This window comes from Lissotriton helveticus, chromosome 2_1 (genome assembly GCF_964261635.1).
Source record: "Lissotriton helveticus chromosome 2_1, aLisHel1.1, whole genome shotgun sequence".
In the NCBI taxonomy this organism is placed as follows: domain Eukaryota; kingdom Metazoa; phylum Chordata; class Amphibia; order Caudata; family Salamandridae; genus Lissotriton; species Lissotriton helveticus.
In genome coordinates, this window is record NC_136059.1 from 1,639,304,568 (window position 1) to 1,639,448,746 (window position 144,179).

The 144,179-nt window shown below is 44.7% G+C and overlaps 1 long non-coding RNA gene across 1 annotated transcript; it reads right to left on the bottom strand.

Moving 5' to 3' along the window:
- Positions 1–16,189: 16,189 nt before the first annotated feature.
- Positions 16,190–96,979, bottom strand: LOC144819880 (uncharacterized). Its single transcript, XR_013607606.1, has 3 exons — positions 96,855–96,979; positions 59,714–59,883; positions 16,190–16,352 (listed from the first exon to the last, which is right to left on the bottom strand). It is a non-coding gene; the product is annotated as an uncharacterized LOC144819880 (long non-coding RNA).
- Positions 96,980–144,179: the final 47,200 nt, after the last annotated feature.

Sequence of the window (144,179 nt, forward strand, 5' to 3'; positions counted from 1 at the left end):
TCCGCGCAGAGTTAATTCCCTTTCGAAGGACATCTCTCCATAGCCCCAGCCCATGGCTCCTGGCAGAGGTACTTACTCCCTGTTTTAGGGACATCTGTCCTTGTTCCCCACCTATTCCTCACTGAATGTGTCTTCTCAGCCTCAGCCAATCCCCTCTTTGCAAATTATCTTCTAGGAACATCTCTCCACAGTCACATCCTATCCTTCCTCTATATATAAATCTTGTTATAGGATTATCTCTCCATAGCACCAGCAAGGCCTTTCTGTGGAAACAATTTCCATTTTCAGAATTTCTCTCCACTGATGTATGTTGAAGATTTTGCTGACACCAAGCAGATTTCCCTTGGCTCTAAGAGTGTCGAAGGTTCACTTACCAGCTATGCTGAGTGGAGAAAACAGGGAGGCGTCCACGACCCCTCCATCATTTCTTACCTGAAGATTGACCCTTATTGGAACGGACAATCAGTCCTGCCAAATACTCAACAGACTCTTAGCGAATTCCCCTCCGCCTATCCGCGAAATGAGCACACACAGAGTAGTAGTAGTGAGAATACACTCATATATGAGGCATATTGGCTCATATAGCTCGTGGGAAGCATAGCAGTAAGTGGACATAAGTATGAATTGCGTGTCCCACAAATAGATAAACATAGGTGAACTGTTGTAGCTGCTAATAATAAGGCATAAGCATAACATTGTGATAATATATGGTATTATACAAAGCAAAGGTAGTACATCAGAGGGTTGTGTCCAAATTTCAGAGGTCTTGGGGGCATATTACCAAGGGTGGCGATAGGCAATTATTGCCGGTTTAGCGGACGTTTTCAGCCGCTAAGCAGCGATAATTCTATCGCTCTATTAGCAAGCTGTCGCTAACTGATGTTAGCGACAGCTTTTAGGCGATAGCGAGCGGTTTGAGGCCCGCTTTGCATGTCAGCGATATTTATCGCTAATGACATGCAAAGTGGGCGTGCCCAACCTGTTAGTGACTGAAAGCAGTCTCTAACGTCGCTATCGCCTATTAGCAAGGCAGGCGTAGCTATGGAAATATTCCCGCTATCGCCAAAAACCAACACCTGCTCAGACCGGTTCTTATCCATGTTATCCAATGGGAGGTGGATAACATGGCTAAGAGCATTTCGTCGCTAATGCGTGAATATCGCTGTATTCTCAGTGATATTCACGCATTTCGCTGCTATCGCTGGATATTTTAGCACAATGGAGAAAAACGTTGCTAATAGCATGTTTTCTCCGCTAACATATCCAGCGATAGGCAGCAATAAAAAAATCGTCGCTAAGCCTATTTAGCGATATTTATCGCTACTTGTTGGTAATATGCCCCCAAAAGTTCTGGGACAATAGGAACTAAAGCTGTGTACTATGCAACAGTCACAGCCTGTTTATCCCTATACAAGTAATCCCTGTCCCTGATCATTTCTCAACTACCTATCAAACTCTTGAAAAGTAATTTATTTTATAAGGACCTTTCTCCACTGGCCCAGTCTGTTCCCCGTGAGTATCTTTACAGCCCCAGCCTGCACCTCTCTATGGCACTAACATCTCATATAGCAATTCTAAGAGCAATAAAAGTGTGACCTTCGCCTAAATTAGGTGTCTTGGTGTTGTGCCAAAGATTGCATTGAAAGTAGAATTATTGGTGTAAAAGAAAAGTTTTTAATGCCTTTCTAAACGTGGGATGGTGAGGCTGTTTGTGGAGAAGCACTTTGAGTAAATTCTGTTTTTCAACTGCGTCCACAGAGAAAACTCTATCTCCACACCTCAAAGTCCAGGGGCCTCATTTATGAGGCAGTGCGTCACTTTTATGCCGCTGGTGCGTCACTTTTTGTGACGCACCAGTAGCGTAAAAAATGTGCCTTGTTGCACCATATTTACAAAGTGGCCCATCTAGGTAGATCCGTCACTTTGTAAACCCCTGCGCTACATTATACCTAGGCCAGGTATAATCTATGCAGGGGGGGCATTCTGACGCAAGAAAGGGTCATAGAAGTGACGCAGTGAAATCTATAAGATTTCACTGCGTCACTTCTGGGACAGAAATGTGTCAATTTCTTACGCCTGCCTCACTGCAGGCGTAAGACTGGCGCAGGCCCTTTCACATGGGGCTTGCCCCATGTGAAAGGACACATTGCTGGAGTTGCGTCATTTTTGTGACACACTCCAGCAATGCGTCACTTTTGCGCCATACAGATACTTTAGAAATACTGACATATCTGTAACTCCTTGCGCCATGATGCGTCATACTGTAAATATGACGCATCATTGGTGTCGCAAGGAGGGCGCAGTGAAAAGTGACGCATCGCTGTTTTCACGCAGCGATGCGTCACTTTTCATAAATGAGGCCCCAGGTTTTTAGTAGGAATTGATGATTGGACCGGAGATGCCGTATGTAACATGTCACTGAAATCACTTTGTGAAGATGGTAGGCTTTTGGTGATAGAAAGCATTATGAGATGCTTTCGACTGTGGCCACAGAGAAAACTATCTTCATACCTCAGAGTCTGCATTTTTGGTACCTGGAGTAAGAATTTATGATTGTACCTCAGATTACGTGTGTGGTATGTCACTGAAATATCTTTGTCAAAAAGGTAGGTTTTGGGCAATAGACAGTATAGCCTTGAATTTTATGTATAAAATTACTGGGAGCCTGTGAAGGTGCATCCTAGTTTTCGTTGTTGACTCTTGTTTTTTTACTTCTATATAAAAGACGCACAGCTGTGTTTTGACCTAGCTGAAAGTGGGTTAGGGGTGTGACACCCCTCTAATACATGGATTATAGTGGGTTTAGGTGGGTCCAGGGGCCTTCAGTCGGGCTGGAAGTGTCTGAGTTCGGGTTTCCACTCAGATTAGCAGCCCTCATAACACAGATACACATCTCTTTCAAACTTTGCAGAGATTGTATACACCCACCCCATCTTCCCTCTCACACAAAACAGGCCAAGAATAGCGAAAGGACTGGATGGCTCTTATGTGATGCAGAGAAGCCTTTTAAATGTAAGACTAATTTTCATACATTTTCTACATCAATGGCAGTGATGGTTGGGAATCTCTGTTCCACACCCCCAAAGCTAACTGATCAAGGTTTGCCCCAGATTAGTGGAGAAGGGATAGACCCCCGAAATCTACTGCTTTTGGTTTGGATGAATAAGGAGGAATTAATAATATGCATGTCCTATTACTTATGAATGATTTTTGCCACAATAGCGTCAATGTGCTTGCAACTGAGTTAGGAGAGGAAAGGCAGGCATGAAATAGGGTGGACATTTGTTGGAGGACAGGAAAGGCAGGCATGAAATAGGGTGGACATTTGTTGGAGGACAGGAAAGGCAGGCATGAAATAGGGTGGACATTTGTTGGAGGACAGGAAAGGCAGGCATGAAATAGGGTGGACATTTGTTGGAGGACAGGAAAGGCAGGCATGAAATAGGGTGGACATTTGTTGGAGGACAGGAAAGGCAGGCATGAAATAGGGTGGACTTTTCCTGGAGGACAGGAAAGGCAGGCATGAAATAGGGTGGACTTTTGCTGGAGGACAGGAAAGGCAGGCATGAAATAGGATGGACATTTGTTGGAGGACAGGAAAGGCAGGCATGAAATAGGGTGGACTTTTGCTGGAGGACAGGAAAGGCAGGCATGAAATAGGGTGGACATTTGTTGGAGGACAGGAAAGGCAGGCATGAAATAGGGTGGACATTTGTTGGAGGACTAGAAAGGCAGGCATGAAATAGGGTGGACATTTGTTGGAGGACAGGAAAGGCAGGCATGAAATAGGGTGGACATTTGTTGGAGGACAGGAAAGGCAGGCATGAAATAGGGTGGACATTTGTTGGAGGACAGGAAAGGCAGGCATGAAATAGGGTGGACATTTGTTGGAGGACAGGAAAGGCAGGCATGAAATAGGGTGGACATTTGTTGGAGGACAGGAAAGGCAGGCATGAAATAGGGTGGACTTTTCCTGGAGGACAGGAAAGGCAGGCATGAAATAGGGTGGACTTTTGCTGGAGGACAGGAAAGGCAGGCATGAAATAGGATGGACATTTGTTGGAGGACAGGAAAGGCAGGCATGAAATAGGGTGGACTTTTGCTGGAGGACAGGAAAGGCAGGCATGAAATAGGGTGGACATTTGTTGGAGGACAGGAAAGGCAGGCATGAAATAGGGTGGACATTTGTTGGAGGACTAGAAAGGCAGGCATGAAATTGGGTGGACATTTGTTGGAGGACAAGAAAGGCAGGCATGAAATAGGGTGGACATTTGTTGGAGGACAGGAAAGGCAGGCATGAAATAGGGTGGACATTTGTTGGAGGACAAGAAAGGCAGGCATGAAATAGGGTGGACATTTGTTGGAGGACAGGAAAGGCAGGCATGAAATAGGGTGGACATTTGTTGGAGGACAGGAAAGGCAGGCATGAAATAGGGTGGACATTTGTTGGAGGACAGGAAAGGCAGGCATGAAATAGGGTGGACATTTGTTGGAGGACAGGAAAGGCAGGCATGAAATAGGGTGGACATTTGTTGGAGGACAGGAAAGGCAGGCATGAAATAGGGTGGACATTTGTTGGTTCCATTAACACAGTGAAGGTTTTTTAAAGAGCGGGCGGAGCGTTGCTGCCTTCCAGCCTCAAGGAAGTAGGGAGCCTTTGTAAATGTCTCTCACCAAGGTGGTTGACAAGTTTATATAAAATATTTTGGGCCTTATTTATGAAGGCCTTGCGCCGCCGGTGCGTCACTTTTAAAATGGGAAAAAGTGACACACCGGCGGCGCAAGGCCTTCATAAATAAGGCCCCTGGTGGGGTAGGGATGCAGTTGCGAGCCTAAGGGATTACTTTGTGTAATGAGTACAGTAAAATCTACTTCTGAAATAGGGATGAACATGTCTAGTGTGGGTGTCTTTTTCTCTCTTATAAGCAGATATATACTATTTTGCAGGCGTATGTCTACACAATATGTTCATTTTCATTTTCTGTTCTAATTTTCTTGATTTTTTTCTATAAAATAGCTTGGCAGTTGCTCACAAAGGATGAAATAATGTCAATTTTGGATTACACGGAGTCCTGTAATTTATCTATGATTTTAAATTACTTTGTGGATAGCTTCCGGCTGTTTTTAGGTGACCGGTGAAAACAATCTTTTTTGCACTTGTGATTTGTTTTGGTGTACCTTTGCTCAGGTTAGATACTCCAGTTTCAATTGATGCTCATAGGAACACACCAACATCATTTTGTCTTGCAAAACTCCAATTTACCTTTTCAAAGTTCTTCAGATACCCAAGGGTTTATTATCTTACATCCTGGATTGCAGGATAAAAATTATCAAGATCCCGAACAATGTTGGCGTTGAGACAGTTAAGTAAAAAAGTTGAGAATCAAGCGTAGCAAAATTATTTTCCATAATAGACTTAGGACAGAAGGCTTTCCACTGACGTACTATATTAAAACTGCCAGTGAGTCTTTTTGTAACTGGGAGGTTAACTGAGAAATTGAATGGGACATAGAAATAATCAGTCCAACTTAAAGGCAAAGAGTCTTGGACTTTGAGTAGGGCCCAATTAGAAACAAGCATTAGCAAAGCTAATAGGTCTTGCCTTTGCAAGAGTTATTGGCTTTGCCAATGTGTTTTAGCGATGTTCTGCACCAGAGTGGCTACTGTTCAGCATGGCTTAAAGTTAGTGCCGTAAAAGAGAGTGGTGTGGCATGGTATAGAGTGGCACGTCTTAGAGTGGCATAGGGAAGAGTGTCGTAGAGTGATTTGGCGTAGAGTGTAATGGAGTAGAATGACGTGGCGTAGAGTATCACAGAGCGGCATGGCGTTGAGTGTCATGGCGGATCTGGGCTTGTGTCTATTACCCTCAAGAAAAGCCAAGAATCTCGGTATCGTGGTGGATAATAAACTCACCATGGGGGACCAAGTAAAAATGGTGACCTCAGCGTGTTTTATGGTCCTCAGAATAATCAAGAAAATTAAGTTCTTCCTGACGGAGAGTAACCTTAGGACTATGGTGACAGCATGTATAATGTCACGTCTGGACTATTGCAACAGTTTATACCTCAATGTTCAAAAACATTACATGAACAGGTTGCAAATGGTCCAGAACGCGGCAGCTAGAATGCTGACCAGAACACCTAGGGTTGCCTCTGTCAAATGAGAACTTAAGAAATTGCACTGGCTTCCAGTACAAATAAGATCACGCTTTAAAGCACTGTGTATTGTCTGTAAAGCCGTCAACGGGACAGGTCCTGAGTTTCTTAAATGTAAACTTTCATGGTATGTCTCAGGCAGAATACTACGGTCGACGGGATCTGAACTAGTAGTGCAAGTGGCCCCTTTTGAAAAAAACAACTGTGGAGGCAGAAGTTTTGTTCATTGTGCCTCAAAAGCATGGAATGAACTTATGTTCCAACTTAGAAATGCCCCAGATCTCATTTCCTTCCGTAAGGGCTTGTAGACATGGTTTTTCTCTCACTATTAGGACTTATGCTCCTCAGGTAGCCAGTACTTAACGCCAGGACACCCTAGGGTAACTTTGCGCTCTATAAGTATAAATAACATAACATATCATCATCATCATAATTTTTTGTAAAGCGAGTGGCTACCAAACAACAGACTTCTCAGCGCTATCAGTGTAGTTGGAGTGAGTGAGTTAAAAGAAAAAAAATTATATAGCTATAAACTGGGAAATAGATAAGCCTTCAGCTTCTTTCTGAAACTCATATGGTTTTCATCAATTCTTAGGCCAATGGGCAAGGAGTTGCAAAACGTATGTGCAAGATATGTGAAGGACCAGCCTCCACTTCTTGCTCTCTTGGTACTGGGAACAACAAGAAGCTCAAGATTATTTGACCCAATGTGCCTATTGGTAGGATAGGGGATGGCCAATGGATAGAGAACATGTGGGCCTATGTTGTGCTTTGCCCGATGTATGATGCATAATGCCTTAAATTGTACTCTGCAACTTATGGGCAGCCAGTGAAGAGAATGTTACAGAGTGGTGTGAAGTGCCGTGGAGGGAGTAGAGTGCCTTAGAGTGGAAGGGCAATGGAGTCGATTGCCCTTGTAACTCTCGCGGGTATTCACCAGCTCAAGACTTTTTCTATATGGGGAGTTAGGTCCTGGGACATGCAGTTGGATGGACCATTATTAGATAAGCGCAGACTGAGCCCATTAAAGGTTAGGGTTTAATCCCTTCGTATTAATCATGTAAGACGGACCACATTCAAAGATGGCCACCATGCATGATAACGTATTGAAGACTACAAATAGACACTAAAAGATGGCCGCCGCACTCAGAGACAGAGTCAGTGAGTCCCGGTTAGCTGAAGAAAGAGGTAAGCTGTTGCTGAAACAAGTGTCCAACTGATTTAAAATACGTAGCGAGTAGACCCGTTTATTTAAAATTCACATTCTCTTTTTAGAGATATCGACAATGGCCCCCGGAAAAAGATACGGATAAACAAACGTTTATCAACACGAAGATTGGGTGGTTCACGCGAACCTATTATCAGGTATGCACCGTAGTGTGAGTGCGAGTGAAATGCAACTACTTTAAAAAGAGATCAGTTTCTCTAAAAAGTATTCTGCCTTATGTCTTTAATCCAGGAGTTTGCAAAAATAGTGGCCAGTTGTCGGAAAGATCGTAAGAGCGGGTCGAACAACTACAAGAGGATAATTTAGCACCCGCTTTAAGAGTAAACAGGTATGCTTTGACCAGCGTGGCCGTTTTGGAAATGCAAATTTAGATAAAACATTCAAAATATAATTTGTGACTTCCAGGAAGAAAATTCCGGAAAGTGATCAAGAAAAATATGTGCGCACATTCATTAAGAAGCACGCTTGTGCTACGGACACCAGCGGCAGGTATGTCCAAGAATTGACTTTGGCATCTAGGATACTTAGCGGCTTGCCCCTACAGATTGTGATGATAATCCACACTTTTATTGTAGGTAGCAGAGTAGTAGGATCCCCCTGCTCCTAAGAAAATAAAGCGACCCTGTGGACCGCTCCCAGCTGGAAAAACAGGTAAAATCTTGATGTAAAGAAGCAAATAAATGGGTTACTATTAGGAAGAGTAGTGAACTAAACAATGTTGTTTTTATGTATATTTCACAGACAAATAGAAAGAACAGAGCCCTGATGAGAACCCGAAAATTGATGTTATAGGGTTCGAAACGCGTCGGCACATTTAGAAGCAATTGACTTGGAAGTCCAGTAGACTAACTAATTAATGTGTGGTCTTTCAGAATGACTTTTCTTTGAATATTATCTTACTTTTCTCCTACATTAGTTTGTAATGGATGAAATATCTAGTGTAATGTGACGTAGCTTTGTTACTAGGTGTGATTATAGAACACCTCTTAGAAATTGATGTCTGTTGATGAAATTGTCTCTATGTATTGTCGAATTGTCAAATATATGTTGATTTGTATTGTATATTAGTGTGTAAATATGTACAGTGCTTTTCTCAGATAAAAAAACAAAATAATGAAAACTAATGAAATAAAATAGGTATGAATAAAGTGTACCTTACAAACTTAATGGATATTGGTTTGTAGTGCTCAAACTTGAGACACAAAAGAAATGTGCAGATGGTATTTTTTGTGTAAAAAGTAGAATAGAGCAGGGCAAGTTTTCATGGAATGGGAGGCGTGTAGAGCACCGCAGAGTGGAGTAGAGTGTCATAGAGTGGAGTATCATGGAGTGTAACACTGTAGAGTGGAATTTTGTAGAGTTGTCTACAATGAAGTGGCATAGAGTACAGTGGTGCAGAGTAGATTGTTGTAGAGTACAGTGGCATAGAGTGGATTGGTTGTAAGTAAAGTAGTGTAGAGTGCATTACTGAAGAGTGCAGTGACATACAGTAGAGTGATAAAGAGTAGAGAGGTGCAGAGTGGAGTGGCACAGAATAGACTTCAGTGGATCAGAGAGCAGTGGCGCAGAGCACAGTGGCATAGAGTGCAGTGGTGAAGGGTAGAGTGGAGTGGGGCAGGGTAGACGTAAGTGGAGCAATGCAGAGTAGAGTGGCAGAAAGTGTAGTGGTGTAGAGTTTATTGTTGTAGAGTGGAGTGGCATAGAGTGCATTGGCATATAGTGCAGTGGCCTAGAGTGGTACAAAGTAGAGTAGAATGGCGTAGAGAGTAGTGGCATAGAGTACAGTGGTGCAGAGTAGAATAGACTGCAGGAGTGTAGAGTGCAGTGGCCTTGAGTGCAGTGGAGTGGAGTGCAGTGTAGTAGAGTATATCGGCATGGAGTGCAGTAGTGCAGAGTGGATTGGTTTTTACTAAAGTGGCATAGAGAGAAGTGACTCAGAGTAGAGTGGCATAGAGTGCAGTACAGTGGAAGGATGCAGAGTAGAGTAGCAAAGAGTGTAGTGGCATAGAATGCGTTGGTGCAGAGTGCAGTAGAGTGGCATACAGTTGAGTGGTGCACAGTAGAGTGGCATAGAGTTCAGTGGTAGAGTGTGCAGTGTTGTAGAGTAGAGGGGCGTAGAGTGCATTGGTGTCAAGTAGAGTCACGTAGAGAGTGCATTGGAGAAGAGTGCAGTGGCATAGAGTGGTGTTAAGTAGAGTAGAACGGCATAGAGACTCGTGGCGTAGAATATAGTAGTGCAGATTAGAATAGAGTGGCATAGAGTGCAATAGCATAGAGTGCATTGGTTTTGACTGAAGTAGCTAGAGTGCAGTGGTTTAGAGTAGAGTAGAGTAGAGTGGCATAGAGTGCAAAAGAGTGGCGTAGAGTGCAGTGACGTGGAGCGCAGATGTGTAGAAAGGATTGTTTCAGAGTAGGGTGAAGGGCTGTGGAGTGGTGCAGGGTAAAATGGAGTGGTGCAGGGTAGAGTGCAATTGCATCAAGTAGAGTGGCATACTGTGCAGTGGCGTACAATAGAGTGGTGTAGAATGCAGTGTTAGTGTGCAGTGGTGCAGTGTAGAGTGGAGTGGAGCACGACAGATTAGAGTGGCACAGAGTAAAGTGGAGTAGAGTGGATTAGCCGAGAGTGCATTGGTACGGAGTGCAGTGACATAGAGTGGAGTGATGCAGAGTAGAGTGGCATAGAGTGCAGTGATGAAGGATAGATTGGCGTTGAGTACATTGGTGTAGATTGCAGGAGAGTGGCATAGAGTTGAGTGATGCACAGTAGAGTGACGTAGAATGCAGTGATGTAGAATAAAGTGGCATAGAGTGCATTGGCGCAGAGTGCAGTGATGTAATGTAGTACAAAGTAGGGTAGAGTGGTGTAAAGAGCAGTGACACAGTTTACAGTGGTGGAGTGCAGTAGAAAAGAGTGTAGTGGTGTAGAGCGCAGTGAAGTAGAGTGCACTGGAGCAGAGTATACTGGCATAGAGTGCAGTAGCGCAGAGTGCATTGGTATTGAGTAAAGTGCCATAATGTGTAGTGACATAGAGTGCATTGGTGTAGAGGGCAGTAGAGTGGCGTAGAGTTGAGTGGTGCAAAATAAAGTGTAGTAGTGCAGAGTAGAGTGATGTAGGGTTCAGTGACAGTGTTGCAGAGTAGAGTGTCATAGAGTGCAGTGATGTAGAGTGGCATAGAGTGTATTGGTGTAGAGTGCAGTGACGCAGTGTGGTACAAAGTAGGATAGAGTGGTGTAACGAGCAGGGGCACTGAGTACAGTGGTGCAGAGTAGAAAAGAGTGGCATAGAGTGTAGTGGCTTTGAGAGCAGTGGAGCAGAGTGCACTGGAGCAGAGTATACTGGCATAGAGTGCAAAAGCGTAGAGTGCATTGGTTTTGAGTAGAGTGCCGTAGAGTGTAGTGCCATAGAGTGCATTGCTGTAGAGGGCAGTAGAGTGGCATAGAGTTGAACGGTGTAGAGTAGAGTCCGTTATTGCAGAGTAGAGTGAAATAGGGTTCAATGACAGCGGGTACAGTGTTGCAGAGTACAGAGTCATAGAAGGCATTGGCGTAAAGTGGCATAGAGTAGAGTGGTTTAGAGAGCAGTGGTGTAGAGTACCGTGGTGCAGAGTAGAATAGAGTTATGTTATGTTAGTTTATTTTTATATAGCACTAATTCACCGACAGGTCTCTAAGAGCTTTTAGAGAGGGAGAGGCTAGGCCAGTTGGCTGTCGCATCAATGACAGCGGAGGGAGGGGATAGTTAAAAGATATTCAAGGCCTCCTTAAAGAGAACAGTCTTGAGTTGCTTCCTGAATGGGAGGAGTGCAGGTTCCATACGAAGGTGATCCGGCAGCTGATTCCAAAGCTGTGGGGGTAGGAAAGAGAGGGCTCTGCCCCCTTTGGATACAGTGTTGCAACGTGGAATATACAGGCAGCAGGCATGTGATGATTGCAGTGTACGGCCTGGAACGTAGTTCTTGAGGCGGTCTTTGATATAGGTTGGGGCATTTCCATAGATTCCCTTATGGCTAATACAGAGGCCTTTAAACTTCGGTCTCTGGTTAATGGGAAGCCAGTGTAGCTTACATAGAAGAGGGGTGGCGTGAACACTTCTGGGAAGCCTAAATATCCTCCTGGCTGCGTCGTTAAGCACCACTTGTTTCTTATGGATGAGGCCTTCGGGAAGGCCGATGTAAAGGGCATTCCCGTAGTCCAGTCGGGAGACAATAGTGGCTGGCACAATCCTCTGAAGTGATATCATTAAGAGGATAGGGACAAGTTTCCGAAGCTGTCTCATGAGCTCTATTCAGGTTCCGACCACTGTGGTGACTTGGTTTGCCATAGATAGTTGGGAGACCATTTTAATGCCCAGACTTTTCACGAATGGTGCTAGTGTGGGGGTGTTGCCCGGGTTTTGGGAACAGAAGAGATCGTTCCAAGGGTTGTTTTATGTTGGGATCAAAAGGATTTCAGTTTTATCTGGATTGATTTTTAGTGAATTGGCTGTCATCCAATTTACTATAAATCTAAGGATGTTTTGCCCCAGCTCCTGGGTATGGGTGGAGTTGTTGATCCTAAGGATGAGTTGAGTGTCATCCGCGTAAATGAAGATATAACAGTCCATGCGGCCTAGGGCTGCCACCATGGACTGTAAGTATATGTTGAAGAGGAGCGGGAATAGTGCAAAGCCCTGGGGGGCTCCGTAAGTGAAAAAGCCCCTGTCCGATACCTGCTCCCCCTGCTGCATCCTCTGTGACCGACCTGACAGGAATGATTGGCCAGAGTGGCATAGTGGAGTAGAATAGAGTGAAGTGGTGCAGAGTAGAACAGTGTAGAGTGCAGTGGCATAGAGTGCAATGCTTTTGAGTACAGTGGTGTAGACTGCACTGGCGTAGAGTGAAGTGGTGTAGAGTGCAGTGGTTAGAGTGGTGTAGAGTGCAGTGGCGTAGTGTTAAGTGGTGCAAAGTGGCGTAGAGTGGAGTGGTACAGCGCAGATTACAGTGGCATAGAGTAGAGTTGCAAAGAGTGGAGTGGCGCAGAGTGGAGTACAGTCTAATAGAATGCAAGGCATAGAGTGCAGTGGAGTAGAGTAGATTGTTTCAGAGTGGAGTGAAGTGGCACGGAGTGGAGATATGCAGGGTTCAGTACAGTGGTATAGAGTGCAGTGACATGGAGTGCAATGGCATACAGTAGAGTGGCATAGAGTACAGTGGTGCAGAGCAGATTAGTGAGGCGCAGGGTGGATTGGTCTAGAGTGCACTGGCGTAGAGTGGAGTGGCACTGAGTAGAGTGCATTGGCATTGAGTGTAGTGGCATAGAGTGCAGGGCTGCAGAGTGGAGTGGTGTAGAGTAGAGTGGTGCAGAGTAGAGTGGAGTGGCCTAGGCTGGAGAGCTATAGAGTGGCGAAGAGTGCAGTGGCGATTTGCGCAATGGTACAGAGTACAGTAGAGTGGCAATGAGTGCATTGGCGTAGAGTAGTGCAGTGTAGAGTAGTGTTATATTTTAGATCAAGAGGGACCCCAAAAATATTTTGAGAACCTGTATTGTAACAAACAGTGGTTCACTGTGGCTTATAAAGAAAGCAGACAAGAGAAGGTCTGGTCCATATATATTTTTTACCAGAAAATGTGTTAATCCACCAAGGCAACTATATAAGTAGGCATAAAACCGGTATTTCAACTGCAATTGATTTAATCATTGTGCATTTTATATCGCAGAATATTTGAAACATATCAATCAGATAATGTAAAACATTAAAGCTGAAAATTGCGCTCCAGGATATCCCACAGGTATAATATAAGTAAGAAAATTCATGCAGGCAGGATCATACTGGCCTCAAATGTCAGCTGAGTTCTGGTTTTAATTGTTTATAATTCCTTCGAGTCGTCTCCATGAGATTTAAATCAACCTTGTAGGTTGAATAAGTTCCCTGCCTCCCCTGCAGCATGGAGTTTTCACTCTGCAGGGCTAACTTGTGGCCCATTACAAGGTGTCCTCCCTATTGGGACTACCCCAGTTGTAGAGTATTACCATACTTACTCACCAGATACTAGCTGCCCACACACCTTGGGCCTGATTCACAAATGTAAACAGAGACGAAAGTCTAACTTTACAACTTTCGGTATACAGAAAAGCCATTTACGAGTAGTAAAGTTAGACTTTTGTCTAAGTTAAATTTAAGTTTTACTTAAGTTGCACTTAAGACCAAAACTTAGGTTTAAGGTGTGTCCCTTTTATCAAGTTTGATAGACTCACTTGTAGTGACTGAGAAGGGTAGAGTAGGTTTAGGGGGTGTTACTCCATTAATGAAGAGGAATAGGAGACTATTTGAATTTACTACCATTGAGTGATCTAAAGGTAGCACACTGCACCACAACAAGTGAAGTTCTAAACCAGAATATTTAAGGACTTTCTGACCCACCGATTGTTGAGGGGTTAGGAGTTCTTAGACCAGTATGAGCAGCGTTGCATTTGGGAGCAGACTGACATAGACTGTGTGTATCAACGGCACGCCTGCTGCACGGTTGTACTAAGGCCCATTTTGTTATACTCCGTGTCAGGCCAGCACATAAAGCCTAGAGCACACACCAGTTATCAGAAAAAGTCTCCCAAGATGGCTGGCCAATTATTTCAATAATTTAGCTCAAATGACAAAACACAACCAGTAACTAATGCAGGGAAATCAATCAAATTGGTTTAAAAACAAGAAAACAACAACTATTTCCAAAAGCCCCTTGTCAATTCTTCCCCAATAGTGTAAGAATTAACACAATAAAACAATGGAAAGCAGTAAAAGAAGTGGAAAGTTCGTGGAAGCAGCGTTTTCTTTAGTAATACATGTGTAAAGTCAGAGAGAATTAAGAGCATCTCTCCACTTCCCCAGCCTACCCTTCCTACATCTATCAACAGCTTCAACAAGTCCCTCTCTGAACTTCTTTCCACAACATTGCCAAGAGCGCACACTTTCTCTCTTTCTGTATACTACCCTTCTCCCTTTCACTGGACCCTTTTTCCTCCTAGCTCTTTCTATGTACTGCATAGTGTATTGATGCCTATCAATTCAAACACTGTTTAAACATTAGAATCAAGCATGCATACTTTACCCTACACCTCTGTGAGACCCTTCCAACTTTAGGATCCCACCTTACGGGCCCAATTCACAACGGTAAATTTAGACCTAAAGTCTAAGTTTTGACCTGAAATCTAAGGGCCCAATTCACAAAAGTAAACTTAGACCTTCTCCAGAACTGGTCATTTTGCTTCAACAGTCTGAGAGTCCATCCAAGCTCCCCAACCTATTTCAGTGGCACCTGAGGATTTATTGACCAGCTCAGGGGAGCTAACAGGTACACCTTCAAAAGATGGATCAGGTATAACCATCAGGTCAACTCTTTTCTGATAAAATCTTTCAAAGTAAATTTTTCCAACTGGTCTAGAGCTGATGACCTTATCCCGAGGATGTTGTTGACAAACCGATTGCGGTGATATATTACCCATGGTACTAGAAAATGGAGACTGCCATGTCTCCTTGAATCTTTAGCCACTCTCTGGCTGTTGCCTGCTTCTGTCCCAGAAAACAGGATACATTCATCTGTTGCCTTATGAGTAAAAGTGATATCAGTCCCACAACCGTTGATTCCAGATCTTGTGATGGGGTAAGCTGTGATACTTTTCTCAATTTATCAGAAATCCATAAAGCTGCAGAATCTCCAAGACTCTGCCTCTTTCTTTGATACCTTAATCCTCTGACCTTGAATGGATCAACCAGTTGTCCAAGCACTGATGTAAATGCACCTCTTCTTCTTTATGTAGAATGCCAACCAATGGAGTCAGGATTTTTGTAAACAAACTTACATTGCACCCAAGACATGGAGCCTCCTCCTCACTTCTCAAGTTCCGCAAGCAGTTGAAGACCTGGGTCTTTGTATAAGCACCTTGGGGATCATACACCTACTAAAATGCCAAAGACCTTGGAGCCCTCTCGGGTAATTAATGTGCTTTACAAATCAAAATAACATAACTTAACCTTGGAGCTGATTTGATTCCAAATTGAAGGACTGCAGATCGGAAATGTTGATGTTAAACTGCAAATTTAAGGTACTTCTGATGACCATGAAAAGTCAAATATGCATCTTGTAGGTCTATTGCCTCCATTGAATCCTTTGGTAGCACCAAAGGAATGAGTTGTATGTAGGCTGTCCATCTAAATCTGAAACGTCTTTATCCAATGGTTGACTTTTTTCGGGACCATTACTTATCTGAAAGCTCTTAATGCTTTTTGAACTAAGAAGAGTATTGAGGAAAAACTCTGACACCTCTCATCACTCTAATTAACAGATGGATTTACTGAAGCTCAAGCTTTCCTGGAGACTTATTTGTTTGCCGAAACACATCTCCTTGCTTCTAACCAGTGCTAAATGTGTACCAGTGGTTGCCGATGGGGCCACCGGCACTGATTTTTTGGAGACTGGCAATTACTTTTCCTCAGCTGACATTTCCCAAGAACAAGAGAAAAAAATACAGAAAATAGAAAGAAGGAGGAAGAGAAGGGCAGAAATCCTGTCACTAAGGAGGAAAACAGAAACCTGTAAGAGTGAGATAATCGGCCAGGGAGTGTCTGGCAGACATTAAAGATGCCTGAGGTGAAATCAGGACTGCACCCGTTGTATTCTGCACGCTGACATTTTATAGAGCACGTTGGTGTCTGAGCAGAACTTTCGACACGGTACTTATTTTACAAATAAAGAAACACCACGCAGGTTATACAAATTTATTTAAAAATCCACCCTGATGACACACCAGAAACTTTATGTGTGAAAACAAATGAATAGACAAAAAATAACTCTGTCTTATTTCATGTGCAGGTGGCCTTCACAGCACCACAATAAGTGCACCACATGTACAACGTTCTCAACTGTGACCCAACCATCATAGACATCATAGGAGTTGCAGAATATCGCCCCAGCCTGAGCACCGGACTCAGCTGATCCTGTGAAGAAAAAACAAATGGATAGAGGCAGGTAAGTGTATGCTTCTAGAAGGAGGGAGGATTGTGTGGTTTATAGTTTTGTTTAAGGGAGAATGGCCTTGTAAACCAGTCTTGGTAGTCATAGACACCACATTTTGCAATGATTAGAATAAGGAAGGGATGAAGAGGTAATGCAAGTAGGGACCTGTGTGCCTCTGGCCTGAATAACTGGAGCTGGCCATCTCTCTAGCCTGGTAAACCACAAAACCGGAACACCGCATCCCATTACAACGCGGTCATTACAAAGACTGCGTTGTTGCAACGCATGCCATTACTCCGCAAGTCGGAACAATGACTTGCTCTATGGGTCAGAAGGTGTTGGATTTAAAATCCAACAACTTCCTTACTGTTGCACAGACTGGAGTTGGAATAGTAAATTATACTATTCCAACAACCAGTGCCCTCCCTAGAGCAAGTCGTTGTTCCAACTTGCGGAGTAATGGCATTCGTTGTTACAACGCGGTCATTGTAATGACTGTATTGTAATCGCATGCGTAAAAAAAGCACGTGAGGTACCGTGCATATTTCTCTGGCTTGCACACAGTCTCCTGTACTGGTGTATAAACAGGTGATTGCATTATCTAGACAAAACAACTTTGCAGGCCACTGCATTGACATTTACAAGCATTTGCAATGCAATCGATGCTGCATTTGTTAAAGTTAGAGCTATTGGTGTTGTAAATGATATTGTTTTTTATTTAATTTTTTTGTTAGTGGTGGAGTGGATGCATATTGTTTGTAGTGGATTTATGTGGTTTGAACTGGAATTGTAAGTTGTAGAATTGTGTGCGGTGGAAAAGTGTGTTATGGAGTGGATTTGTGAAGTGGAATTATGTGGCATGGTGTGCAGTGGGCTTATATGAATAGTAATTATTTAGTATTGAGTGTTCTGGAAGTATGGGGAGTGGTATTGTATGTCATTGATTGTAATTATATGGATTAGCATTTTGTGTTGAGGAGTGGTATGTAGTGGAGTTTAATTATGTGATGTGCTGTTGAATTTTGTGGCATGAGGTGGAATTGTGTGGTGTGTGGATTGGATGTATGTGGTGTGAATTGGATGGCTGTGGTGTGTTGTGAAATTGTGTGGCTGAGTTAAATTATGTGGTAATGGGGTTGTGAAAAGTCAAAGCATTACACAAAGGAGATATACCCAATCAGCTGAAAATGGCGTTGAGCAGTGTGTGTCTGGTGGCAAATTGTGCATCACACTGATCCAAATATATGACGGAAGCATGATGTGGTAGCGTAATGTCATTTAAAGAAAGCACCTTTTCCCTTAAAATTACCTCTTAAAAGGGCTACTAAATGTATATCAGGCAACTTGTTTTACTACAAAATAGTACAAAAACGTTAGAAATTAGATCGTTGTGCGATTTGTCATTTGTGTTACACATAAATAAAGTGTCTTGATTCTATATAATATTTCCATCAGGGGCCGTATTACACAAAGTGTCCCGAGGCGCAATGGGCGTATGCACGCCCTCTGGGCACTTTGGTATTTAAAGAAGGGGCCGCAGACGCTTTTGTGTCCTCTTCTGTAATACCTATAGCACTAGCATACATAAAGCCCTCATACTATCTTCAGGGGGCTTTTCCTCATTTGCATGGGGGAGTGTCCCATGCAAATAAGGGAATCCCTTTGACTCTGCACCCACAGCGTATTGCAGATGCGGGCACAGAGGCAAAGAAGCTCTCAAAAGGCACACTGACTGTGCGCCAAATAAAAGGTGGCACACTGTTAGTGTGCCCCCTGAGAGCAGCCCTCTGGAGTGGCAAAAGGGGGTCCTATGGATCCCAAGACATCCCCTTGCAGTCGGGTGCAGTGACTCACTCCACCAGCCTGCCAGGGGATCTCTAATCCCCTTTAAAAGTGTAGGCGGATGCCGCCTGCACTGTGAAAATACGGAGTGGCTTCAAAGCAGCCGCTCCGTTTTTCACATGAATGCTTTGCTCCTAGTACAGGGCGAGTTCGTGGCTACCCTAAGGGCAGCACAATCATCATAATAGGGTGCTTTTTTCCTTCATTGCCCTGGGCGCCCAGCACAATGGAGGAAAATGCGACACATGTATAATGCGGCCCCAGATGTCAGAATTACAAAACAGAATGAGCCTCATTTGTACCATCCTTGCTGCTGATTTATTTTTAAATATTTGTAAAATTAATCAACAAATATTTATATTTTTGTTATGCATTAGAAATCATTTAACACTGCCTGTACCCCAGCAAGATTGGCATTTGGTTCACACTACAAACTACAAACGTACTTGACTTTCAAATCAGGGAAAGAAGCAACTAAACACTAATCCCCATGCTAAACAAGAATCAGAAGACATTTCCTGACACTTGACCTCGTGGCAAACAGACTCAAATACAAAATGTAAACGCCTCTTTATTGCTCGTTCACCTTCTGAATTCCTGCAGGGTTATTTTGGATGTGCTGCAGCACCCAGGCCGGACTGGGAACTGAAACCGGCCCTGGCAAACTGCTCTGCCCTCTGCTCCCCCCGGAGGCTGGAGGGGGGTGCAGCCGAGCTGTTTATAAGGGCCGGTTTTGGCCGATTTTGTTACTGGGGGCTGATATTGCAGGCCCCAAGTAACAAAAACAGCCCGCAGGGTCCCAAAATCGGCCCCCACCCTGACGGCCCACCAGGGAAACGCCCAGTCCCCGCTATGGCCAGTCCGGCCCTGGCAGCACCTCTACACGCCTACTTCCAGCGCCCTTGACAGCGAGAGCGAAGGGGGAGCAGCACACCCCTTAAATCGGCTGCACATCCCGAACCTGAACTCGTCATCAGTGCTCCCATGTCACCCACATGCCCAGAGTACAGACTGTGGGCAGAGGGGCCTTTCTGTAGCAAATCGCTGACAACCTGGAAGATTTGCTGTGAGAGGCAAACTGAGCTGCCTCTGGGTACCCACTGCTCCCCACTCACGGACACTCATTTTATCGTTCACATAAGGATGAAAAGAGGAGTTGGCAGGCATTTTGACCAAGTATCCACCTCTCTTCAAATAATTCATAACCTGAAGCCTGGTTCGCAAAAGGACAGTTTCTCTAGAATGTTGTATTTATGTGCGAGCATTCAGCGCATGCAATTCATACTAATATTATAAAGAGAGACACCAAACCTTTGAGGCGGGTAATCTCAGTAACCACAGCACCAATCACAACAACCAATACAGCGTTGGAAAGGGCAGTTGCAGCAGAAGGACATAGGCTATGCAGACGGATAAAAGATTTTATAAATAAATTGAAAAAAAGTACATCATCCGGAAGGCCGAGGTCCAAAATAACATCAAACAGGAAATTATGTAATAATGTGACTCACTATATTGAGACTGAGAGCCTGGAGCCAAATTGATCGTGAACAAGGGATAGGCTATCCTGAAAGCGTAGATTTGTGCCTGCCTGCTTGAGAAACTCCATGCTGTGAGGATTAAATAAAAAAGCACTTAAGTGAAGACAAACGCGAGTTTGTCCCGTTTTTCTCCCAGCTGGGGGAATTGGTTGTGGATTAAATGGTTCTGCCGCGGGGATATACAAACTCGCGAGAGAGCGTTGCAAATTCTGGCGAAAAGGAACCAAGGGGTATCAATATATATATATATGTATATATATATTAAAGCTCCAGAATTTCTCCCAGTTAACAGGAAAAAGAGGCAGCACTCATGGGAATTTAAGCAAAGCGGTGTTCTTTATTTCGCTTTTCAGCGAAATAAAGAACACCGCTTTGCTTAAATTCCCGTGAGTGCTGCCTCTTTTTCCTGTTAACTGGGAGAAATTCTGGAGCTTTAATATTACGCGGCACACCAACGCGTGGCAGCACCCGTCTGCAGAGTGACTCGCTGTTCTGGTGTACCAGGAGCAGCAATATATGTATATATATATATATATATTACCTACTGGCGGTCGCCAGTAGGTATATATAGTTAGGATTTTTTCTCTATGGGATTTTTGAAAATTCTATGTCTAATAACTTTGGCGTTTGTGGACGGAATTGGCTGAAATTTTCAGGAAAATGGCACATTGTGTTTCTGAGCAGCCCCTGAAAATTGGGGGGGGGGGGTTCGTCCAGGGGGGGTTGAGAAAAAAGGGGGGTCCCAAAACGTGTTTTTAACATTGAGTTTTCCATAGGGCGGTTGGCCTCACTTTTAGCCCGAACGGCTGAATGGATTTGCACGAAACTTGGCAAAATTGTAGGGACTGGTAGCCCGATGTGCCTTTTGTAGGTCTCAATATATGTGCTTCAGTGGATTTTGAGAAATTAACGTTTAAAAAAAGATATATATCTGTAACAGCGGACCGGGCAGCGCTCCGGTTCGCGGACTTTTCGCGCAACGGAGCTTTGTGAAGCGAAGCTGATTGGTTCTCCGGCGTCTGTCAACATTCCAAACAGTCCGTAGCGGCCGCCATCTTGTCTCTCGGTAGGATCGAGAGACAAGAGGAGGCGAAAGCGAAGGGGCAAATGACCATAAGGGGGCATAGTAGATCCTCCCTGACCTCTTAGGTTTGATGTACCATTTTGCCAAGTTTGGTGTAATTCCGTTCAGCCATTCAGGCTGTAGACGTATCTAAATGTCAATAATCGAACGGCTGAATGGATTTGCACGAAACTTGGCAAAATATTAGGGACTGGTAGCCCGATGTGCCTTTGCTAGGTCTCAATATATGTGCTCCAGTGGATTTTGAGAAATTAACGTTCAAATAAAGATATATATCTGTAACAGCGCTCCGCTTCGCGTACTTTTCGCGTTACGGAGCTTTGCGAAGCTGATTGGTTCTCCGGCGTCTGTCAACATTCCAAACAGTCCGTAGCGGCCGCCATCTTGTCTCTCGGTAGGATCGAGAGACAAGAGGAGGCCAAAGCGAAGGGGCAAATGACCATAAGGGGGCATAGTAGATCCTTCCTGACCTCTTAGGTTTGATGTACCATTTTGCCAAGTTTGGTGTAATTCCGTTCAGCCATTCAGGCTGTAGACGTATGTAAATGTCCTATGGAAAATTGCATGGGGAAAACACATTTGAAAGTGTTGAAATTTAGAACCAATTAAAATGTTTTTGTATTTGTGTGTGATGAAAGTTAATTGGTTATGTATATATGTCAAATGAGAGGAAACCACAGCCATTTTGTGATACTACTGTCTGAGGTACATTTGTGAGGAATTTTTGGTGGTGAATTTCTGGTGTTTGATTTACACAGTACTAACACTTCTCCTACTTTTAAAAAGGTGAGTTGTTAATTTGTAAGGGGAACTATGTTGTACACTTGAAGATAATTTGAAAAATGTTTTCTGTTATTTATTTGCAGTCCTTCTGTTATACTAAATACTTGATAAAGTTAGTTTTATATTATGTATTACTAAAAACGATAAATGAAAGTGATTATTTTTTTCTGCAATTTACAGCAAGCAATTTCAAAATAAAATGGCTCACAATGAAGAGACCGTGGCAATTTCTTTTGAATTGTCCACTACATTGATTGAAATTGACAGCAGCAATAATGAAATATTGTCACAAGGAGGAGATGACGTGTATGATTTCATTAGATTGATTGAAATTGACAGCACCAATAATGAAATATTGTCACAAGGAGGAGATGACTTGAATGATTCCACTACATTGATTGAAATTGAGAGCACCAATAATGAAATATTGTCACGAGGAGATGACTTGAATGATTTTTTTGATCAATCTGTTGATGGCGAATTTATCGAATGTTTGGAGACCATAGAGTTACAAGAATCATCATTGCAGACTTTTCATGAGGAAATTGCTGATGAGGACATGTTACTAGTTCTTTCAAATTTAGAAAATTCTGAAGAATAAATTTATATTTAGAAATCAAAAATTGTTTGAGACATTATTCATTTTTATTTTTAATTTATGAGGTTGTAGCGAAGTGATTGTAGTATAAAATGAGACTTATAGTATAGAGTGCAACATTTTTATGTTACATGGTAAGTTTACTCATATTTACTTCCCTTCTGCCACTATATTATCTCCAATGTGTATTTGACATCTCTTCTTCATCTCCGGCCTCCTTTCTCTCACTGTGTGTCTCCGATGCATCTTATCGCTGCTATTTTGTGTAATTACAGAAGAGAGTAAAATAAAATAGTTCGGAACGTGAAAAGGGGGCAAAGTAGAGTACCCCTCACCCCCTAGGCCTTTTCAGGCGGTTCCAAAAGGATCAGTTTCTGCTTTCCTGAGAGATTATGGTATGAGTTCCATATACCACAATAATTTGCATTACAACATGCAAGATATCTATCTCCTATTACCAACTTTTGGAGATATTCGCGCTAAGCGCGAATATCTCCAAAAAGTAACACCTGCCCTGAGCAGTTCTTAGCCATGTTATCCAATGGGAGGGGGATAACATGGCTAAGAGCACTAGCTCGGTAATGCATGAATATCGCTGACTTTTTAGCGATATTCATGCATTGCGGCCGTTTATTATCGCATTTGCGATAAACCTTGAAAATAGCAAGGTTTATCTTCGATAATTTCTGACGATGCTTAGCGGTAAAAAATTCGTTGGTAAGCATCGTTAGCGATAAATATCGCTTAACTTTGGTAATATGCACCAACGTCTGTTAACGTTCGATTCGAAGGAAATGAGGAAGTGTTGAAAAACATTGTTTGCGCCATCTTGCCTTTTTTGAAATGCCACACTTTTGTCGTGCACGGCAGCCATTTTAGATGCCTTGACCAGACCCACTCTCTGCACGCTGTCGATTCGTAGCATGGCTCCCCACCCTCGGAAGCATCTTCCCCAGGCACTGGTCACCCCCGCTCTCTGTCTTATGCATGGGCAATAAACCTCCCCCCATCTGCGCTGCTCTTCCCTGAGAATCACACTCTGTGCCCGCCCGACACCTCCCTTTCGCCCTATTCACTACCGCACCCTCTGACACTCCTCTTCCTCTGTGTCCGATTGTCCAGGCTATCAGCTAGCCCTGCAGATGTAGTTTATGGCTCCAGCTGTAAAGAATCACCCCTCTTCAAAGGAGTTATAGTAGATCAAGGCCCACACCCGATGAGATCCGTCACACCACACGTGTTCCTACTATCTGAAAACCATCCTGTATTGTGATTGGGGAGGGGACCGAGCCTGAAGCGGAAGATTCCAGGAATGACTCTTTGTACATCAAAGTTTTTACAATTATGTGTCACATTAAAAATATATAGCACTCCAACAAAGTAGTAGGAATATAAAACTTTAATAACATATAAATATATACAACAAAACAAAAACAGTAAAAACATTTAAACAACGAAGAGACCGTGGCAATTTCTTTTGAATTCCTGATGAGGACATGTTACTAGTTCTTTCAAATTATGAAAATTCAGAAGATGTTGCCTGGGGGTGGGTCGTCAGTAGCAGTCTGTTGTGCGAATAGTTCCAAGGCAGCAGAACGCGCTGAAATCTAGATGGCACGAAAGTGATGTCTAGTAAGTTGCCGCCCAGCAAATAACGGCGTGGGGCGCCGCGGGGGTGAGTGAGTCCAGTAGGCACCACAGCTATTCTTACCGGCATTGCAGAATTACTGCTGGGGACAATGCCTGTGCTGTAGCAGGGTCACAGCAGAAACAAAAAGGATTCTGTTGAAGATGTTGTTGGTTTTCAATTTGAAAACAGTTCTGGTGTCAACTGCTATGCTAATGTAGTGGTTAATGTTTTGTTTTCTCTAGAAAATGTAAAAGAGGGGGAGGTAGTCCAAAGTTCCGTTAAAAGGGCAAAGGAAAGGATCGGTGGTTTGAACTATCAGTCAAAAAGGGGAGGGGGGTGCAACAATTTTTCCTACCGGGTCACACTGTGCTTTCACCGGAACTGAGGTCTGCAGGATTCTAGTAATTCAAAGTGAGGCTGGCGCCAGCATGGGAGCGCCGACGTCCCGCGGATACAGTTTCGTCACTCCACGGGCGATCATGGCAGTCATTCCCCATCGGGGGTCGGAGACTCCCGCGGCTCCTCTAGAATCTTCAAGGTCGTGGAGGACTACGGTGGTGGAGTCAACCAGTGACCGGGCCATTTCTTTATGCTGGGCCCGCTCTTGCCAGGTCGACCGCCATTTTGAGAGTTCGGTAGCTACTGGCGATCGCGGGGTCAAATGAGCGGACGGGCTCCACCCTGCCGGGCGAGACGTTGCAGCATGGCCACAGTGGAAGAACCCTTTTCCGGGCGCCTGGAGCGCTGAGGGTGCAGCTGGGAAGCCTCCACCTGGGGAGGCGGGAGAGGCCTGTTCGCACCGTCTCTCCCTCCCAGTGCACCCCACGGCGTCTCGCTTGAGATTTGTTATGGCCGGACCAGGCGATGAGGACGAGGGGGGGGGGGTCGGAGGCATGTGCAAGACATCCCCCCCCAGTGTTGTCGCAGCCATTATTCAAGAAAGAAGAAGTGTCCCGTCCGTCTTCGGGCCGGGCTTCCGGTGGATGTCGGCCGGACGCCCCTGGCTCTGGCCCCATGAACGGGTTCCTTGGTTTATCGGCTGCAGCCGGATCCCGTCGGCCTCGGCCCCCCGACCGTTGGTGGCCGGACTGGAAGAGCATGTGGCGGGACTACCTGAAACTGTCAAGGGCCACCGCGGCCGGACTGGGAGAGAGAGGGGAGGGTCGAGGAGATATTCCCCCCCCTGCAACTCTTCAGCGTTGTAAAGGCAATCCCCTGGCCGGGTCCCGCTGGCCTCGGCCTCTCCTCCGGCTACACCCTACGTTAGGATCTCCTGGCCGAGGCGTGGCAGCAGGACCCGCCTTATATGGGCTGCTCCCGGCTGGGCGTAGCCGCAACCCTGCCCCACCTTGGAAGTTTCCAGAGTGGGGGCGGATGTTCTACTGACTTGCATTTTCCCTAGTCTATCGATTTTTTTGGCGTGGCAGGCGGTGGGACAGCGAGGGGTGATTTGGTTTCTCTTACTGTTTTTCTGGTCTCTCACCACTGGCATATTTTAACGTTTTCTTGTTTCTAGGACATTAATAGGTTTTATCATTACGTTATGTTATCGTTTCTTTGTTCGTTGTTTAATAAAAGTTCATGTTCATCAGTGGCCTACTGATTTTCGTTTTCCTATTCTTTTCTTTCCAGGTTGTTTCATGCTAAAGTTTCTGTTAACAGGATACAGTGATCACTTCGTTATTATTGCATATGTCCTTTTCACTAGGGGTGCTCTCTGGTCGGGCCAGATGACGTATCTCTAGTAAATGGTCCGGGTGAAACAGGTGCATCAATCAGTGGGGAGTAGATAGGCATGACAGATTACAACGGGGGAGAAAGGTCCGCATTACGTACCCTTTCACTATTTGCAAAGATTTTCCTACGTATATTTGCAAACAGGGAATACCTCCAAAAAGAACCAATTCCCAAACAGTCAATGTTTGGGGAAACAATCAATCAATGAGGAACGAAATAGGCACGACGTGTTAAAGGTTTGCGTTACCTACCCTTCACTGTCTGCAAAGGGAGAGAGAATATTCCTATTCTTCCTCGTTTGCAGGCAGAGAAGATTCTTAAGAGAACCAACTTCGAACAATTCAATGCTCGATTCAAACAATCAACAAGGGGTACTGTGAACACAAATGAACGCCGCTTATGTACATACACATTGGTATTATCAACAGGTTGTTCCTAATGTTTCTATTTTAGGGAGGTCAAAAAGAGATCCCATTAGTGGCCTCCTGATTTTGCTCGATTCCTTTTGTTTTTTTACACGATTTTTCGCTATCTGCAAAGACTAAACAGAGTATTGCGACTCTGTGCTTGTTTGTAAATAGAGAATGAACCAAAGAGAACAATCAATCAAATGGAGAGAGAAGCAGGCACGACGGATTACAACGGGGGCAAAGGCCTGCGTTAACTACCCTTCACTATCTGCAAAGAGAGAGTACTCCTAATAGAAATGAGGGGTGGGGGGCAGCATTCAAAGCAGATCAGTGTGCATAAACACGAAAATGTTTTTACTTACCACGTACTTGACATTCGACAGCTTATGATATTTGCTATTAAAAAACCATTGAAATTCACTGAAAAAACCATAGGTTATAGACCATATATAGTTAGGAATTAGCATTTAAAAAACCTTATTTTACTCACACAAAACCATTGAAATTCCATATATAGTTAGTTGCACTAACTATATATCGCGCACCCGCAATCCACTGCTGATCATGTCACATATTACATCATTCATGACATGGTCAGTGACATCACTGATGACATCACTGATGACATCTCAAATGACATCACTGATGACATCACTGATGACATCTCATTTGACATCATTCTTGTGCTAATACGATAAACCTCTTCAGACTCTAATATAACCTTAGATACACTCAGTGTATACAGACACTCACACACTGCCACTCATCCATGGAGTTACTCACACACCCAGTCAGTCATGCAAAGAAACAATCTCACCTCCATTTCTTCAACTATACAGTTAAACACACCTTACTTATTGAAACATATACTAACACATATTTACTCTATTATACAATCCCTGATACAAGTTCACAATGATCGATACAACCACTCACTCATTCAGTGGCTCTCATGCACAGTTATTTATATATGCCAACTCTCACATGTACTGTGTTTTACATATGTACTTACTATGACATGTAGCATTGAGATATCCATTCACTCATCAATACACTCATGCACACAGTCAACTGCCCATGTAGCTGTTTCCACATGCACTCTTGAACTCATACACCTAGTGAATAAACTGCTCACACATCTATGCATAGAGTCACACACCTTCCAGCCACCCCCACACAAACTCAATCTCCCATAGAAATACTTGGGCAACCAATTAATAACACATATAGCCTCTCGTATAGCTAATGATCAACACATGCAGCAGTTTACATCACAACAGACATAATGATGCACAAATTAAGACAGTTTAGTCACTAACCCATGCATTCAGTGAGACACATTTAATCACTCACTCATACAGTCAGTCACGCACCTACTAAATCCTTCATCCAGACACTTATACATCCACTCATTCTTCAATATGTAAGACATATTTTAACTTTACAGAAACATACAGTCACTGGATGTTGTCATCAGTGATGTCATCAGTGATGTCATTTGAGATGTCATCAGTGATGTCATCAGTGATGTCACTGACCATGTCATGAATGATGTAATATGTGACATGATCAGCAGTGGATTGCGGGTGCGCGATATATAGTTAGTGCAACTAACTATATATGGAATTTCAATGGTTTTGTGTGAGTAAAATAAGGTTTTTTAAATGCTAATTCCTAACTATATATGGTCTATAACCTATGGTTTTTTCAGTGAATATATATATATATATATATATATATATCACGGACCAAATCTCTCCCTTTTCGAAGAAATACACAGGCTGCTTTCTGGATGCTAAAGTGTTCTTTTATTTAAGGCACAGAATCTGGTAGCTGCGTGACCAAGACTTAGTGGCGAAACGCGTCGGTAGGCACAGGCTCGCGTGGGGTAGCACAGGGCTCGCCGCAATTTTGAAAACCAGGAACAGCCGGAAAAGGTGGTTCATATATATATATATATATATATATATATATATATATATATATATATATATATATATATATATATATCCATCCATACTAATATTATAAAGAGAGAGCCCAAACCTTTGAGGCAGGTAATCTCAGTAACCACAGCACCAATCACAACATCCAAAACAGCATTGGAAAAGGGCAGTTGCAGCAGAAGGACATAGGCTATGCAGACGGCCACCATATACATTTAAAAGGGAAAAGAACCGTGCCAGCAAAGTAGTGCCTTTTGGGCGTGTCTGCGTTCTGCTGTGGGCGTGTGCTGGAGGCGTGACAAACGCTGGGGCGTGTGGTACGTTCTGCCCTTCATGCCATGTGAGTCGTAATTGCGCCACATCAAGGGGCACGCTGGGGGCGTGACACGCTGGGGCCGTGACAAACACTGTGGGCGTGTGTCCGAGCTGTGGGCGTGTGTCCGCCCTTCACGCCATGTGAAGCGCCAATTACGCAATTGCGCCGAATCAAGGGGCACGCTGGGGCCGTGACAAACACTGGGGGGTGTGCTACGTTCCGCACTTCATGCCATCTGGGTCGTACATTAATCAGATCGTCTGCTGTCGCCGTGTGCTGGGGGCGTCACAAAGGCGTTCACCTCGAAGCGTGGTAAGTACCCATTTGCAAGACTCCCTTGGGGGACTGCCCGTTGTCTCACACATACTGGGGGTGCCGAATGCAGTGTGTGCCTTGGCCTGGGTGCGTCTGAAAGGGCCGGACGCAGTGTGAGGCTTGGCCTAGGTGCTTCTAAAAAGCACTCGGGTCGAAGAGCGTCGGTGTGGGTCATAAAAAATAGGAACAGCGGGAAACAATCATTCAAGACTCACACAATTCTAATTGTTAGACGGTCGCCGCTGGCCCTCAAGCGGGGGCACAAGCGACTGAGCGTGTCTGTGGGGACAATTACTGCGGCTCCTCAAGCGCGCTGTTACTGAACTAACACATTAAACCTAATTACACGCGCCTGATAACATCAGCCAGGGCAGTAGCCGGGCTCAGGCGGCGGATCACTACACTAATTACATGCGCCTGCTAACATGAACCACGGCTGCAGCTGGGCCTCAAGCGGGGGGACACGTGCCTGCTAACATCAACCAGGGCTGCAGCTGGGCCTCAAGCGGGGGAACACGCCAATGACCATATCTGAATACACACATTACACACATTCTATTTCATACCCGGATAACGTCGGGACGGGCTGCTAGTAATAATCATATATTAAGAAGGGTTCGCCTTTGCCAGTGAAGTTATCCTGGGGTTGGCTTTGAAGTCCAGCAGGGACCACCATTTACACAAGTACAGCAAACACAATGAATGTCATGTGAATGAAGAATACAAATAAATAATGGGTAAATAATTCATCTGAGAATAATATAAGATAATACTTTGCATGATACAACCTAGATGTCCTGGCGTGACCTAGTCGAGAGGACTGATAGAGCATAAATTTCAATTACACTTTTAAAGAAAAGCAAAAACTGAATATGTCACTTTTCAAGAGAAAAATAAATAAACATGTGAAAACTTCACATTATTGAAAATGGCATATTTACAAGCAAAGTGGTGGAGCGCGTCATTAAGCCAAGAAGGCTAACACCACGCTTCGTCACTTTAGGTACGCAGGGCAGCACCGTATTTACAACTATACAGTTCAACCCTGCGCTTCTTCCCTACTGGCGCTAAATTCAGCTGCCTAGCTCCACCGCAGGCCCCCTTGCATCATAGTTCAAGGGTGCCTGCCTTGTGAGAATAATTGATTATGTGCAGGAAGGTGTGCCTTCCTTCACATAAACATTCATAAATGGCGATTTGTAACCTTTATGTGTGCTGCATTGTGCAGCACACATAGAAGTTGCAACTTGTCATTTTTAAAATGATTGTTTATGTGCAGGAAGGGAAACCTTCCAGCACATTAACAATCACACATAGGGTTTTGCTGTTTCTATGTGTGCTGCACAATGCAGCATACATAGAAACAGAAACGCAAGGAGAAATAAAGCGTTTCCCCTTGTTTCACCTGTTTAAGACCAGGATTTCCCTGGTCTTAATTTTGGAGCTGCCCGATATTTATGCCATACTTATAAAAAAGGGGCAGCATCAACATCAATAGGTGTTGCAGTGGAACACCCACCGCAACACTCTTTGTCTGTCCCTTGCATGCTAAGCATAGCGTGAAAGGGTGCCTTATACACTCGGCGGCCTTAACCCACGTTAAGTCGCTTAACGTTGCGTTGTGAAAAAGGCAAGGCCTCTATCGCCACAGGGACGTCTAAAAAAGTGACTTTCCTTTGGCAATAGGTGCTTATAAATATGCCTCAAAGAATTTTAGTTACTGCATCGTAAAAGCATGAAAAATAAGAGAAGATTCAATGATATAATACGCGTACATAAAATAAGCTGTGAAGCATTAAAAGAAAAATACATTAGTTTTCTTAACGTGTGGTAGAAATGTACTTAGTGAATTCTCCTGTTATTCAGACCCTCCAGGATTTTGCAATTTCGCGGTTTGCCGCGAAATCTTCACTTTTGTAAAAATGCCGCGATTTTTACAAAAGTGCCCGCGAAATCGTCACTTTTGTTAACATGCCGCGTTTTTTACAAAAGTGCCAGCGAAATCCAGATGTCCATTACTGCATCCGTGCTGCCTGTGACTAATTTGACTCTCAATGTCGTACTATGGATTGAACTGATTATATACTATCACCTCTTCTTCACAGGGGTAGTGTCTGATTGAATGCTTTAATTATACCCAAATGTAATAAAACTAATTTAAAAAATAACCATTGGACTGGGGTATGGCCTCCTGATCCCGGATCTCCTCTCTGCTTCCTGCTTAATCGTGAGACCTGGCCCTTCAAAAAATCAACCCAGGAGACCGTGGAGCAGCATAGGTGCATATACTGTGATCCCTGGTCTGGATAGCAAGTTAGGGGTCTCGCCCACCAACTGGTACCCCATTACGCTACAGTGAAGTTAAGGCCATATGCGAGCAACTAAAATGGTGATGCAACTCTGCTGAGGCCTGAAACCCACCTGACGGCATGCAGGGGACTCCTACAGTTGAGGCATAGGTGCTGATGGCAGTGAATCAGGACAATATAGCCAGAGACATAGTGGGTTGCCTTGTTACCTAGGATGCTTTGGTGCTGTGTATCTGGAGGGCCTTAAGGAGTCTTCAAGTGTGACAGGGGCCAAGCCTGAATCCAGGAGAAATGCTTGAGGGTGTGAACTAATGGCGCGACATCAGTCTGGATCGGGGCTTGCAGTGGCCGCTAAGGGTGGAGAGGAACTCAATCCCGCTCCATAAACCATCTAAGTGGTGCCTGCGGGCTGAATGGGGGACCTCCAGATGGATGTCACTACCTCATGAAACTAACACCAGCTCACCCTATATTTTAAGGGTTTGTGGACCTGGCACATAGAATCCTTTGCTCTGAGGACCCACAACTAAAACACTTAGGGGCAGATTTATGAAGGCCTTGCGCCGCCGGTGCGTCACTTTTTCCCATGTTAAAAATGACGCACCGGCGGCGCAAGGCCTTCATAAATCTGCCCCTTAGGCTAAAAATCTGTGCTTGGCATAGTGTGCCGCCCGACTTGTTTTTTGCTGTTTCTGTCATTGCATCCAGACATGTGATACAACAAGTAACATCATACCTTCAACAAGTCAGGACTATTGGCTTTGTTAGTGGTTATTAGTTGCATAAGATAAATAACTGCAACTATGGCTTGTTACATATAATGAAAAAGCTTCCGCTTAAAGCCCTGGTGACACCACAATGTTGCTGCTCTTGCGTTTCAAGAAGAGAAGGGAAATCCAGAAAGAAAATGACTCTTTAAAGGATTTCCCTCCCCCACAACGCTCACCTGGCATGACGTTAGTAACTTCTCCACTAGTCAGACCCTCCAAGATTTCGCGATTTGTCGCGAAATCGGCACTTTTGTAAAAATGCAGCGATTTTTACAAAAGTGCCCACTAAGATATCTGTGTTTGTTGTAGGAAAAACTGCCAAATAAAATGCCGCAAAATTGCCGCAAATTTCCATATTTGTGCCGCTAAATTTCCATTTTTGTGCCGATAAATTTGCTAATCCATGCCGCTATATCCTGGGGGGTCTGTATTGAGGTTAACACAAATAAGTTTGAATCTGCAGTTAAGTAATGGAATAGTAAATGAGATTTATGAATTAGTATGATTCAAATCAAATATTGATAGAGAATTTTATGAAATACTCATATTTATTAAATGTTACACCTTTCTACTTAAAGGTGCCTTAGCAAAACTTTTAGAGAATGTTCTTTATACATGTGTGAACTAAAATTACTTGAAACAAGATTTGTTTTTTATATTTTCAAATGCATTTATATGTTGGACCTAAGAACGTAATGTACCTTATTTCTAACAGAATTTATTTTGATTATAATAATTGTTCCTAAGTGCATCATAAAATGTATTAGATACCCAGCCTATCCATTTTTTGTACAAGCATATGTTCATAATTCTATATGTAATTGCATATGAAAGAGCTCTCCAACCCCAACGCCGAAAACAACGACATCACCCCATCGCAAGACCTCTGCAATTCCCTCGCCTCCTACTTCCACAACAAGATCGCGGACATTCACAACAGCTTCAGCACCCAACCGACGCACGCCACGACCGAACCACCGCCCCCCACCACCACCCTCCGCGCCTGGACTCCGATCAGCACCGAAGACACCATCAGCACGATGAACTCCATCCACTCCGGATCTCCGACCGACCCCTGCCCTCACCACGTCTTCAACAAGGCCGACGCTGTCATCGCACCCCACCTGCGGGACATCATCAACACCTCCTTCGACAGGGCCACCTTCCCGGAGAGCTGGAAGCACGCCGAACTCAGCGCCCTACTCAAGAAACCTACAGCGGACCCCACCGAGCTCAAGAACTACCGCCCCATCTCGCTCCTCCCGTTCCCAGCCAAAGTCATCGAGAAGACCGTCAACAAACAGCTGGCCGCCTTCCTCGAGACGAATGGATCCCTCGACCCCTCACAGTCTGGCTTCCGAGCCAACCACAGCACCGAGACCGCCCTCATCGCCGCCACCGATGACATCCGAGCCCTGATGGACAACGGAGAAACAGCGGACCTCATCCTCCTAGACCTCTCCGCGGCATTCGACACTGTTTGCCACCGCACCCTAGTGCAGCGCCTCAGCAACGTCGGAATCCAGGAGAAGGCATGGGACTGGATCATCTCCTTCCTCGACGGAAGAACACAAAGAGTCCATCTACCACCGTACAAGTCAGAGGCCACCGAAGTCATCTGCGGCGTCCCTCAAGGATCCTCGCTGAGCCCCACCCTCTTCAACATCTACATGAGCCCCCTCGCGGCCATCGCACGCCAACACAACCTCAACATCATCTCCTACGCTGACGACACCCAGCTGATCCTCTCCCTGACCAACGACCCCGCCGCCGCCAGAGCCAACCTTCACGAAGGGATGAAAGACGTAGCCGAGTCGATGACGACCAGCCGCCTGAAACTGAACTCAGACAAGACGGAAGTCCTAATCCTGGGTTCCTCACCCTCCGCCTGGGACGACTCATGGTGGCCCCCCGCCCTGGGCACCGCACCCAAACCGACAGACCACGCACGCAACCTGGGCTTCATCTTGGACTCCTCCCTCACCATGACCAGACAAGTCAACGCCGTCTCCTCGTCATGCTTCAACATCCTGCGCATGCTACGGAAGATCTTCCGGTGGATCCCCACCGAGACCAGGAAGACGGTCACCCAAGCCCTCGTCACCAGCCGACTGGACTACGGCAACGCCCTCTACGCCGGAACCACCGCCAAGCTCCAGAAGAGACTCCAGCGGATCCAGAACGCCTCAGCCAGACTCATCCTTGACATCCCACGACACAGCCACATCTCCGGACATCTGAAAGACCTGCATTGGCTCCCCGTCAACAAAAGAATCACCTTCCGCCTCCTCACCCACGCACACAAAGCCCTACACGATCAAGGCCCGAGCTACCTCAACAACCGCATCAACTTCTACGCTCCCAAACGTCATCTCCGTTCAGCCAGCCACGCCCTCGCCGCCGTCCCCCGCATCCGAAGAACGACAACAGGAGGAAGGTCCTTCTCCTACCTGGCAGCCAAGACCTGGAACTCCCTCCCTCCCGACCTGCGCCTGACCCAGGACCACCTCTCCTTCAGGAAGAAGCTCAAGACCTGGCTATTCGAGCAGTAGCAGCACACCCCCCCCCCCCCCCAAGCGTCTTGAGACCCTCCGGGTAAGTAGTGCGCTCTATAAATGTCTGTGATTGATTGATTGATTGATATTAGCCTAAGTTAACATAGGCCAAACTGTACTCATGAAAATTTCTGCTTCACTATCCACATTGAGTCTGATAAAACTATGCGATGTAACAGTTGACTGTAACAAGTTCTTTCCCCTCTTGAGATTCTCATTTATTGAATAAAGATTTTGCTGCACTATGTTGCTTTTTGTATTACACTTGCCAGGAAAAATGCACTTTCGAACTCTGCAATTAGATCAAGCTAAAGAAGCATTGTTTAACATTTAATTTAGCAGGATGACTTAAGGACTGCGTATTTGTTCCACCTATTTCCTCTGCATTTTGTGTCTTCTTTATTTCACCCGATCAACATGCTTTATAGACTGACCAATGAACTGAGTGGTCTGATCAGATGACGTGACACTATGAGGTGTCATCCCTGGAAATGCATAAAATATAATATTGCCTTACCAGAAAGTTAGGGAGACCTTTTCTTTCAAGATTCTTTTGGAGCTTCTTTTCGAGATTCTATCTTTGATCTTTCTGAGGAGAGATTCTCGTGCAGCTGATGATGGTATTGAATAGCTGCTGTTCTACATGCAGGTGAATTCCGAAATAGTCTGATTAGATTTTCATCACTCTTGAAGCAGATTCAGATTCAGATTGCGTAGAGACTTCAAGCACACAGTAATCCCTTCCTTCGGAGAACACTGAACTGGCATTTTGCGTCCTTTCCTGAACTTTGAGAGCTTTTGGGTATTAATCTATTTTACTAAATGTCTTATTCCCATGTGATGCAATTATTTACTAAATATCTGATAAACTAAAATATATCAACTAAATTGACTCAGCTATCACGTTATGTCTCATTGAAGTGTATGAGCATTCTCAACGGTTAAATTCTCACTTATGACTAAAAGTGACCAGATTAGAGTGATTTCCAGACATCAAATACTAATGTGGCTATTTTGTATTGCTTAACCTGAACTTATAGTGTGTATGGTTTTGGCTTGTCTACGTTTCTTCAGGAGATTTGAACTGGCAGTATTATTTCTATATCTTTATTGCATTGTATTGAGAGTAATCTACTTTAGTTTGATATTATATATGTGGTACAGGTATCTAATTCCTGGTCCTCATTGGATGACTGCTGAACCCCTTCTATCCAACCCCTATCAGCACATAGCAAGGTCCATTGGAAGACCAAGAGAGTGGTGATGATCAAAGCTTACACATTTCTAAAAAGCATTTTTATGTTAGGTGAGTAGTAAATGGGCCCAGTTTATGCTACAGCAGGACCTAAAAACATTTTGCCTTATGTACTTCCATTTCCATAACTGCACAATCTGGAAGCCACTGACTTGTATCAGAGGCACTGTTCTAAATAAATGTGTCCATATGGAGTTGTACAGATTATAAGGCATTACACAAAATAATATTTCTTATAATTAATATAAAAAACAACAAATGAAATGATCGCTTAGATCACAATAGCAGCGTCGTCATGCCAGTCTTTCTAAGTTTGTGCTTGGTATCCAAAAAATTGAATGTCTCTCCATCCAGTCATCTATGTATTCAACAGATACACAAACATCAAAAATAAATATGGAGACTCACTGGCCATATCCTTTTTTAAAACCTTCTATTGCAGGACCCATATGATGTGTCTTTTTCTGGCTCTACTTGCACTTTGTCTTTGAAAGGTCTGGCTCAGTTCCCTTTATGAATTTTGTGACGTGCCCATCCCGCCCCTAGCTACACAAGTGCCCATGCATGAATACAGTGTCCAGAGCCTTGAAAATCAAGTATGGGAGAAATGAGACAATCAGAAGCTAAGGCATCGAAATGTTGCAAAATGGTAATTAAAGTATGTAAACAAAGCGACTGCTCTTTTCCTGTTATTTTCCCTGCAGGCTGCTATGTTAGTCATCACCTAAATCTCAGGGACTCTGGACTGTAGGTCACTGCTGTTGGAATGTTTCCTGATGGAAGGACATGAACCGACTTGAATATCAGAAAGCACACACAAGGGCAGAACTCTTCTCAGAGTAACACCCCCCACCATTGTTTCTCAAGCGGTCAAGGACAGGAGGAAACTGATGACGTATAGAAGCACCTCCCATGGCTATTCAAAACACTATACTATGCATATCCTAACAAAAAATGTGCAATAACTGTGTTTTGTTCCGCTACGGTCTGCCAGGGTTAAGCCTGAAAACAAATACGTTTGTGACCAACTGCTCTCTAGACACATCAAAGACAGTGTTTGAACAGGCTGGCGTTTATGTCATCTTGCCATATGAGGAGGAATCCAGCTCGGCTGGCAGTTTTAGGACAAATTGAAGTAGGCCCCATGCCCCATCTCCCTCCTGCTGGGGCAGAGGGATATGCACTTATAGAGCAATTGGGCAAGCCTTGATAGAACAAGAGTGGTGTACCATTCTTGTGCTTAGTTTTAACAAATCTTAACAGTGTCCAAGCTGTGCAGAAAGAGCTCAAACAGCAATTTAATCTACAAACTGAATTCCGTGGTATGAATATATCTTTGTAATTGTTTTACAAATGTACATTGGAAGTGAAGATATATATGGGAGTTTGAGTAAAAGGAGTGTCACAGTGATGAGAAAAAATATATTAGATGAACTGTATCTATTAGAGGGTATGTGTTTAAGAGGTTAGTGGTGAATCTTTTGGGAAGTAAGAGAAAAATGAATTAGTTCCTGTTTATTACATTTTGTATTTTATTGGAAAATAACAGTATCATTTTGTAGAAGTTGTAATGAGGAACTAGGAATGTTTTAAATGTCTAAACATCATGTGCAGAATAGATACATCTGTTATTTGCATGCTGGGAGTTGTAGTACTTTTAGTAACATTACTAAACAGGAATAGTGTAGTGAGTGATAAAAGATGAGAACGTGGTGTCTCCCTGTATATGAATTAGAAAGAAGTAATACTTGTTTGGTATGTTTTGGGAAGTTTTTGTCAATTAGGACGATGTTTTCAAATGACGAATGGTAGTCCTATAGAAAAAGAGGTGATGGTACCTAGAAATGTAGAAGAAGTTATTGCAGAAGAAGTACAAGAAAGGCATAGTAAGGGTGCTGTATACAAATGGAATTGTATTAGTGTTTCTAGTATTAGAAAGGAATCCATTGATATATTAAGGAAATTTCTATGTATCTTTCCAAGGCGAAGTTTAAAACACAAACTAAGTTATACTACTCAACAATGTGAACTTTAGGCAGGAGGCTGTATTATGTGAAAACTCCTGCATTATGTTTAGCAGAAATGAGTACAGCATTTTTGCATGGTAGTGTGGCAGACATAGAAAAGGTTTGTGGTGATGTGCAGTTTTGTTTCTTTGGTACTGAGCAGGGTTCTAGGGAAAATGAATAATTGTTAAGAGAAGGAGTTGCAGAAGAAGACACATATACTACAGTTGATAGTTTTAAAAAAGAGATTACAAAATTTAACACAGTATTGTCTAAACAAAACAGAGTATGTTTGTATATGTTGTCGATGTACTGAAAAGATTTAAACACAGAATGTTGACATATTTAAAAAGTGAAAAAGTAAATAATGATAACTGACAAACGTTAGCTGAGTATTTATTTGTAGAAAAACAATTTTACTTGTCTATACAGCAAGTTATATGTAAATAGTGTTACAATAAATTGGAAGATAATAAAATTAACAACAAATAGAAATCAGATGCCCATTTTGTACAGTAATAAAATGCCTGCTAATGTAGAAAAACTATGAAGGTCAAAAATAAAAAAAATAAACAACACTAATTACAACTCCACCATCCATGCAGTATGAAGCCATTGGGGGAAACTATGGAGCCAAATCTTGAAGTTGAGATTGAACTTTTGAATGGACTCTCTGCTTCAGTGTTGTTGTGCTGCTATTGAAGTTTGTTTTTGTTTGCAGAGTTTTATATAGCGCGAACTAGACCCGAACTGAATCAGGTATCAGAGCGCTTTACATAGCACCAGTTACGTTACATGAGGACACGCATTCATTTCAGGCACGGGGAGATTAAGTGATTTGCCCAGAATCACAGGAGGTTTTTGGCGTCGTTACCGAGACTCGAACCCAGATCCCCAGGTGCGAGGTCAAGCGCCCCATCCGTTAGGCCAACCTCTCTCCCCAGTCAATTGAAGTGAATGAATGAATGAATGAAATACATTTCTAGAGCGCATGGTTACCCAGGGGCATCCCAGCGCTAAATGCAAGGCATCTTCGAGATCGAAAAGAGTTAAAGGAACCAAAAGGTTTATAGATGCTTGCAGAAGGTCAGATAGTCGAGGGTCCTTCAGCTTTGCATTGCATTCTTGCTGCTCACTTCAACTCCTCTTATGAAATGTGAAAAAAAGGTAAAAGGGGGAAAATACCATGGACGATTTTTGTCAGTATTGTGAATAGCTGTAACCCACCGCTCACCAGCACTTATAAACAGTTGTTGCAGCATTCTGCACTTCAGAAGGGAGTTTCTGACAATGAATTGTTGCTGCTGCCACTGAAGTAGATGGTCCTCCAGCTTCACTCTGCTTGATCGCCAGTTGGAGAGGTTTTTATGATAGGTTTTTAGATGGTATAACATGGACATTGTTCCACATGAATATTTTTTGTTTGTCCCTCTAGAGAGGGTCTTGTGAGGCATTGTGCATTGCACTAGTTTTGCAGTAGTTTTTGGTTCCCCATAAGTTTGGGTAACAATGGATAGTTTGATGTTTGTTTGGGAGTTATGCTGTGTTTGTATGTTTAGATGTTGAAAGTTATTTTTTGAGACTGTTGCTTTTTTACAAATATGTTGTTAAAATAAAGTTAAACCAATATGTTACTAAACAGCTAGACTCAAATTTTGTGTAAAATATGTTTATATATCTGCTTTACACTTTTTCATTTGTATTTGTGACTACTAATGTCATTGTGACCTCTGGTGTTGCTGTGAAGAAAGAAAATGCATTTTTGGTGTAGTTATTTGGACAAATGAATACAAAGGGGAAAGTTATATTAGTATCTTACTAAATAGCTGCACTGAAACTTTATGTCAAATATGTCTATATATGTGTTTTACACTTTGTCAAAAATGCCTGGTATTCGCAGTATGTCCTTGGCACTGGCACTCATAAAATCATACAGGCACTACCTGTGCAATCATCAAGGACGTCCTTTCTGCATCACTCTGCAAACGTGCCTCCTGCCATAGTACTAGTTGGGAGATGAAGTCCCCTTAGCTATTGAGGGTATTTGAAGGCACAGTATCACTCTTGTTACCTCCAGCAAGTTGTACACAGTCAGTTTGCTAAGAGGTGTTCTGAGGCCACACACCCTTTCTGCACCATGCTACAAACATGTCTTATGGCATACTACTGGTTGGGGAATAAAGTTGTCTTGGATGCTAAAAGACCTTGGGGACTAAGAACCCTCCCGGTACTTTCTATAAGTCCTACTCATCTGGATTTCTGAGAGCTGGTCAGAGGCACCGCCCCTTTCCAGACAATTCAGCAAAGACCATCAATACTTAAAAAAGCATGGAAAATCACTGAAAAAAACAAAGGTTACAGGTAAGTTATAGTTAACAATTAGCATTCAAAAAACCTTAGAAATTCACTGGAAAAAACTAAAGCTGTCAGTGACATGATAGTTAAGAAATAGAATTTATAAAAACCTTAGAAATTCACTGAAAAAACCAAAGGTTACAGAGACGTTATAGTTAGGCTAATATTTCACTCATACAAAATCAAAGAAGTTCAGCAGTTATAGTTAGCTGAGCTAACTATAGCTTGCACCCCGCAATGTACTTCTTATGACCGCTCATATGAACGCACTACCACTGTTCACCCCTCCTATTTTGCTGAATTAATTTTTGTAGGCCTGAGGAGTCTGTGCACTTTATCACTGCTAACGAGTGCTAACGTGCTTATGCTCGGTCCCTAAAACATGCTAACATTGGTTTACAGCCCATTCTTACGTTTAACTTACTTATAAGTCCCTAGTAAAGGGACTTTGATACAAGAACTTTTTGTCTAGCCAGTGCTTGAATTTATAACAAGAGAAGCTAATTTATTACACCAACTACTAAATGTGGCACAAGAATATGGGATGGGGGAAGGGCTATTAATGTGTATTGTACAAGTAATGCAACATTCTATATATTTTTTTTCATATATTTTTATTAGCTTTTTGAGATACTTAACAAAATTAACAAAAGCATATTCCAAAGAATAACAAAAGAGAAGGCAGAAGGCATCAGTATATCAAATAATGTCACAGGGTATAATAGCATCAGTTTAAGCCGGGTATACAGGGGAACATTATGCTACTGATGGGCACAATAATGTAGGCAGTTCAGAGTATTAGCACCATGTAGGCAAGTCTGTATTTGCATCAGCTTGGAAATCAAGGTCATAGCATTTCATCCATACCTTATGAAATTTACACGGGCACCCACTGCTCTAATATACCATCCACTCCGCTGCTATATGAAAGTGCATCCCTCATTTCCATTCCACTATATTGGGTGCCTGAGGGCCCCCCAGTACTTGGCTAGGTCTCTTTTAGCAATCGCCAGGCCTAAATTCCACAACAATAGTTGCATCCGGGTGAGGTCTACATCATTTGGGATACCCAAGAGGATATATTTAGTGTCATCCAGTAGCTTTGTCTCAAGTACCTTACCTAGTTCAAAGAGCAGTTTTTACAAGAAAGGGCGTATGACCCAGCAGGTCCAAAGCATGTGAAAGAAATCACCCCCTTGACCCATACATCATAGACAGTCCAACTATGCAGCCCGCCTCATTTTATTTAAACATGCTCTGTCATAATAGACCTGGTGTAGAATCTTTAGTTGGATGAGTCGCAATCTGGATTTAATCGCCACTTCCCTAGATAACATGTGGGCAGCATCCCAATCCACATCATCCAGTTGGCCAATCTCAGCCTTTCAAGTGAGCCTAAGTTTTTGTATCAGGCATGGTATCATTAATGGTTTTGTACATAAATGAGACTGACTTTGCTATTATTTCCCCGATCAACAACCTACCCTCCTGGGGTGCATACTCTCGGAGGTCAGCCGTGATAGATTCTGCTCCTCCAGCGTGCTTATGTTGGAGGTACTTGCAATGCTGTGCATCGTGAAGCTGGTGCTCCTGCTGGGGGCAGAAAATTACATAAGAGCCCCTTCCTCTATTATGTCACCTGCCTTAGAAAATCTGATGCGATCCCAGTTCTGAAATCCTCTCAAGTAGCTGATTTCTTTAAAACTGTTCCGAGCCCATAATGGAGTTTTCCAGGTGATTTTCCTCACCCAGCCCAGATGTCTATTCGCATTACTCTTCACCTCAATGGTTACTTGGGTTGCAGGTAGGAAGCACCTCACCTGCTACCCCCATAGAGATAGTGGCGATAAGGGTGGTTGGTAAATTGAGCTCTTTTCAAACCATGGATGGGGTGATATTGGGTACCATCTTATGGTATAAAGCAGGAATATCGACGGGATAATATCGACTAGCATAAATATCGAGGTAAGAATATCGAATTTAAAAAATATCGTTGAAGTAAATATCGTTGTTGTAAATATCGATTTTGTATAATGACAAAAATATCGTCAAAATAAAATATCGTTGTATAGAATTTCGTTTAGAGAAATATCGTTGAATATAATATCGACAAAATAATTGAATGTGTTATATAAGTGTAGAAAAATTTGTTTTATGTTTAAATATTATTAATTAAATGTCTATTTTTATTATTATAGGGATCAAAATGTAAAAAAATTAAATGTTTGTAAATATTTTAGGAGCGGGTTATTGGTATTATAGGGGATAAGGGTGGGTAGTAATTTAAAAAAGTAGTGTAAATAATATGTATAGAATGGTAAAAAATTAGAAAATTTTAATTTATTTTTTATTTTGAATGGCGAAATTTGAAATTTAATTTAAATAACAGAATTATTTATTTAATGGGTTTTTTAAAAGATTTAGTAGCGGGTTGTTGGTGATATAGGGGATAAGGGTGGGTAGTATAATAAAATATGTTTCATAAAATGTAAATTTAATTAAAAAAAATTATAAATTTAAATACGAAAAAATATTATATTTAATTGAAATTGAATGTATTATATAATAATTTTGTAATTAAGTGTGGGTTTTATTTATATAGTGTTTAGTAAAAAATTCAATTGCTATAAAAAATACGAAATTTGAAATTTCAATATTTAAATTTGAAATTTGAAATTTGAAATTAGAAAATTGATTTTTAAATTATATTAAAATAAGTCAAGTGTGTAATATTTTATGTTTGTGTATTTGTTATAATATATGCTAAGAATGATTCGAAAAACACAAAAACAACGTTTGGGTTAAAAATTATAAAATTGTGAAAATTATGTAAAAATGCCTAAAAAATTTGAAATTTGAAATTTCAATATTTAAATTTGAAATTTGAAATTTGAAATTAGAAAATTAATTTTTTAATTATATTAAAATAAGTCAAGTGTGTAATATTTTATGTTTGTGTATTTCTTATAATATATGCTAAGAATGATTCAAAAACTAAAAAACAAAGTTTGGGTTAAAAATTATAAAATTGTGAAAATTATGTAAAAATTTATAAAAAATTCGAAATTTGAAATTTACATTTTGGTTAAAAAAATGTGTTATTGTTATGTTCAAAAAAACATATTTTGTGATTGTAATTTAATAGTCTATTTTGTAGTATAATAGATAAGAGTTGTTATTAATATATATAAAGTGATGTTTATGTGTTATAATATCACAAATATTATGGTTTACTGTCCAGCAGTTTACCTGACTTATGTAGGATTGGAGTTAGAATAGTTATTTATTATGGTTTCCTGTCCAGCACTTTATCTGACTTATGTATGATTGGAGTTAAAATAGTTATTTATTGTTGCTTACTGTTAAGTATTTTCTATGAGTTATGTTTTATATTTTTTTATTTATAAAAATTGTTTTTAAATATTTTTTTTTTTAATTTTTAGAATTATTATTATATATAATGTTGTAATATTATTTTTATAAATAAACAAATATGAATATTTTCAACATTTTTACATACATATCACAAGTGTCAACATTTATTAAGTACAATAGTAATATAGTTTTGTACACATTTTTTTAATTCATACTTTCATTTGTTGATGCAAACATTTACATAATTTTAATACACCTTTTTCAATTATTTGTTTACATTTTACATTGCAATTTTAGTCATATATACATTGTTATATTACATTAATTAGTATATTAAATGTTAAATTTTCTTTTTTTAAATTTAATATGTTAATTAATTGACATGTAATTGTATTTTTCTAAAGTATGTACATAAAATAGTGCTCAGTTTTATACATATAAAAATTATTTTTTAACAATCAAAAACATATTTTTAATATACAATAATTAATTAATATATAAATATATTAAATATATTATTGTATATTTTACATTAATCATATGTTTATTTACAAACAATAAGTAAATTATTACAAAACATGGAAAATAAATTGCTATTCATCTCTATTGTTTATTGTTAATAATGGGGATTTAGTCCTATTTTTATTTTTATTGTGCTGCCATTTTGTTTTTTGAACTTCACTTTTTAGTCTATCTACATCGTTGTTTGGGTCATTTCAGAAAACGGAACCTCGCGGTTGGGAGCTGCTTCGTGTTGGTGAATGTAAGTTTATTTTACATTAATTTTAACTACATTTTAAGACATTATAGAGCTAGTTGTAGTGTGTACGTGTTGCTATGTGTTGTACTTTACAGTTTATGTGAAAAATAAGTGTTATTTAAGGTCGTTATTGATAAAGTACTTTCTTAGATATTTCTTATGAAATTAAGGTTTATGTATTGTGTAAATGAATTAGTTCAGGTGTTTTCCTATGTTTTATATGTTATGTTTAGGCTTTCTGGCTTTCGTATTTATTGTGGGTGGGTTTTGTTTGTATTTATTTACAGGTGTTCGTTTTGGTGAGCAGATGGATTTTATCTCGTATTTTTAGTAAAATACAGGTAAATGTTTCACTACATTTCTTGATTTTTCGGGATTTTGGAGCGTTTTTATCGTGATTATTTTTCGGGTTTTTTATGGTTCCGTTCTCCAGAGTATTGCTACGTGGGACCCTTATAAAACAGTTGTATATTTTGCATTTTGTGGGGATTTTTTTAAAACATGTGGATTGATTTTGGTTCTAATCGTCTTGAAACCATGTTCTTGGAACACATTCTACAGCTGCAGAACAGTTAAGTTATTATTATATTTTTGTTTGGGGTGGATTGTGCTATATTGTGCAATTTTTTTAAATGTCGTTTTATTATGTCTTGTAATAATAGATTACATTTATTTTTACATGACATAATTTAACTACATTAAAAAAAAGTTTTTTTATTTATTGTTTGAAATGTTTTTATGTGTTGCTTGTTAAAGGATAGATTTGGCTATTAGTTCTAAGTATTCAAGACCTTCGATACTTGGGTACATTCTTATTTTTTGCTGTAGGTATTCGTACATATTTAATGTTTGTTTACTTAGTTTAGGGCCGATTTTAGATAGAGATTGCTCTATTCTTAGTTCTTGGTAGCTTTGCTCTTTTTTGATGCTTTGGATTAGTTTATGAAGTGTGGGTTGTGTTCTTCCTATTGTGGCTTGGAAGGCATTATGCCATCCTTCGACCGCGTTGTTAGTTTTGGCTTTCTGTGCCATAGTACTAGCATACACATTCCACCATGGAATTTGGAATTTAGGTTGTCTGCGGTGGCCAGAACGATGTAATCTTCCCACCCAGGTATCTTCAAAATAGTCTAAGAAGGGAGTTAATTTGTTCTCATTGGTGCGGTAGAAAGGGCTGTCAAGTAGTAAATTGTAATAGTTAGCAACTTCTGTTGTTGGTACAAATGCCAATGCAATTAACTTTTTAATCTGATAAGCAAAGTTACTGTTTGTTGAATATTCAATGCTTAAAGTAGATTTTTGTAAGTGCCTCCATATACTTTGGTTGTAGTGATAATAACACCCTTGTATAGATGTGTGAGGATATATTTTAAGTATAGCTTGAATCATGGCTATTTCAAAGTCTATTATTATTCTTTGTGGATAGTAATTATCAGTAAAATCTTTGATAGTTGTTAAAATTTCTACGTAGGTAGCATTTGTTTTATTTGGCAGCAGTGTATAAATTAAAGGGATATTTGTTTCTTGGTATTCACCATGGATGGTGTAAAGTTGATAGAAAGGTTTGGGACATACTTTAAAAGTTCCGTCCATCATCCAGGTTTCACACGATTTTAGTTTTTGCAAATTGCTATTTGTTGCAAAAAGTAAAATTCTTTTATCATGACTGTGGTTATCATACATTAAGAATTTATCTTCATTGTGTGTAATAGTATATTCAGGATATATTTTAATGTCTTGAAAAGTTTCAGGTGCTGGTGGAGTTGGATCAGAATCTCGTTTTGTTTTAGCAATTAATCTTTTCAAGTTGGGTATTGAAGGTAACTGTCCTGTGACATGTTCTGGCACCTTGCTTAAAACATTTTTCAAAATAGTGGTGCTTGTTTCTTGTGAGCCTGTACTAGCTTCTCTCAATGTCTCTAGTGCTTCTCTTACTTCGACTTCTGTTACATTGGGTGGGTGGTTATGCTCATGTACATTTACAACATTGTTATCAACAGTCTTTGCTCTACCATAGCATGCAGTTGAGTAATATTTACTACATTTCCAGTAAGTTTTATTCCCTTTTATTCTTTCTTGGGTGTAGGTGTAACCCATGTAGCTCAGCATTATTTTCCCTTTTTGAGAAGTAATAGAAGTAGCTCCTGTTGCCATGTCTAAGGTAGATCTGTGAAGACATATATATGTTTTTTTAGTAAAAGTGAAAAACATTTCTTGAGATGTGTACGTTAAAAGGAAAAAGTGCAAAAACGTACTTACAATGTTGTTTTCCTGCTAATTTTATGTTTTCTGTTCTTATATGTAGATTTTCACTCTTTAATGTTCTGTAGTTGTGGTAAAGAATAATACAAAAAAATGATTTAGTTTTATAGTTGTTTATTTTTTCTTTCTGATTATTGATAGACACAGTGGGTATACTTACTTAATGTAGTAGAAGATGTTGTTAGTTTAGTTGTAGATTGGTAGATGAAGTTTGTATATTCTGTAAAAGAAAGTTAATTTGTGTTATTTATTGTATTAGGATATATTAGTAGGTAATAACATATCAAGTCTTTTGCAACTTTACTTTGCAACTTTTTTAAATTATTTAAAAGCTTTCTAAGTAGACATGGATAAGGCAGTTCATAATTTCATTTAATTATTATCTTGTGGTGGTTGTTGATAGGATGTTGTAGTTATATTTAAACAAATATAAAGACCATGTTTTTAGTTTAGGGAGTTTAGCTACTTTTCGACAGGTTTATATGATAAATGAAATTGGACTTGACTTACTTTTTGGGTAAAGGGGTATTTTTAGGGTTCAGGGTCAGTTTTCAGTTTTTGGGTAAAGGGGTATTTTTAGGGTTCAGGGTCAGTTTTCAGTTTTTGGGTAGAGGGGTATTTTTAGGGTTCAGGGTCAGTTTTGTGTTTTTGGGAAAAGGGGTATTTTTAGGGTTCAGGGTCCGTTTTCAGTTTTTGGGTAAAGGGGAATTTTTAGGGTTCAGGGTCAGTTTTCAGTTTTTGGGTAAAGGGGTATTTTTAGGGTTCAGGGTCAGTTTTTACTTTTTGGGTAAATGGGTATTTTAAGGGGTCAGGGTCAGTTTTTAGTTTTTGGGTAAAGGGGTATTTTTATTGTTCAGGCTCAGTTTTGTGTTTTTGGGGTACAGGGTAAAAAATAAAACATAATATATTAATAAAAAAAATTAAATGAAATGAAATTAAATTTAATTTAATTAAAATCTATTCATTTTAATTAATTTATATTAAAAAAATTATTATATATTTACTAATACTTACGTTGTAATGGTATGCGTTGTAAAGGTACCTGTATTGTAAAAATATGCGTTGTAAATACATGCGTTGTAATGGTTTTTGCGTTGTAAAAATTTCGTTGTAAAGGTATGCGTTGTAAAAGTATGTGTTGTAACGTCATACATACTTTATATTACTAATGTATTTTTTCTTATTATATATAAATAAATAATACATATTGTATATACATATATGTTAGAAAAGCTTTTTTTTAATTTAAATAACTATGAAAAAGTGAATAACAGAAAGGTAATGTGTATATAAGGTTATAAAGAAAATGACGATATTTTTTTTATATTAATATAAGTAGAAAGGTAGTCGATATTAGTGTTGTCGATATTAGTGTAGAAGGTAATGTTATTTTAAATATTGTCGATAATGTAGTAGTCGATATTTATGTAGTCGATATAATTGTTAACGATATTAGAGTAGTCGATAAAAAAATATCGATATTTGTGTAAATCCTTGTTTAAGTATATGGTTACGATATTTTTGTAGATGATGTATTTGTGGCGATATTTTTGTAGGTCGATGTTTTAGTAATCCATATTTCATCATGGTACCCCATCTTATACCCTGTTTGGGTGCCATCTTATAAGGGTTTTCACCCTTTAGTAATCATTTTATGTTTTACTTTTATCATGCTTAGTAAGCTGGTAAAGAGGGTTGCTGAGCCCTGGTTTGCATTTATTTTTTCCCTACCTATTCTGCTTTTAATGATCTGCAAAGCACAGGTATCTGGGCCAAGCCCACTAGTCCTGAGGTGGATTTAAATGCAGCAGAAAGCACATTCACACAGCTTTGAGGTGAACACAAATCAGCCAGTTTGTTTCCTTGTATTTCAAACTCATTGTGCTTTTAAGAGAAGGTGCCTGGCTCCCAGTTCAGGTGTCATCTTATAAGGGTTGTTCACTCTTTCTAATCATTTTGTGTTTTACCGTTATCCCGCTTTCTTTGTCTTTTCCTACGTTACCAGTAATTACTCCTCTCAGGGGAGCCTGGTGAGTGGGTAATAGGCGTTGCTGGATCATGGTTTGTATTACATTTTTCCTACCTATTTTGCTTTTAACCAGGCTGCAAAGCATTGGTATCTGGGCCACGCCCCCTACTCCCAAGGGGGATTCAAATGGGGCAGAAAGGGGGTCTGTGCAGCTCTTAGATGTGCATGATTTGTTTCCTTGTATTTTGCACTCACTGTGCTTTTAAGAGGAAGTATCTGGCTCCCAATTTGTGCACCATCGTATAAGGGTTTTCCACTCTTTTTAAATCATTTTATGTTTTACCTTTATCCCGCTTTCTTTGTCGTTTCCTATGTTACTAGTAATTACCCCTCACTGTGGGGCCTGGTGAGCGGGTCATCGGGGTTGATGCCCCCCGGTTTTAATTTAATGTTTCCCTACCTATTCTGCTTTTAGCATGCCGGTATCTGGGCCATGCCCATTAGTCCTGAGGGGGATTTAAATGTGGCAGGAAATGCATCCACGCAGTGGGCGCATCGCTGGCGCGCCAAAGGCAAGCTCATCTGTGCCGTTCCGTGCGCAGACCGTGCTCAGTGCCAGTCCCCTGTCCGTTTTGGCGACCATTCCTTACCCAGCATAGTCTATTCTGGGAAAGCACGTCTTGGATTGAACATTAAAGGTAAGATCCAGGGATGTCTATGTTTAGACCCTGGCACTGTCGTTCAGAACAAAGTCTTGGTTTGCACTAATTGTGATAGCACTTTCACATGGCTGAATGAAAAGTGCAATAGTGATGCTTGTCCAGTGTTTAGTAACTCCACAATTACTTCTACCAAAAAGATTGTCAAGGGTGTCCTTCTTAATGCCAGATCCCTAACAAGACATCAGTTTGAATTCATGGATTTCATAGATAACCATCAAATGGACATTGCATGGGTTACTGAGACTTGGGCAGACCAAGCGTCTGGACCAGATTTAGAGGCAGCAACCCCTCCTAATTTCATGTTTCACCATGTAGGTAGACCTCTGAAATAGGGTGGGGGTTTTGCCATGATTTTTAGGGACATCCTGTCAGGGTTATTGAACAATAGGCCATACCCGTATGTGAAGCTTTTAAAATTTAATGTGGTACTTTCTAACACACAATCTTTTAGACCCAGAATAATTTTTATAGAAAGTGTGGGCTTTCTCTTGGTGCGACGCCTAAAGACGCCTAACTCGAAGATTTTAACTTTCATTTAGAAAACTCTGAAGACCATGACACGGTTGCTCTCACGGAGACTCTTGAGGTTTTTGGGCTGTCTCAATTTGTTAACAATCCCACCCATAGAGCAGGCCATACGCTAGATAGAGGTTTTTCCAGTAATCCCCAAGTGGCCATGAAAGTATTGATTCCTCAAATTTGGTCTTACCACTTTGCAGTGATGTTTGATATAAGGCTTCAATTGAAAATCATTCCGGATAAACCCCTTAGTCAGGAGGTTAAATCTCATGCAGGAAATAAAATACAGGCAGACGTTTTTAATAACTTCAGTTGACTCAATGCCCCCCATATCTGATGACTTGAATAATTCCTCTCTGACTTTTACTAAATGGATTCATTCAGCGGTAGCAATTTCCCTGCCTCCTATGATCCATAACTCACGGAGAAGTAAACCTTTTGCTCCTCGGTTTACTGAGAACCTTAGATTTCAGAAGGAAGCATGCAGAAGACAAGAGAGACAATTGTGGAAAGAATACAACTGGAAATAAAAATAAAAATACAAATAATGTTTAAGCAATATAAAGCGCTCGTGCTTTAGGAAAAATCATTATACTTTATGCAAAAAATAACTGCAGCTAAGAACTCCTCCAGAGACCTTTTCCGGGTAGTGTCCAACTTGGCTGCTCCACTAAGAATATTCTGGCCAATAATAGGATTTTGCCAGCACTATGGCCAATTTCTTTAGGAATAAATTTGGTCACATTTTTAATAAGTTTGATCAAAATTTGGCAAACATGTGGAAGGCTCTACTCAATTGATTCTACCTTAGAAGTGCCCCAAATTTACAGATTTTTCCCCATAATCACTATCACAGGTGATTCATTTGATCCGAACTGCCAAATCAGGTCCACCTACTGACCCCTGTCCTCCGACTATCATTAAGTTGGCCGGGAAACTGTTGTCACCTGCTTGACCAACATTTTCAAATTGTTGAAATCAGGATATTTCCTTAAAATATAGAAGGAGGCTTCCATACTTCCACTATTAAAAATGTCTAATTTAAATTCCAGCGACCCAAACAACTATCGGCCCATTTCCCGGCTATACTTTCCAGCTAAGATAATAGAAAAAAGTCTTGAACCAGCAATTAGCCCATTTTCTATCTGACTACCAATTGTTAGATACAACTCAATTTGGGTTTAGAAATGAACGTAGTAGCAAAACTGCTCTTGTTAAAAGCACAGAAGAGATCAGAGCAATAGTTGCAGTGGTGGTAGTGTGGTGCTTGTAAGCCTCAATTTATCAGCAGTCTTTGATGCGGTTCATTATGGTACTACCATCTCCGGGCTGTGGAATTCGAGGAGTCAGCTCTGAAACTTTTGGAATCAATTGTTTCATGAAACAAGTGGTGGCTTTGGATCCAATTGTGGCCTAGCCATTTTGTCTGCCAGGTGGGGTCCTGCAGGGGTCCTCACTCAGCCCCATGTTATTTAACGTTTATGTTAAGCCCTTGGACACCCTTAAGAGATCCTTTGGGCTGGAACTTACTGCATATGCTGATGACACCCAATTGGTTGTAGCTATGTCTTCTTTTAATAACCAAACATGTGTAAATGTTCATGATTGTATGGCAGCCATTGACAACTGTATTAACCTAAACTATTTAAAACTTAACTCAGGTAAAACAGAGGTCATTCTGATTGGAAATAACCCTTCTTTAGGGGCCCCGTCCTGGTGGCCAGAGGAATTGGGTGCCTTTCCCACCCCTGAAACCTAGGGGTGGTTATGGACAATCATTTAACCTTTGGGCTGTAGGTTAAGGAGGTCATGTCCTCTGCTTTATTGGTCTTAAGGATGCTCAGAAATATGTTTCCTTTCATCCCTATCAATGCCCAAAAACAGTGAACACAGCACTAGTGCAAGCAAAATTAGATTATTGTACTGCCTTATTTTCTAACATGCAGCATCAGCACCTCAATAGACTTCAGGTGTTAAAAAGTTCAGCGGCCAGAATTCTAACAGGGATTCCTAAACACAAATCAGCATCTCAAGCCAACAGACTTCTTCATTGGCTACTGGTTAGGCAGTGCATTAGGTTTAAGGCTCTTTGTCTTGCCCACAAGGCTCTTCATAGAACTGCCCCAGAGTTCCTTAAGCAATCTTTTATAAAAAACTTTTTATTGTAGTTGTGCAAAGAGGAATCTAGAGATCTTCAGGAGCTAGGGCATTGATGGTCCAAAGGTTTAAACAAATCAAATGGGGAGGAAAGAGCCTTGTGAACAGCGCACCCCAGGAATGTAACCTACTTCCCCCTCATATTCGATCCCTAACCTGCTCCAGTTCAGGAAGGCATTGAAAACCTGTTTTTTCACTAAGTAATTCCTTTAGGGCTCATAATTGTTCTCCGAGAGTGCTAGCGCCTTGACAACTTCCGGTACTTGTTTAAACTTTACAAATCACTGTAACATTAACATCTCCGACCATGTGACACCGGTCATTTATTTTAGCCCAATTGTATGGCCTAAAATCTGGAAGGGGTATATCTCCACTGTAGCAACTCTGTTGCAATGTTTGGAGGCTTGTTCTGGGGTCTGCTTTATTCCACAACAGCCTCCATTGCTCTCCTTCAATTTTAGTAAAGATTTCGTCAGGAGTTTATAATAGCAGTTTTGTAGGATGTAGAGAAATTTGGGGAGGGTGATCATCTTAAACATGACTGCTGTACCCAATATAGTAAGAGGAAGGGCCCTCCAACGTGTGGCATCTGTGCGAAAATCTGACCGTTTTTCCTCTGTATTATGTTCAGTGTTGCATAATTGCCCAAATATCGGAAGCCCCCATGTCACCCTCAGCTGCCCTGCCAGCCTTTGTAGAGCATCATGATCAGTTACAGAATAGAGGACTGATTTATTCCAATTGATAGTATATCCCGAATGAGTACCATTGGTCTCAAATTAATGGAACATTGTGGGGATTGAGGTGTGTTGGTGGGTGAGGTATAAGAGGATATCATGTGCATATAGTGAGATTATTCCCTCCTTTATCGATGACCCAGGGGCCCTAAAGCCGTTTATAGGCAGGTTGTAATATACCTGGTAGCTAAAGGCTCCAACTCAAGGGCAAATAGGAGAGGAGAGAGTGGGCAGCCTGTCAGGTACCCCTCTTAATGGGAAATTCTGCTAACATTATGCTGTTAACCCACACTATCACAGTGGGTTCTCGAATATAGTAGAGCTACCCAGGCCAAAACGTTTCATCCAAATCCCATTCTCCTATGGGTTTGCAACATAAAAGACCAATAAACTGCGTTAAATCCCTTCTTTGCATCTAAAGAGACAAATACATGAGGGTCCCAGCGGGACTGCCATCCAGTTATGGAGTCTGTGAAGGTTGCCCCTGGTAGAGCACTTTAGCATGAAACCAGACTGATATTTATGAACCAAGCAGGAAATGAAGCCTGTGAGTCTAGTAGCAAGTACTGTGCCCAGAACCTTAGTTTGAATGTTGAGTAGAGAGATTGGACGATAAGAGCCACACTCAATGGGTGGTTTTCCTGGTTTATGGATCCCTTCTATTGTAGCTCTGCGCAGGTTGGGTGGAAGAATTCCCTCCTGCAGAGCCGTCACATAAAATTTGTGCCAGTGGGGCGCCAATAGATCTATCTTTTTTTTTTATCTGTCAGAAGGCCATTAGGGCTGGACCGTTTCCTGGAGTAAGATTAGCCACTGCTGCTCGTACCTCAACGAAGGAGATCTTGCCTTCTTGGGTCTTACTGTCCTCCACAGAGAGGGCTGGTATGTCTATCACATTCTAATATTCTGTTGGTCTATGAGAGGACGTTCTTTACAGAAGGCCTTATAAAATCGCTTACATTCGTCTGCTATCTCTTTGTCCATTACATAAAGAGTTCCTCCTGCTCCCTCTATTCAATTTACCCATCTCGCCTCCAATTTGCATCGGCCATGCCATGCCAACAATTTCCTTGCTTTGTCACCAGTGTCATAGAGGTGGTGCTGTGTGGCTAAAAATTGGGTGTTTACCTTGTTGGTAGCTAGTGCTCTATATTCTGCATGCAGGGTCTCCATCTACCTTATGGTCAGGGGGATAGATAGAGCTGCATTTGCAGCTTCTCTTTTTGCAGAGGGGCGCTCTAGTTCTTCCATTTCTTCAACGCCTTAGTTTTTTTTTAAAAGCAATGATATTATGAGCTCTATCTCGGATCACTGCCATATAAGCATTTCACAGTGTCACCGCCAAGTCTACGGAATCTTTATTGTTCTAAAACATAGAGTTTTGTGTCTGTCATAAGTTCTCACAGGATTGTTTCATCCCTTAGCTCCCAAGCACCCAGCCTCCAACTATTACCTCGTTCATGGGGCCTCTGTCCTATGGAGACCCGGAGTGGGGAGATTTTCAGACAGACCGCATGCTAGATACTTTTCTCTATGTATCGTTCCACTTACCTGGCCAGTGTGAATATATAATGCAATCTGGAAAATACTTTATGTACTCCAGAGTAATACAAATAAACTCTTGTTGTTGGACGATGTCACTGCCAGAGGTCAGTCAGTCCCAGTATTTCGATGAGGCGCTTCACAGGTGTGGTTTTAGTTGTGGTGGGTGACGTCCCTGATCTATCTAGTGCAGTTGACAACACATCATTGCAGTCTCCTCCAATAATATGCAAAGAAGACTTGGTTTCTAAAAGAATTCAAGCTACAGCGTTTAATGTGGGTTGCTGCAGATGTGGGGGTGCATATACACTTTTGATAGTGACGTCCTTCCGTCCCCACATGCCCTGGACGGCTACATAAGTCCTATTGGTGGTCTATCCACTTTCTTTGGACCTGGAAGGGGGGCGTCTTCCAGACTAGGATAGCTACACCCCTTGCCACTGGAGTGAAACTAGCATGTGCCAACATGGTGTATGCCTCCCAGGCCAAGAAGCGACAGCAGTTTCCCCGGAGATTGGTCTCTTGCAAGAGAACGACATCCGGTTTCTGTCCCCTGATAAAGGTAGTCATTAATCCTCTCTTAATTTTATTGCCTAACCCATTGACATTCTATGTGAGAATGGGCCAAATCCTCTGATCAGAATTAATGGTGTGAATCATACCCACATATCTGTATACCTATGCCCCTCAGTCTGTGGAGAGGAGCTTCTCCTGCAGATGGTGTATTCTCCCCATTGTCTAATACCAAAGAATGAAAAACAGCACAACAAACATAACACAAAATATTGAACCCATTCCCCCTCCATACCCCCTGCACATGTTCATCCTCATGTCTCACTATGGTAACCCCATTGCAGGACCAGGCCTGAGAGGTTTGTAGACCACCCTACCCCAAAACTATGAACACTAAGAACGTATAACTTTCTTCATAAATAGCATCTGTTCTACAACACTTACTCAGTATGTCTGGGAAAGAAACAACTAAGTTTGTAGCTGTCACAGTCCCCCCTGCACGTATACTCTAGCCTAGAGGCCTTGAAACCCATTCACTCTATGCACACACATTTAACCCCTTCGACGCTCATGACGAGCTGGGCTCGTCATGAGGTAGCCTCCTCGCACGCTCATGACGAGCCCAGCTCGTCATGTAAAGTGCGGTTTTAAAAACCTGAGCACAGGAGCGGAATTTCGCTAGCGCGCATGCGGTTAATATGATACAAACTACAGGGAAGTGAAAGAAAGAATAAAGAAGAGAAAAATACTGGAAACAAAAGGGTCTGAAAGGGAAGGGGAGCAGGAAAGAGAGAGAGGAGGACTAAAAGAGAGCTCTCTCACCAATCCCATCAGCGCCTTTCCAAGCAATCCGATGGCCCCTTGGAGGAAAATGTTTCGCCCATGAACATTAATTAATGTTCAGTGTCCCTATCAGTCCCTCTGCTTGAATCAATGGATTCCAGTTTAAACTGTTTATTCAATCGCACCTCAGCCCACCGGCTCACCCCTCTTGATCTAAATCTATGGTCTCCGTCAGATATCAGTTGCGTTATGTCGATGGTTTTTACATGGGAGTGAGTCAACTTTCTCAGTCTCGGTCATCCAGTGTCAGATTTAGAGGAATGACTGCACAGTGGGTTCTGTGTGGAGGATCCATCCCAAGGCCCTTCACGACTCCCCCTTATACGGGCCCAACCTTTGCATTTGGAAGTCCAGGCTTTGAGTCTGGCCCTATCTCTTCCCCTCGACATTGTTAGTGCGGGATTCTGCTTGAGGTGTGGCGGGGGCCTCTCCTCTAGCCATCTTCAAGCCTCCACAGGCGTTTTTTAAAGAAGCATGTTTTATCCTGTAGGATAACTTTCAACTTTACCGAAAATTGGAGCATATACTGGAGTTGCATTGCACAAAGTTTCACTTTGAATGCATCAAAGGAGCAGCGCTGCTTCTGCACTTCACAGGACTAATCAGGGAAGAGCAGTGTGGTGAAAGAGTCATATTTGAGCGTGCCACACTGAAATGCTTCTCTGAGTATCACATCCTGATCATGGTAGTTCAGGAAGCGTGTGATGAGGGCCCCTACTGGAGGTCTGCAGGCGAATGCCCTATGAGCCCTCTCTATCCTGAAGCATGTGGTAAAATGTACAGATGGGAAGTGAGTCCGGAGCCCGTTCCCTAGGAATTATGGTGCGTTGGTTCCCTCTACACCCTCAGGAAAGCCCACGAAGTGGAGGTTGTTGACCTTGCGCAGTTCTCAGTATCACCTACCCTCCACAAGAGATCTTCAATGAGAGCTTTGATAGTGATTAAGTATTTACCCTGGGAGTGGGCTGTATCCTCCCGTTCCGATATACTATCTGATGTTGCTGTCACTCTGTAAGCGACTTTACAGAGGTCTTGTTTCAGCAGTGAGACTTCTGCGGCAACCTCCCCCACTTTGATTTCCAGTGCCGCTCTGGATTGTTAAATTGCCAGTAGCAAAGCTGCATTGTCTTATGGTGGGTTGTTGACATCAATCGGTGGGGGGAACCTCCATCATTCTAGTATACCTGTCTATCTTACCCTCTTTGTAAGGTATCAGGCCTTTATCTTTAGCCATGGTATGTATGGTTGACGATGTGTTTGGTCCTGCTCCCCTGTCTTCCTCCAGAGGCACTTGCAGTCAGCTTGACCTCAGGGTCCCTCTGGGGTTACCGGAATGGGTTTCTGTGTTTCAGGGGTTTCACAACAGAGGAAGCGTTAGGTCCTGGATAATATCCTGTTCTTGGTCAGCGGTCAGCAGTCAGGAGGAGGGGATCTTTCGGCACCCATCGTCCATGCGAAGGAGACATTCCCCTCCATCTGTAAGCACATCCCCACTCCCTGGGCTTCAGCGGAAAACCACGATTATCGATCTTGCCATAGTGGGTCTAATGCTTAGGGGCCATCCCCCAGCAGTAGGAGATTCCGGTGTCTGTGGGGCCCTCTGTTCAGGCCCCTGTACCACCGGAATTGAGTATCATGGGCACCATGCAAAAGAGGAGGGGAGAGGGACCGGTAACCCATGCTAAACCACAGTTCTTTAAGTACTTTGGCCAAAATCTAACTCAGGTATTAGTATTGCTGTGGCCTCTTTTGTGGGCAATTTACAGAATTGGAGGCCTAATATCTCTCAGTATGAGCTTCTTACTCACATTTTAGTTCACAACCACAGGATGTGTTGCTCCTCTGGAGTAGGGGTGACTGGAAGACACACTTTGTTTACACTTTTGTCAGCTCCTGCAGTGACCTACTGTTTGCCCACAATTGCCACAATTCTGGTAGTTTTCAGGCCAGGGAGGGGCAAAGAAACATGTCATTTTCCATTGAGGATAGCCAGAGACACGGACTTCAGTGGCAGGTATCTTTCTACAGCTCCAGGCCGCGCCTGTTAAGTCCTGAGTGTGAATTAGTAGTTTTTTCAGTTGGTCAGTTTACTTTACTGGGCATCTCCCCTGCGATGAAGAGTTTCTCCCTCTAGGCGGACTCTTCCTGCAGGAACCCCTTTATCAGCAGGCCAGACAGACTCCCTTAGCAATGCAGATCCACAGCTCATTCCAGTAGATAACTTCAGAATTATTCAGGTGATAACCCCTGACCTCTGGGAAGCTGGCAATGAAAGATTTTAGAAGTTTGCCCAGCACCCTACAGAATGTGACTTACAGCAGTCAGTGAGAAATCCTGAAGCACTGACTGCCTTCTCATATACTCCTTTCTCAGACATGGTTTATGTTACATGTGCTGTTCTAGAACCAGTTTGATGTGGTTGCTTCCCTTTGCATGTAGCTCCTCTTCCAGAGCAGCAGAAACTCTGTACAGTGGTGAGCTTTGAGTTGATGTTGTCTTCACCCAGCATTACTCATGGAACTTTGAGCTGCCCTCGCATTCTCCATTCTTTGTTGTAATGTTTGTAATGTACAGTTGTCAGTTGCTGCTAGATCGTGCTTCGATCAATACTGCTGCGCAGTACCTATTGTTTTTACAATAGACTTAACTGCTTAACTGAAGAAGATTCGAGCTTCATTACTACAATTATTCTTGGGACGATCTTCAGGTACTGTCAAACTCACGTAGAATTCTTTGATTTTGCCGGTTACGGAGTTTGACTTTCGGCGGAGTACAGAGCCGAGTTCAGTGGTCCCTGGTCTGGGGCTAGTGGTTCCAGGCAGCGCTGGTAAAGCTTTGAGCAGGATCCCATTTGTGGAGTTATGGTTGCCTGGCCAGGATATTATTTAGTAAAACGGCCGACAGAAGAGCAAGCTGCTGAGATTTGGTTTGTGCGCATGAGCTGGGTTGTTTACAGATTTCGGCTGCTGAGAACAGCGTTCTAGCTGTTACGCGTTTATCTCGGCAGATATTTCACAGCGGCAGTAGTGACGCAGATGTCTGCATGTGAACCTGACTAATATATGCGGCCATCTTGAAGTTGTGGTTGGCAAAGCTCCGTCCCTGTTTTTTTTTGTTACTCATTTGGATTTCCAGCAGTACGTGGTTGGCACACGTTGTGTGATCGTCAGTGCAGGTCTTTAAAAAACAATGTATCCCTCCCATTGTACAGCACGGTGACGCGCACACAACTTCGTAGTGTGCATTACTGGCAAATCTTACGCTGTGATATGCACACTACAAAGCAGGAATACACTTAGACATTGTGGTTCCCAGCAGTGTCTGGTGAGTTAATTAAGCGTTGTGACGCGCACATCTTTCTGTGTGTTTGGAATGTGGTGATGTGCACATCTTGGCATTAATCTTATAGTGCATGCCCATTGTTACTGTGACAAACAGGGAGACAATTGTTTGCTCACAATTTTGGGACAAGCAACATATATGGTTTTATTTTCCTCTGCATTCTGCTGTCCAAATGATCATTTGATATATATATATATATATATATATATATATATATATATATATATATATATATATATATATAAATATATATATATACATGGTTTGAAAAAGAATGCTCCTTCTGAATGTCTGTGGCCCCAAGGGGAATTGGCGTATACACCGGCGGAGCGTGCCCGTAGTCAATCTCGTCACCAAAGTACCAAATGCCCATACGCTCTCAGCAACTTAGACGTCAGCCAGAATGGATCCAAGGGTGTTTATTTCTCTGACAACATGTTTCGACAAAAAGCCTTGCTCACGTCAAAGTAAATGTGTACAGACGATGACTAATAAAGCATTCAGTGATAGCATTAGGGTAAACACAAATGAAGGACAATACACGTAACTACATCACTAGCCCAGAACGATGCGGTGGCGATCTTGCAATGTTACTTTGTACTAATAAACATGTCTGTATACAGATGTCAAATAAGAAAGTAACATTATAATTATTGAAGTGAACATACTGTGGTATTGTGCTACGAGTTTGCAAGGCGAAGTATAAGCCCTTCATGCATACGTACTACACAAAATTTTAACCGGGGCTTTGCTGCGCTAATATCAATATGCGGCACATCGTCCATAATCACAGGCCGACGAGGAAAAATGGTTAAAGAGTCACAAGATATATCCCTGTGTAATGGGAACAGATTGTGTTAAATACATGTGACCGGGTGACATGTCAGCACTGTCAGTGAACATAGGACTGCCGCAGTGATGGTGAAAAAGAGTATGACATTTCAACATACGCTCGGTGTCAACTAGGTCAAAACAGTGAACAGACCCAATGTCTTCCCCAATTGGAGGCTGCCACGTAAAATACCGATCTGACATTTCAGTACTTAAACAGTTATTATGTAAAATACACTACTAACATACTTGAGTCAGACAACTGTAAATAAGTCAGTCAGGTGCTGGTCCTAATCAAATGTAAAATAGCAAGCCTACCCGGAATGTCCAAACCGCATCACAGAACGTGATGTTGAGTTCACTTTCAAACATAGTGGTGTTCAAATGCCAAGAAAGCTATCAGTGGTCTTGTGCTCGGTGAAATGATGGTGAAAAGGGTAGGATGCCCGTGACCGGCGAATAGCGTGAATGGGCCCCTTCCTTTTCGCCTGTGTAAGAAGAACAGAAACAATAACATTAGTGTTGTGAAATTAAAATCTTAAAAACGTTTCATGAGCATCTTATGTTAACAATAATATATCATTGCACATAGGGAGGAGAGGAAAAGGAGAAGGGGGAAGGGGAGGGGGCATCGAAAAAAAGAAGAGGGAAGAAACAAAAAAAGAGGGAAACAAATCAGAGCAAAATGAATAAAAAGAATGAAAAGAATAAAAAGAGAGTAGTACGGGAATAGAAACCAGGCGGGAAGTAAAAGACATAGTACTTAAAAAATGTCACAGTATTCCTACAAACAAAAACATAGTTTACAGTGGATTTACCAAGATTCTAACAGTTAGACACAGCACGTTATTCCCTAAGGTGAATTGCTAACTCTTCATCTTGATTCAGACCCCCTGGGAACTTGCTTTGGAAATCAATGATATATTTCGATTCCCTTTGTCTTAATCTAAGCTCTCTGTCTCCTCCCCTCGGATTCCTAGTAATCTGTTCCAAAATAAAGAATCTCAGATCTAAGCGGTTGGAGAAATGTCTGTCCCTGAAGTGTCTCGCTACTAGGTATTTTTCATCATTGTGTACAATGGCCCTGTAATGTTCCAGAACTCGTTTTTTAGCTAGCAAAGTGGTGCTGCCAATATACCATAGTCCACATGGGCATACAATGACATATATTACAAACGTGGTACTGCAAGTGAGGAATTGATGGATCTCTCGTTCAATGCCATTGAGCTAACATTTTTTACAAAGTGACTATTTTTGCAGGCCTTGCAATGGCCGCAAGGAAAAAATCCCTTGAGGCCCTTTCCATGTCCTGTCGTGTACACAGTAAAGTCACTGTAGCATGTCGCGAATATTTCTGCCTTTACGATATGTCACACTGGGTCTGTTGGTAATCTCATTCCCTATTATAGTGTCAAATTTCAGGATGTCCCAGTTTTTGGCTAGAATCTTTTGTATGTTTTTGGATTCAGAATTGTAAGTCAGGATCAGCTGGGTATTGCACTCATTCTCATTCTCAGGAGTAATTTCTTTGTCTGAAAGAGTAACAGACCTGGGTATTTTGTCAGCACGCTCTGTAGCCTTGCGGAGCACCCAGTTGGGATAACCACGAGTTATAAACCGTGACAACATTTCTTTACACTCCTCTTGGTATGCCAACTCGGTATTGCAGTTCTTTTTCACCCTCAGCAATTCACCATACAGAATACTCCACTTAAGAGTCTCCGGGTGACTGCTGAGGGCGTGCAGGATACTCTTCCCCACAGTGGCCTTGCTGAATAGAGTGGTAGAGAGTTTATTGTCAATCACATCAAGCCTGACATCAAGGTACTCTGCTGTATATTTGCTAATATGACCGGTAAGTTGGATGTTTTTGTCATTATCATTGAGAAACTCAACGAAGTGTCTGGCCTCTTGTTCGTCACCTCTCCAGATGACGAACAAGTCATCTATGTATCTCACCAGGTGATTATCTGTTCAAGATACCCTGCACAGGCCGGGCTTGCAAAGATCTTCCACTCCCAGCTTCCCATGAAAAGATTTGCGAAGCTGGGAGCAAAGCAAGAACCCATCGCGGTACCCGTCACCTGCCTGTACAGGACACCTTCGTACAGAAAGATGTTGTGGGTGAGACAGAATTCCATCATGCTGAGCAGCATTTTGTTGTGTTCCCTAAATCTCAGGGGACGTTGTTCTAGGAATTCGTTGCAAGCACTCAGTCCTTGTTGATGGTCTATAATAGTATATAAGGACTGATCATCCGGGGTAATCAAAACAAACTCATTTTCCCATTCAACTTCTTGTATCTTGTTAAGAAAGTCCTTAGTGTCGCGGATATAGCTGGGTACGTTGTTAACCCATTCACGTAGAAAATGATCTACGTATTTAGATATATGTTCCGCCACACTACCCCTAGAAGACACAATGGGTCTTCTTGGTGGTCTAATTGGATCCTTATGAAGTTTGGGTAGGAGGTACATGACAGGGAGTACAGGATGGTCGTTTTTGAGATATCTATATTCCTCCCATTCGACGATACCCATATCCTTCCACATAGTGAGTTTGTCCCAAATGCATAATATACTATTGTTGTAAGTATCTTGGGAAATGGGTTGGTAGAATCTCTGATCTTCAAGTTCTCTGTGTGCCTCTTCTATATGCATCGCCCTGTCCATAATGACAACATTGCCACCCTTGTCGGCTGGGCGGATGACAATGTTATCATCATCCATGAGTGATTTAGTGCCTTTCTTTCTCTAGCTGACGTGTTATACCCATTGGGGTAGGATCTGTTCTTTTTGTGTCTATACTCACATAGTGCCATACTAACACTGTCCTGGAAAGTATCCAGAGAATCATGGGGTAGTGGTGGGAGGAATGTCGATTTGGGTTTAAAACCCGACAGAGCCCAGCTGTCCGTGACGAATTCTGCGCTATGTAAAAGCTGCGTGTCGCTTTCTACCCTTATGGTGTCCCCATTCATACCACACTGCTCACTATGGGGGGCTATGCTATTGTGTGTGGTATTATCTTCTATTCCAATTTTCTTCTTCTAGTTGTATGATGTTAACGATGGTCTCAACATCACCTATGCTAAAATCATCAGTGCCCATGGGTTCATGCTGTCTGGGTGTCTTGTAACCCCCTGTTTGTTTCAATTTGTGCCATTTCTTAAGTTCTAATTTCTGGGTAATTCTGAACAAGTCAATTCTAGACTCAGCATAATTAAACGGCATGGAGGGGCAAAATGAAAGTCCCAAGCATAATGTCAAAATTTCAGTATCACTGATTCTCTTACTGGACAGGTTGATGACTGTCTTTTTGGCTGTCGGTAAGTCCATTAATGGCCTCTTTTGGAGCGTGCCCTTCTGGTTCCTCTGGCGCCCCTTGCCTTGCCTCTTTTCCCATCTTTGTTTGAATCTTTTTCCTCTGTTGGCGCGTTTCCCTTCCTATGCCTCGACCTCGTCCCCTCTGTCCTCTCGTCATGGGTGCTGGAGTGTCCTTCATCCTCCGTCTGCTCCGGCGCAGGTGACGATACTCCTGTAAACAATTCACCTGACGTGTGGAATTTTCAGTAGTGGATCCCCCCTCTGTTGAAATATCTGATTCAGTCTCGCTCAGACTTGAGGGGTGGTCTTGATGACTCTCAGAATTCTCATTGTTTTCACCATTAGGCTCATCATTAGGGGCATAAAGATGGTCATATTTGCGACTGAATGTGAGAATCCTCCCACACCCATAATCGTTGTAGTCCAGATCTAGTTTTCTTTCCTTTCGCGCCTTGATTTCTTCCTCATATTTTTTCAAACGTTCTTTCATATCTTTGATCATTTTGTCCACTGTTTCGCCATCCGCTACTTTTTTAATTTCTTCCAATAACTCCTGTATTTGTTTCAGTAATGATAATCTGTCAATCCAAGAATATTTCACTAGGATTTCTAACATCCTCCTCGAACTTGCCGCTGAATTTTCTGACCATTCTGTTAGCATGGCCGGATTCAGGGTGTCATAGGTGGGTGTAATAAAGATATGTAGACCCTGTGGAACCATTTCCTGGTCTATATTGTTCTGCAAAGAAATGGTTTCCAACCATTTTGAGATTTCTCCTCTTATCAGTTTCTCCAATTGGTTAATTTTATCATTAATTGTATTTGACGAGTTGTTCTTTTCTCCACTATCCCCAGTGAGTTTTTTCTTTTTTTCTATTAAATAGTAATTGAGCTGCTGCTCTCCTTTGCTCATCCTCTTCCTCCATAGTCCACAACAACACCCCAGGTCAGAATTGTCTGTAAGGTGATTAGTCTAGTTGCCCCCATCAAATACGGGTTATTCCTGTGCTCCGGTTTGGTGGTCCACAATTGTGTAACAAAGCTATCTTGGTGAAGCTACTCTGAGGACAAAACTGCCTCAGTGACAACACCTAAATACCGCATTCGTGTAGCGAAAGACGGACCAAACCAAATGTCCCAATCACAATCGTTTTTCAGTTTTCAAGCAGAGGGAGTCAAAAAATAATAAATGAGTACACAGAGTGCAACGGTCTCCGTGTCGCTGCCTTGTAAAGTCTGCGTGTGGTTTACCCAACCTCAGCTGTACTCTCCGTCAGGGCGAACACTCAGGACCTTCACTCTTAGACTCACCTCGTAAGCGCGCACGGCGGACTCCGTGTGTCCAAAAATTCGCTGCACCCAGCCTCTTGACACTCTCAATTTTAAGGTTCCAAAGAGGATGCTCCTTCTGAATGTCTGTGGCCCCAAGGGAAATTGGCGTATACACCGGCGGAGCGTGCCGGTAGTCAATCTCGTCACCAAAGTACCAAATGCCCATACGCTCTCAGCAACTTAGACGTCAGCCAGTATGGTTCCAAGGGTGTTTATTTCTCTGACAACATGTTTCGGCAAAAAGCCTTGCTCACGTCAAAGTAAATGTGTACAGATGACAACTAATAAAGCATTCAGTGATAGCATTAGGGTAAACACAAATGAAGGACAATACGCGTAACTACATCACTAGCCCAGAACGATGCGGTGGCCATCTTGCAATGTTACTTTGTACTAATAAACATGTCTGTATACAGATGTCAAATAAGAAAGTAACATTATAATTATTGCAGTGAACATACTGTGGTATTGTGCTACAAGTTTGCAAGGCAAAGTATAAGCCCTTCAAGCATACGTAGTATCCAAAATTTTAACCGGGGCTTTGCTGCGCTAATATCAATATGCGGCGCATCGCCCATAATCACAGCCCGACGAGGCAAAGTGTTAAAGAGTCACAAGATATATTCCTGTGTAATGGAAACAGATTGTGTTAAATACATGTGACCGGGTGACATGTCAGCACTGTCAGTGAACATAGGACTGCCGCAGTGATGGTGAAAAAGACTATGGTATATTGGCAGCACCACTTTGCTAGCTAAAAAACGGGTGCTGGAACATTACAGGGCCATTGTACACAATGATGAATAATACCCAGTAGCGAGACACTTCAGGGACAGACATTTCTCCAACCCCTTAGATCTGAGATTCTTTATTTTGGAACAGATTACTAGGAATCCGAGGGGAGGAGACAGAAAGCTTAGATTAAGACAAAGGGAATCTAAATATATCATTGATTTCCAAAGCAAGTTCCCAGGGGGTCTGAATCAAGATGAAGAGTTCACCTTCGGGAATAACGTGCTGTGTCTAAATGTTAGAATCTTGGTAAATCCACTGTAAACTATGGTTTTGTTTGTAGGAATACTGTGACATTTTTTAAGTACTATGTCTTTTACTTCCCGCCTGGTTTCTATTCCTGTACCCCTCTTTTTATTCTTTTTATTCTTTTCATTCTTTTTATTCTTTTTATTCATTTTGCCCTGTTTTGTTTCCCCTTTTTTGTTTCTTCCCTCTTCTTTTTTTCGATGCCCCCTCCCATTCCCCTTCTCCTTTTCCTCTCTTCCCTATGTGCAATGATATATTATTGTTAACATAAGATGCTCATTAAACGTTTTTAAGATTTTAATTTCACTACACTAATGTTATTGTTTCTGTTCTTCTTACACAGGCGAAAAGCAAGGGGCCCACTCACGCTATTCACCGGTCACGGGCATCCTACCCTTTTCACCATCATTTCACCGACCACTGATAGCTTTCTTGGCATTTGGGCACCACTATGTTTAAAAGTGAATTCAACATCACGTTCTGTGATGCGGTTTGGACATTCCGGGTAGGCTTGCTATGATACATTTGATTAGGACCAGCACCTGACTGACTTATTTACAGTTGTCTGACTCAGGTATGTTAGTAGTGTATTTTACATAATAACTGTTTAAGTACTGAAATGTCAGATCGGTATTTTACGTGGCGGCCTCCAATTGGGGAAGACATTGGGTCTGTTCACAGTTTTGACCTAGTTGACGGCGAGCGTATGTTGAAATGTCGTACTCTTTTTCACCATTACTGCGGCAGTCCTATGTTCACTGACAGTGCTGACATGTCACCCGGTCACATGTATTTAACTCAATCTGTTTCCATTACACAGAGATATGTCTTGTGACTCTTTAACACTTTGCCTCTTCGGGCTGTGATTATGGACGATGTGCCGCATATTGATATTAGCGCAGCAAACTCCCGGTTAAAATTTGGGATACTACGTATGCTTGAAGGACTTATAGTTCACCTTGCAAACTCGTAGCACAATACCACAGTATGTTCACTGCAATAATTATAATGTTACTTTCTTATTTGACATCTGTATATAGACATGTTTATTAGTACAAAGTAACATTGCAAGATGGCCATCGCATCGTTCTGGGCTAGTGATGTAGTTACGTGTATTGTCCTTCATTTGTGTTTACCCTAATGCTATCACTGAATGCTTTATTAGTTGTCGTCTGCACACATTTACTTTGACGTGAGCAAGCCTTTTTGGCGAAACATGTTGTCAGAGAAATAAACACCCTTGGAACCATTCTGGCTGATGTCTAAGTTGCTGGGAGCGTATGGCATTATGAAATTTGAACATTATTTGCAATTCATAAACACGGAAAATAATCATTGCAGCAATGGATAAAAGAGAGGCTAAAAGAAGTGAACTTGCAAATACCTTCTTTGATCAACCAGAAGTAATGAGCAGCTCAGCAGAGGTACAAACATCGACAAAATAAACGGACATATAAACGAAATTAAGAAGTTGGAAAAAGCTGTCAAAAAAAGAAATAAATAAGTGGTGGGAAAAATTGGCACTCCAAAAATACCTGGAAGTAAATCGGATACCTCGAGGCTTGAGAATTACACTAATGCCTAACCACCAAGATACAAGTAATGATTTGTTACAGGAGTGGGGCGAGTTCATCCTAAACACCTCGAGTTGGCTGATGGAAATACTTGTAAAACACTTGGAAATCGCTATGAACAAAATTAAACATCAATTGAAAGCGCTGGAAATTGAGATCGACTCACTGGATTTAAACACAGAAATGCTCAAATTAAAGGAATAAATGGAAAAACAAATAGTCCAACAACGCAAATACACAAAATATTTAAGAGACAAAAAAGATTACCTTGAAGGACATATTTTCACTTTTTCCAGAAAACGTGACAGCCTAAAAAATTGGGAACAATAGGGCAGTGAGTCTAATATTTCAACCAGTGCATCCTCATCAATTTCAGCAGAAAGAGGAGAGGAAGAATCAGACTTGGAAGGAGCAAGAAGGAAAATGTATATTTTTGGGGATATGCGGTTGGTGCTCCAGCAGCGGCAATGGGAACAGAACATGAGCAACCAACCGCAAATGCTCAGAGGAAGGGGCCGAGGCAATGGAAGAGGCCGACGTGGAAACAAACAAGGAGAGGAAGGAGAAAGAGAAGAGAAAGACAAAGTGGGCACACAAACCAGGAGCATGCGATTGAAAAAAAACTAGAAATGGAAGAAAATGACATGGAAGATCTAAATGTTATAAGGGAAATAACGGAAACGGAGAAATCACTTCTACAGCGGGGCTTAAATTTTTGCCCGCGCAACACTATCGATATAGCGCAAACAAGAATAGATTTATACCAATATATAAGAAAAATCAAGCTGGCCAAAATTTTCAAAGAAAATGAACAAATGCGACAACATAAAAAGACACCAACAGTAGCAACAGCAGAACGTGAGGCCAGGGATGCAACAGCCTTCTCCTTATTGATAAACATGGATGTGGCAGATAACAATGAACACGAAAACATAAATCCAGAGACAGTATATACCCAAATAGGGTCTGGACTAAGCGGTCTCAAACCAGAATCCAAATTCTATCCGCATTTGCCCCATGCAAACAAAATCGATATGTTCAGTGATGCAGAGATTCATGAATTATGTGAAATCAAACAAAAGAAATTTCATGATAATCTAAAAAAAAAAGGAAAGAGAAGCTCTAAAAGAATTAATACAAGATGACAAAATTATCCTGAAAATGGCAGACAAGGGAGGAAACATCATTGTGTGGAATAAATCTGATTATGAAAAGGAAGCCCATCGCCAACTAAACAATACGGAATACTATACAAAATTGAAGACAAATCCAACTTTGTTTTTTTAAAAAAAATGAATTGGATGATAAATTAGAGGAATGGCAGACTGCGAACTTGCTAGATGATGATGAGGTAAAATATCTGAAAACAGATCACCCAGTAATGGCAACAATCTATTTTTTACCTAAGGTCCACAAACATGCAACAAAGCCGCCGGGCAGGCCAATCGTGTCCGCGAAAGGATCTTTATATGAGCCAATATCAAATTATGTGGATCACTTTTTAATGCCATTTGTACAAAATTTAACCTCATACATCAAAGACACCTGCGACATGTTGAGACATCTACAAGACATTCCATGGCAGGAGTCTTACAGTTTAATCACAATGGATGTGATTTCACTGTATACGAACATTAAAAACGATGTGGGAATCACAGCTTGTGAACATTTTCTCAAGAAAAGGAACATCCAATACATTAAACATAATCAGATGATCCTAGAAATGATCAATTTATGTTTAACACATAATGTATTCCGATTTGGAGAGGAAATCTTCAGTCAATCCAGTGGGACGGCGATGGGATTTTCCTTCAGTCCCAGCTACGCGTGCCTTGCAATGGGCTGGTGGGAGCAGCACTTTGCATGGCACCCGGACATCGATACACACATGGAAAAAAACATAGTTTGGTTACGTTTCATTGATGATTTGCTAATCATCTGGGACGGCAATGAACAGGAATTCAGAAACTATTTTTCAATTCTAAATACAACAGAAGTCGGATTCAAATTCACATATGTCATGAGTAAGGAACGAGTAACTTTCTTGGACACAGAAATATATATCAGTCAAGGGCAAATCCACACCACCCTACATCGAAAACAAACATCAACCAACTCAGTACTTCATGCTAATAGTTTCCATCAAAGCTCCTTAATACGAAGTATCCCTTATGGGGAATTCGTAAGGATTCGCAGGATCTGTTCAGAAGAAAAGGAATGGGAGAGACATAGTGCAAGAACGGTAACCAATTTCAAACGTAGAGGATATCCTGGAAAGATAATTGAAAAATGTCTACAAAAATCACGAACGAAACAGAGAGAGGAAATGGTAAAAGTAAGCCCTCCAGGAATGAAACACCAACAATCAGATCCATTACGACCTTTTCTTAGGAACCAAGTCAAATAACGAAAATATTGAAAAAGAACTGGAAAATCCTGAAATTGGACCACACTGTGGCAGAAATAGTGGGGGAACACCCCAATATAACATACAGAAGAGCAGGCAATTTGAAGGACAAATTGGTGCAAAGCCATTTTTGGAAAAATCAAAGCAAGAAAAAACAGTGGCTGAAGGCAACAGGCTTTGTCAAATGTTCAAGTTGTAAAGTGTGCCAAATTGCGAAAAATACAAAGGAAATAACTGGCATAAATTGAAAGATATGGAACATTCGTCAACTAATAAACTGCAAAACTCAGTATGTTGTTTATATTATAGAGTGCCCGTGCCCATTGAGATATGTGGGAAGTACAATCTGCGAAGTCAAAAAACGGATCCTGGAACATGTCAGAACAACGGTGAAAAAAGACAGAAGCAACGCGGTTGCAAAACACATGGAGGAGAAACAATGAAGTGACTGGAAACTATTAAAATGTTATGGGGTGGAAAGTGTGGAGAAACACATACCCGGAGGCAATCGCGAGAAAAGACTACGACAGTGTGAGTCACGTTGGATTTTATCACTCAGAACCTTCGCTTCCCACGGGTTGAATCAGGACGAACAAATGTATGTACATCTAGGTTAAAGCAAGTTCACAGACTGAAGTCTCATCTCAGGTTTTTTTTTTTAAAACAAGAAATTGATAATCATGTATGACCTTGGATAATATATGAAATATAAAAAAGGATAATTAGAAAGAGAATATCTAATAATGGCAAGGGACCAAAATAGGAATACAATGTGGTCTAATCATGGAATTTTCCTGATTTTCTTTCTTCCTTTCTTTCCCATCCCTCCCTCATGTTCTTTTAACCTTTCTCCCTTCTCTCTTCCCTTTTTCCCTAATTTTGGTCTAAATTACGATTGTTTTAAAACAGTTTAGACTTAAGTACAATTTTAGAAGATTTTTTTTATATAAAACAACCCAAAATCATGTAAATTGATAATCTATGTTATGAGTTAGATATTAGTAATATAATTAGGATTCTCATAAAATCAGTTACACTAAGAAACATGAAATGTCCATTGATAGCACTAGAACTTTTAAATTACCCACCGGAGGGCTTAAGAGAGAGATTTAATTAAATAAAATTGTTGAATATTGTAATTAACCCATGATTTTTGCGTATGATGATAATACACAATGAAATGTTTCAACACGATATATTCACGTTATGAAATAGGGACAGAACAGAGAATGAACAAATTACTGTTTAATTTAAGACTACAAGTCCCACAATTCCGATGTGAAGGAAACAGGAAGTTGAATTTTGTAATTTGGGAAAAAATGCATAAACATCGCAAATGCAGTGAGTCAAATCGACCGTGACCAAGGTGTCGGAGGACACCGAAATGCGTTGGTTGAGCGGTGATCCGGTTTTGAATATTCAATTAAAGGAACTTATGCGTATTTGCCCGTGAGTGTGCATCCATTTCTTCTTGGGAAATATGTATATATTCCCAGAATTTTTTTTTTTTTAAAACACTGAAAAAACCATAGGTTTCAGGCATTATATAGTTAGGAATTAGCATTTAAAAAACCTTTGAAATTCACTGAAAAAACCATAGGTTTCAGGCCTTATATAGTTAGGAATTAGCATTTAAAAAACCTTTGAAATTCACTGAAAAAACCATAGGTTTCAGGCCTTATATAGTTAGGAATCAGCATTTAAAAAACCTTTGAAATTCACTGACAAAACCATAGGTTTCAGGCCTTATATAGTAAGGAATTAGCATTTAAAAAAACCTTTAAAATTCACTGAAAAAACCATAGGTTTCAGGAGTTATATAGTTAGGAATTAGTTTTTAAAAAACCTTTGAAATTCACTCAAAAAACTATAAGTGTTAGTGGTGTTATAGTTAGCTGGACATTTTACTCATACAAAACCAATGAAATTGCTCCTATATAGTTAGTTTACTAACTATATTTCGCACACCCGCAATCCACTGCTGATGATGTCACATATTAGATCATTCATGACATGGTCAGTGACATCACTGATGACATCTCAAATGACATCACTGATGACATCATCCAGTGAATGTGGTTTGCTTCGTTATTTAAATATGCATTATATATATAGCAATTTACATTGAAGAATGAGTGGATATATATAAATAAATATTTGGATGGAGGATTTAGTAGCAGTGTAATTGACTGTTTACTTGACCAATTTATAATGTCTCACTAAATATAGTGGATAGTAACTAAACTGTGTGAATATCTGTATCACTTTGTCTGTTGTTGTGTAAACTGATTCTACAGTTGGTTACTAGCTATGTGAAAGTCTATATTAGTTATTGATTAGTTAACTGAGTATTTGTATGGGAGTGTGAAAGTGTGTGTGGTTCGGTGGGGGGTGTGTGACTGTCCAAAGATGTGTGAATAGTTGATTCAGTAGATACATGAAGTTAAAACTACATGTTCTAACAGTTTGGGTGAGGGAATCTCTTTATGGGTGTGGTGATGAGCAAATATATTTCTCAAAGGTACAGGTCCAACAAACTAGAAAAATAAAAGGCAGTGTATGTGTCAGTTGTTGTATATAAATAAGTATATATAAGACACAATGATTGTGTGAGTGACTGTATGGATAACTGTATACTTGTAATAATGATTTTATAATTCACTAAGTATGACTTACTATCTAAATGAATAGAAGACGTGGTGTTTGTATAAGTGTTTTGCTAAGTAAATATGTAAGTATGATCCATTGTTTGCATAAGTGAGTAGGATGACTTCATATGTGAATAGGATGTGTGCTGTTGTTTAATGTCGATATAGATGTATAAGTATTTTTGATAGTGTTCTATTGTTCATTGACAGCATGTATGAGTGAATCCATAGGTAAGTGATTAGATGTGTGTATACATCTATAAATCACTGAGTGGATTTTTAGATACTTGTATTGCTGTGACAATGGATTTAAATATGATACTCTGTATTTTACAAACAGTGATGAAGAATTGTAATAGTGTATGAAAAGGTGTATGTGATTGTCACGTGGATGATGTCATCAGTGATGTCATCAGTGATGTCATTTGAGATGTCATCAGTGATGTCACTGACCATGTCATGAATGATCTAATATGTGACATCATCAGCAGTGGATTGCGGGTGCGCGAAATATAGTTAGTACAACTAACTATATAAGAGCAATTTCATTGGTTTTGTATGAGTAAAATGTCCAGCTAACTATAACACCACTAAAACGTATAGTTTTTTGAGTGAATTTCAAAGGTTTTTTAAAAACTAATTCCTAACTATATAAATCCTGAAACCTATGTTTTTTTCAGTGAATTTCAAAGGTTTTTTAAATGCTGATTCCTAACTATATAAGGCCTGAAACCTATGGTTTTTTCAGTGAATTTCAAAGGTTTTTTAAATGCTAATTCCTAACTATATAAGGCCTGAAACCTATGGTTTTTTCAGTGAATTTCAAAGGTTTTTTAAATGCTAATTCCTAACTATATAAGGCCTGAAACCTATGGTTTTTTCAGTGAATTTCAAAGGTTTTTTAAATGCTAATTCCTAACTATATAAGGCCTGAAACCTATGGTTTTTTCAGTGCTTTAAAAAAAATTGATTGGTTAACTGGCTTATTAAGTGTATCTTAGTGAATACATATATTAGCGAGTAATGTTTAAATATTTAAATATATGCATGAGTGATGTAATATGTGACGTCATCAGCAGTGCATTGCCGACGTGCAAGTTATAGTGAGTCCAACTAACTATAACGTGGGAATTTCAATGGTTTTATGCGAGTAAAATTTCCAGCTAACTATAACTGGTGTGAAACCTATGGTTTTTTCAATGAATTTCAAAGGTTTTTTAAATGCTAATTCCTAACTATAACTGGTGTGTAACCTATGGTTTTTTCAGTGAATATATATATATATAAAATTTCTATGGCAAAATGAAACCCCTCATTTTGTTCCTTTTCAAATTAAATGTATTAAGTGTTACCACTTTATTCCAATCAAGATGACTTCAGGTGTGCCATACTTTTGTCATAAGTAAGACTGTTAGCGTTCTAGTTGTTCTTTAGAACACTCTGGGACATTCTGTCATTGGGCTATAGTTGGGCTACATCTGGCTGATATTTGGGCTACATTTGGGCTCTTTTGTCTCTGGTGGCCATCTTGGGAGACTGCATATCAGAATTGTTTTAATGAAATATAAGAGGATTTGAGAAGTCACTCAAAATGTGCCCTAATTTTTCTTTCTTTAGCACTAATCATAATTTCTATGGCAAAATGAACCCCCTCATTTTGTTCCTTTGCAAATTAAATGTTTTAAGTGTTAACACTTTATTCCAATCAAGATGACTTCAGGTGTGCCATACTTTTGTCATAAGTAAGACTGTTAGTGCTCTAGTTGTTCTTTAGAACACTCTGGGACATTCTGTCATTGGGCTATAGTTGGGCTACATCTGGCTGATATTTGGGCTACATTTGTTTTTTTTTGTCTCTGGTGGCCATCTTTGGGCTACATTGGGCTACATTGGGCTACATTTGGGCTCTAACATATATATAGCCCAATGTAGCCCAATATATATTTTTTCAAAGTTAATTTTCGTAAAAACCACTGGAGCACATATCTTGAGACATAGTAAAGGCACATCGGGCTACCAGTCCCTACAATTTTGCCAAGTTTGGTGGAAAACTTTCAGCCGTTCGGGCTAAAAGTGAGTCCAACCGCCCTATGGAAATTAACATGGGGAAAACACGTTTTGGGACCCCCCTTTTATCTCGGCACCCGCTTGACGAATCCCCCCCAAACTTTCAGGGAAGGAGCGGAGCGCCGCGAGGCAAAGGTAAGGAAAATTTCAGAAAGATTCCTCAACCGGTGCCAAAGTTATTCCCAATAGAATGTTGCGATTTCCCTATGGAAAACAATCCTAACTATATATACCTACTGGCGATATATATATATATATATATATATATATATATATATATATATATGTGTGTTCCAAAGGGCTCCATTTTACCGGGGCCCCCGACACTGCAGGGCGGGCTTTCAATAACATGAACGGAGAATCCTGTAGTTTCCAACGACATCAAAAAGACAGAGCCCAAATACTACTTGCGTGCAAGAAGACTTTAATTTGTCACGTGTAATTTGGCATTGTGCCCGTGATGGAATAATTTTGAACTTTGTTTGCACATGAAAATTGACAACATTTCCACTGGGACAATATTTTCACTATCGTGATGCATTCGAGGGCCTGCAGTATTTGACTGGGGGCCACATGACCACTGGGAGGTTACAGATCACACTCACCTGTGAGCAAGGCGTGGTTGCCGAAACCGGTTAGGTTTTAAGGAGTGTTTTAATGCTGCTGCGCACGTGACAAATTAAAGTCTTCTTGCACGCAAGTCGAAGTTGGGCTCTGTCTTTTTGATGTCGTTGGAAACTACAGGATTCTCCGTTCCTGTTATTGAGAGCCCGCACTGCAGGGTCGGGGGCCCCCGGTAAAATGGAGCCCTTTGGAACAGTTAAATTGAGGGGGCATGACCCGCTCCATAGCCTGCCAACCATAGGACTTCCGAGGAGATTTGGCAGCGTGAAAGGAGTAAGGGAGATGAGGGAGACGCTTCGCTCTCTGGGACTCTGCAGTGCAAGTAAACCCATTTGTGATTGGCAACGAAGGGCATTGTGCCCGTGATGGAATAATTTTGAACTTTGTTTGCACATGAAAATTGACAACATTTCCACTGGGACAATATTTTCACTATCATGATGCATTCTGGGGCCTGCAGTATTTTACTGGGGGTCACATGACCACTGGGAGGTTACAGATCACACTCACCTGTGAGCAAGGCGTGGTTGCCGAAGGCGGTCAGGTTTTAAGGAGTGTTTTAATGCTGCTGAGCACGTGACAAATTAAAGTCTTCTTGCACGCAAGTCGGAGTTGGACTCTGTCTTTTTTATATATATATATATATATTACCTACTGGCGGTCGCCAGTAGGTATATATGGTTAGGATTTTTTCTCTATGGGATTTTTGAAAATTCTATGTCTAATAACTTTGGCGTTTGTGGACGGAATTGGCTGAAATTTTCAGGAAAATGGAACATTTTGTTTCTGAGCAGCCCCTGAAAATTTGGGGGGGTTCGTCAAGGGGGGGCCGAGAAAAAAGGGGGGGTCCCAAAACGCGTTTTTCCCATGTTAATTTCCATAGGGCGGTTGGCCTCACTTTTAGCCCGAACGGCTGAATGGATTTGCATGAAACTTGGCAAAATTGTAGGGACTGTTAGCCCGATGTGCCTTTGCTAGGTCTCAATATATGTGCTCCAGTGGATTTTGATAAATTAACGTTAAAAAAAAAATATATATCTGTAACAGCGCTCCGGTTCGCGTACTTGACGCGTAACGGAACTTCGCGAAGCGAAGCTGATTGGCTCTCCGGTGTATGTCAACATTCTAAACAGTCCGGAGCGGCCGCCATCTTGTCTCTCGGTAGGATCGAGAGACAAGAGGAGGCCAAAACAAAGGGGGAAATGACCATAAGGGGGCATAGTAGATCCTCCCTCACCCTCTAGGTTTGATGTGGAGGCTTTAAAAGGGCCCCGCGGGGCAAAAAAAAAAAAAAAAATTTTTTTTTTACATGGGGAACGCTTTTGTGCAATGGGTGGTGGTAATCTAAATGATGAGGGGGGGGGCAGCGTTCAAAGCACATCAGCGTGCATAAACACGAAAATGTTTTTATCTACCACGTACTTGACTTATCTCTAGCTTTATTAATACAATAATCAATAATGAAAAATCGACATCAATAGGGTTGTCCGTATTCCCAGTCAGTACCCTTCCCCGCCCGCCATGTGCACAAAGACCGCATACACCCCCCATAACGTCAAGGCTAAGTAACTAGAACGTCATAAGGAGTTGCAAGTCGCTCCCATACTGGCGCCATTTTGGTCGAGGTCAGGCAGGTCCAGAGTATAGTTGAATGTCTCTAATAAGTAGCGGCAGGACCAGAATCCCTTTCGGCAGTTCTGGCTTCGTCATTACGAGCACTAGAAAACAAGACATTCTGGGCAATACCACCCTTGACGCAGCCCTTTATTCTACAAGATGGTGTCTTTCAAAAGCCAGGGGTATAGGAGTATGTAACAAGCTAGCCATTTAATTGAAAAAACTAAACGTGACAAACGGTTGTAGGATCAGTGAAGGTTGATTTTATAATTGAAAGTATAACAGGATCAGTTACAATAAAATCGTTCATACGCACACCATGGGCGAGTATCATGGGTAACATTATTTCGAAGCTTTATTAATACAATAATCAATAATGAAAAATCGACATCAATAGGGTTGTCCGTATTCCTAGTCAGTACCCTTCCCCGCCCGCCATGTGCACAAAGACCGCATACATCCCCCATAACGTCAAGGCTAAGTAACTAGAACGTCATAAGGAGTTGCAAGTCGCTCCCATACTGGCGCCATTTTGGTCGAGGCCAGGCAGGTCCAGAGTATAGTTCAATGTCTCCAATAAGTAGCGGCAGGAGCAGAATCCCTTTCGGCAGTTCTGGCTTCGTCATTACGAGCACTAGAAAACAAGACATTCTGGGCAATACCACCCTTGACGCAGCCCTTTATTCTACAAGATGGTGTCTTTCAAAAGCCAGGGGTATAGGAGTATGTAACAAGCGAGCCATTTAATTGAAAAAACTAAACGTGACAAACGGTTGCAGAATCAGTGAAGGTTGATTTTTTAATTGAAAGTATAACAGGATCAGTTACAATAAAATCGTCCATACGCACACCATGGGCGAGTATCATGGGTAACATTACTTCGAAGCTTTATTAATACAATAATCAATAATGAAAAATCGACATCAATAGGGTTGTCCGTATTCCCAGTCAGTACCCTTCCCCGCCCGCCATGTGCACAAAGACCGCATACATCCCCCATAACGTCAAGGCTAAGTAACTAGAACGTCATAAGGAGTTGCAAGTCGCTCCCATACTGGCACCATTTTGGTCGAGGCCAGGCAGGTCCAGAGTATAGTTCAATGTCTCCAATAAGTAGCGGCAGGACCAGAATCCCTTTCGGCAGTTCTGGCTTCGTCATTACGAGCACTAGAAAACAAGACATTCTGGGCAATACCACCCTTGACGCAGCCCTTTATGCTACAAGATGGTGTCTTCCATTCAGAAAATATTATTGGCAGCATTTTGAAAGGAAAGATAAACGGCCGTTCTCCTAGTGAGTCTCACATTGTTACATTTATGAAGAATGTTGAAGAGTAGTATGTTGAAAATCTGAAGCCATCGTTCTACAAACTCTCAACCAGCCTTGGATGGAAAAATCCTGAAGAATGTACAAACTGAAAACCAGTTTTTGTCTGCATAGCATCAGCAGCAACACTTGAGTCAGCTTTGTGTGAAGCCGCCATCTTGATCCAATCAATACCGTCCCCCTGCACACATTCAGGGACCAGGCCGCATTGCGAGGGCACCGCAAGACGTGTCTTCAGGTCAAACGGATTGTGGGACAAGGTCTAGAATGAAGAGTCACCAAAAGGCAAAAAGTTCCGCCGGACCCCGGGAGCCGGCTGCCTATGTCGGGGGCGATCTCAGGCCACACCAGGGCAACAAGACTTGGGGAGGGGGCAGGAGCCAAGCGCCCCCTCCCAGTCCGCGCCACCACACCGCCCCTCGGGGGCCTCCGTCAAGCGGTTCAGGGAGGCACCGCAGGCAGCGGTTCTTCAGATCAGTGGCTCTCACCGGCAAGGCTGCCCTCCGTCAGCAGTGATCGTTGGCGCTGTGGTTGCGGCCGGAGGCCCCGCCTAGTCAACGCCCCGGCCTCTCCATGTCGTAGGCCGCAAGAGTGGGCGCAACTCAGCTGGATGGCGGGTGAGACGCTGTAGCCGCAAGAGTAGGCAAAACTCAACCGGCCGAGTGAGGCAATGTGCCGCAAGAGCGGGCGGAACTCAGCTGGCCGAGCGAGGCACTGTGCCGCAAGAGTGGGCGGAACTCAGCTGGCCGAGTGAGGCACTGTGCCGCAAGAGCGGGCGGAACTCAGCTGGCCGAGCGAGGCACTGTGCCGCAAGAGTGGGCGGAACTCAGCTGGCCGAGCGAGGCACTGTGCTGCAAGAGCGGGCGTAACTCAGGTGGCCGAGCGAGGCACTGTAGGTCTTCCTCTCACAAAGATGAAAGTCAGAGTGAGGAAACAAGGAGGGGTTTTCATCATTTGGGACAAAAAAATTGTTCTAAACCAATGAAAAGTGTCATTTTTAGGTCACATGACCTAGCCTTACATCATTAGGAAACCAAAAGTGAAATGAAGCAATGAAAATTTTTATTAACAAGTCACATGACCTGTTATGCTTACGTTACGCGCTCCGCGCCGCGCCCCGGATCGCTTCTGGGAAGCTGCGCTTCGTGCCTCGCTTCGCGCATCGGGTGCGCTAACGCGGCGCGTCATATGACGCATTACGCGACAACGCGATACTACAGTGTTTCTGGATGTTTCAGACTGAAGCTGGCGTCAGCATGAGAGCACCCTGTGGCTACGTCGTGACCGTTCCGCGAGCAATCATGGCAGTCGCTCCCCACCTGAAGTCTGCGGGAGTCGGGGGCCCCGGTGACTCTTGTAGAATCTTCAAGGCTGAGGGGACGCTTTTGGGAATGGGGCCCATGCCCTAGCAGTCAAGCGTCCGAGTTCCAGGGTTGCCCAGAGCCATCCTTGCAGGCCAGGCCCAAGTCTGTGGAGCCGACCGCCATTTCGTGAGCTCCGTGGCAGCCGCCTGTCGCTGTACCGCAAGAGTGGGTGCAATTCAGCCGGATGGCGGGTGAGACGCTGTAATAGCAAGAGCAGGCGCAACTCAGCTGGCCGAGAGAGGCACTGTGCCGCAAGAGTGGGCGTAACTCAGCTGCCGAGTGAAGCGCTGGGGTGAAGCTGAGAAACCTCCACCTGGGGAGGTGGGGGAGGCTCGTTCGCGCCGCCTCTCCCTTCCAGTGCACCCCACGCCGTCTCCTGGCGCAGGTATATGTGATGGTCGGACCAGGACACCGCAGGACGTGTCTTCAGGTCAAACGGATTGTGGGACAAGGTCCAGAATGGAAGAGTCACCAAAAGGCTAAAAGTTCCGCCGGACCCCGGGAGCCGGCCGCCTATGTCGGGGAGATCTCAAGCCACACCAGGGCAACAAGACTTGGAGAGGGGGCAGGAGCCAAGCGCCCCCTCCGAGTCCGCGCCACCACACCGCCCCTCGGGGGCCTCCGTCAAGCAGCTCAGGGAGGCACCGCAGGCAGCGGTTCTTCATATCAGTGGTCTCACCGGCAAGGCTCCCCTCCGTCAGCAGCGATCGTTGGCGCTGTGGTTGCGGCCGGAGGCCCCGCCTAGTGAACGCCCCGGCCTCTCCATCTCGTAGGCCGCAGAGTAGTCGGGGAGAAATCCCGGGAACGGCGGCATGCATTTGGATCGATGTTGCAGCAGGCTGCCATGTAAATAGTTATTTAATAAAACGTTTTACCCTGTTACTTTGCTGGTGTGTTGTATATATTTATAATATTTGCATAGGGTTTGTCGTTATTTTGGGCGGGGTGGGCGGCGGAGCCGAGCTGTCTTGCAGCCATCATGGCGTCGAGCTTGGTTCCTCTCACTAGTTTCATATTTCTCATGAGGGGTTGTTCCTAATGTTTCTATTTTAGCGAGGTCAAAAAGAGATCCCATTAGTGGCCTACTGATTTTGCTTGATTCCTTTTGTTTTTTCTAACGATTTTTCACTATCTGCAAAGACTAAACAGAGTATTGCGACTCTGTGCTTGTTTGTAAATAGAGAATGAACCAAAGAGAAGCAATTCCAAAACAGTAAATGCTTGGATAACAATCAATCAAATGGAGAGGGAAGCAGGCACGACGGATTACAACGGGGGCAAAGGCCTGCGTTACCTACCCTTCACTATCTGCAAAGAGAGAATACTCCTAAAAGAAAAGAGGGGGGGGCAGCGTTCAAAGCACATCAGTGTGCATAAACACGAAAATGTTTTTACCTACCACGTACTTGACATTTTAAAGCTTTTGATATTTGCTAATAAAAAACCATTGAAATTCACTGAAAAAACCATAGGTTATAGACCATATATAGTTAGGAATTAGCATTTACAAAACCTTGAAAATTCACTGAAAAAACCATGGGTTATAGACCATATATAGTTAGGAATTAGCATTTACAAAACCTTATTTTACTCACACAAAACCATTGAAATTCCATATATAGTTAGTTGCACTAACTATATATCGCGCACCTGCAATCCACTGCTGATGATGTCACATATTACATCATTCATGACATGGTCAGTGACATCACTGATGACATCACTGATGACATCTCAAATGACATCACTGATGACATCACTGATGACATCACTGATGACATCATCAGTGACTGTGTGTTTCTGTAAATAGGATTGTGTGGTAAAATACCGACTCTTAAGGGCCTGTGGCACTCTCAGGAGTGTCAGCTACATATGGATTTACCCACTCGGTAAATATACCGATTCGGTATTTTACAGAATCAGTATATTTACTGAATCGGTTAAATTACCGATTCTAAAAATTACATGCCCCTACATCTGAAAACCCAAATACCTTTCGGCCGTTACCGACCGGTATTTGGGCTCCTACATCTGGCCCGTAATGTGTAGAAATTGTGGCAAGTATGGGTATTTTGCTAATATCTGTCAAAGTGGTAAGCATGTTGGAGGTAAACAAGTAAACAGAGGTCAGAGCAATACAGTTGGAGTTGCGAATGTCACAGCTCTTACATATAACGATTCAGAGCAAAATCAGAATATTCAGGATGATTTGAGAGAAATGGTTATGGTTGTGAATGATAGTCAAGTCATCGTTGGGGACACATCTACATGTGTGGATTCGTATGTTGAGATTGTTGTTGTAGATAATAAATTGAACTTGTTAGTGGATTCTGGTGCAAGGATAATAATTACTCAAGAGTTTTTGGAGGAACCCTGGTGTGACTGACCTTTGTAACCCCCCCAACAGAGCCCTTTTTTCCCATGAGGGGCGCAAAATTGAATTGGCTGGTTTTTTTTAAGACATTTTAGAATTCAAGGGTAGGAAAATTCTTGGAAAGGTCTAAGTGGCCATCAAAGGGTTGTCAATTTTAGGATGGTTTCACCAAGGATTGTTTCAAATGGTCCTTAGACCTGGTACTAAAGAGCAAGTTAGCGTGGTTGATTCTACGGATTATACTGAAAACAATTTCCCACAGTTTTTGGGGGTGGTTTGGGCAAAAGCTAAGTTTTTGTTAATGAAATAGGAGTGAAGGACGTAGGGCCATCCCTGTGAAACAGAAACTTAGAAGTGTGCCTTTTCCCGCCACCAGAGGAGGATACCCTCCCGATGATGTGAGGACATGTTATATGAATGATTGCAGCTGGTTCGGTCTGTACAAGGCATAGTACTGTATTGCTAGATTATGCGTTAGGTTGGGAGCAGGCACGCAGGGAGGGCATTGGAGGGGGGAGGGAGGGAGGTTTGCATATTGATTATATTCTGTGTTCGCCTTTGTTCCTGAAGGGACTCAATTGTTTCATATATTTTAATTGTACCTGATGACTTTTTGCAGATACATTGATGGTGGCATTAGCCTCGGGTGACGGAGCTGTGCACGATATGTGACCTCAATTTAAAAATAAAATTTGTTTAAAAAAAAAAAAGAGAAGTGTGCCTTTTGGCGCAAGAGAAGGTTTGGAGAAAGAGCTTAATGATTTGTGTGCTAAGGGCATTATAGAACCCATCGAGTCCTCACTATGGCTTTCACCTTTGGTTGTAGCAAGATGGGGATCTTTATGTGTGTGTGGATTTACGCAGTTTAAATAAGAACATCTGGGTTGATTCACATCCCTTGCCAAAAATTACTGAGTTGTGAGCGATGATAAAAGTGTCTAAATGGTTCACAATTAGATCTCACTTCTGCTTATCACCAGGTGGTGTTGGGCCCATATTCAAGACATCTCACGGCATTTGTGTCACTTATTGGTTCATAATATCAAGGGGGGAGTTAGAGGGAAGGACCAGGTTCGCCCTCCTAATATTAACAGTAGACAAAAAACTATTGTATGAAACAAAAGTCAAGAACCTGGTTTGTTAATACTCACAACGCTCAATGGGGTTGGAGTTGGAATAACTGTGATATGTAACATAGAAAGAAAAATAATATTTCTTTCTTGTGTCCCCTCACTCACCAGGGTTTCCCCACGGTGACATGCTTCATAATTGGGGCCATCCCAGTCCTCTACGGGCTGGGGCGTGCTGCGACTTGCGAACTACGTAGGAGCACTTGATTGTGGTGGACTATGTGTGGTGCATGTGGTGTTGTGTACTCGAAGTGGTAAGTGTCTAAGTGGTTAAAAATACCTGCCTAGTGAGCTGTAAATACTTTATTCTGGCTCCTGGGTGGTATATTAAAAATGGGGTAGCGAACTAGGGATCCTACTGTCAATGGGTAAGGTATGCCTATTCACTTATGCCAACATGTTTCGAGATACCCCTATCTCTTCCTCAGGGCTACACAGGGACCAGCCCTGTCTACGCCACTCCTAAATCGTGCTGATATTCAGAGAAAATAATGAAATTAATGCTGCAGGAATAAAACATGCATAAGTACATACGTCCTAATGGTCATGTCGTACCTGGAAAGAAAAACAGATATCAATAAAAAACACACAGGGGGTGTGCATAAGCCCCAATATGTCATAGCAATCACTATGTTATTCAGAATAGCGATTCATGCTTGGTAGCGCCACAGTCCATGCTTATAGAAGAAAGGCAAATTGCGTGAGGTAAAGAAAAGTAAGTGATCAACACACAGAACAATAAATTAAAATTAAATCACACTAGGGATAACCATGTAACACACAAAACAGACATTACACATACATTAATATGGGACCTAGCTCTGCCCCATGGTCAGCAGAGGATCGTTTGTGTCCTGCCCCAATCTGAGGAGTAAAAAGGAGAGACATTGCCCCGTTACTTAGCTGGTTGTGATGCCGAAAAATGGATCGAGGGCGTGATCCGAAACTCGGTGTGGGATGGGCCGTAGTTGTTTGAGGCCCCGTTTAGAAGCACCCCCGGCACTTACTTGGAGTTCAGGATAGCAAGGGATTGTCACCTACGAGTGTTCCTCCGGACCGCATATTGATGCGTGTGTGTCTGGAGGGTAGTATTTAGGCAGACCGCTTCCGCGTTCACAAGCCGCGAAAGGCTAGAACGCTCAGGGCGGGGTTTGGTTGCGGCAGCCATGTTGGGGGAGTAAAAACGGAACGAGTGCCGTTTACAATGCAAAATACGGGCCAAAATACGGCTCGATAAGCAATATCATATAATTATCTGGGGTCTACGTTATCAGGCCCATCCGATCGGCTAATTTAGGGAAGATTGTTTAAAAAAACGAATGCGTATTAATTTCAAACAGTGGTAGCTAACATTAATAAATTAATGTAGACTGGTGAGTATATGTAATTCTTAGGGAATACTGAGAGTCAGGTCAAAGGTGGGTGACATTTAAAGTCAACTCCGTAGGTGATCAATGGGGATGATCCTGTGATATAGGAAATGCTTATACCAAGGGCGAGGCTAGACGAGCCCGCCTTTAGGGGCCGGCCCCCCGGCCCACGCACGCCATTGGTTGAGGGTAGCCGGCCGGTCACCCTATGGGAGGCCGGCCGGAGTAAGTCCTTCCAGGTCCGGCGGTGACGCACTTCCGGCGTAGGCGGGGTGAGAGGCCATGACCTATTTAGGGCACGGGGTCATTCAAGTCGGCCTCTTTCCTCGCCTGCGTCGTGACCTGCTCGCACCTGCCGGACCTCATCCCCGGGCTCGTTGGCCCATTTTTCTTTAACTTAAGTTAGCTCCGGCCCCTTGTGGTAGCATCCCTTGCCCCATAGTCGGAGTCCGTCCCCCCATTCCTATCGCGCCAGGAGGACGTGTGGCCAGCGGTTCCCCAGGAGTGCGAGCAGGGCGGAGCAGAGCTGTGGTCGGAGCGGCGGTCAGCGGCAACAACCAGCGCGGCAGGTAAGGTGTCGGGGCTCCCGGAGCTGTGGGCTTGGTGGGTCTCGGGGATCGCCCTCCTCCTTGGGTGGGCCGGCTTTGTGGGCGTCTCTGAGGCCCGCGCAGGTTACCGCATTTGTACAGTCAGGGGTCTAGCTCCGACGCCCCTTGCCTGCCGCCTGGTGTGTGCCGCGAGGGCGGGAGGGGGCTTTGGGTAGCAGTGCTCAGTGAGGAGCCGGTGAGGGCGCTATAGGTCCCATAGGTGCGCGCGCAGCCAGCATGCCGCCCAAGAGCCTCAGACAGAAGCGCATGGGAAAGGATCCCGAGATCGCGCAGCTCCTGAAAGTTATACTTTCCAAGCTAGATTGCAGCGAGGATAGCAGCGAAGGGGAGGGTGAGGAGCAGCCCACAGAACCCGAGATTGAGCCCGAGTTAGTTGTGGAGCGTCCACGGAGGCCAGGTGTTCCCCCAAGGGCAGCCTTCCCGCCATTAGTTAAGAAACCCAGGGTGCAGAAGCAGGGGGGGCGGAGCAAGAGTAAAAAGGCGGTATGCCGGGACAAGGCCCCCCACAATGTGGTTCCCTTGGACCCCGAGGTCCTGATCTTACCCCCCCCTAGACAGTCGGTAGTACAGCCAGTGGTACCACCCAGCAGGCCGCATGATGTACCAACAGTGCCACCCCCTGTAGGTCCTGCGGATGAGGGAACAGGGGCGATATTAGCAGAAATCCGGGGGGCGTTGTCTGCCCTCACACCGGTACCGGCCACGGGGGGAGGGGGAGCCTGCAGAGCGCACCAGCACCAGTAGCCCCCCAACCAGGGGGGGCAGCGTCAGGCCCGCTGGCCGAGATATTGAGCGCCCTGAGAGCGCTAACGCCAGGTCACGTGGTTCAAGGGGTAGGGGGGGCTGGCGCGACGGCGATAGCCCACGCCCCCATCCCGGTGGCGGCTACCGCAACTGCGGCCGTCGCGCCGTGGGCTCCGAGTACTACGGAGGATCCCACCCTCAGCGAGATTAGGGCACAACTGGCCTTATTGGTAAAAGCGCAGGGAGCCGGCGTTCCGGTCATACAACAAGCATCCCCATCAGTCCCGAGTGTTCCCGCGCCTGCAGGAGGTAAGCCAGAGGGCAGGAGCAGTGACCCTGCTGGAGGGGCTAAGACTGAAGGAGGGCAGGGTTATGTTCTGTCTAAACCTGGTCGCTTAGCGACGCATGTGTCCCTTGAGGTTAAAGAGAAGATTTGGAAAGGGGAATTTGTGGAAATGTTTTCTCTCATTCGGCCCAAACGATGGGAAGTGGAGGGCAAGGAAAAGGATGGGAAAGAGAGCTCTTCCAAGGATAGGAAACCGAGAGTGGAAGAGTCCATTACAAACTGGCTGTTTGGTTTTCAGGTGTTCATGACGGTGGTGATTGAAAAGAAACCAGAATTAGCAGCGTCCTTGGTGTATTATATGCATAGGATTTTGAAGGCACATGTGACTCATGGGGGTACTGCCTGGTTGGACTATGATAGAGATTTTAGATGGGAAAAGGTGCAGGACCCGGACATGGGTTGGGACCAAGTGGAAGTCAATGTTTGGCTGGAGAGCGTGAATGGCAAACCTGGGGGGTTTCAAGCTAATAGGCAGCCCTTTCGGTCATCTCAAGGGGGGTACGGGGAGAAGAGAGGGACTTGCTGGGCCTTTAACAGAAAGGTGTGTACCTGGCCCACAGATAAGTGCAAGTTCAGACACGCATGCTCCTTCTGCGGCCACCCTTCTCATCCCGAGTCTAAATGCATTAAGAAATCCAAAGAGAAAGGGGGAGGGGGCAAGGATTTTAAGCCGTCCCAGTCTTAAGTTGCCCACTCCCGTGGACATCGGGAAACTGATTTATTGGCTGAATCAGTATCCTGACCGGTCAGCAGCCGAATTACTGTATTTGGGTTTTTCAGAAGGTTTTCGCATTCCAGCTCAGGGCGTCCCACCGGTAGAATATTGCAATAATCTGCTTTCTGCACGGGCGCAGCCAGCTGTAGTTAGGCTGAAGGCAGACAAAGAGCGAGCGTTGGGGCGGGTAGCAGGCCCTTTCTTGACCCCCCCCCCTTCCTGGTTATGTGTGCTCCCCTTTGGGAGTCGTGCCCAAGAAAGACCCGGGCCAGTTTAGGATGATTCACAACTTGTCAGCGCCTAGAGGGTCTTCAGTGAACGATGCCATTGACCCTGCTCTTTGTTCAGTGACTTATTCCTCATTTGATGCTGCCCTGAAGAGGTTGAGGGACTTGGGCCCAGGGGCCATCATGGCCAAAACAGACATAGAGTCAGCCTTTCGCCTGTTGCCTGTGCACCCCGAAGATTATCACCTGTTAGGCTTTCAGGTGGATAACCAGTTTTACTACGACCGGTGTATGCCTATGGGGTGTGCTGTGTCATGCAGATATTTTGAAACATTCAGCTCCATGCTACAATGGTTGTTTTCCCATAGAACTGGTTGCAAAGATGTAGTGCACTACTTAGACGACTTTATGGTGATGGGGCCGTCGGCTTCGGCTGCATGCGAACGGGCTCTAGAGCAATTGGTGGCCATGTTTCAGGAATTTAAGATACCCCTGGCTCCGGGCAAGACCGTGGGCCCGGCGACATGTATGTCCTTTCTAGGCATAGAAATCGACACTGTGGTCGGCGAGTGCAGGTTGCCTCCAGATAAAGTACAGGCCTTCTCTCAGGCCATTGACGCGGCATTGGCCACCCCGAAGGTTACTTTACACCAGTTGCAGGTTTTGGTAGGTCAGCTGAACTTCGCCCTGAGGATCATCCCCATGGGGCGCCCTTTCTCGAGATCAATAGCCAGAGCTATGGTCGGCCTGGCACAGAAGCATCACAGGGTGCGCCTCCAGGCTGACGTGAAGAATGATTTGAAAGTGTGGCGGGAATTTTTGTCGAACTTTAACGGCTCCGTTATGTGGCCAGCGCCTACGGTGTCCAGCAGGGAGCTGGGGTTGTTCACAGATGCTGCTGGTAGCATTGGTTTTGGGGCGGTCCTGGGTCCTCAGTGGTGTGGGGCGGAATGGCCAAGGGAGTGGCACGAGAGGGGTTTGACTAGGAACATTGCATTCCTTGAGTTGTTTCCAATCCTGGTAGCAGTGACCATTTGGGCGGAGCACTTCAGAGATAGATCTGTGATCTTTTGGTCGGACAACATGTCTGTGGTCGAAGCCATCAACAGGCAGGGGGCTACGTGTAGGCATGTGTTGAGATTGCTGAAGCACCTGGTGTTGGAATGTTTAAAGTTGAATTTACTGTTCAGGGCAGCACACATTCCGGGCGTTGACAATCACGCGGCTGATGCTTTATCTCGTTCCAAGTTACAGGAGTTCCGGAGGTACCACCCGGAGGCAGAGGACGAGATGACAGTGTTTCCACCATCACTGTGGAGGATTGGAGCCCCGCCCTAGCGGGGCTGGTAGGTGCCTCATTGAGTGACCGCACTCGGGCTGGGTATCAGCAGGGTTTTTTGACTTACAGGTTGTTGGTGCAGGAGTCGGGCATCACGAACTGGTTTTCAAATCAAGCCATGTATTACTTCTTACAGAGAATCAGGGACCAGGGCAGATCTCTCTCTTATGCTAGGGCTCATGTTTCAGCGGTAGGATTCTTTTCTAGACTAACGGGTGCCCAGGACCCCGGGGCCTCATTTGTGGTCAAGAAAGCCTTGGCAGGATGGGCCAGGCTAGAGGGTCCCAAGCGGGATTGCAGACGCCTTTTAGATGTTAGGACTTTGAGGGACATTCTGGAAGCCTTACCTAGACTCTGCATCTCGGCTTTTGAGGGCAAGTTATTTGCAGCAGTGTTCTCCTTGGCATTTTACGGGGCCTTCCGCCTGGGGGAAATTGTAGGGTCCTCTCGTAGTAACCAGGGTGGAGGGATCCAGGTTAGAGATACTAGGATAGAATCTGGGGGACTGGTGGTGTTCCTTACGAAATCCAAGACAGACCAGTCAGGGAAGGGGGCGATGATTCAGCTGTGTCCCGCCCCAGGGGCACCGGTATGCCCGGTCGCCTGCATGCAGGAGTACTTAACCATTCGCCCTAGTGGGGGGGGGCCTGCCCTGTTCATCCATGAGAGTGGCGAGTGCGTGTCACAATACCAATTCAAGGCCGTGTTTCAGAGAGCCCTGGTAGATCTGGGGTTGGACGGCACAGGTTACTCTTCTCATTCTTTCAGGATAGGGGCAGCAACGTTAGCAGCAGGAGCAGGGATGTCATCCACTGCAGTTAAAAAAGTGGGCCGCTGGTCATCTGAGTGTTTTAGGCGGTATATACGCCCTGAGTTGCTTTGACAATATGTTCTTGCCTGGATTTTGCTTAACTTTTCTATTTCCTCTCTGATTATTAGTATGACAAGAATGGTGGTGTGGGTGTTGGGTCACTCCTTCGTGCGGCGGGCAGCTGGGCGGTTGCAACAGCGGCGAGTGCGGAAACCACCGAGTTTGGAAGGGGCTGAGTGCTTGTGGCACGGTGTGGGAGGAATGCGCATCCGGCACCTGCGGCGGCTCGTGGAAGAGATTAAAGAATGCGAGGGACAGAAGTCCCAGGACCTGATCATCATCCACCTGGGCGGCAACGACATGGTAGACCGGGGACGCTTGGCGGTCAAGGAAGCGCTCCTCACTGAATTTGCCTGGCTGGGGCGCACCTTTCCACAGGCTAGGATTGCATGGTCCTGTATGATACCACGGAAATGTTGGGGCGATGGCATCAGGGCTAGGGCTTTGAACGTGTCGGTGAGACGTCTGAATAGTGAGTTGGCAAAGTTGTGCCCAGGGACGGGCCGCTTGCTACACTTACCACACAAAATGATTTCTGGACCAGCCATGTTTCACCGTGATGGAGTTCATTTGTCTGACATTGGCATGGATGCCTGGATTAATGGAATTTGGTCTTTTGTTCTACACCTGTTGGGAGGGGGGAAGGGCGACGGACCTATGGCCCCTAGTCACCCTTGTGGCGGAAAAGAGACATTGGACCACTGAGATAGATGGACAAAAGAGACGGGAGTCCTCCTTGAGCACTCCCTAGGCCAGCACTGAGGGGAGAGAAGGTAAGCTCTCCACAGGGGGATGGAGACCACCGGTTGGGGAGGCTAGGGCGTCAGGTACGAGCCTCCTGGGATCCTGGGCAACCTGGTGGACGAGTGGTGGTGCCCTGGAATGGCGGACAAGGTCTCGAGGGCTGGGGCCCATCACTCTGGGGCGCAGATGGGTTGCACCTCGCGCGGGCATCACTACCTGGGGAGAGCCGAGCCAGAGGGCCCCTTGGTGCTGGGGGAAAAGAAGAGAGGATAATGATATTCTGATTTTCAAGATGAGTTATGCTAATTTGAATTAAAGATTCTTGTGCAGAATATGAATTTAATAACGTTTGATAACTATGCAATGTCATGTTTATATGTGTTGATATTAAACATGGCCTTTTTACACCCACCCAATCTCAAATGTTAATTTCTGGTGGGTTGTGGGCGGGCGTGGAGCATGCTGGGGGATCCGGGCCCTACAGGGAAGAGTACTTTTTCTGATCAGGATAGTCATGTCAATTGGCCCCAGGGTATTTCATCATTGAGACTGTGAGTGTCAGAGTGGATTTTGTACACCCACCGTTGTTCTTTGTCGAATAGTTTCTTCTCCAGGTTGGTTTGTGTTTTGACGGTTTCCAGGACTACCCACCGTAGATCATTGGGGGTATGTGCTTTTTCAAGAAAGTGCATGCTCCAACACGAAAATGACCATGAACTTTCTTGAAAAAGCACATACCCCCAATGTGTGTGGTTTGTGGGAGTACTGAGAAAGGGTTTAAAGTGAGGGCTCCTCCAATGCAACTCATAGATTACCCTAGTAGACCGAGGGGAAAATGTAGGCATGGATTTGGTCAGTCCCTTCAACTTACTTCCAGCTTCTTCAAGATTTGCTATGGTGGTCATGGATTACTACTCCAAGTGACCTGAAGTTCGGTTTCTGGGGAACCAACTTCTAAAAACATAATTGATTTTCTTTAAGAGGTGTGCTTATGGTAAGGGTTTGCATCTTCCATCATTTCCGACACTGGTGTACAATTCATCAGTGTAAATTTTCAAAGTTTCTTGAAACAAGGGTGAATTGACCATTACAAGAGTTCATTATACCATCCCCAAACTAATGGACTAGTTGAGCAGATGAATAGAGTTTTGGACAACTGTGCCCAGTGGGCTATCGCAAGCAAATGTGTAATACAGAATGTAGTACATTCTATGCTCTGGTTTTACCGTACTTCTCCACATTCCTCTACCAAGATTTTGCCTTTTGAGCTGTTGAGAGGCAGTAAACCATCGTCCAAAATAGGGTGGATTTCGAAATGTGTGAAAATGAATGTTATGGATGATGTGGATGAGTTTGTCAGGTTGAATGTGAATAAGAACAGCATAACAAAATATTTTGATGACAGGAAAAGAGCTGTTACTCAGAAGATCATAGATGTTGATGTGGTGCGTATTAAAACCGCTGTTCACACAACAAAGGGTTGTTTGAAGTTTTCTGAACCTGTGGTTGTAGACAAGGTGTGTGGTAATGCCATAAGAGTAAATAACAAAAATTGGTGGAGCATTGGCACGGATGTACGTCGTTACAACGCGATGTTTTACATCGCAGTACTTTACGACGCATGTTTTACAACGCAAGTCGTTACCACAACATGTGTTGTTGGGGGCTGGATAGTGAATAGTTTAATTTACTATTCCAACTCCAGTCCCCATGGATAGTAGGGAAGGAGTTGGGATAGTAAATTAAACGATTTACTATCCTGGAGCGCCCCCCAGCGCAATTCGTTGTTACAACTTGCGTTGTAAAAGTTGCGTTGTAAGGGAACTGCGGTGTAACATCCGCGTTGTAAAGGATGTTCCCCATTGGCACAGGGACAAAATTGAAGAATCAGCAAGTGTATGAAAAAGGAACCAGCACAGAATAGCTTGTTGATGATAAGAATGATTGTTTTGGTTCTATATCAAATGGAGGTAATTAAGATGTCCTCATTGGACCACAAAGGAACAAGCAACATTGCGATGTTCCAATGAGATTTCGCTGAGCTTATTTCCTGAAGTATTGATTTTTAGGTGCTACAAAATTTGTATATATTTGTGTAAATCTTTAAATCTTCATTCTATGATGTATTTTGTTTACAGTTTTAGTTATTTGTTTTAGTACACATGTCAGGTTTTTCTAGTTTTTATTTTTCATCTTATACCTTGTTTTCCAAGCCTGTTTTAGTTTAGTGGTTATAACAAAAACATCTAGAGGGAAGTGATAATGTAGTGGTGAGCTCTTGGGTTGATGTCTTCACCCAGCATTACTCTTGGAACTTTGAGCTGCCCTTGCACTCTACATTTGTCTTTGTAATGTTTGTAATGCACCGTTGTCAGTTTCTGCTAGATGGTGTTTCGATCAACACTGCTGCGCAGTACCTGTTGTTTATAACTGCTTACCTGAAAAAGATTTGAGCTTCGCTACACTCTGGGGCATATTATTAAGGGTGGCGATAGGGAATTTTCGCCGCTTTAGCAGCAGTTTTCGGCCGCTAAGCGGCGATAATTCTATCGCCCTATTAGCAAGCTGTCGCTAACAGCAGTTAGCGACAGATTTTAGGTGATAGCGAGCGGTTTGGGGCCTGCTTTGCATGTTAGCGATATTTATCGCTAATGACATGCAAAGTGGGCATCCCCAAACTGTTAACGACTGAAAACAGTCGCTAACTTGGCTATCGCCTGGACCAGGAGTCGTCCCAGGCAGAGGGGGTGGGTCCGAGGATGAGGAGTCATCGGTGTAGGAGATGATGTTGAGGTTGTGATGGCGGGCAATTTGTGCGAGGGGGGGCATGTAGACGTTGACTTTCGCTGCCTCGGCAGCAGCCCTGACTTTGGACAGAGGGCATTTGAGCCCCTTAGAGATGGCCAGTTGGCCCTGGGGACTATTAGATTTATAGGGCACCAGGCCCTAGTGTGATTTTTATAGGTGCTAGGAAATGTAATGTTTATAGTATGTTTTATGCACCTTGATTTATGCTTATAGATGTGCTTTTATGCTTATTAGGTTTTACCTATTGTCTTTTGTTTTTTTTGGTTCTCTACTGCGGTCTATGTTTGATTTATTCCCTTTCGCAGGTTATGTTATTAAGTTTATTTCCTCATGCGAGTTATGTTTAGGAGATTATGGTCTACTATATTTAGGCTTATGAGGTTGGCGCAGAATAGAGTTCTCGCCTTATGTGATACTGTGCCTGTTATGATTTATGTTACAGGTTGGCGCTGAGTATAGTGTCTACCAGTGATTGCTGGCTGTGTTCTAAGATCCTGATATATTCTTACTTTTACTATTTTTACCAAGTGACAATTATGACGGTGGCCCACGTGGCCCTGTCATGTGTAAATAACCCCCTGTAAATATTGCCTGTGCCAGTTGGCACAATGTATATTGGGTGATTACTATCTAATGTGTTTTAATATAATACAAAGGCTATTTTTATATATAACCTTGTGTGGAGTTCCTTTTGTGCTCTGCCTAGTGTGTTGTTACTGTGTGTGTTGTGCAAATGCTTTACACATCGCCATCGGGATAAGCCTAACTGCACGTGCCAAGCTAACAAGGAGGTAAGCAGGAGTTATCTTTGGTGTGTAACTCCCTTTCCCTGACTAGAGTGGTGGTCTCTGCCTGGCTTTGGCGCAAGTCTTAGCCAACCATAGATCTCCATTTCTAACAGGTAGGTCAAGAATCTTACTGCTTTCTAAGTGAGACAGTTGTTTATTAACTTCTAATTCAAGGAGTTGGGAAGAAAAAGGAAGGCGATTGGATGTAAGTAATTTTATTTTACCACTTCTTAAATACCGAATCATACCGATTCGGTATTTAAGAAGTGGTAAAATAGAGGGGGGGAGATGTAGGTATTTCAGATTCAGTAAATACCGAATCGTTAAGATTCGGTATTTACCGATTCCGTAAATACCGATTCGGTAATGCCCATTGATTCCTATGGGCATTGAAGCCCATAGGAATCAATGGGCATTACCGAATCGGTATTTACAGATTCGGTAAATACCGATTTCAGCAAGGGTGCAGGGGGTGTCACTTTGACACCCTCTAGCACCCCAAATACAGGCATGTGTGCCATGTGGCACACAGACATGCCCTAAGGGCTGTTTATGTATATATATATATATATATATATATATATATATATAATTTATGTATTTATATATATTAAAATGACCTGACGTCAGCTGTGTCACATGGCACAGGTGTGCATGCACAGATGTGCATGCACACCTGAATTCGGTATTTTACCACCCAATTGGATTGGGTGGTAAAATACCGAATTCTGAAGGCCTGTAGCACTGTAAACAGTGCTACCTACATCTGGGTTTTACCGAATCGGTAAAATTACCGATTCGGTATTTTACAGATTCGGTAAATTTACCGAATCTGTAAAATATTGGCACCTACATCTCGAAAACCAATTACCGGTCGGTAGGCCGAAATCGGCCGTTACCGACCGGTAATTGGCGACCTACATCTGGCCCTAAGTGTTGAAGGATCCTGATAAGGTTTTTTTTAAGTAGGAGAATGAGCAGGGTTGGACTGGAACAGAAAATAGGGCCGGGCACCAAAATAAAAGGGCCCCTTTAGTGTATTAGGTATCCAAATAAATTGCCCATTTTTGCAAATTGGGGCAGTTTTGAACTTGTAAAGCAACCCTCCATAGGTGTTTTACAAAGTATGCAAGACTTCGTGGATTTGAGCTTGCTACAGGCAATGCTTGTTTTAATATCAGGGAAAGTGAAAGTCAAAACAGAACCCAACAGGCCATAAAACAGGCCAACAAACAGCCCCACACACTGATCTGTCAGAGCATCCAGACACTGCCTGATTGCCCAGTAGCCAGGTCGACACTGGAAATTACTGTAGTTTTGTATCAATTATTTGGAAAAGTACTAGATTCAAGAGAGGCATTTCAGATGTTAGATAGTATTCGCAGATTATATCTAGTACTTTGTGACGGCAAGGGTCTGAATGGGGAGCCAGGCCTAATCATTTTAGCTATGCAGGAGCAGAAACGAGGGGTGGTGATAGGAAGGTGCCACTATATTGCTACTAACTTAGTGGTACTCATTTGATCAACCTCGGAAGGATGACAGGCTGAGAAAACCTGCCAGAATTGGAACCTGAACACCGAAATCAAACACAGACTGGTAGAGTGAATTTATTAGACCACTGAGACATCTTTTGGTCAATAGAATAATAAATGAACAGGAATTGGAGTGGAGCAAACAATATATTTTGCTGCAGGATTAGTAGTAAATGTTAGCAGTGCGGGGGCCCTTCCTGTAATCTCTATGTATGGGCAGGTGAACCCTCTGCCCACATTTTGTTAACGTGTGTAAAAATTACAAAAGGAGGAGGTAACAGAATCACAATGTGTGTCGCATCACGCTGCATAATGTGCCTTTTCTTGCCGCATAATTTAGTAAACCATCCCCCAGATTCATCATTGTAATGTTTTGCGAGTCCTTAATAGCGATTATTAAGGAATCGCTATTAAAGACTCGCAAAACGGCATTCATGTAGAAATCGCAATATTTATTGCGAATTCTACTGCCTCCTTATTTGCGATTCGCTAATTGCCTAATCGCAACTAAGGAATGGCTTTCCCATTCATTCCTATGGGCCTAAGGCCCATAGGAATGAATGGGGAGTCATTCCTTATTTGCGATTAGCAATTAGCGAATCGCAAATAAGGAAGCGATTTCAAGGGTGCCAGGGTGTCCAAAGGACACCCTGTAGCACCCCTGAAATGCTAATGTACACTGGTGTTGCGCACACACATGTCCAAAGGACATGTGTGTGTGTGTAACATACAAATTAGAAAATGCACTAAAGTGCATTTTTCTAAGTTTTCGCTATTTACCACGAAGTCAGACTTCGCGGTAAATAGCGGCCCCAGATTGCGATTTCGCAAATTTTAAATGGTTCATGAATTGCATTTAAGGAATCTCAAATTGAGATTCATTAAATGCAATTATTCGCAATTTAGCGATTTCTACAAATGCGATTTTTTCGATTTGGGATGATGAATCCCAAACGCAAAAATAGCGCTCGCAAAGGGCCAGATTCTTAGAATCTGGCCCTTTGCGAGCCGATTTTACTTTGATGAATCTAGCTGCATGTCATAGAATGGGTCCTCTCTTGGTTTATAATTCTAGTAATCCTGGGTATAGGGAATTGTTCTTAAGAGTGCGCTTGTGTTCATAGGGTGATGTGTCATGAGCACACTGGTGTTTGTACCCGGAGTCATTCAAACAAAGGGCGCTACGGCGAAATATACAACTTGGCCCCATCAAGAGGCATTTTAGGCATTTTTCCGCTCCATATGAAATTGAAAAACAGTTGTGAAGCAAGAGTTCGTGGGCCATAGTGGAAACAAGCAACATGGGCTAACAGGTCAGCACGCCCCGCAGCAGTTGCGGGAGTAGGAGCTATTTGGGTCCAATGGGACGCTCCCACCCGTGGAAGCCGGTGCCACTGCACGTGCTGTGCTGTTGATAGATGTGCCCCTAAAAAAAAAACACTTTCTACTTTTCGGCAGGCATATGATTGAAAATGACAATTAACGCCCCTCGTTCTATAGTAATGAAGGCAGAGCAAATCCATGAAGCCAATGGGGAAGTGAGAATGTAAGTATTTTTGAACGCGTGAGACAAAATGAAAGGGGGGGGAGAGATTGGATTTCAGCCTGCCGATAACAAAAAACATCTACAAGACACCGCCATGGGGCTCCATTGGCCCTTCCCTTCCAGGAGAGGAGATGCGATAATTATTTACAAAATGGTCAATTAAAGCTTTCCTTTTCAGGCGGCGTGATGCGCTCTCAATAGCCCCCCACCCCCAGGGGAGTCAGAATCAGTCATAGGCTCTCCCGGTTGCTTGAAACACCCCGGCGGGAGAGCTTTTCACAACAGATTAAAGAAACACACGAACAATTGTCACCTAGTTACATAATTCTGCATTTCTTTGACACAGAGTTCTTCATTGTCTGTGTAAAACTTACAGGTTCGGCTCAATGTCTCCCTTCCTATACCTTTAAAACCCTTTACATCACAAAAAGGAACATTTACAACCCCGAACGGCAGAAGGAGGCGAACGTGTTCATCCTTCGAACTAGATAGAGGCCACTGTATGAGGCTTAAGAAGAGGTATTTGCGGGCAGCGATATATAACACAAAAACACGTAATTATGGACAGGGATTATTGCAATGCATGGATTAGGGGCAGCGATATGTAAAATGAAAAACACGCGATTAAGGATAAGGATTATAATGTATGGATCAAACTCCAGACAATATTGGACTTGTAGAGAAAAATAAAATGACAAAGTAAAGCATGTACTGCGTAAATAAGCAAGAGGACGTGGCTTAACGCCTGGAGCGGCTGACTTTGACGCTGGGGATCCAGGTTTGAGTCTGTCGGGAAGGTTCAAGCATCCTGGGATTCTTGGCAAATCACTTAATCCTTCCGTGCCAAAAAAAAAAAAAAAATGAACGTACCCGTCTGTAATGCAACAAGTGCTCTGATACCTTCGGATCGAGTTCGCGCTATAAACTGCGAAACAAAACAAAAAAATGGTAAATCATCGCAGGGATTTAAAGTGGAAAGGCCGGTACCTGATCTTTTATCCCATCGTTTATCTTTGGGCATTGATTTTGTTCTCTCCTAGCGCCGTATCTGTTATTCTTCCCTGACAATTATTCTGGGGTACGTTCTCTTTTAGCGCCATATTAGTTCTTCTTCCCTGATAGTTAATCTGGAGTACGTTATAAAGCATACATGCCAACATTTCAACTTCGATAAGAGGGAGAAATATTCGCGGGTGGAAAGACCTGAATAACGCGTAACACGAAACGGGTCAGGCGTAACACAAAATAGATTGCAGGCAGTGGTGGCTGGTGACATTTGAAAGTTGTGGGGTGTAAACATCTGTGGGAGTGCACTGCGGCGAGCAAGGACAGCTTGCAAGCCTGAACACCTTAAGGACGGTTCGGGTTGTTCACCCCCCTGAGAAAATTTGGAAAAGAGAGTGGGTAAATGGTGCATTTTCAAGCACATTTGAGAAACAAGAAGGTTAATAAAGCAATTGTGAAAGTGCAGTATACATTAATAAAGGGATGTCATATAACAACATGTAGATAGAAATGTTTCTGAAGCTAGGCCCTGCCAGTGCCACGTACGTCTGAGCAATATATACGCTGCGTGACAGCAGGGCCTAGCGTCAGAAACATTTCTATCGTAAAGTCCTTCCAGCGTGTGACCTGCTGTATGCGTAGGATCGCATATCAATTGTTTTAGTCCAAAGCTAGCGAGGATATCTAAAAAATGAACAGTGTCTGCATTATTGTTACCCTCCAAGTGGAGATTGAAGTCTCCGAGGATGGTGAAACTATCCGTATCCGAGCAGGATTCTAGGTAAGTCTGGAGGGAGAGGAAAAACGGGGATCTGAGGTCAGGGGGCCTATAGACCAGCAAAGGTTTACAAATTATTAGATTTTAATAGGAATGACATTGCCTCCGCGCCCACTAAGGACTCCGCAGTGATCATAACTGAGAAGAGGGTGCGATAAATAATCGCTATTCCCCCCCTTTCCTGTCAACGTTGGCAATAACATAACCAGTAGGTACCGCGAGTTGCCAGTCAGGATCACTGCTTTCATTGGCCCAGGTTTCGGTAAGAAAGACAATATCAGGGTCCTCTACTTGGATGAGACATTCTAGATAGGGTTTATGTTTCACCATAGATCTATTTGAGGTAGAGAAAGCTCTTTCTACATAAACTCTAGGCTTACCAGTCCTTTCAAGACGGTTGTTGTTACTGTTACTTGTGGTGGTTATTTCAACGTCTTTCCTATTGGAGGTCGACTCCTCAGCCCTCCGGCCGCATCGATTGCATCACAGAGACAAAGGAGGGATGGAACTAAGCAGAACCTCATGAAAAGAACACGTACCAGGGTTAAGCTGCAATAGTTGATCCCGTGCGAAACGGGCAGGGGTCCTGACACCGGGCAGATTTTGGGCACAGACGGGCTTGCCTTTGGCACGCCTTCCGTGCGCCGCTGGCGCGCCCGCTGAGTAGTCGCTGCATCCGGGTATTTATGTCGAGGGAGGGAGGGAGGGAGGGCCAAACAACTAGAGCGCTGCTCTATGACCAATACACTAGAGCGCTAATCTTCAGGCGTGTCAGCACAAAATGGCCAGACAACACCAATAAACTAGAGCGCTAATCTTCAGGCGTGTCAGCACAAAATGGCCAGACAACGCGTTAGCATTCCAGGTGAGATGGCAAGTTCGAAGAATTATGCTTCAATTTAAAAATGCAGGAAGACAAACAAAATATTCAGTATAGAATTAAGATTTCCACTAAAAAGCCTGTCAGAATACCCACACCCTCTTTGCGGTGTATCTGCTTGGTTATTGCTGGCGCGGTGGCTGCATCCGGGTATTTATGCCGAGGGAGGGAGGGCCAAACAACTAGAGCGCTGCTCTAAGACCAATAAACTAGAGCGCTAATCTTCAGGCGTGTCAGCACAAAATGGCCAGACAAAGTGTTCGCGTTCCAGGTGAGATGGCAAGTTCGAAGAATTATGCTTCAATTTAAAAATGTAGGAAGACAAACAAAATATTCAGTATAGAATTAAGATTTCCACTAAAAAGCCTGTCAGCATACCCCACACCCTCTTTGCGGTGTATCTGCTCAGATGAATCACTGAAGCTATACAGGAAGATGGCAGGGCCACTAATAAAGGGACATGCTTTTTATTCCACGCACTAGCGATGGCTCTGACATTTTGGTCGAGCAGAGAAGTTGGGATTAATCTATAACTTTTCGAGGTTCACACTGTGCAATTCAGCTACCAGATGGGTACTATCTTTAACATCAAAGGTTAATGCTTTGTCCTTAATTCTTGGAAGGGGAGATTAGAGCCTGTGCAACAGGCAATCGGCATTTTATTTTTAGCAGCTGCACAATAGATAGTGCTAGTGCAACAAAATCAGTCCCAAACTCCTATTTTTGGTTTGTGCTGTGTAAAACTGCCAAAAATAACATGTTGATATATGTCCCAGACTATAATCTCCACCTCCAAGAATTAAGGAGAAAGCAATGATCCCTGATTTGCTAGTTGCATGCCGTGCAGTTCAGCCAGCCAGTAGATGAGTACCTGCCTCTGATATTAAAGGATATTGCTTTCTTAGAGGGGAGAACCAGAAAATGAACAGGGAGAGCTGAGCCAAGAGTGTGGCTTGGCTTTTAGGGCTTGTGCACGAGCTGAGCAGTGAGAATGTTTGCTATGTACATCATACAACAAACATCATGTAAAATATGACAAAATCTCTTCAAAATTCAAAAAAGTGAATTTCTCTAACATGTAGAAGCTTTAACATTAAAACGTCATATTACAGCACTGTACTAAAGAAATACTTACAAGTGATAGTTTTGAGGCACAAACCATTAGTGAAATAAGAGGCAAGTCATGTGTCATGTAAAACCTGTCAACTGCCCAGATTAATTTATATTCTGAACTCACATATTTGAAAATGCTATCATATGCGATCTTGAAGAAAAATTAGTTTTGGTGAAATAAAGTATTTGCCTCAGATCAGACAATTTAAACGGCGAAACCACAATTTACAAATCAGCCACTAAATAGGTATTTATTTGTCTTTACTTATGCTAATGCTTTGGTTTTAACCTTTGTTCATTTTTCATGTAGCATGAACTGACCCAAAGGTACTAGAGCGCCTTACATAAGCACCAGCTGTATTACACAATGTCGCCATTTATTGTTTATAGGCATGGGGAGATTAAGTGATTTGCCCAGAATCACAGGATGTTGAGCCAATGCTGGGACTTGAAACTGGTTCCCCAGTTCCAAAGAATGCAACTCTGGCCCTAACACCACATCTGGAGTATAGGGAGAATGAGCATTTCATTGTTGGCGCTAACAAAAACTGAGTTCTAAACTATGTTTTTGTAAGCACTATGTGAAACGGACTCAAAAAAAAGTTACTTCCCCCCCAAAAAAATTTGAGGACAAAGAGTTAAGCTTTAATGTAAGAGGTAATTTTTGGAGAGGGAGACTAGAGTGTGAATGAGATTGGCATCAACATTTTAATTTTTATCGTTTTACAAAGTTCAAAGAAACACAGGGTTAATAACCTTGGTTGAAACATATTTTTTTCTCCCAGGGGCAATTCATGGGTTTCACTTGTTTTGAATTTTTTCTTATCTTCACGTGTGTCAGGAGCACAGAAAAACGCTATGGCTGGCAAATTGGGAGTGTGACAATATTGCAGGAGCAGGTTTCTGACAGTGCCTACCTACTTCGAGTCACAGGAAACGAATCTCTAGGGCCTGCTGAAGCCCACCGAGGAATACTTTTATGCTGGACGTAGCCAGGCAAAATTACTTTCGGAGTCATCACCCCTGGGCCTGCCCAAGGTCACATTTCTGCCAATAGCTTTAGGACGGGCTCCGGTCATAATGTATTGGCAACTTCAGGTGGCGGGGGAGAAAGGGCAGAGAGCAGAAGTTATTTCCGAACTGAATTTAGCTCTTAAGTTATCTCGAGCCGATCATTCGGCAATCCGCATGGAATCGGGTTTTTAAATACAAGAATCGGGAGGCGGGAGACTAGCCATCAAATCGGTAGTCTCACGCCTGAATCGGGAGGGTTGGCATGTATGGTTATAAAGTCACCTACGCACTTGAGCTGTGTGACGCAGGGACAGAACCTTCACTTCTTTTTTGCTGGGGGGGGGAGGAGGGGAGGGGGGAGAAAAGGAGGGGTTTTCGTGCCTTCCCTGACAGTTTTCTTTAAACGTTGTCCCTTCTATTGCTACAGTTACTGTGACGTCTTTGGGTTACCATGTGCCATAAACCGCACCAGGCCAGCTCTAGAAGCGAACCCTCTGTCCTGTCACATGCTCGAGCCAGTGTTTTGGAAAATAACTGGCCTCGCAGAAACAAATCAGTCCCACGGGTCAAAAGTAATTATCTTGTGTTTGTTCAGATGTAAATATTTAGGAAGCTTTGAAATGAAGACGTGCCCTTAAGGAAAGAGGCAGTGTCGAGTAGATTTAGGTTCAGGGCTCGGGGGCATCATTTGGACTGTCTTTGGAGCAATGTTAACCCCTTAACTGCTGAGGGATTGTCACCCAAGTGCTGGGTCCTGTTTGAACTAGTTGGAGTTCTTTGTGCTTTTTGCACATAAGGAACCCACATCCAATGTGTATCCTTTTTTTCCCAACATTATGGGAGTTCTAAAGGTACCCAGGGTATGTGAAGTCCCCGGGAGAGAAGCAGTACGGGGTCAAGCAACAACAGGCAAGCAATGACACACTAATGATTACAGGGGGAAGAAAAAAAAAGTACCTGAATCCCAGCACGAGCAGCTAACGGACGCTAATGAAAAACAAGCCATCAGTACTTGGCCAGTGCTCCATGGAAGATAGAAACAAATGAAGACAAAGTGAAAACTGCATGCACTGACAAATTTGGAGTCAGCAAATATGAGTGAAAATGAAGCCAACGAATGGTAAGCAATGGGCAGGCGCCACGTCCCCTTTAATTAAAAATACTTCTCACTTGTGACAGAGCATGCACTATCACAGGCAAGACCTAACAAGCATTTACAATGCAATGGTTTCGCCTTTGGAAAAGTCAGAGCTATTGGCATTGTAAATGACAAATTTTGCATTTATGTGTTGGTTTTGAAAACAGATAAATAAATGGCATTGTCATTTACATTGCCTTAATCTCTCGCAAATGTGAGACCTATTGTACCCTACGGACGAGCTCAGCAGACAGTAATTACTACCACACACACACACACCCAGAGCCACACACACACCCAGAGCCACACACACACACATACCCAGAGACACACACCCACAGAGCCACACACACACACACACCCTGAGCCACACACACACCCAGAGCGACACACACACACACAAAGCCACACACACACCCAGAGCCACACACACACACACACACCCACAGCCACACCCACACACCCAGAGCCACACACACACCCAGAGCCACACACACCCAGAGCCACACACACACCCAGAGTCACACACACACCCAGAGTCACACACACACACACCCAGAGCCACACCCACCCACCCAGAGCCACACCCACCCACCCAGAGCCACACACACCCACCCAGAGCCACACACACCCACCCAGAGCCACACACACACACACACACACACAGCACCACACACACACACCCAGAGCCACACCCACCCACCCAGAGCCACACACACCCACCCAGAGCCACACACACCCACCCAGAGCCACACACACACACTCAGGGGGCAGGGAAGCAAGCACAGCGAGGGGGCAGGGAAGCAAGCACAGCGAGGGGGCAGGGAAGCAAGCACAGCGAGGGGGCAGGGAAGCAAGCACAGCGAGGGGGGCAGGGAAGCAAGCACAGCGAGGGGGCAGGGAAGCAAGCACAGCCAGGTGGCAGGGAAGCAAGCACAGCCAGGTTGCAGGGGAGCAAGCACAGCCAGGGGAAGGGGAACCAGGGGGCGGGGGAGCAAGCACAGCCAGGGGGCGGGGAGGAAAGCTCAGCCAGTGGTCAGGGAAGCAAGCACAGCCAGGGGGCAGGAAAGCAAGCACAGCCAGGGGGCAGGGAAGCAAGCACAGCCAGGGGGCAGGGAAGCAAGCACAGTCATGTTTCCAGTGCTTGGCTATCCTGAACAAACCATTGGTATCAGCCTGCCACTCAAACGAAAACAACTCCCAGAATACCTTAAATAGCTAAATGAAACCTCAGAAGTAGAAACATTATGTCCTGACTACATGAGAGAGGCTGCAATTGTAACTGCGAGGGACAAATACAACCTGAACCACACAGCGCGGATTTCCGAGATTGTCATTTTTGAATGGATGTTTTAGTTGTGCTTCCCTTCAGAAGAAACTTGCATGCATGCATTGGGCCAAATTACTAGCTGTGTGAGGTATTTACACCACCCACTAAATGTCTTTACCTAGGGTGGTGTATTCACTGGGTGTGGTAAATGACTCCTATCCTGAGTATAACATTTGGAAATGAGGCATAACATACATAATTCGTATTTTAACACACCAACTCCCACTATTTTTGTTTTTGTTGACCTGTTCTCTCTATACATTTCGGAATATTTGACTATCAGGCGAAAACTGCCAGGGTGTGATAATTATCACTGGCATGGTAATTCCCATACTTGTGCAAACTCCTGTTTGTACAAGGCTGGAATTTAGCCCTGAACTTGTCTTCCTACTCCCTGTGCCATGCCCAACGAATGCATGAACCAGAGTAACGGGTTGGTTGGCGGTATTCATGCCCCGGGTATCAGTTCAAGGGGTGGGACTTCCAATCATAGTTCTAATGCCCCCCCCCCAACCGGACACCAAGCACGGATGGAACGAAGAGCCGCTCCTCCTTTTCACATTAGGGAAGACCTCTAGCGGGCAAATGGCGCCAGTGAATGCTGTAAAATTAGAGCTGTCTTTCCTCGACCACAGACCTTTTCCAATGGAGAAACGCAATTATTTCCCTGGTTCTTGCTTGATATCCGCATATCGATTCACATGTGCAGGAGGCACTCGACCATTCCATGTTTTTTCCATAGCCTAAACAAGTGTAGAGTTTCCAGCAAACGCAGATCGGCCAGCTCTCATGATACCATATCAATGTGGGAGAGACTACCTATTACATCGTTGCATGGATTTAACGGTCGAATAATGTAAACTCGGGTACGTTTTCGTTTTTTGGATATCAAAAGTCAATTGTTTTCTGTGTGTATATACTATCGTTATTCATCGATTTCACTACATTATAAGTGATCCTAGATGTCCTAGAATCCCAGCTCCGCGTTGTCCAAGGTGCCTGATGTGTGATCTTGAGCAATTCACTACTACTTCTGCCTCGATTTCCACAAATGTTAACAAGCAACGAGGGGGGGGGCCACAACAATACACAGAGACGACAAAAACGGAAAGACATACAAAGTTACAATAAAATTAAAAGAAAATGCTGCTTACCTGCTCGCAAATCAGGGAACACATCCCAGCAACAGAAATCGCGCAGCCCACTCCTGCAAAAGCCACGATGAACTGAACACAACATGCCGCCCCCCCCCAAAAAAAATAATATCTGCCCACCGCCGCATGACGTTTTAAAAGGGGCGGAGAGGGAAAAAAATCGCCGGAACTCCCACAAATCGCCTCGGACAATGACGGACGCCTCTCTCTTTCAATGGCTAGCCTCCATTTATGGAGCTAGCCAATGGAAGAGAGAGTCTGGACTAAGCCACATACTGTTCTCATAAGATGTTGCCTGCGCAGCGGATCGCCAGGCGAAACCTAAAAAGGGAATACCTGTGGTGCTACTACCAGACGGATTCCATGCCCTGGGTGCTTCAACGTGACCTCCATGTCATCAGTACCTGGCAGAGAGTGCTCTTGACATTTTGGCTTCTTGTTTCATTTTAACACTACGAGCACCGCTTTTTTGCATGCAAGGTGTCTAAAGTTCAAAACTATAACCTAGAATTTCTCTGAGTTCATGCATGAACTTTGAATAGAACAAGCCTGAAACAGTGGGCAGGCTCTCTGTTTCCACCGTATTTTATTTAAAGTTCATGCAACAACTTGGATAAAATCTGAGTTATATATTTGAACTTTAGACACTTCAGGCCTCATTTTTGCTGTAGGGCAGCCTGCAGCGCTGCAGGGGCATTCCATGGATGTCGCTGTGGGTGTTCCAACGCAACACCCATGGAATCTGATGCATTCCCAGAATTAAAAGATTCTAACGCCTCCCCACGGGATGCATAAAAGTGGTGCAATGAGGAGAAATACCTTTATTTCTCCTTGTTTATTCCCCTTTCTATGTGTGCTGCAGGATGCAGCACCCATAGAAGAAGGAAACCCCCATCAATTGCTGTTTTTAGTGCAGGAATGCATCCCTTCTTGTACAAAAACAAACATCACTGCAAAGCAGGCACCCTTGAACCAGGTGCCTGTGTTGGCACTATGAAGCCTATTGTGCAGGGATCCCTGGTCCGCCCGTCCGACCCAAGGTGGCCCTGTCCTCACCCGTCCGCGGGCGAGGATGTGTCACCCGATGGATTCTCTGTTCGGGCGCCAACTGAAGGAAGTGACCCAATTAGGGTCACCCGGGTCACTTGCGACCACCTCTCAGCCTTCCATACATATGAAGTGTCGGTCAGACAATAGAGAATACAAACCAAAGTTATTTATTAGTCACACACTCAAGTGGAGTCCAGTCTGACCAGCCTCCTTAGAATGCTGTAGAGGGACTGACTGCCGTGAACATGGTAATACAAGATATATATTTCCAACACCCCTAAAGACCCACCCAGACTGGAATTTTGCAGTCTGGGCGCTGATGAACACAGGGGGTACAGTAGGACAAGCTACCACCCTGAGACCTGGTACATGCTATCTTAGTTTCAAGGTTACTCTGTCTGTGCCCGTCTTCTCTGAGAGTGGAAGCAGGGCTACCTACTGGGAAAGGCATGCAAAGACAGAACGATCTATTCATTAATGCAGTGAAGCTCAACCTTGACTAATAAAGAGAAACAATCGAGGCAGCTTTCTGCTGAGGCAGACAGAATGTGACAGAGCTCAATTCCGTTCATAGTACAAAATGGCGGCTGGATACAAAATGGTGCCGCAAATGCTAACTTAACTCGCACAATGCTAGAAGGAGTCAGCTAGACGCATTCTCAGTCCAACAGGGACCAACAAGTTGGAGTATAATCTCTTGTTTCATCAGAAGATGTATATTTTTGATACCATGTGAACAAAATACACATGAAGAGGAATTTATGATAAGTGAATAAATTCAATCCTTGTATACAGATTAACCTGCCTCACGTTTGATTACATTTGGATTACTCCAGTTACTGGATACAACACTGCACTGAGGGGACACCACCTCTGGGGTGGTGCTTACCACATACTGTATCGATGCTCGTGGATAAGTGAGCGATACCCGATTTGCATGCATTACTCTTTTGAATCTTGGAAACCAAGATTGGAAATTAGCTTTTTTTAAACTACGTATACATGAACCATCACTCTGCGCATTCCTGTGTGCCATGCCTGAAACCCACTGCCTGTGGTCTAAGTAAGTCACCCCGCTAGCAGGGTGCACTAACCTTCAGGTGAGGGTACTAAGGCATGAGCCCTGCACCCCTACAGTGTTTAAGTCATCTTAGACATTGCAATTGAAGTAAAGTGAAGTAAAGCCATGAACAGTATATGTTCTGGTGGTTGGTCATTACGAACTCCACAGCTCCATACTGGCTTTACTAAAACCTGGCAAGTTTGGTAGCAAACTTCTCAGCACATTCAATCCACACTGATGCCAGTGTGAGAGGGCATCTTAGTGACACCCCCCTGAAAAACGACCATCACTGGTGTGGTTCCTGAATGGCTGCCCGCCATTTACCACCACCAGACAGGTTTCTGGACCCCTGGGTAGAGAGCCTCCACTCTCTGGGTCCAGAAGAAAAGCTCATCCTGGGCCACAAAGGGGAAGCTTGAAAGGCCTGCCACCTTTGCAAGCTGTCCCTGCCTATTGCTACCCCGAGCAACTGGCTCGCACCGGTTCCGCCTCCCACTTTGGGCAGGAGAATTGGCAGGAAACCCAAGCAAGGAGGAGGAGAGGTGTGCCCACCTTTGCCAACCCCAACCATCAGGTGAGAGAGCCAAGGGTTAAGCACAAATCTCAGTCCCGTCGATCATGAAGATGAGGGGACTCAGCAAATTAGGAAGAGGCTGAGGCCCCCCTCCCTCCCACTGGAAGGTGGCATAATGCGGGGTTTACCCACCCCAAGGAAGGGGACCATTGGTCTCAACCTGCGCACCACATTAACGCCCCTAAATTTAGTACTTAGGGGCAATCTTGAACCTTGCCTCCTCAGATCTGAGGAAGAAAGAAGAACTGAAGAGCAGTGCTGATCCAGGAAGAAGAGGACACCAACTGCTTTGCCACCAGCCCTACAGGCCAGTCCCGACTCCAATGTGACTACAGCGAAACCCCGGCTACTCCAGCAGCCCCCCAGAGACGGCAGGACCTGCCCTGCAACTATCTTTAAGACTCTGTCTCCTGTGAGCACCAGATTTGCTCAACAAAGACTCGCCCACAGAATTTGGATCCAGGTGGCTCCATGATTCTGCACAACTCTGCACTTGATGCCCACGGACAGTGTCCAGGCATCCCAAAAAAATCCCAGCTTACCTTTTCAGCAAGTGGTCACCTTCAGGAAGCCTTCCTGCATCAGCCTGTAGCATCTTTTCTGAACTGGAGATCTCCATTGAAATCCATAGGGCCCTCGATGTCACCTTGGCACACTGCACCCTGCCACCCCTGTGCCACTGGTGGTGCAGCTCCTGTGCTGATTGTTAGCCACTGCAGTACTGATCTCTACCCGAGGAGTTTTGCTCCGACAGCCAAGTGGCCTGACACAAGCAGTCCCTGACCGAAGGCCCAATTAGTCCCATTGGCCAATATTGGACAACCTCGCCAACATTGGATTGAAACACCTCGTCACCACGCCTACCCACAAAGCAGGCCACACCCACGACCCATCTTCACGGGAGGCAACAACATCCACTTCAGCCACACCACGCAACCCCCTTGGATGGACCACCACTGCATTCATTTCCTTGTCGACAACCCCTCACCGTCCAAACCCCCACTACACCCTCCACGAAGGAACTGGAACAAAGTCACTGAAGAGTAGCTCAACTCTACCCTCTGCAACAACGCCCCCACCGCCCCGACCGACACCAACTTTGCAGCCAAAGAACTCCACAGAAGGATCTCCCACGGAGTGGACAAGCTTGCACCACTACATAACCCATATAGAGAGCACCCCAGGAAGGCCATCTGGTTCACTGCCAACCTTAAAGAGTCCAGTCGCACCTGCAGACGCCTCAAGAAGAGCTAGAGAAACAGCAAAACACTGGATGACCACACCACCTACAAGAACGCCATGACGCAATACCACCAACGTATCAGATCCACCAAAAGGACCTTCATGCAAAACAAGATCCTCACCAACTCCAGAAACTCCAAGGAACTCCTCAGCGTCATCCAGGAATTCACCAAGCCCCCCAGCGAAACCAAGGAGATCACCCCCTCCCAGGACCTCTGCAACAAGCTCAGCTCCTATTTCTACCTGAAAATCAAGAACCTCTACGACAACTTCAACGATCAAACACTCGACTCTGAAACCACCACCCTCTCCAACAACACCAGCCAGCCCACCATCTCCTGCTAGACCCCAGTCACCACCGAAGACACCGTCTTGACCATGAAAGGCATCCACTCAGGGGCCCCCACGAACCCCTGCCCACCACACATCTTCCACAGAGCTGTCTCCGCCATCGCTTCAGAACTACGATGGACCATCAACGCCACCTTCAAGACCCTCATCTTTCCCGATGACTGGAAATGCACAGAAGTCAGACCTATGCTCAAGAAGCCCCCAGCTGACCCCACGGACCTCAAGAACTACTGGCCATCTCCCTCCTCCCTTTTGCGGCCAAAGTCACCGAGAAGACCATCAACGCACAACTAACCAAGTGCACTGAAGAAAACTCCATCCTCGACGCCTCCCAATCCAGATTCTGCAGGAACTACAGCACCGAAACTGGCCTTCTCACCACCATAGATGACGTCGGCACCCTCCTCACCAAGGTCACACCACGGCCCTGATCCTGTTTGACCTCTCGGCAGCTTTTGACACCGTCTCCCACCGCACACTTACCACCAGACTCCACGACGCCGGCATACAAGGAACAGCCCTCGACTGGATCCGCTCATTTTTCACCGGAAGAACCCAAAGAATCAGCCTACCTCCCTTCCTCTCCAAAACCACGGAAATAAACTGCGGAGTACCCTAAGGATCATCGTTCAGCCCCACGCTCTTCAATATCTACACAGCCCCCCTCGCTGTCATCGTCAGACAGCACAAACTCAGCATAGTATCCTACGTCTACAACACCCAGCTCATTCTTTCCCTCACCAAGGACCCCGCCACCACCACCAGGAAAGAATGAAGGACGTTGCATCCTGGATGAGTAGTAGCTGCCTGAAGTTCAACTCAGAGAAGACCGAGGTCTTCGTCCTCGGACCCTCATCCTCTGCATGGGACAACACATGGTGGCCCTCCGCCCTCAGCAGTCGCCCACCCACACCGACCACGCCCGGAACCTCAGCATCATTCTCAACTCCTCCCTCTCCATGAACCGCCAGGTCAACGCCGTCGCCTCCAGCTGCTTCAGCACCCTACGCATTCTCCGAAAGACTTTCAAATGGATCCCCACGAATCAAGAAAGACCGTCACCCACGCACTCATAACCAGCAGACTCGACTTACGCAACGTCCTCTACATCGGAATCAACAAGTCTCTGCTCCACAAACTCCAGACCATTCAGAACACTGCAGCTAGACTCGAACTCGGCATCCCTGGACACAAACACATCACCCAATACCTGCGGAACCTCTACTGGCTCCCCGTTGAGAAGAGAGTCACTTTCAAGATACTCACCCACGCCTACAAATGTCTCCACAACACGGGACCCCGATACCTCAATGAAAGAATCTCCTTCCACCTACCCAAAAGAAACCTCTGATCTGCAGACCTCGCCCTTGCCGAAACCCCTTACATCCGCAGAGCCAGAACAGGTGGAAGAGCCTTCTCATATGTCACAGCCAAGACCTGGAATGAGCTCCGACCTCAGATGCACCCCCTCCCTGAATATCTTCAAGAAGACACTCAAGACTGGACTCTTCGACTGAACAAAGCTGGTACCCGCACCCAGTGCCTTGAGACCCTCACGGGTGAGTAGTGCGCTTAGAATTTCCCTGATTGATTGATTGGGCCCCTGCACTGTGCATCCGGCTGCCCCAGTGCCGCTGGTGGTGCAACTTGAGTGCCTAACTGGACCTTGGGGAACCTTGGTCATAACCCTAAAGACTCCCCTTTGTAAGTCATTTACTTACCTGAGAAACCGCTAACCCCTTTTCTCCTATAGAAATTCATGTTATGAGTTTGTTCCTAAAATTGTTCTGTGTTGAGTTGAACTTTTTGTATGAAAAGAAAAGTAACTATATTGCAAACGTGAAAAAGTCTTACTTAACTTTTATTGTAGGATCCCGGTGTAGTATCTAGGCATGGCACCCAGAGTAGTCGATGTTATCCAAAAGTAATCTAAAAGTATTCCAGAGGTAATTACTGTGTAATTTAACCTGTTTTGAAACCCAATACAAACCTGTAACGACTGTAAATTCAGCCACAAATACCTTTCCTTGCAAAGACTTTCATTTGAGAGTACATTTCACTTACCTGTGCTAAGTCCTCCTTTGTTCTAGAAATAAAACATAAGTATACATTTGTTATACTTACCTAATTGGTCTGGATTCAGTCCCTGAGTGTGTGCCATCAGCCTTAAGTGAGTGAATACAATACAAGGCTTAACACATCCTCTGGATAGGACTAACTGCTCGCCCACACTGCCACAAAGAGAGCTGTTCGTATGTGTCTAATTTAGCCTCTGCTATACCTCTAGGGACTCCCTAGACTCTGTGCATATTATACCTTACTTTGGTAGAGTATATACAGAGCCAGCTTCCTACAGTGGTGTGGTGTTAAGTGGCATTGTGTAGAATGGTGCACAGTATATTACAGTGGCAATGAGTTGAGTGGCGAAGAGTGCAGTGGCACAGAATGGAGTGGTACAGAGTAGAGTGCACTGGCATAGGATGCAGTTGTGTAGAGTGTAGTGGCACTGTGTAGAGTGGAGTGGCCAGGAGTGATTTAGAGTGCAGTGGCGCAGAGAAGAGTAGAGTGGCATAGAGTGCATTGGTGAAGAGTGGTGCAGAGTACAGTAGAAGGGCATAGAGTGCAGTGGTGTAGAGTGGAGTGGAGTGGTACAGAGTAGAGCAGAGTGGTAAATAATTCAGTGGCACAGAATGGAGTGGCGTAGAGTGGAGTGGTGCAGAGAGGAACAACGGTTTGCGTTCCAGCTGGACCCTGATTTTAACAAGAAACACTGTATTGGCAGCTGGCAAGACCTGTATTGGTTTGTAAGCTAGCAGATACAAGAAATTGTGTCAACTGTGCCTGTTAGACCTGGCATCTTTGGCGTGGTTTCCTCAGTCTTTCTGCCTCTGCCTCCTGTATTTTTGACGCTGTGCTGGATTTCGTTTTTGCTGGTTTAGAAGCTTTGGGGACTTTTCCGCTGCTGATCAGTGTCAAAGTGCAAGTGCTCCCTGTGTAAATTGTGATTGTAATTGGTTATCCATGATTGGCATATTTGTGTCACCTAGAAGTCCCTATTAAAGTGCACTAAGTGCACCAGGGCTGGTTATACAAATGCTACTAGTGGGCCTGCAGCACCGATTGTGCCACCCACATGAGTAGCTCTAAAATGGTGTCTCAGGCCTGCCACCGCAGTGCCTGTGTGCAGTCTGTGAACTGCCATGTCGACCTGGCCAGTGTCCCCACAGGCCAGGCCTAACCCTTCCCTTTCTATGCACATTGGTCACCCCTATGGGAGGCCCAAGGTGCCCCCTTGGGCAGGGTGCAGTGTATGTGAAAGGTAGAGCATGTACTAGTGCAGGTAACATGCTCTAGTAGTGAATGACAGCCATTTTCGTTTTTCACTATTGTAAGGCTACCTTTCCCATAGGCTATCATGGGGAATGCTGGCTACCAGCATATCTTCCCATAGGATCAAGGTAGGACATAAAAGTCTGGTATCCCTGAACTCAGAATTTAATAACACATCTTTTAGGAAAGGTGGTTTTTAAATCCTGTGTTTGAGAACAGCACTTTTAGAAAGTTGTTGTTCTCTTGTCTGACCTTCCTGTGTGCCTTGGCCTGTTTGTAAATTGATTGTCTGGTTTGTGAGTGGCAGGGGCTGGGTGGCTCCCAGAGGCTGAGTGGGCCATCCCTGGGCTGAATAGCTCCATCTGCATCTAGAGTGGTGGGAGGGGGTAGCACCTGGGCCTGAATAGGGCTGTGCCTGCCTTCCACTATGCTGCTCCACCGCCTGCTGGGCGGCTGACGACCCTGCCCCTCTCTCTGAAAAGAAAAGAGAGGACACAAAAACAAGGTGCTCAAGGAACACCCAGAACTGGTTGAGACCGGGCTCAGAGCCCTCCTGCACAAAGGGAACAAAGACTTTTAGGGGTATAAGTACAGGACCCCTGACTACAGAAAATTAGATCATCCTGGAATCAAGAAGGAACCTCTGCCAAGGAGAAAGCTGAAACTGAAGAAGGAAGACTGCTCTGCTGGACCGACCTGCTGTTGCTTTGCTCCCAAGGAGAGGGGAAGGACTTGCTTTGTGCTATATGCCCTTGCTTGAAGGAATCTTCAAGGGCCTGAAAAGAGCTGGCTCCCTGTTAAGAAGTCCCAGGAACAAAAGGACTTCACCCCAGCTTCCCTGGACTCTGCTGAGAGAGTCCTGTCTTTCCCGGAGCGCTTGGCCCATGTGTGGTGCCTCTGGAAGTTATACCTGTGTTGGGAAGCTGGAAACCAAGATTTAAGGAACTTTCTGCAAAGTTGATCGCATTGCTCGCTTGCGGAGCGCATCCCCGTCAGTGCGAGGAAATTCCCGCCGCTACGAAGGCCGAGATCATTGCAGCGCCTGTTGCCGCTGCCGGAACCGTCACATCCTTCGTTTGCAGGACGCACCAGTCCAGTGTGGGAAGATTACCATCGCTGCGAGTAACATCCAGCGGGGTTGTCGCATCGCCTCCTCAGGGTCTCAGGCGTGTCGCATTGCTTGCTTTTCACCGCTACAGCTTTCACTTGGAACTTTTTTCGCATCTAAAAGGTACTGTTGGCTAAAACGTGACGCAACTGTGGATTATTTTAACACAACCTTAAGAACTCTTTTGAAACCATATTCTTGAACTGTGTGTGTTGGATTTTTGCCGTTTTGGTCTTGTGTAGTTTAGATTAAATACCTTAATTTTTCTAAACTGTTGTGGAGTCAGTTTGTGGTGTTTTCACTGTGTTACTGTGAGTGTTGGTGCAAATACTTTACACATTGCCTTTGATCAGCCTTGCCGCCTGCTCGTGCCAAACTACCCAGAGGGTGAGCAGAGGTTATCTAAGAGTGTTTCCTCCTTACCCTGACTAGAAGCAATGGTCCCTATTTGGACAGTGGTACCTACCTCTGCCAACTAGAGACACCCAGTTCTAACATTGTTGGTCAGCGGTGAGATTTAAACTTGTATTTGTACTAGACCCACAGTGACTGGTGTACATCACTAGTGAGTGCAGACCACTACGCCACCGCATACTAAGGTTACATTTTTTTTGGTTGGTTCTATTTTTGAGTAATCCTTCAAAGCATAATGTCTCTGAATGGAAAGGCACCCAGTGTGGAAGTAGCTGAATTGGAGTTTGCCATTGAGGATTTGTATTCCTACAAAGTTGCAGCGCTTCAGCAATTCTGTCACAAGTTTGAGTGCCCTGCCCCATTAAAAGCAGCTTCAGGAAGGATGTGTTGCGCAATCACGCACGGCGATTCGATTGTTTCCTTCTTGATGTTGTACGGTCCCAATTCCCCTGTGAACCAACCAGCTCAGCAAGGACAGAAACACTTGGCGAACTGACTTGTCCCCGAGGGAAAGGGGAAGTGGAGAGAGAAACAAGACAAACACTGGGTCTTCATCTTGAGGAATCCAGATGTAGTTTCTCTTACTGAAGTGCTCTGGGCCTTTCGTGAATATTCTGCCAGCCAGCGTGAGTTTACCCACACTTCACTAGATTTAACAATGTACATTCGTTCACTCTTATTTATACTGCAACATACCACTTTGCTGAAGGCTCATTCAATCACTTCAACAGTTCTCAGGATGATTCTGACTCTTGGTTTAGACCTTATCTGGCCTCCTTCATCTTAATTATCACCTTAAATGACATAATACAATAACGTTAAACCCTCAGTATTCTCAAGTGTGAAGAAATGGTTAATAGGGTTAGTCCTGAGTCAAATAACAAATACAGACACTATAGTCATACCTGTAAACTGTACATGGAACTCTTCACTTGGGGTTCTGCAATGATATCAAAGAAAAGAAACAATACCCAAATACTAGTGCAAGAATTGGGTTCTCTTTACATTGATTCCTAGTACTTAATTACAACATGAATCTTGATTTACAACATGATTAATTGTATGGGTCCCATCAAGAAGTAAGGCAAGTGTACTGATTGTCTTCAAGCTATAGCAAATAACCTTTATTTAACAAAAAAGAAACCAGGTTATGTCTAGCAATTGTCTTTTCAATGCTTATTGTCCTTGGGGAAACAATCGTCCTATTTAAACATTTCCTTTTGTGTCAACGTTGTTCAAATTGTCCTTATTTAAAAGATTTCCAATAGCTCATGAAATAAAGTCTTACCGATCTCTGCCGATTTTATGTTCAGAATGAGGTGTGTCTTATTGCCAAGCAACCAATTGTCTCTATTTTCCTTTAGGACCTGCCGGACGTCGTCAGCAGCTGACCGGGATTTCCGGATGAAGCAGAGACCGGAAGGGAGCCTCGGAACTGCCGACGACCTGGATTGCAGCCCGAGAGTCTTCAAGATCCATGGGGATGAAGGGTCTCGGGGAAACAGGGAGATGACGGAAGTGGCTATCAGGAATGATCTCGGTGAAGCTCTGCAAAGAAGCGAAGCACCATCACGTTTCCAAGCGCTTCTTTTATAGTCTCTGTGCGGAGCCGTCCCGAAACTTTGCATGCGCCTCACATGTAATAAACCAAGCCGTTGAGCGGATATTTCACGTGAGGCAAGAAGATGACTCTTCGAACAACAAAAACAAGCATTGTTACATACAAACACTGCAAGTATTAACAACAGCACTACAAGTATTGCCATTATTCGAATTAAACCTTTATAAGTGTATATGATGCTTTGAACTTAACTTGTGTAACAGAATAACCATAACCCAGGGTGACAGTTATGTATTTCGATCTTGCCAGAAAGAATCACATTTAGCAGACAGCTGCATATGAACCCTTAACAGGATGAGCTGCAGAGAATCTTGAAGGCCTGGTGGGAGGCCCAAGAAGGAAATAATGCAAATGGAAGGGAGGGGTTTCAGCCCCATGAATTGCCAGTGGGCAGACCAAATTCAAGGGCTGGCAGCAACCACTCCAGCTGACCCCAGAAGAGGTAGAAGAGAATCAAAAAGTGAGAGACCATAAAATTGAAATCATGAGGGTGAAAAAGAAGCAATTGAAGGCAGAAAAAGAGAGGGCGGCGGAGGAGAACAAAAATGCCCGTGCCCTGGAGGAGGTGAAATTGCTTTTGGCTCATGAGTTGAGCATGAGGGAAGTGGATATCAAGGCCAAGCAGGTGGATTCCAGTTCAAATGGTGGCAGCGCACAGCCAGTGCAGGGGGGTAAAGTATATAGTCCCAAGGATCTGGTACAGAATTACCATAGGAGTGAGGATATTTATGCCTTGTTTACTTCTTATGAAATTGCATTGAGAATGAATGGTGTGCTTGAACAGCATTGGGGGCGGGCCTGTGGAAACATTTTGAGGCTTCTGGAAGGAGTGCTCTAGAGCCCTTAGAGTTAGCAGGTACCATGACCTACCCCAATATGAAGAAGGCCCTATGTCTCAGGTATGTACTTACTCCAGAGCAGTACAGACTGCAGTTTAGAAACTCTAAGAAGAAAGAGTCTGAGACTTGGATGGAGTGTGTGAATTTGTACTTGCGTGCATTGCAAGGTTGGATGAAGGGTAGCAAGGTAACTGATTATAAGGCGTTGTTGCATTTAAATAGTTGGGACCACTTGAGTAGTCTTTGTGTTCCAGAGCTGTGCCAGCATCTTTTAGACAGCAAGCTGACAGACCCCAATGAGCTTGCTAAGGAGGCGGACCGCTGGACCAGTACCAGGATCCACAGAGGAATTGTGGGTACCACAGCCAAAGGTGGGCAGGATCCCCAGCAGAAGAGTGGGGGGGACAAGGGTAACCAAAAGGAGGTCTCTCAAGGGCCCCAAAATAGTTCACAGGGAAAGGAGTCCCAACCCCCAAACCCAAACAGCCATGGCCCTCTAGGGTCAGAAAGGATAACAGAGGTCCCCCTACCTGCCATCACTGCAATGAGGTGGGACATGCTATCAATAGGTTCCCTAAGAAATCCCCAGCACCCACTGGTGCTCCAGCCCCAGGGTTAGCAAGTGTAGCTTTGGGAGGGGATTTGGTTTTTAGTGGGGAGGAGGGACTAGCAGTTATGACCATTGTCTCTTTAGGAGACCAAGAGATGGTCCAGGAAACCTTCCTGCCCCCTAACACTAAGAAATACGGGCAGAAGGTGATCATCAATGGGAGGGAGATAGAGGCTCTGAGAGACGCAGGAGCCAGCGTGACGTCCGTGAGGTGTCAGTGGGTGTCTGAAGAGCAGGTCATTCCCAATGTACTCCGCCCAGTAGTTGAAGCTGACAGCTCAGTGCGCCTCTGAAAAGTGGCGCGTGTTCACTTTGAGTGGAGGGGGTCTCTGGTCTCTTTGAAGTTGTTGTCAGTGAAGCCATGCCTGTAGACTGTCTGCTAGGTAATGACCTGGAGAGTTCTCCATGGAAGGATGTGGAGCACCAAGCTCATCTGGAGATGTTGGGTTTGCCTGCGTGGATCTGCGTGACCACGTGGGCTATGGCAGCCAGTAGAGGTGATTCAGCAGACCTGGAGCCTGAAACAGTGGCCCAGAGACCTGCCAGGAGAAGAAGAGGCAGGGGGCATGGGAAACCCGCCCCGGCTATTCCCACGGCCCAGGAAGAGCAGAACCTGAGGGGGATGCCCTGGAGCCTACCGGGGAACAGGTGGCCGAACTGGGGGAGCTACCTGAGCTGACCATTGGCAGCAAGAAGGTGGGTCCTCCAGGGAGGAATTCTGCAAGGGGCAGAAGGAGTGCCCTTCCCTCATTGGTGTGCAGCAACAGGCTGTAGACCCGGCAGCAGGTGGAGCGTCCAAGGATAATCTCATTTACTGGGAGGATGAGTTGTTGTATAGTGAGCCTAAGTTCGCTGAGCCTGGTGCAGCTTGTTTGCTGGTGGTACCCGAGCGCTTCAGGAACTTCCTAATGGGTCTGGCTCATGACGTGCCTCTCGCAGGACATCTGGGGCAAGACAAGACCTTCCAAAGGCTTGTCATCCACTTCTACTGGCCCCAGTTGAAGAAGCACGTCGGTACCTTTTGTAGATCTTGCCAAACATGTCAGGCCAGTGGCAAGAGCGGAGGGAAGTGCAAGGCACCCCTCCAACCCTTTCCTGTGGTGAGCACCGCTTTCGAGCGGGTGGGCATCAACATCGTGGGGCCCCTGGACCCCAAGACAGCCTTAGGCAACAGGCTCCTCCTGGTCTTGGTGGACCATGCCACCCGGTACCCGGAAGCAGTTCCTCTTAGGACAATCACAGCACCCGTGGTGGGCCTTGAATTGATGGGGATCTTTTCCCGTGTGGGGTTCCCCAGAGAGGTGGTCTCCGACCAGGGTGCCAACTTCATCTCTAGGTACATGAAGTCTCTGTGGGAGGAGTGTGGGGTAACTTATAAGTTCACCACTCCTTATCACCCTCAAGGAAATGGGTTGGTTGAAAGGTTCAACCGCACCCTGAAAGGTATGATTATGGGCCTAGCGGAGCCCATGAGACAGAAGTGGGACGTCTTTTTACCATGCCTATTGTTTGACTACAGGGACGTTCCTCAGAAGTCGTTAGGTTTCAGTCCCTTTGAACTCCTGTATGGCCACCCTGTTAGAGGACCTCTCACACTGGTGAAAAAGGAGTGGGAGAAATCCCGTGGGAAGACACCCCAGGAAGTGTTCAGCTATGTGCTGGCCTTGCGCAACCAGACACAACGCTTCAGGAAGCTCGCACAGGAGAACCTAGAAGCTAGCCAGGAAGAAATGAAAAGATGGTACGACCAGAATACCACTCTGGTCGAATTTCAACCTGGGAGAAAGTGTGGGTGATGGCGCCAGTGGAAACTTGTGCGCTCCAAGACATGTGGACTGGGCCATATGAGGTGGAGGAGCTCAAGAGCGAAGTAACCTACCTGGTTAACTTGAAGACTCCCAGGCAGCCCCTGAGAGTCTTGCATGTGAACCGCCTCAAACCCCACTTTGAGAGGTCTGAAGTGACAATGCTCCTGGCTACTGATGCTGGAATATAGGAGGAAAGTGACCCTCTTCCTGACCTCCTGGCAGCCAAGGAGCACGACGGGTCAGTGGATGGTGTGGTCCTCTCGCCCACCCTGACCCGAGAACAGCAGAGGGACTGTCGCCAAGTGTTGGGTCAGTTTGCCTCACTGTTCTCCCTGACCCCAGGTGTCACCAATTGGTGCATCCATGATGTGGACCCTGGAGATAGTTTACCTGTGAAACAGAAATTTTACAGGGTAGCTGACAAGATCAGGGCAAGCATCAAGGAAGAGATTTCCAAGATGTTGGCGCTAGGGGTGATTGAGCCCTCCAGCAGCTCCTGGGCTAGCCCAGTGGTCTTAGTGCCAAAAGCTGCTGCACCCGATGCCACTCCAGAACTCTGTTTTGTGTGGACTACCGTGGGTTCAATGCAGTCACGAAGACTGACGCAAACCCCATCCCCAGAGCTGATGAGCTCGTGGATCGGTTGGGAGCTGCCCAGTACCTCAGTACGTTTGATTTAACTTCTGGGTACTGGCAGATTGCCTTGACTGAAGGGGCCAAAGGGAGGTCTGCATTCTCAACGCCAGAGGGGCACTTCCAGTTTTGAGTCACGTCCTTTGGGTTGAAGAATGCCCCTGCCACATTCAAGAGACTGGTTAACCAGGTACTGACCTGGCTGGAGGAATTCAGCGCCGCATATTGGGATGACATTGATGTGTTCAGCCCCACGTGGGAGGAACACTTGCAACACCTCTGTGAAGTGTTGAAGGCTCTGCAAAAGGCAGGCCTCACTATCAAGGCCAGCAAGTGCAAGATAGGGCAGGGATCTGTGGTGTATTGGGGACACCAGGTGGGGAGCGGCCAGGTGGCGCCCCTACAGGCAAAGATTGATATCATTCTGGCTTGGGAGCCCCCCCAAGACCCAGACAGCAGTGAGAGCCTTCTTAGGTCTCACTGAGTATTACAGACGATTTGTCAAGGGGTTTGGCACCATCGTGGCCCCCTTCACAGAGCTGAATTCGAAGAAGCAGCCCAAGAGGGTGAATTGGACCGAAGCCTGTCAAACTGCTTTTGATGCCCTGAAAACTGCCATGTGCTCAAGGCACCTGACTTCTCCATTGAGTTTATAGTGCAGACAGACGCTTCAGAGCATGGTGTGGGAGCAGTACTCTCACAGATCAACGATGAGGGCTGGGACCAACCTGTGGCTTTCATTAATAGGAGGCTACTACCCAGGGAACAGAGGTGGAGAGCAATTGAACGAGAAGCTTTTGCTGTGGTCTGGGCTCTGAAGAAGCTGAGGCCATACTTGTTTGGAACTCACTTCCGGGCTCAGATGGTTGATGCAGATGAGGGGTGAGAACCCAAAACTGTTGAGGTGGTCCATCTCCCTACAGGGAATGGACTTTACCGTGTAACACCGCCCTCGTACAGAACACCCCAAAGCTGATGGTCTGTCCAGATTCTTCTGCCTTAGTGAAGAGAACTCACAAGAGGGTGGTCAGTTTTCCCCACTTTCAGCTGGAGGGGACACGTGTTAGACCTGGCATCTTTGGCGTGGTTTCCCCTATCTTTTTGCCTCTGCCTCCTGTATTTTTGACGCTGTGCTGGATTTCGTTTTTGATGGTTTAGATGCTTTGGGCACTTTGCCTCTGCTGATCAGTGTCAAAGTGCAAGAGCTCCCTGTGTAAATTGTGATTGTAATTGGTTATCCATGATTGGCATATTTGTGTCACCTAGAAGTCCCTAGTAAAATGCACTAAGTGCGCCAGGGCTGGTGATACAAATGCTACTAGTGGGCCTGCAGCACTGATTGTGCCACCCACATGAGTAGCCCTAAAATGGTGTCTCAGGCCTGCCCCCGCAGTGCCTGTGTGCAGTCTGTGAACTGCCATGTCCTCCTGGTCAGTGTCCCCACTGGCCAGGCCTAACCCTTCCCTTTCTGTGCACATTGGTCACCCCTATGGAAGGTCCAAGGTACCCTCTTGGGCAGGGTGCAGTGTATGTGAAAGGTAGAGCATGTACTAGTGCAGGTGACATGCTCTGGTAGTGAATGACGGTGAACAATACTTACAACACAACTTTTACATCGCAGAGCCTTTACAACGCAACCATTACAACGCAAACTATTACAACGCATTGTTCTGTGGAGCGCTATAGGATAGGGAATAGGTTAATTTACTATCCAATAACCTTCCCTAGTGTCCACGGGGACTGGAGTTGGAATAGTAAATTAAACTATTCACTATCCAGCACCCCAAAGCACTATGCGTTGTAATGGACTGCGTTGTAATACTTACGTTGTAAAGTCATGCGATGTAAATGCATGCGTTGTAATGTCATACATCCGTGAATGACAGCCATTTTCGTTTTTCACTATTGTAAGGCTACCTTAGCCCATAGGCTATCATGGGGAATGCTGGCTACAGTGGCTACCAGCATATCTTCCCATAGGAGCATGGTAGGACCTTAAAGTCTGGTATCCCTGAACTCAGAATTTAATAACACATATTTTAAGAAAGGTGGTTTTTAAATCCTGTGTTTGAGAACAGCACTTTTAGAAAGTTGCTGTTCTCTTGTCTGACCTTTCTGTGTGCCTTGGCCTGTTTGTGAATTGACTGTCTGGTTTGTAAGTGACAGGGGCTGGGTGGCTCCCAGAGGCTGAGTGGGCCATTCCTGGGCTGAATAGCTCCATCTGCATCTAGAGTGGTGGGAGGGGATAGCACCTGGGCCTGAATAGGGCTGTGCCTGCCTTCCACAATGCTGGCTCCACCACCTGTTGGGCAGCTGACGACCCTGCAAATTAAGTGCTCCAGGAACACCCAGAACTGGTTCAGACCAGGCTCAGAGCCCTCCTGCACAAAGGGAACAAAGACGTTTAGGGGTATAAGTACAGGACCCCTGACTAGAGAAAATTAAATCAACCTGGAATCAAGAAGGAACCTCTGCCAAGGAGAAAGCTGAAACTGAAGAAGGAAGACTGTCCAGCTGTTCCTCTGCTGGACTAACCTACTGTAGCTCTGCTGCCAAGGAGAGGGAAAGGACTTTGCTTTGTGCTGTGTACCCTTGCTTGAAGGAATCTCCAAGGGCCTGAGAGGAGCTGGCTCCCTGTTGAGAAGTCCCAGGCACAAAAGGACTTCACCCCCAGCTTCCCTGGACTCTGCTGGGAGAGTCCTGTCCTTCCTGGAGTGCTTGGCCCATGTGTGGTGCCTCTGGAAGTTGTACCTGTGTTGGGAAGCTGGAAACCAAGATTTAAGGAACTTTCTGCAAAGTTTATCGCATCGCTCGCTTGCGGAGCGCATCCCCGTCAGTGCGAGAAAATTCCTGCCGCTACGAAGGCCGAGATCTTTGCAGCGCCTGTTGCCGCTGTCGGAGCCATCGCATCCTTCGTTTGCGGGACGCACCAGTCCGGTGCGGGAAGATTACCATTGCTGTGAGTATCGTCGCAGAGCCTGTCGTCACTGGGTGAGATCGTCGCACCGCTTGCTCGCGGACCGCATCACGTCATTGCGAGAGTCGTTGCAGAGCCATCGCATCGAGGGGCCACGAGAGGAGAAGATCGCCACTGAGCCGCGCATCGTCGCTGCACCGGAGATCATCGCAGCCCCAGAGATCGTCACATCGTACCTTTTGCGAGCCGCTTCCACCGAAACCTGTGAACCGGAATCCACGCAAGGTATCGCATCCCTCCCCATACAGACCGGAGTCACCGCAACATGCCCGCTACGTCCAGCGGGGTTGTCTCATCGCCTCAACAGGGTCTCAGGATGTGGTACTGAAAATTCTGGACCGGTGTTATAAACATCGTTGTATCATGACGATTTTGATATCAGCAGACCGAGAATGGCTAGTATACTATGCACAAGCATTTTCGTCATATTCGAGTGACGACTTCACCCTGAAACCATAGGTTCCGTCCTGAACCCTCGGGTTCCATTTTGTGAACGACAGCCATTTTGTGATTGCCCTCACCTAGGCCGGTGACTAAAGCCAAAAACGAGTCTGAAGGACACGTACACCTTTGCTGACTCCTGCACGACCTGGGCAAGCTGACTCCACTGCCCAAGGCCAAAAACCTGTTCGGTCAGTTCCTCTCCCAGTGGCCGATCGAGATAGTATCAAGGCACAACATGCCATAAACCTTTCATCACACACAAACCACTCCTAATCTTACACACACCTGTCTCTGTTCCTTACTTTATGACCTGCTTTACGAGGAGGAGGTGCCCGATTTTATTAGGGGTCCGTCGATATCTGATGAAAAATGTTGGGCCTTGCCGGGTAATTGATTGTGGGCTGGACAAACTGAAAATAAGCTTGTCATCATGATTCTGCTTTTTCATTGTAGTGAAAATATGTGAATGGTCAACTGTAAAATAAGGAATGTTTGCCTGAAGCATAATATTTTGTATAAAAAGAGAAGGCTGGCTTTGTAAGATTGAGCAGTCTCCTGAGAATATACACCGTGTTGTACTTCTAGGACACCTGTTACGGCTGCAGCCAATAAACTCGATCTTTGACTTCACCTAGAAGACTCTGTGTTTCTGTAGTCTAAAACAGGAAGGACCCGAAGTCTAAGGGTGTGTTCCCTGGCACCACTGAGTTCTTAAAAACCCAGTACTTCAAGGAGTGACGCATAGCTTGCTTTTCACTGCTATATCTTTCACTTGGAAATTTTGTCGCATCTAAAAGGTACTGTTGGCTAAAACGTGACGCAACTACTGTGGATTATTAAAACGCAACCTTGAGAACTCTTTTGAAACCATATTCTTGAACTGTGCATGTTGGATTTTTGCCATTTTGGTCTTGTGTAGTTTAGATTAAATACCTTTATTTTTCTAACCTGTTGTGGAGTCAGTTTGTGGTGTTTTTACTGTGTTCCTGTGAGTGTTGGTGCAAATACTTTATACATTTCCTTTGATAAGCCTTGCCTGCTCGTGCCAAGGTACCCAGAGGGTGAGCAGAGGTTATCTAAGAGTGTTTCCTCCTTACCCTGACTAGAAGCAAGGGTCCCTATTTGGACAGTGGTACCTACCTCTGCCAACTAGAGACCCCCAGTTCTAACTGTGCCGAACAGACAGGTAAATGCTGATTTAAGGAGCAATTTATTGACTGCTAAGATCTGCATTATCGTAGCGGCGGTCTTGCTTGGGGCAGGAAAGGACATTTGAGCTGTAGGCTTTCACATAACAAAGTCTTAAATATTAGTTGTAATTCGATTCTTGGTCCTGAAGAAGGTGGGATAAAGGTCAAGGAGCCACTGAAACGCTGCATCAACACTATAAAGTTTTCATGATTTTATACAGTTGTTTTTATCTTATTTTCGGACCAAATATTTTTGATGATTTATCTGGTCCAATGGATGATAAACTATATTGACAAATCTTATTCCTTTTTTATGTGCATTTTATTAAATAGTTATGAGATTCTAATATATTGTTTATTTATTTAGATTTATATAGCGCCTTATCACCCAGAGGTCTCTAAGCGCTTGCCCAGAAGTACATACTGAATATTCACAGGGCCAGAACACATTAGGACGAGCCCCAAGCCTCCCGGAAGAGCACGGTTTTGAGCATTTTCCTGAAAGGCAAGAGACTTGGTTCCTTGCGCAGATGTATTGGCAGGTTGTTCCAGGCCATTGGGATCGCATTGGAGAAAGCACGCCCTCCCATAGTTAATATCCTGAAACGGGGGTGGATCAGAAGGGTGGCATCTGTCGAACGGAGTGCCCTTCTGGGGACATATGCGACCAAGCGCGCCTTGATATATCTTGGCGCATTTCCATATAGGGCTTTATGTGTAATACAAAGGCCCTTAAACATTATTCTTTACCTGATTGGCAGCCAGTGGAGCTTGCGCAACAAAGGTGTAACATGTGTCCGCCTCGGTTTTTCAAAGACCAGTCTGGCTGCACATTCATGACTATTTGTAGCCTAGTCAGCTGTTGTTGGGGAAGGCCAGCATACAGCGAGTTACCATAATCTAGGCGCGACAAAATCATGGCTGATACTGCGCGTCTAAGGGTTGCTGGGGTCAGAAGTTGAGAAATTCTCCAGAGTTGTCTCAAAAGACCTACACAAGTTCCGACGACTGAAGATACTTGTTTTATCATAGTCAGTTTGCCATCCATGTAGATACCCAGACTTTGTATTGTGGTTGGAGCATAATTGGTTATTTTTTACATTGAAGTTATATCTGTTAATTGTAGGTTGATAATTAAGCATCTACATTGTAAAAGTTTGGATTTTAACAACAAATACAGGGGAACATCTGTTGTATTTGTAAGGCAGACTGGAGGGGTACAGAGTGGAGGGGGCTTAGAGTGAAGTGGTACGGAGTAGAGTGGAGTCACAAAAAGTGGCATATGCATTATGGCACACTTCCATTACAGACAACACATTTTCAATTGAAATTACCATTATATTTGCACAGACATACAGTTTTACTGATACAACTATACTGCAGAAAAATGATGTGTGAAATTGGCATCACCTAAGTTATTGATTTGTTTTGAATATATTAAATATGTTTCCACCATGATTCAAAATTACCAAAACATTTGCTTCATTTGTGATTTCTTAATTCTGATATATTCAGAAATATATGCACGGTTAATTTACCAACATCTAAATTTAGTCGTGTGTTAGAAAAAATCCACAACGCCAGCAAGATTGTCACATAAATCCTCTCACTTTGAAGCTGGAGAAAGAAAAGTAAACATCAAGCTTCCTCAGAAGAAAGAGCCTGGCATTTGACCTCTGTCTTTGAACGCACAGCAAATGTGACAAAATGTACAGGTCAGTTTACAGAAAGTGAGTACTTGGAAGGATACAGTAAACAGAGTTTGCTCCACAGGAGCGTCCAGCTCAAGCTGGACAGCCTAAAACAAATAAAGACATCAAATAAAAAGTCAGAAACTGTGAGTTACAAACCACAAAGCCAATGGTAAGTAATGGGTGGAATGCATTCCTAGGGAAGCTTTCAGAATGTCCACAAGAAGTCTTTTCATAAGGCTTCAACCTAAATAGTAACAGCCAGCTTAATTTAGACACTGTAAACATTGCATTTGTTTGTGGTGTCCCTCTCCTCACCTCAAACTCCACTAAATGTTTTAACTAAGATCCCTAAACAAAAGGGAGTACAAAAAAGGAGGCTATGCTTTTTTCTGTGAGGTGGTTGCATTTATTAATTAAATGAAAACTGTAATTGCGGTGCTCGAACCATTTCATAGTGGGAGGTGCTGAAATTATGATTTTAAAATGCAAACTGTAAAGCAGCCTTCGGAGGCTTCAAATACTACGAGATGGAAGATGGGCATGCTGCAACGTCATTCATTCATTTATTCTTTATTTCGGTTCAAAATAAAACCATAAAAGACACATCAACAATGTACACGTTCAATTATACAATACAGGTCGCAGGTTCCGAATATAAATGGTGGCACATCTAGATGGAAGGGGGTAAAAACTAAATCAGTAATGCATTTCACGTACCAAAAAATACTATTAAAATATTTAAATACATTAAAACTGGGGGGGTGGCTTGGAGTGCCAGCATGGCGGACGTGCTCTAGTCGAGCTCCGTCCGGACCGACATCAATCCTTCAATTATCCTGGCTTCCGCAGCAGCTTGAGGGTTCTCGGGGCTCACTTGGCCTCGGCGCTTCACTGGGCTCGGCCCTGGCGGTGTTTCCAGCGCTCTGACGTCAATCGGTCGGAGCTCCGAGGCCCCGGTGTGGTGAGGCCTAGTGGTGACGAGTGGAGCCGGGGCCTCGCATGAAAAGGCTGCCCCTGTCTGATGTTGCGGCAGAGGCGGCCCCTCCGGGAGGGCCTGAGGGCTGGTGGACTTTGGGGCCGGCGAATTAGTGGAGCATCGACCCCTTCAATCTGGGCGGCACGGACGGAGTGGGGGTGCCTAACCCTGGAGGCGAGGGGATTGCTGCAGACCCCGGGTGGCCGGGACGGCAGACATGTGGCACCGGTCCTGAGCGGCGGAGCGGTGTGAGCCCAGGGGCGCTGCTAGACTCGTGTGGAGTGGCCCCCTGCTCCGACTGCGGTGCCTGCGTGGGGGCCCCATTGCATCCGTGGCCACTTCGAGGGCCTGTGAAGTCGAGGGTGTGGCCCGTGGAGTGTGGGTGAGCCTAGTGCTAAAGCGGCGGCACGCCCTGGGCCGGCGAGACATTGGCGGTGGGTGCTCTGCCCTGCCTGGTGCCCTGGGCCCCTCGTCGAGTGAGTGGAGCGGGGCCCTGAGGAGAAGAACCCGCTGAGTGCCGGTAGGAGACGGAGACTCGTGGCGCTGATTGCAGTGGATTTTGGCAGACGCGCGGTGGGTCGGCGGTGGAGCCTGCGACAGTGCCAGGTGTTCTGCAAGGGATCGTGTGAGGACCCGCTGCTAATACTGGACCTGCCTTGGACCCACAGTGTCGAGATTGCACTATACTGGTGAGGAGAGTGCGGGGGCGGTGCGGTGCCTGGAGGCCTCTTTCCTTCCTCCCCCGGCACGGACGGAACTCTTGTGGAGGGCCAGGCAGGGGCTCTAACTGGCGAACACTACTGTCACTGGGGAACCCCATCGCAAAGTGAGCCTAGGTGGGGGAGGATCTGAAGATCGGGGGCCGGTCGGGCGGATAGCTGGAGACTGGCTGCCATGACGAGAGGCAAAGGAGGGGGGGCACCGCAACGCATAGGCCTAATGATAAATTCACCGGGCCTAGCGGAGGAGCCGGAGGGTCTGGGGGACAGCAGGAGCCTGGGCCAGACAATGCAGCCCTGATGGCGGCGATCACACAGTCCCGGGATATGTTACATGCCGAAATAGGCGCAGTGGGGGCAGATGTTACACTCCTGCGGCAGGATCTGCGGAACGCTGTGTCTCGCATCATGGAGGCGGAGACGAGGCTCTCGGGGGTGGAGGACCACGACGCGGCCCTGAAGCGGCAAGTCGCCAAGATGGAAAGTGTCCAGAAGGGCCTGGCTCTGCGGGCCGAAGATGCAGAGAGGCGTGCGCGCCACAACAACCTGCGCTTTGTTAGTTTTCCGGAGGGCTGCGAGAAGAGTGACATGGAAAAGTTTCTGACCCAATGGCTGGAAATATGGCTCCCCCCGGATGCCCTGTCTCGCTGTTTCGTAGTGGAGGGGGCTCATCGGGCCCTGATTCAGAAGCCTCCTGTGGGGTCCCACCCGCGGCCAGTCATCGCGAAGCTGCTAAATTACCATGACGGCGATGTCATCTGGAAACAGGCCAGGGCTAAGGAACCAATACTATTTGAGGACAGTCGTATTATGTTCTTCCCTGACTACACACGTCTAGTGCAGCAGCAACGCCAGTCATTCCAGGCGTCTTCGAGACCTTAAACTCCCATATGCTCTTCTGTTTCCCGCCTGACTGAGAGTGGTATTTCAGGCACGCACTCACTTTTTTTATACCCCGGAGGAGGTCTTTAAGTGGATCGATGAGACAGTGAGAGCGCGACCACACACGCCGCAGAGGCTGGATTCTGACTCTTCTGTGACTGGGACCCCATCGCAGAATGCCCGGGGATCTCGCCGTGAAGGGAATTGGCGATCCCGGTCGTAACAGCGTTCCGCCTCTGCAGGGGCCTCGACCCGGGGACCCCCTGCCTGTGGGCCCTGAGCAGCGAACCTGTGACTTGTGTAATGTGTATGCTTTATGGAGGTTTGCTGCCTCCCCTTTGTGGGAAATCTGTCGTTCTCTGCGTTGTAGTTATGGGCTGCAGGAGGAGAATATGGTATGGGCTGCTTCCCCCTCCCATGTCAGGGGTTGGTGGTGGGTGGGGGTGGACTAAGTTGATATGGGTTGTTGGGTGGGGATTCATTGGCATGGGGGACCTCGGTGCCCACGTTTGGGATGGGGTGCCCACCTTGCCGCGACAGGTACTTCAACTGTTTTGAGGTATTAGGGGTGGGGGTGGGGGGTTGCTTGTTGGGGGGTGGGTTGGTTAGGGTGGGGGTATGGTTGCACAGCCTTGGGGGTCCTTCTTGTTTGATTTTTCTTTGTCTGTACGTCCGTATGTCCGTGAGATACCTGAAACAACTCTCAGATGATGCATTGCACTGATAAATCCCTGGGGCCCCATAGTACCCTGTGTATACTTAGTTGGAATGTCCGTGGGGTATTAGACAAGATCAAGCGGGGAGCGGTGTTGCGACAGGTGAAGCGACTTGGGGTAGACATCCTCCTCCTACAGGAAACCCATCTGATGGGTACTAAAGCTCCGTGTTTGCAGAGATTTGGTTATCAGCAGGTCTACCATGCTGGGTTCGTGAGGGGGTCCAGGGGTGTGGCTATACTCATACACCGTAGAATCCTCTACACCCACACAAAGCTTTGGACAGACACACAAGGGACGTATCTGGTGGTGCAGGGTATGGTGGGGGAGGTTCCTCTGGTCTTGGGTTGTGTGTATGCCCCGCCCCCATTGCAGTGGTCCCTGATCGAGAAGTTATACACGGTCTGGGCAGACATCCCGGATGTGTTGACGGCGGTTGGAGGCGATTGGAATGATGTCCTGGATATCACCAAAGACAGGTTTCGACAGGGGGTGGTACCCACGTAGGCCACCCCACAAAGTTACAAGGTATGGTGAGTGGTCTGGACTGGGTAGATTCATGGAGACATGTACATGGCGATGCACGAGAATATACATTCGTCTCAGCTGTACACGGGTCCTTCTCAAGACTGGATTATATCTTTATTCCTCGGGTGGCGGCTGGACGTGTGGAATCGGCAACGATTCTCCCGCGGGGCCTCTCGAATCATTCGCCGGTGCTTGTGGAGCTTTGGTTGGGTTGGGGGAGGCAGCCATTCCAATGGCGCTTGTCGGTGTGGCACCTTCAACAGGAGGATTATAGGCGACACATGCGGGAGGCGATCTCCAATTATCTTACGGGAAATGTGGGATCAGTCTCGAGTGCCGTTACGCTGTGGGAAGCATTGAAACCCACACTGCGGGGGATAGATATTGCCTGGTGCGCTGCGGCGCGGAAGCACAGGCGGGAGGCCTTGGTGGGTGCGGAGGCTGAGGTTGGGGACTTGGAGCGTCGGGGACGACTGACGGGGGAGGCTTGTGCTGTGAGCCAGCTTCTACAGGCACAACAGTCATATTCAGCGTTGCTCATGGATGAGGCCAGACAGGTGTGGCTAGCCACGCGCAGTAGAATTTGCAAGTGGGGGGATAAATCTAGCAAAATGCTACATAGACTCTGCCAAGGGGTCTTTCAGGTGCAGAAGTTGCCCGGGATTTTAGATGGAACAGGGGGTCCGTTAACGGACCAGAGAGAGCTGGCGGAGAGCTTCGCTCTGTATTATGCGGAGCTAGATGCCCCGCGGGAGTACCTGTCGGCTGGTCAGGTTGACAAGTTCATAGCAGGCCTCTCCCCTAGGACGGTGTCTGATGAGGTGCAAGACACATTGGATCTTCCCCTGACAGATGAGGAACTGGGCTCCGCCCTGGGGGAATTGAACTCGGGTAAGGCCCCCGGTCCGAATGACTTCCCCAGTGAGTTCTTCCAGAAATACAATACCCAGTTGGCCCCGCATTATCGGACGGCGTTGGAGGAGGCCAGAGATCAGGGCAGGCTCCCCTGGATTGGAGGCATGCGGAGGTGGTGGTATTTCATAAACCGGGTCGTCCCCCAGAGCAGCACTCCTCCTATCGTCCAATCTTGCTCCTCAACATGGAGGCCAAAGTCCTGGCCAAGGCTTTGGCCAATCGGCTCCTTCTCTATATCTCAGGACTGGTACATCCGGACCAGGCTGGTTTTATGCCGCAGAGGGCGACCAGACACAACATTAGACGGGCGCACATGGTGATGAAGGCAGTTAAGGACATTGGGCAGCAAGCTGCGTTTCTTCTGGCCGATATGGACAGAGCATTTGACTCTTTAAGTTGGGTGTATTTGTTTTCACTGCTTCCGCGGCTTAATCTGGGCCCCCGTTTCCTGTCCTACCTGCGCCTTTTGTACACTGACTTGACGGCCTCTGTTCGCATTGCGGGAGCGGTCTCCTCTACCTTTCAGATTCGGCGCGTTACCCGACAGGGGTGCCCTCTGTCGCCCTACCTGTTTGCTTTGGCTATGGAGCCGTTGGCGGCGTGGGTGTGCATAGATGCCCAGATGAGTGGGTTTGAACGGGCGCAGGGCCAGTCAGACAGAATTGCGCTCTACGCCGACAACGTCATCTTTTTTTCTTACAGACCTTCATAGATCGGGACCGCGTCTTCTGAGAATCATATAGATTTTTGGGGACTCATCGGGACTCTATATGAACCCCTGCAAATCCACCCTGTGGGTGCTGGGAGAGAGGATTCGTGCCGTGGGTGACTGGGCCGCTCCGCTCCAGGTAGCAGTGGGAGAACTTAAATACTTGGGGGTGTCCCTGTCGGATGTCCCTGGCGTGTTCTGGGATCGGAATCTGGTGCTGGTCTGGGATCGCATGCGAGCCGACCTCAAAACCTGGTCGCGAATGCCGCTTACTATATACGCAGGTCGGCGGTTTTTGAAATGGTGGCACTCCCACGCCTGCTGTATCAACTGCAGCATCACCCGTACCCAATACCCCCGAGCTGGTTTCGCCAGGTCAACTCCGCGTTGTGTCAGTTCCTTTGGGGGGGGAGCAGTTTGTGTGGCATTGCGCACGTGCTTCCTCTCCACCTACTGTGGGGGGCTAGTGACCTCGGATATCCTCTCTTACTACCAAGCCTCCCATTTATTGGTGTTAAAAGAGGGGTGGTATGGGGACAGGACTGACCCGTCATATGCCACGGAACGATACTTGATGGGTTCAAATATGCTACACACCATCCTTTATTCTGCACCCCTGCGGAATACGCTGCCGGCGGCCACCCGGGTGGTGTTTCACATCTGGCGGCAGGCTTTGCGGTGTATGGGGTGGTGGAACACTCTGACAGCGGAGACTCCTCTGAGGCACAACGGACGGTTTCCTGGCGTCGCTGCGCGGCTTTAAGGGGTGGGACAGCATTGGTATCTCGACTTTAGGGGACGTGATGCATGGCACCACACTTAAATCCTTCCAGGATCTTAGAGACGGCTTTGAGATGCCCAAATCCCAGTTCTTCAGATACCTTCAATTTCGCCACGCCCTGTCCCCCAGCCTGGAGGGGTTAGAGACTCTCCCCGAGTTCAGCCCACTGGAGGCAAAAGTGTTTATGGGGGATCTGGAAACGAAGAAAATATCTCGCATTTATCAGACACTGGTCACGCACAGTTCCCCCTCACTACAGAAGCTTAGGGAGCATTGGGAGGAGGACGTAGGTGGGCTAGAGGAGGAAGATTGGAGGGAGGCGCTAGCCGCAACAAAGGGGTGCTGCCATAGCGATGCGTCTTCGCCTTGTCCAGTTCAAATACCTGCATAGGGTCTACTATACGAGGGTCCGTCTTTGGCGGGTGGGTCTGATTGCTTCACCAGACTGCCTCCGCTGTCACAGGGAGGAGGGGACGTTTCTACACACTGTCTGGAGCTGAGGAACTCTTGTTCGTTTCTGGAGCAGGGTGCTGGCCTGTCTGTCAGAGGTATTGGGGTGGGAGCTCGCTCGCACGCCACAATTTGCCTTACTGCATGTCATGGATGGGGTGGGAGGCAACATATACAAGAGATACTTGATGTTACTGGGCCACACAACAGCCAAGAGAGACATAGCTAAAGGGTGGAAGGATCCGAGGGCTCCATCGGTGGCTGTATGGAAGCGGGGCCTTGATTTTTACATGGGATTGGAGCGTCCGATTTTTGTAGCCAGACGGTGCCCGCGGAATCATTTTAAAATTTGGAAGCGCTGGGCGGACTACAGGGGGGTGTGGCTGGAGCCCCCAGTAGAGCAAGATGAGCTTCCTCAGGAGGGGTGAGGGGGAGAATGCAGTGGAGTGTGGAATATGGAACTGACAGGACAAATGGACTGCTTATATCGTTCTCTCTAAACTGTGTATTGTTTACTATGATGGAATTGGACCGAATGAGGATTGTGCGACCTTGGGGGGGGGGGTGAGTGGGTTGGGATGGGGGTAGGGAGTTGGGGGGGAGGGGGTTGGGGGGGACTGGGGGAAGGGGGGTTGGGTAGGTGAGGAGGGTTTCTTTCTTCGTTGCCCTTATTCCCTTTTCCTGGTTTTCTATGCAAATGTTTGCCTGTACAATGAAAACGTCGATTGCTGCTGATGCTGTTATGTTAATTCTTGCAGTCTTTCCCTGGGTAACAGGGCCCTGCATTACTTGTGCAATCTGACCATAACATTTGTTTAAAAAAAAAAATACATTAAAACTAAATATAAACATTTTCAAAAAATTAATTAAATATGTACATAGGTCCTAGTCTAAATATGTACATAGTTATATAAAATTTAAATTTTATTAATACATGACATACCAATTTGAGTATTTTTCTATGCTAATATGAATTTATAGTGTGATTTTTGGCATTCAGGCCATAAAGTGCATGTGCATAATTACAGTTTTAATCCAACTTTAGCTCTTATAAGGCTCACATTAAATAAAAACCTACTGACACAAAAAACAATCTTTTGCGTTGTGTCTGTTTTCAATATTCTTCCTGCCTCTATGCAAACTCTAATGTTTAGATTACGGCAAATGGGTGTAATCCATTTATTCCTCGGTTTGCCGTATGCTGGGCAGAAGAATAAAACATGTAGGTCATTCTGCTTTGGTGCATTTTGGCATAATTCGCAAGATTGATTACTATTTGGCATAATTTGCAAGATTGATTACTATTTCTATCACAGTTTGCCGCCCAATTTGAAGTGTTAGCATTGATATATAACACACCATACCTGAACTTCATATACAAGGCTTTAGTGGTGGATATATCTCATCCAAAAAGAGCTCAAAACAGGCTATTTCCTTGAAGAGAAGAAACTCGGTTGTTAATATACCATTGCTTGTACAATGTAACACATTATTTTGGATATGGATCCAAAACGTGAATTTTAATAGTTTTTTACAAGAATTAGTCAACTGCATTGGTGCTTACCAAAAATGCTTCAAGCCCAATTTCTTGAACCAATAAAAAACATGTTTGATCCACGGGATACCCCTACTCTTGTCAATTTCTAAAATCTCCTGTAGGCCCTCCTTATAGCTGGTCAATTCAGGAGTTGACCAAAGGCGTAGCCAGTATAATAGAGGTCTTAATATTGCATGGTGATCTGTTCGTTTGATGGTTAAATCCATAAAAATTGGAATCAGGGGTGTCCTCACAGGCAAACCCAATAACCTTCTGATACATTTATTTTCACCGAGTTCAAAGCTCTTTTTGCAGTGGGGTTCTCAAATTTCAGCGCCATACAAGGAAGGTGATTGTACTTTATATTTAAAGACCTTCAGAGCAGGAGTCAACGCCTTTGATATACTATTCCCATGCACCTTTATTATTGGCAACGGATTTTGAAGTTGGATAATCTTGCTTTTTTTAACTGTTGCTTCCAGGACAACTTTGCATCCAAAGTTATACCTAAATAGTTAAAATAGTGTACATGCTATAATTTTGCGCCATTAACTGCTAAATTCCTTTGAAAAGACTTGTGTGGATTTTTTGCCCTGTACTTTATTTTGCCGGAATTTATTTCAAGGTCCATTTTTTTACAGTAAGTATTAAAAGAATTCAATAAAGATTGTAGACCATTTGGTGTTTGCGATATCAGTATGGTGTCGTCAGCAAATAAGATAGCTGGCATCAAATCCCCACCCAACTTGGGCGATAAATAACTCGGAATATCATTAACATAAATTGAAAATAGGATGGGTGCCAGTACACACCCCTAACCTATGCCCCTTCTTACCGGAATTGCCTTGGTAATTCACCCTTCTTGCCACATCTTACTTTTGCAAAATTGTTTTCGTGCAATCTTATTATTTGCGTAAGTAATTCAACAGGGACGCCTTGAAGTTGCAATGATTCCCAAAGTAAATTCCGGTGTACAAGGTAAAAAGCAGCCTTTAGGTCCACAAAAAGCAATATACAAATGGCCCTTTTTTATATTTATATATTTCCAGCATAAACATAAAAATCTAAAAACCTGATTGATTGTACTTGTTTTTATTCTAAACCCTGCCTGGAATTTTGAGATCATATTGTTCTCATCTAGCCAATCGTTCAATTTCATTAAAATATGCCTAGAATATATTTTTTTGTAAAATGTCAATTAAACTAATTGCTCGGTAATTTGCAGGATCATTACGGTTTCCTTTTTAAAAAATTGTAACAATTTACGCCCCTTTCCATGTTACGGGTATTGGTGAGCCTGCAGCAATTGCATTACATAAATGGTTGATATAAGGGCCCCAACCACTACTGTCATGCTTTAATAAATCTCCCGGTATTTTATCGGGGCCAGGGGCTTTCCCTGGTTTAACTGAGTTTAGTGCCAGTAATGTTTCCTCCAGGCTAAAATGGAGATTATTAGTAGTAAGATCAGGCACCACCAGTAAGGTACAAGGGTCTCTGCCACTCGGCCATCTGCATAGAGTCTGGAAAAGTGATCCTCCCAATTTTTTGCATCAAGGAAAACGTCCTTATCATCCCCACCTGTCTTTCTGCCTTTCGCTATTAAGCGCCAGAAGCCTACTTGATCTTTAAGTTTGGCAGCTTCAATTAGATCTGTCCAAGTATTGTCATCCCACAGTTTTTTAGCATGTGCAAGGGTTTTCTTAAATTTTCTCCCTGATAACGGTTACATTGTTCTCTTTTATTGACAGTATAAGGTCAGCCTTCACCTCACGACACTCACTTTTATACCATGGGTTCGCTCCTATTTTAACACCTGTTCCACTGTGTTCCCCTGGTAATCTACTCAATACTGGTGCCAATGCATCCATTATTGAGAATTCCACTCCTCGTGAATCTAGGTGAAATTGGACAGTGTCGGCAAATATATTATACATCTGTGTCATGGACTCAGCCTTTCCTAAAATATACGCCCATTTTATAGCACAGCGGTTGTTACTAACTATATTAGCATCGATAGAGATGCTAATTTCTTCTTTATCCAAAGTTTTACCGACGAAAAGATCAGGTGACAGTGACAAGTGCAGGGGACGATGATCACTATTGGTTCTATCATCTATTTTCAGATCTGATACATTAGGCCAAACCAATATATAATCAATACTACTCCTATAGCTACCTCTGTAGAAGCTTGGAGTGTTTGGTTTGTCCGATGGTAACCGGCCATTACAGGCTCTAAGCCCTTGCCCTGTTGTTACTTTTGTAATCGGTGCGACTGCTACAGTACAGGACACTATCAGGCTACTTTCTAGAGCAGGAACGTTATTCATTGTATCTTCATCTTCAAAAAGATTGTCGAACCCCACCACCGGTTCGAACTTACATTTAAAATCGCCCCTCATAATTACCAGTGCATCAGCCTCTATTAGATTAAAAAATGAATCACGTTTATTTATTGTTAAGGATTCCTTTGTGGTGGGCTTGGCCTATTATAGATATAAATTAAATATATTAATTTCTTATCTGTGTTTTAATTTTTACACCAACCAAATCCTCAGATGGTATACACAGTGCAATTGATTCTATTGTATTTTGAGGGTTATTCTGATCCATATTATGAGTCCCCCTGAAGGCCTACCTCTCATTGCTGGAATGGCATTTACGCTAAAGGTCTTAAACCCTACCCATGGGGAGTTTCTAGAGCCCAAGTCTCTTGTAAAAGAATAATATCACTTTGCTCTGTATATTCAACTCATTCCGTGTCTCTGAGGTTCCTATTTAATCCTGCTATATTCCAAGATGAAAGTCGTATAGCTTTCTGAATCTTTGCTCCTGGGTTTGTTATTTTTGGTTTGTGAGAACTGCTCACTATGTCAGAGGAAGCATTTATGGGCATGGATAGTGACCATTGCTGCTCCTCCGCCCAATGGTTGTATGTGCCTTACATGCCCTATGTAAGACTATATCCCCCTGGGTCTCCTCTAAATAATGTATGGTTCGGTGGCACATTTGTTCCATACTGCTATTTGTCTCATTATTTATCAACAGGAGTTTTTCACTGACTGTAAAAATTGGTTGTCAGTCCACACCATCCAACGCGGATAGTGCCTCGAACCTATTCGGGAATAATATTGGTGCATAGCCATTATTTGCTGGACCAGGATGTGGTTTGTAAAAATACCCCAATGGGAGAGCACAAATACAAGTGTTTTGGGTGAAGGTTTCCTCTCTGATATTTAGTAGAGAACGAACCATCTGCGGTCGACAAAAATTAATTATGATACAATCGCCATCTATGGTCTTAGAGGACTCCCCAACCCACCCTACTCTGCGGACCATCAAAATTTCATTGATATATTGTGGTTGGAAATTTTTATATTTTGTCAGCCAATCGACTGTCTTGTTTCGGAGAGTCGTCCAGGATTCACTCTGTCCATTTTTTAGTGCTAGGACCCCTGCTAGAATTAATACATAAGGACATGAGGCAGGCGGTAAGCCCAAAATACCGGAACTGGGATTCAAAATTATATCATGTGAACTTTTTTCTGTGCCGGTAGCTAATCTTTTTCCAGGTAAGTTTGGGATTTCATGTCTATCATCCAAAGTGTGTAATCCCATCATTATATCATCCCTATTCTGCACTTTTTCCCGTATGCCTCTTTCTCTGCTGTCTCTTTGGATCATTGGTTTGGCCACTGAGGTATCCTTTCTCCTCCCAACAAAACTCGGGGGCCGAGATTCCTCTAAATACTCTGGCACGCCCTCACTTTCTATAGTACCTAGATTATTGCTTACTATTTTATCTTTCAAATTACCTACTGTGGTATTCAGCTGTTCGATCTTTTGCTTTAATGACTCAAATTTTTCATCTATTAGGCCGTTTGTCTGCATTAACATAGATATAAAAGCTGTTTCTAGTATCACACTGATTACACTCTCGAGAGCCTCAGGGCTCTCTTTTACTATCTCGGGGCTAGGAGCATCATCTGCTACCATCTGTTTTTTTAGAATTTTTTGTCACTATTACAGTTTGCTACTCTACTCGATGGTTTGTCTGAGCATTGAACCTTAAACCTCTTTTTTTCTTGGAGTCTAATCCCCCCATGGCCTGCTTCTGCCTTGTTCTAGGGGCTTTCCCTTTAGCTTTTTCTATTTGCTGTAGCGCTCGGGACCTAGTTCCTATACTTGGGCTATTATCATCTAATGCCAGATTTGGGGATGTAGGAGTCGAGTTTGGCAGGGCAGATGTTTCAGGACCATTTGGGACTATTATTCTAGGCGTTAATGGCATATTTGCATCTTTATACATCGGGAATTGTGTTGGGTCGCGTTCCAATCGCTTTTCTGTCATTTGAATCTCGTGTGTCAGCAGAGATTCTGCTCTAGTTAAAAAGGAATCTAAGGTGCCTGCTGTACCTTTACTTTTGTTCATGCACATATGAACAGCTATAGGTCAACGGTGTATAAAAAACAAAAACAACGTGGGAAACTAGCAGTACTACAAGATATAACTTCGAAGCGACTGTTATTACAATTGTTCCAAACAGTTAGTTCACAGCCCCAAATTCTCTTATTTTTACACCTTGGGCTACAGGCTGCTACAAAGGGGTCACGGAACTAAAACGTGTTACTGGCCGCCCTGAGATACCCCCGCCTTGATGAGACCCGCCCAATGTCTGTTTAATATAAGTAACAATACAGTCCACAATTCCTTAGCACTCCTTTGGACTCCACAGTTCCCAAACCATAGTATGAGAGATTACGAATGGCAATGAACTCCAAAGGAAGATCAATCAATGCTGTGGCAATGAAACTAGGCAAAATAGAATTGGTGTAAATCTTACCCACTGGCAACTTCAAGGGTGCAATACAATTTGCAATGCAGTAGCCAAGGGGAGTGGCCCTGCCCTGCCTCCTCTGACCCTGACGGGCACGGACGGGCCTGCCCTTGGCCCGGGCACACCCGCGCGCGTCCCACGCTGCGGGAGGGCCGATGCGCTTTTATCGCGCCCCCCAGCGCGGTGACGCAGGTGCCGGTATGCAGTGCCCCCTGGGAACTGTAGTTTACGTTGGGCCATTCCCCTCAAGGCCAGGAAGTTGAGTGTTCTGCCGTTCCCCTCACGGCTGCAGCGGAGGCTGCACAACAATGGCCCGGTCACCTCAGGCAAGTCTTTCTGCCACTTTCAATCTTCAGCAGCGTACCGAAGGGTTGGACAGGGATGGAAATAAGGCCTAGCACCAACATAAAAGCGGCCCCTGTCCTTTTAGCAATTCACATAGCTACAACAGTGGCCCATATTTGCAACTCAGGGCAGTTTTGATCTTGTAGAGACGGGATGTATAAGTGTTTTGCAAGATATTCGAGGCTGCATGGATTTGTGCTTGATACAGGCAGTGTTTGTGGTGATATCTGGGAACTGAAACATAAAATAAACGGCGCAACAGATCATAAAACAGGCCCACAAAAAACGACCTACGTACTGACCTGTTAGACCAGACGAAGGGGCACTGCCGTATTGCTCAATAAGCCAGTCCGACCATGCGCGTACCTGGTGCCTGCATTTCAACATTCCATTTAGTTACAACTGCAACTGCATCCTGCAACTGGTTTCTAGTTTCAACGCTATTTTTGGTGGGTATTTTAGTTTCATTTTTGGATTGCAATTGTATGCAGGGGCGGCTGGTGACATTTGAAAGTGGTGAGGCGTAAACTAATTTGCATATTGCACCGCAGCGAGCGAGCCCGAACCACCTTGCATCCATCCATACATCATTCATGCATCCACCCACCCACCCACCCATCCTGCATCCATACATCATTCATTCATGCATCCACCCATCCATCCATCCATCCTGCATCCATCATTCATTCATGCATCCACCCACCCATCCTGCATCCATCCTGCATCCATCATTCATTCATGCATCCATCCACCCATCCATCCATCAATTCTGCATCCATCCTGCATCCATCATTCATTCATTCATGCATCCACCCATCCATCCTGCATCCATCATTCATTCATCCACCCATCCATCCTGCATCCATCATTCATTCATGCATCCACACATCCATCCATCCACCCATCCTTCCTGCATCCATCATTCATTCATGCACCCACACATCCATCCATCCACCCATCCTGCATCCATCATTCATTCATGCATCCACCCATCCATCCTGCATCCATCATTCATTCATCCACCCATCCATCCTGCATCCATCCTGCATCCATCATTCATGCATCCATCCACCCATCCATCCACCCATCCATCATCCATCCTGCATCCATTCCTGCTTCCATTCATGCATCCACCCATCCATCCTGCATCCATCATTCATTCATGCACCCATCCATCCACCCTGCATCCATCATTCATTCATCTACCCATTCACCCATCCTGCATCCATCCATCATTCATTCATGCATCCACCCATCCATCCACCCACCAATTCTGCATCCATCCTGCATCCATCATTCATTCATGCATCCACCCATCCATCCTGCATCCATCATTCATTCATGCATCCACACATCCATCCATCCACCCATCCAACCTGCATCCATCATTCATTCATGCATCCACCCATCCACCATCCACCATCCATCCTGCATCCATTCCTGCATCCATTCATGCATCCACCCATCCATCCATCCTGCATCCATCATTCATTCATGCACCCATCCATCCACCCTGCATCCATCCTGCATCCATCATTCATTCATCTACCCATCCTGCATCCATCATACATTCATGCATCCACCCATCCATCCATCCACCAATTCTGCATCCATCCTGCATCCATCATTCATTCATTCATCCACCCATCCATCCTGCATCCATCCTGCATCCATCATTCATTCATGCATCCACCCATCCATCCATCCATCCACCAATTCTGCATCCATCCTGCATCCATCATTCATTCATGCATCCATCCTGCATCCATCATTCATTCATGCATCCACCCATCCGTCCTGCATCCATCATTCATTCATCCACCCATCCACCCATCCTGCATCCATCCTGCATCCATCATTCATTCATGCATCCACCCATCCATCCATCCACCAATTCTGCATCCATCCTGCATCCATCATTCATTCATGCATCCACCCATCCATCCTGCATCCATCATTCATTCATGCATCCACAAATCCATCCATCCACCCATCCATCCTGCATCCATCATTCATTCATGCATCCACCCATTCACCCATCCATCCTGCATCCATCATTCATTCATCCACCCATCCATCCTGCATCCATCCTGCATCCATCATTCATTCATGCATCCACCCATCCATCCATCCATCCTGCATCCATTCCTGCATCCATCCACCCTTCCATCCATCCTGCATCCATCATTCATTCATGCATCCACCCATCCATCCATCCATCAATTCTGCATCCATCCTGCATCCATCATTCATTCATCCACCTATCCATCCTGCATCCATCATTCATTCATGCATCCACACATCCATCCATCCACCCATCCATCCATCATTCATTCATTCATGCATCCACCCATGTATTTATTCGACACCAATTTCACACCTTAGTCGGAACATCATTTTTAATTGTTTTTTAAAATATCTATTTATTTAACACCAAAGTAAGTCATGTATACATTTTTATGGTTCATAAGAGGCTCAAACCTGGTTTCCCAGCACCAAAGTCGGCCGTGCTAACCGTCAGGGGTTATGTACCCGGGCTATGTATTGACCAGCCAATCCTGGCGCTGTATGCAGCGCCAGGATTGGCTGGGGGGCACCATGACTCCTCGCCCAGTCGCCCTGTGTTAACCCCGGGGGCTGCGGCCCGCCCCCTGGTCCTCTCTCTAAGGGGGAATTCACACCATAACAATCTGCGCATGCGCGGGCATGTTTGTGCCCAAAAATACACTTGCGCAGCTGCAGCAGGCCCATCCTCCCCCCCCCTGCGCACTTCGGGAAAGTCGGGTGTCTCCCGGTTTCCCGGCCGGCAGATAGCGCGATTTTTTTAAATATTTGTATTGGGCTTCTAGTGACGACGCGGTAGGTCCATGGGGCTTAGTGGGGCTACGCCCCTACGCCCCAATGGACGCACCGCGCCTGATTGTATGTAATCTGACTTCCCAGTGTTTTCTCTCTCAGTTATATGCAGTCTAATGTCTAGAAAGCGACGTTTTGAAACTGCATCCAGCAAAGAGGCGTGTCTCGTTCATTTTGAATGAGGGACTCACACATTTGGAGTTTATGTTGAGCTTTCACTCACAATATGCTAAACGTCACATCTAGAGTGAAAGACTATAAATTGAACTTTAAAAGCAACTGAGCTCTGCTATAGGAAGGGTGGCTCCTGTAGCGACCTGCAGGTCACTGTTCTAGTTGTTCTGTCACCAGCCACTCCCCGAGGGCTGGCTTACACCCCACATCACACCCATCCACCACAGGTGTCACAGGGCATGTGACCCGCCAATGAAAGGGGACGGGCGCACGTGCCCTGGGCCAGTTCTACCCAGTAACTAAAGGTGGGTCTGTGTTGTGATTATATATGCATGAGGGCCTAGGGCCCTACACCATCACATTGGCTGAGCCCACGCCTTGATGGTGGTTGAGGGGGAGAAAGCATTGCCTGTTTCGTGGGCACCCCTGCTATCACTGAGGCGGACGGCACCGGTGTTGGCGCACCGAGAGTGACCCTAAACACACAGGGGGCGAGCTGGCCGTGTGGACTTCATGTCGCGACTGCCTCACAAAACAGGCATAGTGCCAGCGACCCGCAGGGCATGTGTTGAGCCAGCGGAGTAACAAAGTGGGTGAGGAGCTGTGGAGGGGCCCCCTTCGAAAGAAGGAAGAAAAGTGACCCCTGAGTAGAGGAGGTGATCGGGAGCCCACCCCACACATGAGGTGACCGCAAGTGAGTAGAGCAACATGAGGCGGGTCAGGACAGTGGAGAGACCCGCTGCGAGGAAGGAGATTCCCACGGTAGCAGCTCCAGCCTAGCTCACCCTATGAGGTAGGAGAGGCTGCTGCAGAGGGGCGGGAGTGCAAGACAGGACTCGAGCGGAGGTTAGCCGCACAGCAATGTGGCCAAGGAAGGCTGAGGGAGTAAAGAGACTCTGTGCCAGATACGCCAGCCCGGGCAGCCCTCAGTAAGTTGAATAGCTGGAGAAGTGGGCTGCCAGTGGGTGATATGGTGGGCCAGGACAGGGCCTGCCACGTGTACTCTCGGCTACAAAATGATGACACAGGGACACCAGGTTAGTGAGATGCCGGAAAGACCCCGAGCGGTCTTCCGCGCTGTTTATTTATACCTCAGAGCGAGCCCGGCCCGGGGGTGTGGGGATGCGTGTGTGGATGGCAACAAAGTATAGAGGAGCCCGGGTTGCTCTCTACATCCCTCCTTCAATTTAGTCTGCTCCTTCGGGCACTGGTGCCATCAGGGTGATGTCCATGCAAAGTCTCTCAGTCTCTGGCTCGGACCCGGATTGGGTCGCAGGTTGTACCGCTGACTTCGGACAAACGGGGATGCCGCAACCCCAGCCGGGGCTGCCTCCACACTCTCACCACTCGAAGCAGGGTGTGGTTCTGAAGATTCTGGATTCATGTAATCGTTCTGGACTCGAGAATTAAAACTTCGTCGAAACATGACGAATTTGGTATCAAAAGACCGAGAATGACGAGCACACCATGTACATATAATTTCAGCACATTCAAGTGACGATTTCACCTCGAAATCGTCATTTGCGTTCTGAAACCCTTCGCCTCCATTTATGTGTTGCCCTTTACATAGGCCTTAATCCAGCTGAATTCAATTCCACAAGGACACATACTCCTTAATCTACTTTCATATGACCTGTGCAAGTTGGAACCTTTGCCCCGGGCCGAACTCGTTAGGTCAGTTCCCCTCCCAGTGGCCGAACAAGATAGCATCAGGGCTCAACAGGCCATAAAACCATTTCAGCGCGCACACCTGCCGTATCTTGCTCCCATCTGTCTCTACTCTTTTCGTTTCACTTACTTTATGGTGGGGAGGCGCCTGTTTTATTGGGGGTCCATCGATATCTGATGAAATGTTGGGCCTCACCGGGTGATTTGTTATGGGCAGCACGACGTGAAATATGTACATGTCATCATGACTCTGCTTTTCCTTTGTAACCAAAACCTGTAAATGATATATTTCAAATTCGAAGAATGTTTGCCTGAAGCTGAATATTCTGTATAAAGAGAGAAGCCTGACTTTGTAAATTCGAGCAGTCTCCTGAGAATATACTTCCCCGTGTGTTGTACTTCTAGGACACCTGTTACCTTGGTTGCAGCCAATAAATCGATCTTTGACTTCACCTAGAAGACTCTGAGTTTCTGTGGTCTGGATCAGGAAGAACCCGAGGTCTCTGGGTGTACCCTGACACCGCTGGGTTACTGGTTCTGTGCCGGTTCTTAAAAACCCGGTACCTCAGCTGGCGCCCAACGTTTGGGGCGATTCCAGTGGTACCAGTCAGCCAGAGGTTCGTGAGGAGCTTCGTGTGAAAATTCCAGAGGACGGCCAACCACCTCATCGACCCCTGCATGTCGACGTGGTCCGAAGGTCTTTGCTGCGAGGTTCCCCGCTTCCCGACGGCTACAAGGACTGCTGCCCTGGCTATCGCCCTGATTTGGACCCTTGAAGTTTGGTAGAGCGAAACACTAAGACGAGTCTTCTGGTGACGTCATCGATATTTCAGTTAAGTATAAGTGGAGCGTCTCCCA